The sequence below is a fragment of the Nerophis ophidion genome, linkage group LG14 (assembly GCF_033978795.1).
Source record: "Nerophis ophidion isolate RoL-2023_Sa linkage group LG14, RoL_Noph_v1.0, whole genome shotgun sequence".
Classification (NCBI taxonomy): domain Eukaryota; kingdom Metazoa; phylum Chordata; class Actinopteri; order Syngnathiformes; family Syngnathidae; genus Nerophis; species Nerophis ophidion.
In genome coordinates, this window is record NC_084624.1 from 4189765 (window position 1) to 4320236 (window position 130472).

Below are 130472 nucleotides of genomic sequence, written 5' to 3' on the forward strand. Positions count from 1 at the left end.
AATGACTTCCTGGCTACTTCCGGTTTAAATAATAGCTATGATGAGTGCAAACAGGTGTGAGACGTGAGGACAGGAATGACTTCCTGGCTACTTCCGGTTTAAATAATAGCTATGATGAGTGCAAACAGGTGTGAGACACGAGGACAGGAATGACTTCCTGGCTACTTCCGGTTTAAATAATAGCTATGATGAGTGCAAACAGGTGTGCGACATGAGGACAGGAATGACTTCCTGGCTACTTCCGGTATAAATAATAGCTATGATGAGTGCAAACAGGTGTGAGACATGAGGACAGGGATGACTTCCTGGCTACTTCCGGTTTAAATAATAGCTATGATGAGTGCAAACAGGTGTGAGACATGAGGACAGGGATGACTTCGTGGCTACTTCCGGTTTAAATAATAGCTATGATGAGTGCAAAAAGGTGTGAGACATGAGGACAGGAATGACTTCCTGGCTACTTCCAGTTTAAATAATAGCTATGATGAGTGCAAACAGGTGTGAGACATGAGGACAGGAATGACTTCCTGGCTACTTCCAGTTTAAATAATAGCTATGAGTGCAAACAGGTGTGAGACATGAGGACAGGAATGACATCTTGGCTACTTCCGGTTTAAATAATAGCTATGATGAGTGCAAACAGGTGTGAGACGTGAGGACAGGAATGACTTCCTGGCTACTTCCGGTTTAAATAATAGCTATGATGAGTGCAAACAGGTGTGAGACGTGAGGACAGGAATGACTTCCTGGCTACTTCCGGTTTAAATAATAGCTATGATGAGTGCAAACAGGTGTGAGACACGAGGACAGGAATGACTTCCTGGCTACTTCCGGTTTAAATAATAGCTATGATGAGTGCAAACAGGTGTGCGACATGAGGACAGGAATGACTTCCTGGCTACTTCCAGTTTAAATAATAGCTATGATGAGTGCAAACAGGTGTGAGACATGAGGACAGGAATGACTTCCTGGCTACTTCCAGTTTAAATAATAGCTATGATGAGTGCAAACAGGTGTGAGACATGAGGACAGGAATGACTTCCTGGCTACTTCCAGTTTAAATAATAGCTATGAGTGCAAACAGGTGTGAGACATGAGGACAGGAATGACTTCCTGGCTACTTCCGGTTTAAATAATAGCTATGATGAGTGCAAACAGGTGTGCGACATGAGGACAGGAATGACTTCCTGGCTACTTCCGGTTTAAATAATAGCTATGATGAGTGCAAACAGGTGTGAGACATGAGGACAGGAATGACTTCCTGGCTACTTCCGGTTTAAATAATAGCTATGATGAGTGCAAACAGGTGTGAGACATGAGGACAAAGTGCAAACTAATGAGTTGCTATGGCAATGAGACAAACAAGGAAGTGCAGGAACAAGAACTGAATGTCCAAAAAACCAAACCAAACATGACCAAAACAAAACATGAGCCCATAGACGCTATGGGCGGCATAGCTCGGTTGCTAGAGCGGCCGTGCAAGTAACTTGAGGGTTGCAGGTTCGATCCCCGCTTCCGCCATCCTAGTCACTGCCGTTGTGTCCTTGGGCAAGACACTTTACCCACCTGCTCCCAGTGCCACCCACACTGCTTTAAATGTAACTTAGATATTGGGTTTCACTATGTAAAGCGCTTTGAGTCACTAGAGAAAAGCGCTATATAAATATAATTCACTTCACACCATTTGTATGCTGGAAGAAGTGTTCCACTGCAATGAGGTGGCGACTTGTCCAGGGTGTAGCCCGCCTTCCGCCCAAATTCAGCAGAGATTGGCTCCAGTGACTCCAAAAGGGACAAGCGGTAGAAAATGGATGGATGAAAAAGTGTTCCAAATATTGGAAAAAAAACAAGACATTCACTTTATACATGAAGTCATGTTTTTTGACTTTTTTCTTCTTTTTTTTTTACACTTTTCAGGCCTATTTTATTTTCTTTTGTCGCTGCACAAGCTATAGGCTACTCGGGGCGGAATAGCTCGGTTGGTAGAGTGGCCGTGCCAGCAACTTGAGGGTTCCAGGTTCGATTCCTGCTTCCGCCATCCTAGTCACTGCCGTTGTGTCCTTGGGCAAGACACTTTACCCACCTGCTCCCAGTGCCACCCACACTGCTTTAAATGTAACTTAGATATTGGGTTTCACTATGTAAAGCGCTTTGAGTCACTAGAGAAAAAGTGCTATATAAATAAAAAATTTAAATCAATGTTCAAGTAAATTTATTTTTTTATTGTAAAGAATAATAAATACATTTTAATTTAATTCTTCATTTTAGCTTCTGTTTTTTCGACAAATTTGTGAAATATTTCTTCAAACTTATTATGATTAAAATTAAAAATATATATATTCTGGCAAATCAAGAAAATCTGTAGAATGAAATCTAAATCTTATTTCAAAGTTTTTAAAATTTCTTTAAAAAAATTTGTTCTGGAAAATCTAGAAGAAATAATGATTTGTCTTTGTTAGAAATATAGCTTGGTCCAATTTGTTATATATTCTAACAAAGTGCAGATTGGATTTTAACCTTTTTAAAACATGTCATCAAAATTCGAAAATTAATCCAAATCAGGAAAAATATTAATGATGTTCCATAAATTCTTTTTTAAATTTTTTTCAAAAAAATTCGAATTAGCTAGTTTCGGTTGAATTTCGAATTTTAAAGAGTCGAAATTGAAGAGAAACTATGTTTCAAAATTTAATTTTAATTTTTTGTGTGTTTTCTCCTATTTTAAACCATTCAATTAAGTGTTTTTTTCATCATTTATTCTCTACAAAAAACCTTCCATAAAAGGAAAAAAAATGTACTACGTAATGACAGACAGAAATACCCATTTTTTTCTATATATATATTTGGAGATTTATTTATTAAAGGTAAATTGAGCAAATTGGCTATTTCTGGCAATTTATTTAAGTGTGTATCAAACTGGTAGCCCTTCGCATTAATCAGTACCCAAGTAGTAGCTCTTGCTTTCAAAAAGGTTGGTGACCCCCTCTGTACGGTGTCCATGAGTGCCCAGAAAGATGCCTTACAAATAAAATGTATTATTATTATTATTATTGTGTGTGAATGTGAGTGTGAATGTTGTCTGTCTATCTGTGTTGGCCCTGCGATGAGGTGGCGACTTGTCCAGGGTGTACCCCGCCTTCCGCCCGATTGTAGCTGAGATAGGCGCCAGCGCCCCCCGCGACCCCAAAAAGGGAATAAGCGGTAGAAAATGGATGGATGAATTATTATTGTTGCATAATTATCTGACAAGACCAGTGAGAAAGGAGATGATTGTGTCTTGGTAGTGTTGAGATATAAATGTAACTAACAATATATTCATTTTTGTGCTCGTAGTTCTTTATCATGAGATGTTTCTAATATTTTCTTTAGTGGTCAGCGTAGTGTTTGTCATAATTTGGCTTGGACATGGATTGTGTGTGCTCCTTCGACGCCGCGGGATTACAGGAGGAGCCAGGCGTGAATTCAGGTACATGATTTTTATTAAATAAACAAACAAACTACAAAAAGGTAAACCAAGGACGCGCTCTGTGGCGGATACAAATCTATACTATTCTTAAAACAAAACAGCACAATGGCATGACTATATACAAACAAAACAAAACTAGCACAGTGGCATGAATACAAAAACTTACACGGCATGGAACTATGGACGAGGACGTGAAGGAGGTGCAGCATGGGTAGGGTGCGTGCGCATGTGAGTGTGAAGATCCCAGGACGAAGACAAGAAAAAGACTGACTTAAATAGCTGTGATGATTAGTGAAAACAGGTGAGGCTGAGAACAGGGACATGACAGGTGAAAAGTAATGAGTTGACATGGAAACAAACAAAACCAGGAAGTGCAAAACGTGACTGAATGTCCAAAAACCAAAACATAACTTACAGGCATGACAGTGCTGGCAGTAACTTCTTTTTGGTTTTGCAGCATCCGCAGTGATATCGCTGCTGCAGTCATACAGTATCTCTTTGCCGATGTTTTCTTCTGACAGGGAGCGACCTCAGGGAAAAATGAGCATGTTCTTCACTTTGTTTCATTTTTTTTCTCCCCCTCGTCGCTGGCTCTCATGGTGCCAGATGTGACTGACCTCTCAAGCCGCCAGCAGGAAAAGATGATGATGATGATGATGATGATGATGACAGGCTTGCAGTGAGGAATGAACTTTTGCAGTGATCTGGTGTCTCTCGGTGAGGCTGATGTGCTTGCCTCCACTTATCCTCCTCATGGTCAATGGGAGCTGGAGCCTATCCCAGGTGACGTCAGGCATTCACACCCACACAGTCTTGAAATGAAGTGTCTTCGTCTAAAATATTTTATTCAAATGTGAAAACATTGATTAAATAATCCAATTCTTGATTCAATTATTAAAGGCCTACTGAAATGAGATGTTTGTGAGGACTCTTCTTCAACATGGTAATGCCGGTGTTTTCCCGAGGATGCGTCGAAGCAGAACACAGCAAAGGTAAGACATAAGGTATTTATTAAATAATAAAAGCCTAGGAACAAAAACACTGGTGTAAAGAGAAGGCAAGCCAAAAACGCTAGTATGAGAACTAGGAAGTAAAAGTAAACAACTAAGCTGGCACCAAGGCACATAAAAACAGAAAAAACAATTCCTCAGCATGAGAGCTGGAATAAACAAATGGCTTAGCGTAAAAGCTAGCGAGAATATACATGCAAAGATGAAGGTCGAGAGTGGTCACTGTTGCACGTGGGCAAATTAGGATCCGGGAATGAGTGGACAGAAAAGGAGAGCTTGAATAGTAGGGTGAAAATTAGTAGCAGGTGTGCGGGGCTGATGTGTGACCATAGTGATGGACAAAACAGGAAATAAACGGGTCGGACTGAGAATGAAACAAAGATGGAAAAAACAAACGTGAGGATCTGAGCAGCAGATGTCAACAATGTTCTTATTTAAACGGGGATTGCAGGTCCATTCTATGTGTCATACTTCATCATTTTGCCATATTGACATATTTTTGCTGAAAGGATTTAGTAGAGAACATCCACGATAAAGTTGGCAACTTTTGGTTGCTAATAAAAAGGCCTTGCCTGTACCGGAAGTCGCAGACGATGACGTCACAAGCTGATTTCTCCTCACATTGTTTTTAATGGGAGCCTCCAACAAAAAGTGTTATTCGGACCGAGAAAACGACAATTTCCCCATTAATTTGAGCGAGGATGAAAGATTCGTGTTTGAGGATATTGATAGCGACGGACTACAAAAAAAATAAAAATAAATGAAAAGTTTAAAAAAAATTGGAACGGTTTCAGATGTTTTTAGACACATTTACTAGAATAATTCTGGGAAATCCCTTATCCTTCTATTGTGTTGCTAGTGTTTTAGTGAGTTTAATAGTACCTGATAGTCGGAGCAAGGGTGAAGAGTCTTGCTCAGGACACAGCGGACGTGACGAGGTTGGTACTAGGTGGGGATTGAACCAGGGACCCTCAGGTTGCGCACAGCCACTCTTCCACTGCGCCACTCCGTCATCAGTGTTTGAACCTGACACCAGGAAATTTGAACGGTCTCTTGCCGCCTGAGAAGTGTTGTATCCCAAATAGCTGCAATCGCTTCCTCTTAAGGTATTCATGAGTGATTTCTACAAGCGTCCGTAGATGTAGAAGAAGGAACAACACGGCCATGTCTGGATGACTCGCCTTCGTATTTCCAGTGGTTAGCTCCGAGCTTTATTACTGAAGCTGGCTGTGGTGTGTCCTTTTTGACGTCACTTCTTCTGTGTGCGATGTCTTTCTGGTGTCATTTCCTCTCCGAACTCACTTCGTAAATGATCAATGAGTCCATACAAAGGTAAGTGCCGGAGATTCAAGAAATACACGGCTCACTTACCCGGGTAAAAATTTGTCCAAGAAGGGGAACTTAAACGCTGGTTTAGTGTGGCTGAAAGGGGGCTTAGGCTAAATAGTTATTCCTTTAAAGGGTAACATTATCAGCAGACCTTTGTAAGCGTCAATATATACCTTGATGGTGCAGAAAAAAGACCATCTATTTTTTTAACCGATTTCCGAACTCTAAATGGGTGAATTTGGGCGAATTAAACGCCTTTCTGTTTATCGCGCTGGAGGCGATGACGTCAGAGTGTGACGTCGCCGAGGTAACACACCCACCATTTTCCTTTTCAACACATTACAAACACCGGGTCTCAGCTCTGTTATTTTCCGTTTTTTCGACTATTTTTTGGAACCTTGGAGACATCATGCCTCGACGGTGTGTTGTCGGAGGGTGTAACAACACTAACAGGGAGGGATTCAAGTTGCACCACCGGCTCGAAGATGTGAAGTGGCAAGAAATCTGCCGCCAGACCCCCATTGAATGTGTCGGAGTGTCTTCACATTTTACCGGCGATGACAGACATGGCACAGAGATGTATGGATAACCTGCAGATGCATTTGCAACGATAGTCAACGAAATCACAAAGGTGAGTTTTGTTGATGATGACTGCCAGCTAATCGATGCTAACATGCTATTTACCGGCGGTGCTAAAGCAGACATGACACAGAGATGTATGGATAACCTGTAGATGCATTTGCAACTATATTACGTTTCCTTCCACCCACATTTAATGCGAAACAAACACTTACCAATCGACGGATTTAAGTTGCTCCAGTGTCAAAAGATGCAAAAGTCCTGATCGTTTGGTCCGCACATTTTACCGGCGATGCTAACGCAGCTATTCGGCCATGCTACGGCTATGAATAGCGTCAATAGCTATTCGCTCAATAGCTTCAGTTTCTTCTTCAATACTTTCATACTCCAACCATCTGTTTCAATACATGCGTAATCTGTTGAATCGCTTAAGTCGCTGAAATCCGAGTTTGAATCCGAGCTAATGTCGCTATATCTTGCTGTGGTATTCCCATTGTTTGTTTACATTGGCAGCACTGTGTGACGTCACAGGGAAATGGCCAGTGTCTTCGCAGAGAGCGAAAATAAGGCACTTTAAAGCTTTATTTAGGGATATTCCGAGACCAGTAAAATTTTGAAAAAAAATTCAAAAAATACAACAAGCCACTGGGAACTGATTTTTATGGTTTGTAACCCTTTTGAAATTGTGATAATGTTCCCCTTTAAGAGGTTAAACGACTTAGTAGACGTAGACTTAATAACTTTGATATAACAAGGAGGATGATTAGATATTCTCAATTGTCCAAATAATTTTCAGCCTGGAATGGACAAACTGCATTAAATGAGCTATCTTCCAGTTGACTAAATGCTACATTTATCAATACCAGTTTTAAGATCACAGTATGAAGGCCAAAATCCTCAATAGTCCAAACCCACACGACCACATGATTGCTTCTCGACAGGAGCTCTAGCAGGAAGGACCTTGACAAAAACTGCCTTTTTTTGTTTGTCCTTTCCATAATTATTCACCCCCGTTGATTACCCTCGGGCGCCATGACAAATTACGAGGATGCCCCAACTTGATGCAGGATCACTCTCTGTCCTGTTGCGGGTGACCAAGCAGGAAAGATGGCGGGAGATGGATTTAGTTATTTTCTGGCCGACTTTTTTTAACTCTCGTGTAATGTTCATATTGTTGTTACTCAGCCAGTGCTTGTGGGTCTGATGGACCCGTTTGTCATGTCTTGCCATCATGTTTTGTTTAGTTATGTTGTGTTTTGTTTAAGACTCCATTGTTTACTGTTTTTGCACTTCTTTGTTTGCTTTGTTTCCATGACAACCCTTTAATTTTCACCTTGTCCCCATGTCACGCACCTGTTTCCACTAATCACCACAGTATTATTTAAGCCACAGTTGCCAGCTAGTCAGCCTGGCGACTTTACCTCTGATACTGTCCATAGTTTTGCTTCTTGCCATGAAATCTAAGTTTTTGTTTTTTTATGTCACAGTTATCGAGTTTCGTTTCATGTTCATATTTTCTGCCTTGGTGCAAGTTTTTGTTTCACAGCCAAGTTTTTGTACCCGAGCGCCTTTTGTTTGTTCCTGTTTTGAGTTAAGATTAAATCATATCCTTACCTTCACACCTTGCCCGCTCCAACTTTCCTTTGCCTTCCAGGGAAAACAAACCCCAAAGTCCACGTTATGACAGAAAGTCGCCAGCCACCAACCAGTTATTCCTCCGTGGAGCGCAGAGACCTGATGTGGGGGCCAAATGGAGAACTGGTGCCATTGAGCTCCGTTTGGTCCGAAGACGTTGGCATGTTGCCCCAACCGGGGAAGCAACGCCCAAGACGAAGGATGTTTGGGAAGACTTCCACAAGCGGACGGGTCACTTCTTTTCCGCAAGCTCTCCCCCCTCCTGGGTTGACCTGGAAACAAAGCAAACAAGGAAGTGCAAAAACAGGAAACAATGGAGTCTTAAACAACACAAAACATGATCACCGTTGCATTTTGTGGCTTTTAATGCCTTACCATAAACAGAAAAAAAGACCATATATTTTTTTAACCAATTTCCGAACTCTAAATGGGTGAATTTTGGCGAATTAAACGCCTTTCTGTTTATCGCGCTGGAGGCGATGACGTCAGAATGTGAGGTCGCCGAGGTAACACAGCCGCCATTTTCATTTTCAACACATTACAAACACCGGGTCTCAGCTCTGTTATTTTCCGTTTTTTCGACTATTTTTTGGAACCTTGGAGACATCATGCCTCGTGGGTGTGTTGTCGGAGGGTGTAACAACACTAACAGGGAGGGATTCAAGTTGCACCACTGGCAAGAAATCTGCCGCCAGACCCCCATTGAATGTGCCAGAGTGTCTCCACATTTTACCGGCGATGCTAAGGCAGACATGGCACAGAGATGTATGGATAACCTGCAGATGCATTTGCAACGATAAAGTCAACGAATTCACAAAGGTGAGTTTAGTTGATGTTGACTGCCAGCTAACTGATGCTAACATGCTACGCTAATCGATGCTAACATGCTATTTACCGGCGGTGCTAAAGCAGACATGGCACAGAGATGTATGGATAACCTGCAGATGCATTTGCAACTATATTACGTTTCCTTCCACCCACATTTAATGCGAAACAAACACTTACCAATCGACGGATTTAAGTTGCTCCTGTGTCAAGAGATGCAAAAGTCCTGATCGTTTGGTCCGCACATTTTACCGGCAATGCTAACGCAGCTATTCGGCCATGCTACGGCTATGAATAGCGTCACTAGCTTCAGTTTCTTCTTCAATACTTTCATACTCCAACCATCCGTTTCAATACATGCGTAATCTGTTGAATCGCTTAAGTCGCTGAAATCCGAGTCTGAATCCGAGCTAATGTTGCTATATCTTGCTGTGGTATTCCCATTGTTTGTTCACATTGGTAGCACTGTGTGACGTCACAGGGAAATGAATAGTGGCATCGCAAATAGCGAAAATTAAGCATTTTAAAGCTTTTTTAAGGGATATTCCGGGACCGTAAAATTTTGAAAAAAACTTCAAAAAATACAACAAGCCACTGGGAACTGATTTTTATTGTTTTTAACCCTTTTGAAATTGTGATAATGTTCCCCTTTAAATAAGAAAAATTCATTTCAGTAGGCCTTTGACTTTAACTCTAACAAATATAAATACCCACCTTCACTCCTCCAGTCCTGACGGTTCTTACCCACAATGCCTCACTGAATACTTCCATCCAGATTTTGTGGTGAAGACTCACTAGACCAGGGGTGCCCATTACGTCGATCGCGAGCTACCAGTCGACCGCGGGGGGCGTGTCAGTCGATCTCCAGCCAGGCTTTTAAAAAAAATAGACCTAAAAATGAGTGATCATCAATCTTCACCAAGACGTCACTTAAATGACATTCACGGTACCGGAGGGTCTTGTGAGATGACGCTGGCTGCTGCAAGATCATTATTATGAAAATATGACCGAGAGGAAGGCGAGAAACACTTTTTATTTCAACAGACTCTCGCGCCGTACCTTCCGTCAAAACTCTAAAGGCCGACTGCACATTTCCTATCTTCACAATAAAAGCCCTGCTTCATGCTGCCTGCGCTAACTAAATACAGAGTCTCGGAAAACTGGCGTGCACAAGCGATCCCTCAGGCCAGCTTTCTGAGACTCTTATTTTGTTAGCGCAGGCAGCATGAAGCAGGGCTTTTATTGTGAAGATAGGAAATGTGCAGTCGGCCTTTAGAGTTTTGATGGTGTTTCTCGCCTTCCTCTCTGTCATTTTTTCATAATAATGAACTGGCAGCAGCCAGCGTCATCTCACAAGACCCTCGGGTGCCGTGAATGTCAATCAAGCAAGCTACGGAATTTGCCGCCAATGTTTTTCTTGTAAAGTGTATGGAAGCTGGATGAATTAGATGCCAAAAACCAACCACTTTCATGTGGTATTGTACAGAAAGGACAACTTTTTTTCTCCTCCATTTGAAAATGTGGGCGTTATCATCATTACTGTCTGATTCCAATCAATGCAAGTCATCAGAATCAGGTAATACACCAACTTATATTCTTGTCTTTGTGAAAGAAAGACATCTATATGTGTTACACATGCTTGTATTATCATTAAACACATTTAACTTGTTTACAAAAATGTCTCTTTCATAAATAAATAAATATAAATGATATATATAAATGAGGTAGATCCCCTCGAGTTGGTCAATTGAAAAGTAGCTCGCCTGCAGAAAAAGTGTGGGCACCCCTGCACTAGAGTATGTGCCTCCTGTTGTTATGGTGACAGACAGATTTGAGTGAGAATAAGTGTGTCAGGTTATGTGGAAAATGAATATGTGTTATTATCAGGGCCAAAGAAAAACACAACCCACACAAATGGCGTCTACTCAGAACCGCCAATCAGTGTCAGATGATGTTTTTAAAAGACTGGCTACAGTACAGCATGGTTACAGGACAAGCTGCATGAGGGTCAGGTTGGTGCTGCAGGGCCACGTTGGCATCAGATTGATTTGATTCTGCTATTTGTTGACAGGTGGCATCAGGGGGAGGGTGTTTACTTGGCTCCGAGCTGCCCTCTAATTAAACACTTCCCTCAGGCATGGTGGAAGCGGTAATGTAGTTTCAGGGCTTGCTGGACCACAAGCAGCGTGTGTGTGTGTGTGTGTGTGTGTGTGTGTGTGTGTGTGTGTGTGTGTGTGTGTGTGTGTGTGTCGCCGCCGGAGGCCAGACAAGCGGCCGGGTGGCGACTTCACCAAATAGCGTCGCCGTCCTCTACTATTAATTTGACATCTAACTGCAGGCGCTGTACTCCTGTGATTTATCTTCTGCAAATATGAACATCTCACTACCTGCTGACAGCAAAGAATAAATTGTTTTTTGTTTTTTTTACATCCAAACCATCTTGTCACTGTCCAATAAAAAAAACTTTGTAATGAATTTATGAGGACTTTTTTTGACACGTTGTCCCAGTTTTCTCCTCCTGCTTTTGCAACCGTTCATCCATCCATCCATTTTCTACCTTTCGGGGTCGCGGGGGGTGCTGGCGCCTATCTCAGCTACAATCGGGCGGAAGGCGGCGTACACCCTGGACAAGTCGCCACCTCATCACAGGGCCAACACAGATAGACAGACAACATTCACACACTAGGGACCATTTAGTGTTGCCAATCAACCTATCCCCAGGTGCATGTCTTTGGATGTGGGAGGGGCCTATCCCCAGGTGCATGTCTTTGGAGGTGGGAGGGGCCTATCCCCAGGTGCATGTCTTTGGAGGTGGGAGGGGCCTATCCCCAGGTGCATGTCTTTGGAGGTGGGAGGGGCCTATCCCCAGGTGCATGTCTTTGGAGGTGGGAGGGGCCTATCCCCAGGTGCATGTCTTTGGAGGTGGGAGGAAGCCGGAGTACCCGGAGGGAACCCACACATTCACGGGGAGAACATGCAAACTCCACACAGAAAGATCCCGAGCCTGGATTTGAACCCAGGACTGCAGGACCTTCGTATTGTGAGGCAGACGGACTAACACCCTCTGCCACCGTGAAGCCTGCAACCGTTCAAGTTAAAGTTAAAGTAGCAATGACCCATCACCCTTGATCTTCCCCCGGGAGGCGAGGGGAGCAGTGAACAGCAGCAGCAGCAGCCACGCCCGGGAATCATTTTTGGTGATGCTGAGTGTCAAGCAGGGAGGTAATGGGTCCCATTTTTATAGTCTTTGGTATGACTCAGCCGGGGTTTGAACTCACAACCTACCGATCTCAGGGCGGACACTCTAACCCAGGGGTCGGGAACCTTTTGGCTGAGAGAGCCAAGAAGCCGAATATTTTAAAATGTATTTCCGTAAGAGCCATATAATATATTTTTAACACTGAACACAACTAAAAGTGTGCATTTTAAGTAAGACCAACATTTCTAGAGTATAATAAGTCTCTTATTATTTGTAATAGCAGTGTTATTCTGAAGCTAAGTTAGGATGAGGCGTGGCCTGCAAGTCTGCAGCGAAGCGGGGTGTTGCCAGAACCAGCAACACCCCGCTAACATAATAGTGAGAGTCCAGTCCGTAGTGGATCTAACATAATAGTGTGAGTCCAGTCCATAGTGGATCTAACATAATAGTGGGAGTCCAGTCCGTAGTGGATCTAACATAATAGTGTGAGAGTCCAGTCCATAGTGGATCTAACATAATAGTGAGAGTCCAGTCCGTAGTGGATCTAACATAATAGTGTGAGAGTCCAGTCCATAGTGGATCTAACATAATAGTGTGAGAGTCCAGTCCATAGTGGCTCTAACATAATAGTGTGAGTCCAGTCCATAGTGATCCAACATAATAGTGAGAGGTCCCAGTCCATAGTGGGATCTAACATAATAGTGTGAGTCCAGTCCATAGTGGATCTAACATAATAGTGAGAGTCCAGTCCATAGTGGATCTAACATAATAGTGAGAGTCCAGTCCATAGTGGATCCAACATATAGTGAGTCAGTCCATAGTGGATCTAACATAATAGTGAGAGTCCAGTCCATAGTGGATCTAACATAATAGTGAGAGTCCAGTCCATAGTGGATCTAACATATTAGTGAGAGTCCAGTCCATAGTGGATCTAACATAATAGTGAGAGTCCAGTCTATAGTGGATCTAACATAATAGTGAGAGTCCAGTCCATAGTGGATCTAACATAATAGTGTGAAAGTCCAGTCCATAGTGGATCTAACATAATAGTGAGAGTCCAGTCTATAGTGGATCTAACATAATAGTGAGAGTCCAGTCCATAGTGGATCTAACATAATAGTGTGAAAGTCCAGTCCATAGTGGATCTAACATAATAGTGAGAGTCCAGTCCATAGTGGATCTAACATAATAGTGAGAGTCCAGTCCATAGTGGATCCAACATAATAGTGAGAGTCCAGTCCATAGTGGATCCAACATAATAGTGAGAGTCCAGTCCGTAGTGGATCTAACATAATAGTGAGAGTCCAGTCCGTATTGGATCTAACATAATAGTGAGAGTCCAGTCCATAGTGGATCTAACATAATAGTGAGAGTCCAGTCCATAGTGGAGCCCGCAAGAAACCATCCCAAGCGGAGGCGGATCATCAGCACAGAGATGTCCCCAACTGATACACAAGTGAGCGGTCCATTCTGGGTCCCGACTCTGGATAGCAAATACTTCATCCATGGCCACCGGACTTGAAAAATTTAAAATACCTACTGTCAAGTTCTTCCAGTTTTTTACAGCCTTGCCCAATACTTGAAATGGTTAGTTGGACTCAGGAAGGACACAAAGGGACAACTCAGTCCTCTTTGTGATTTATTCATTTTGATTTGAAGCAATCAAATAAACTGGGTTATAGGTGAATGGATGAATGGAATGAATGGTTGAATAGTCAATAGTTAAATGGTCGAATAGTTGATTGTAGAATATTAGAATAGTTGATAGTTAATTAGTGGATGGTTGATTAGTGGATAGTTGATTATTTGGATAACTTTATGTAACAGGGTCAATTACGTCTTGTAAATAATGTATTTTTCTAATGTTTTATTATTGTTATAATTACACAAAGTATGTAAGTTCCTGGCTACACGGTGGCAGAGGGGTTAGTGTGTCTGCCTCACAATACGAAGGTCCTGCAGTCCTGGGTTCAATCCAGGCTCGGGATCTTTCTGTGTGGAGTTTGCATGTTCTCCCCGTGAATGTGTGGGTTCCCTCCGGGTACTCCGGCTTCCTCCCACCTCCAAAGACATGCACCTGGGATAGGCCCCTCCCACCTCCAAAGACATGCACCTGGGGATAGGCCCCTCCCACCTCCAAAGACATGCAACTGGGGATAGGCCCCTCCCACCTCCAAAGACATGCACCTGGGGATAGGCCCCTCCCACCTCCAAAGACATGCACCTGGGGATAGGCCCCTCCCACCTCCAAAGACATGCACCTGGGGATAGGCCCCTCCCACTTCAAAGACATGCACCTGGGATAGGTTGATTGGCAACACTAAATGGTCCCTAGTGTGTGAATGTTGTCTGTCCATCTGTGTTGGCCCTGTGATGAGGTGGCGACTTGTCCAGGGTGTACCCCGCCTTCCGCCCGATTGTAGCTGGGGATAGGCCCCTCCCACCTCCAAAGACATGCACCTGGAGATTGCCCCTCCCACCTCCAAGACATGCACCTGGGATAGGCCCCTCCCACCTCCAAAGACATGCACCTGGAGATAGGCCCCTCCCACCTCCAAAGACATGCACCTGGGGATAGGCCCCTCCCACCTCCAAAGACATGCACCTGGGAATAGGCCCCTCCCACCTCCAAAGACATGCACCTGGGGATAGGCCCCTCCCACCTCCAAAGACATGCACCTGGGGATAGGCCCCTCCCACCCCCAAAGACATGCACCTGGGGATAGGCCCCTCCCACCTCCAAAGACATGCACCTGGGGATTGGCCCCTCCCACCTCCAAGACATGCACCTAGGGATAGGCCCCTCCCACCTCCAAAGACATGCACCTGGGGATAGGCCCCTCCCACCTCCAAAGACATGCACCTGGGGATAGGCCCCTCCCACTCCAAAGACATGCACCTGGGAATAGGCCCCTCCCACCTCCAAAGACATGCACCTGGGGATAGGCCCCTCCCACCTCCAAAGACATGCACCGGGGATAGGCCCCTCCCACCCCCAAAGACATGCACCTGGGGATAGGCCCCTCCCACCTCCAAAGACATGCACGCTGGGGATTGGCCCCTCCCACCTCCAAAGACATGCACCTAGGGATAGGCCCCTCCCACCTCCAAAGACATGCACCTGGGGATAGGCCCCTCCCACCTCCAAAGACATGCACCTGGGGATAGGCCCCTCCCACCTCCAAAGACATGCACCTGGGGATAGGCCCCTCCCACCTCCAAAGACATGCAGCTGGGGATAGGCCCCTCCCACCTCCAAAGACATGCACCTGGGGATAGCCCCTCCCACCTCCAAAGACATGCACCTGGGGATAGGCCCCTCCCACCTCCAACGACATGCACCTGGGGGATAGGCCCTCCCACCTCCAACGACATGCACCTGGGGATAGGCCCCTCCCAACCTCCAAAGACATGCACCTGGGGATAGGTTGATTGGCAACACTAAATGGTCCCTAGTGTGTGAATGTTGTCTGTCTATCTGTGTTGGCCCTCCGATGAGGTGGCGACTTGTCCAGGGTGTACCCTGCCTTCCGCCCCCCGCGACCCCGAAAGGGAATAAGCGGTAGAAAATGGATGGATGGATGTAAGTTCCTTGTAAATACCTGATTATTGTTTGTTTTGTCAATGTGGAACCATTGTCTCGTTGTCCGTCCTACTGCAATAATTACTGTGACACCAGTCTTTTTATATGCGTTAGACACGCCCTCCAACTTCCCTTTTTGTCTACGATAACGGGAGAGGTCGGCGTCCATGCCACGGCAGAAAATATTTGGTCTTGTTAGGAACTTTAATTCATTTCTTGTTCATTATCATATTTGTGTAGGGGCTGGACGATGGCACAAAGTATGTGATGACAATTTTATTCTGTGTTGTCAGTAAAGTCGTCTTCCATAAACAACACACAACGCAGAGGAAAAGACCACCGGTTACACTTAGCCAAACAGAAAAAAAAACACATTAGTGTTTCATAAACATACATCATCTGAGGTCCTCTCCAAGGTTTCTCATAGTCAGCATTGTCACTGGCGTCCCACTGGATGTGAATTCTCCCTGCCCACTGGGTGTGAGTTTTCCTTGCCCTTTTGTGGGTTCTTCCGAGGATGTTGTAGTCGTAATGATTTGTGCAGTCCTTTGAGACATTTGTGATTTGGGGCTATATAAATAAACATTGATTGATTGATTGATTGATTGATTGATCATTATACGTGCTTTGCTTTCCATTAAGGTTGGACTCCGCCAAGGCTGTCCTTTGTCACCGATTCTGTTCATAACTTTTATGGACAGAATTTCTAGGCGCAGTCAAGGCGTTGAGGGGATCCTGTTTGGTGACCGCAGGATTAGGTCTCTGCTTTTTGCAGATGATGTGGTCCTGATGGCTTCATCTGGCCGGGATCTTCAGCTCTCACTGGATCGGTTCGCAGCAGACTGTGAAGCGACCGGAATGAGAATCAGCACCTCCAAATCCGAGTCCATGGTTCTCGCCCGGAAAAGGGTGGAGTGCCATCTCCGGGTTGGGGAGGAGACCCTGCCCCAAGTGGAGGAGTTCAAGTACCTCGGACTCTTGTCACGAGTGGGGGAAGAGTGGATGGTGAGATCGACAGGCGGATCGGTGCGGCGTCTTCAGTAATGCGGACGTTGTACCGATCCGTTGTGGTGAAGAAGGAGCTGAGCCGGAAGGCAAAGCTCTCAATTTACCGGTCGATCTACGTTCCCATCCTCACCTATGGTCATGAGCTTTGGGTTATGACCGAAAGGACAAGATCACGGGTACAAGCGGCCCAAATGAGTTTGGGTCTCTCCCTTAGAGATAGGGTGAGAAGCTCTGTCATCCGGGAGGAACTCAAAGTAAAGCCGCTGCTCCTTCACATGGAGAGGAGCCAGATGAGGTGGTTCGGGCATCTGGTCAGGATGCCACCCGAACGCCTCCCTAGGGAGGTGTTTAGGGCACGTCCAACCGGTAGGAGGCCACGAGGAAGACCCAGGACACGTTGGGAAGACTATGTCTCCCGGCTGGCCTGGGAACGCCTCGGGATCCCCCGGGAAGAGCTAGAAAAAAGTGACTGGGGAGAGGGAAGTCTGGGTTTCCCTGCTTAGGCTGCTGCCCCCGCGACCCGACCTTGGATAAGCGGAAGAAGATGGATGGATGGTTTCCATTAAATCAATCCAACCAAATTGAATTTCCACTGATAGGGTTTAGGTTTAAGAATAAACTTAAACCTTTCCAATAATATGAATGAAATTAAATTTAAACAATCCATCCTAATGATAAGAATACACTTAAACATCACTGATAACTTTTTGAATTTACTTTCAGTCAACTTGAACAATTTTGTAAACATCAGTGAAATTATCTTCTTGAAACATTCCTCTCAGTCCAAACAAGCAAACAAACACTTCTTTTCTTTCCTTTTCTCACCAGTTGTGTCTTCTGAGTCCACACAGGAGCTGTCTTCCTTCTTCTTAGCAGCATGTCAACAAGGTTGAAGCTCAAACATTGTGAGCATGTGAACAGGTGAACAGGTGAGCAGGTGAACTCAATCAAGCCAATCTGGTGGAAGCAAGTGGAAATGTTCAACCCTCAGCTGAACCATGAATTGATTAACGTGGACCCCGACTTAAACAAGTTGAAAAACTTATTGGGGTGTTACCATTTAGTGGTCAATTGTACAGAATATGTACTGTACTGTGTAATCTACTAATAAAAGTTTCAATCAATCAATCAATCAATCAATCAATCAATCAATCAATCAAAAAACGTCTCTCACTGTTGCCCCTTCAGGCCTGGAGTGTGCTCTACAACTCAGTGGTGTTTGTGCTGCTCAGTACTTTGACTTGACACCTACCCGGGTTCGAGTCCCACCCGGGTTCGAGTTTGAGTTCGAGTAACTCGAATCCAGTTGGGATTTTTGAACATTTTACCAACTTTTCTCACTTTTCTCCCCGCCTTCATGTGGGACTTAGCTGGGCGCCTTTTGGACATTTTGGGCCTCCCGGCCGGCGACAGAACTTGTGGGACTCGAACCTGGGAAGTTATTTTGTACATTTTTAAACTTTAAATAGACTCCCTTTTTAGACCATGAATTGATTAATGTGGACCCCGACTTAAACAAGTTGAAAAACTTATTGGGGTGTTACCATTTAGTGGTCAATTGTACGGAATATGTACTGTACTGTGCAATCTACTAATAAAAGTATCAATCAATCAATCAATCAGACCAGTTGATCTGCCGTTTCTTTTCTTTTTCTCCTATGTCCCACTCTCCCTTGTGGAGGGGGTCCGGTCCGATCCGGTGGCCATGTACTGCTCGCCTGTGTATCGGCTGGGGACATCTCTGCGCTGCTGATCCGCCTCCACTTGGGATGGTTTCCTGCTGGCTCCGCTGTGAACGGGACTCTCGCTGCTGTGTTGGATCCATTATGGATTGAACTTTCACAGTATCATGTTAGACCCGCTCGACATCCATTGCTTTCGTCCTCTCCAAGGTTCTCATAGTCATCATTGTCACCGACGTCCCACTGGGTGTGAGTTTTCCTTGCCCTTATGTGGGCCTACCGAGGATGTGGTAGTGGTTTGTGCAGCCCTTTGAGACACTAGTGATTTAGGGCTATATAAGTAAACATTGATTGATTGATTGATTGATTGATTTTTGGGACTTTTACCGACTTTTCGAAATTCTGGGTATAACTCGGTTTTTATTTTCCTCAAGTCGTGCAAAGTCTTTTGCTTTTCAGCAAAGCGTCTGTGTCACTCAGCAGCGCCTCCAACTCCAACTACTCGTCTAATAAAGGCGACAAGAAGGCACACCTGGGTCATCTACGCACCTGTGGCTGTCTTCAAATGAAGTGAATTATATTTTCTCTAGTGAATCAAAGCGCTTTACATAGTGAAACCCAATATCTAAGTTGTGGGTGGCACTGGGAGCAGGTGGGTAAAGTGTCTTGCCCAAGGACACAAAGGCAGTGACTAGGATGGCGGAAGCGGGAATCGAACCTGCAACCCTCAAGTAGCTGGCACGGCCGCTCTACCAACCGAGCTATGCCGCCCAAATAAATGGTAAATGGGTTGTACTTGTGTAGTGCTTTTCTACCTTTTTTCACACACTGATGGCGGGAGCTGCCATGCACGGCACTAACCAGGATCCATCAGGAGCAAGGGTGAAGTGTCTTGCTCAAGGACACAATGGACGTGATTAGGATGGTAGACGTTGGGGATTGAACCAGTAACTCTCAGATTGCTGGCACGGCCACTCTCCCAACTTCGCCACGTCGTCCTGACACACCTCGTTCCGCGGCAGACCCGCAGGCCACGCCCCCCCTCCACAGTCAGTGTGTGATGTAAGCCTGTATCTGCTATTTCTTTATCGTTCACGTCTTCTTTGAAGGAATATGAATGACATGGTCCGGTTTTTTGCTCGTAAAGTCTCAGTCTTCTGCATCTGGCTGCTTGTTGGATATATTTTAGGCCCATTTTGCAGTTTTAGCACCATAATAACTTTTATGACCCATTTCATCTGCAGCACATAATGACTTTTAAAAAACGGAATTATTCCTCTTGTGTGCGGCCTGAAATCCCCGTGAAACATTAACCCAGCATAAATGATCTCGTGCGCGCCGCCATAAACGTTTTCAACCTCATTTCCGACTAATGTGTATTTATATTCAAACGTGGGAAGTATTCCACCTTGCACGGGACAATTCGGAAATCAGCTTGCAACTTGTCTGAATGAACTTACCACAGCATCTTATTTACTTCTTACAGACAGAGGTGGGTAATACACGTTAATAATAAATCGTACAAAATACTTTTTACCTTTATTTGAGTCATTGTTTGAGCATGTACAGTCGCGATCAAAAGTTTACATACACTTGTAAAGAAAATAATGTCATGGCTGTCTTGAGTTTTCAATCATTTCTTGTCAGGTTCAGACACTGATGACATTTATTAACCAGACAAGAAGCAAGGAATCATGCAGAGACAGAGTTCAATTTAGCTCATGAGGAGACACGTATTGCGGGCTGTTTTCTAGTTACAGATCCAAACTACGTTCTGAAAGTCGAGCCCACGCGCCGCCTGTATTTATTTGGAAAGCTCTTTTACATCACTGAGGGAAGGGGGCAATCTCGGCAACTCCAGTTAGACACAATATATGATTATAGAATAAATAAAAAGTATGTGACGCAGGTCATATCGCCTTGTCTCTGCTCTGTCTGCGTCACGGCGAGTCTGGACACAACACTGATAAAAACAAATGGATCGCCAGCTTGCATAGATACAAAAATACCAAGTCAGCACAATTGCCAATAATTTATATCAATGGCCCTTAAGTGTAAAGTTATGCTCATAATATATACATAATTATTCTAACATTTCTACGACTCTTATTTTTTTGTGATGGAGTGATTGGAGGACATACTTGCTTGTCACAAAAAACATTCATGAAGTTTGGTTCTTTTATTAATTTATTATGGGTCGACTCTGCTGGGTCAAAAGTATACGTACAGCAATGTACAAAATTGGTGCAGTTCAGCTCAATTTGTTGTTTTTTCTGACATGGACTTGTTTCTTCAGCGTTGTCCACAGGTTTAAGTTAGGACTTTGGGAAGGCCATTCTGTTTGGGGTTTTTCGGGTCACTTGTGTTTTTCTGTTAGTGTTGGACTCTGTTTATGCACCTCTGAGTTTGTTACCATAGCAACTTATTACTTTCACCTGACGCACACCTGTTTGTCATCACTGACATTATTATTTAAGCCTGCCTTTGCCAGTTAGTCGGTCTGGCTTCTTTGTTTTTGCATCACACGACTGCCACGTAAGTTTGTCTTGTCTCCTAGCCCCTGTTAGTTGTCTTAGTCCGTGCTAAGTGTTAGCCTTACCTTCCGGCGCGCTCGACACCTCATCCAGTCGGCTTGTTTTCTGTTTTTGTACTAGTGTTGTTATTTTTACCATTAAATCAAATCCTTTCCTGTCCGAATTGTCCTTTGCATCCCTGGGAGAACAAAATCCCGCATCACCATGCGACCCACACATGACAATTCTAAAACCTTAATTCTAGCCATTCCTTTATCACTTTTGAGGTGTGTTTGGGGTCATTGTCCTGTTGGAAAACCCAACTGCGCCCAAGACCCAACATGTCTCCCATGGAAAATGCGTAAAATACGACAGTGGAGACCCCGGACTGTTGAAGGACTGAAGCTCTACATAAAACAAGAATGGGAAAGAATTCCACTTTCAAAGCTTCAACAATTAGTTTCATCACTTCCCAAACGTTTATTGAGTGTTGTTAAAAGAGAAAGTGATGTAACACAGTGGTGAACATGCCCTTTCCCAACTACTTTGGCACGTGTTGTAGCCATTAAATTCTTATTATTATTGGCAAAAAAATAAAAATAAAATTTATGAGTTTGAACATCAAATATGTTGTCTTTGTAGCATATTCAACTGAATATGGGTTGAAAGGGATTTTGAAACAATTGTATTTCGTTTATATTTACATCAAACACAATTTCCCAACTCATATGGAAACAGGGTTGTGAAAACTCTTCTTCGGCGTGATAACGCCGGTGTTGTTTTCCCGAGGATGCGTCGAAGCAGAACACAGCAAAGGTAAGATATAAGGTATTTATTAAATAATAAAAGGCTAGGAACAAAAACACCGGTGTAAAGAGAAGGCAAGCCAAAAACGCTAGTATGAGAACTAGGAAGTAAAAGTAAACAACTAAGCTGGCACGAAGGCACATAAGAACAGAAAAACAATTCCTCAGCATGAGAGCTGGAATAAACAAATGGCTTAGCGTAAAAGCTAGCGAGAAGATACATACAAAGATGAGGGTCAAGAGTCGTCACTGTTGCACGTGGGCAAATTAGGATCCGAGAATGAGTGAACAGAAAAGGTTGGCTTATAAAGGAGGGTGATTAGCTGAAGCAGGTGTGTGGGACCCAGAGTAGCAGGTGAACTCATGAGTAACCATAGTGATGGACAAAACAGGAAATAAACGGGTCAGACGGGGAATCAAAACACAGATGGAAAAATAAACAACGTGAAGATCCGAGTCACGGATCACAACAGTGGTTTGTAAAAGCGCATGGAGTAACTAGAGAAAAGCGCTATACAAATATAAGTCAGTTCACAAATGGGATTTTCTTTTTTCCTAAAAGAGTGTGGACAGGGAGTGGCCAGCGACTCCAACATGGGCGCTCAATTCCACCTTGATTGGGATCTACAGAAGAACTGTGCTGGGATTAATGCCTGAGCACAATTGTCTGTGTGTGTGTGTGTGCATACTAATACTAATACTACTAATACTACTACTAATACTATTACTACTACTACTAATACTATTACTACTACTACCACCACCACCACTACTACTACCACTACTATTACTACTACCACTACTACTACTATTACTACTACCACTACTACTACTATTACTACTACCACTACTACTACTATTACTACTACCACTATTATTACTACTACCACTACTATTACTACTACCAGTACTACTACTATTACTACTACTACTACCACCACTACTACTACTATTACTACTACTACTACCACCACCACCACCACCACCACCACCACTACTACTACTACTACTACTACTACTACTACTACTACTACTACTACTATTATTACTACTACCACTACTACTACTACTACTACTACCGCTACTATTACTACTACCACCACTACTACTTCTACTACTATTACTACTACCACTACTACTACTATTACTACTACTACTACCACTACTACTACTACTACCACTACTATTACTACAACTACTATTACTACTACTATGACTACTACCACGACTACTACTACTACTACCACTACTATTACTACTACTACTATTACTACTACCACCACTACTACTACCACTACTATTACTACTACTACTACTACTATTACTACTACTACCACCACTACTACTACTATTACCACTCCCACTACTACTACTACTACTACTACTATTAATACCACTACTACTACTACTATTACTACTATTACCACTCCCACTACCACCACCACCACTACTACTACCACTACTACTACTACTACTATTACTACCACCACTACTACTACTACCACTACTACTACTACTATTACTATTACTACTACTACTATTACCACTCCCACTACCACCACCACCACTACTACTACTACTACTACAACTACCACTACTACTACAACTACCACTACTACTACTAATACTACTACTACTGCTTTCTGGATTTGCACACCATTTTTTTTTAGTAAAACAAAAACTCCACGGCAGTCCTAATACATGAGGTGATGCCACAGGTCGATTGTTAGTGATCCTCCTTCTCCAAAAGTGTGACTCTCAAGTTCCTCTCACAGCTGCTTCCCTTTTGATTTGAAGTATGCTGATCCAAAGAAAACTCCTGCTTGATGGCAGACAGAGATGACATTTGGTGTCCAAAGTCATTTTAGTGCTGAGCTCCAGCATGTTTGTGCTTCTCTGCTGCCGCTTTCTTATGGATCATTTACTCCCTCAACAAGATTATCTGACTTCGTGATCTGACTGCGTATCGATATTTGTCTTGTCTTTTCTCAGCCGGCAATAGCGTTGTACTCACAAGTACTCGGTTGAGTGTTCCGTACAAATAATCACCCGTTTTCTTACAACCGCATATATATATATATATATTATATATATATATATATATATACTTATATATATATATATATATATTTCTATATATATATATACTACTTCTTCATCTCTACAGAAGTGTTTCATGAGGGGTTCCCTCAATCATCAGGAGATTTTAATGGAAGCATTCACATACAATGGTTTATATAGAGCACAGAGTGGGTGGGTACAGGCAGGCGTAGGGGCGTGGTGATTGGCTCATGTGTTACCTAGGAGGTGTTTCCGTCTGTGGCGGCATGTTGAAATGATTTCACTGCGCTTGTTGAGGGATGACAGGTCTGGATGATATATAATAAACAGTTTATCTTTTAAGCATAGGTTGCATCTTTTATTACCACTGTTGTAAGGTGTGCTGGATGCAAGAATTTACCATGTTATTGAATATTCAACATTATTGTCTTTGAGGTTCCAAATGTGCTTGCTGAGTTCTGTAGAATTCCGCAAAGTCTGGTTTCTAAAGGAGGCTTTGTGATTATTCCATCTGGTTTTAAACGCTCCTTCGGTTAATCCTACGTACGTGTCGGATGTGTTAATGTCCTTGCGTGTTACCTTTGCTTGGTAAACGACTGATGTTTGTAAGCACCCTCCGTTGAGAGGGCAATCAGGTTTCTTGCGACAATTACATTCCTTATTGGTTTCAGAGTCGTTTAGTCTGGGGGTAGGCAGTCCTTTTGCAATTGCTTTGTTGTAGTTTGAAATGATTGGTTGTATGTTATTCATACAGCTGTAGCTCAATTTAATGTTGTTCTTGTTGAATATTTTTCTTAGGGTGTTGCCTTTGGGGAAGTGTTTGTCGATCAGAGTGAGGAACTTGTGGCCAATATTGGTTGAGACGTTTTTGCTGAATGGTGGATTGTACCAGATGATGTTGTTTCGTATATATATATATATGTATATATATATAATCATTCTCTGGTGTCTGTTGACGTCATCTCCCTTAGTCATACCATAACACTTATAGTCCGAACAATACAATACCTTGCACCTGACAATTGACAATTTGATATTAATACAACAGGTTTGTCCTTCACCTTTGTTTAGCCTCCACCTCCAGATCACGTCGGGGACACCAATTTGTTGTCGTATTCGCTTAATCTGGAGCCAGAAGATGTTTAAAGTGGACACGATGTATACACTTGAAATCAGAAGTATTTATTCTCCTTTTAGAACATGTTGAAGCCTTTTGTGGGAATTTAAAAAAAAGAAGTGAGGCCTCTGTGCGCCGGCTGCCACGTAGATCTGTGCAGGTTTAGTTTATTTGCACACTTCGTTCGGAGTTGTGTCATTTCCTGCGGCAACATAGAAGTAAAAAGATCAACATAGTTGGATTTGTGCAACCAGGAGGCAATTACGCCAAAGAAGAAGACGTGTGCTTGAGATCGTCTGCTAGTGTCGAGGCGGTGATGCGTTAAAAAGGGGGGAGAAGAAAAGTGTCAGTTCCATCTTCTACGCCGGTGCAGCTTCTCTGGCGTCTGACAGATGACTTCTGTCTGCTGTCGAGAGGGCGCCGGCTCGTCAGCGCGAGGAAGAACAAGAGAGACTCGGAGGGCTGGCGTGCACCGAGGAGACCTCGCCGAGATGAGATCTTTCAGAAGCAATTTAAAGCGGCGGCGTTGGCAACAGACCCCGCAGGATGTGGTCACATGACGGCTGATGAAGGGATGAAACTCAGCCACTGTAAACAAGAACGTTACGTGCTCGCTTTGTTCAACTGGGGATTGTTGTTGGGGGGGGGGGGGGGGGTGTAGCCAGCGCTGCCTGCAGGAGTAAAAGTCACCGCCGCCGTCCATGGTGCTGAAGACGAGTACCATTGGGCATGTGCTGACAGCGAGACACAGCTGGCAGGGGATTAGATTTCACAGGTGGGGGGAGGGCCAGGAAGTTTGGAGAGTGACTGAAAAGTCACGTTTTAAAGAGATAAAACTTGCCATGAAAACGTACGATGATTAAAAACTTTGTTAAACCTGCACGCTGGACTCCCGTGCCGTGTCTGACAGTTTTACTGCGGGGAAGCGACTTCCACAACCAATATTAGTATAGTACCGCGATACTAATGAAACATATTCTAAATGATCACAAAAAACTTTGTATCACATTGTGTTCCTGACAAGAAGACAAATGCTGTCATTGAAACCAACCAAGAAGAAGGCTCGTAGAACTCCACTGGGAATTCAAAGCGGACAGATGGCAGGATCTGCCCAACTTCCAGAGGAACTCTTTTTGAAGTATTTTACAAACCATTTTTGAACTATTTTATGGAACTCTCTTGGATCTGCCCAACTTCCAGAGGAACTCTTTTTGAAGTATTTTACAAACCATTTTTGAACTATTTTATGGAACTCTTCTGGATCTGCCCAACTTCCAGAGGAACTCTTTTTGAATTATTTTACAAACCATTTTTGAACTATTTTATGGAACTCTTCTGGATCTGCCCAACTTCCAGAGGAACTCTTTTTGAAGTATTTTACAAACCATTTTTGAACTATCTTACGGAACTCTCTTTGAACTATTTTATAGGACTCTCTTTGAACTATTTTATGGGGACTCTTTTTGAACTATTTGACGAACTCTCTTCGAACTTTTCGGTAACCGAAGGCAACGCTGTTTACGACCCACTTCCCTCAGGAAGCAGCTGTGGGAAGGAGGGGGGAGGAAGTCAAATAAAGAAGGAGGAGTACAATCTTTGGGCAGAGCGTGGTGAAGGACTGTATAGAGCAGGGATCGGGAACCTTTTTGGCTGAGAGACCCATGAAAGCCAAATATTTCAAAATGTATTTTTGTGAGAGCCATATCATATACACTAGTGATTTAGGGCTATATAAGTAAACATTGATTGATTGATATTTTTTAACACTGAATACAACTAAATGCGTGCATTTTTAAGTAAGACCAACATTTTTAGAGTATAATAAGTCTCTTATTCTTTTTAATAACATTGTTATTCTGAAGCTAACCAATAATAAATAAAATGTCATGTCTGTTGATCATGTTTTTGTTTGGCCATGTGCTGTTTGTCCTTTGGACTCTTTAAGTTCCTGTTTTTTTCCACTCCCTTGCCTGGTTTCCTTGGTTACTCATTTTGTCCACCTGTCTCTGGTGGACAAAATGCCCGCTCACCTGCTTCCCGAGCACTAATCAGAGGCAGTATTGAAGCTCGTCTTTGCCAGTCAGTCGCCCTGGCGTCAATGTGATCTTTTCTTTCTCTGTGCTGACTTGTTTCATGCCTTGCCATAGTTTCATGCTTCATGCCATGCCAAGTAAGTTTTGTTTGATTTATGTTCATAGTCTGTTTATGCGTCAGCTTTCTTCCTTAGCCCAAGTTGTGCCTCCGCTGTGAGCGATTTTTTTTGTATCTTTTTTTAGTTTAAATTAAGTCATGTTTTTACCTAAATGCCATGTCCCGAGTAGTCCGTCTGCCTTCCTGGGGGAACGACCCCCCCCATCATGACATAAAATACTTCTTACCATTAATGCGACTTCTTGAACAGCTGCGGTAGGAAACGGACGGATGGATTTGAATGCATGAGAATGTTTTATATTTTGAACGTTATTTTTAGCACTGTGGAATTATTCATTAATTATCGTGTTAAGCAATGTCAGCTAAGATTTATCCGAGAGCCAGATGCAGTCATCAAAAGAGCCACATCTGGCTCTAGAGCCATAGGTTCCCTACCCCTGGTCTAGAGAGTACAGTGGCCATGTCTCTCCTCAGATCTGAGTCCAAATTTAATTCTGTCTCTGTTTGATTCATTGCTTCTTGTCTTGTTTAATAGATGTCATCAATGTTTGAACCTGACACTATACCACCTCTGAAAAGTACCAGTCCTCCAAACCCCCTGTGGTGGTCACTTCGTGACAGCATGTTCGGCGGCACATAATCACAGAATACTTACAAACAGACAGAGTGTGTAGACAGAAAAGTTAGAACAGACACATTTTGGCTTAAAAACTAACAATAAAGAGGAAGTTCTAACAATGAAACGCCCGCAGGCAGTGTTACAGCGACTTCTAGATCACTTATCCTCGACTCCATGGCAACGAATAAAGTACGTTTCTTCCAAGTATACTTCACTACACATAGTAGCACACTGGCATCAAAATGTAAACAAACGCCATTGTTGGATCTACACCTGACATCCACTGTAATAATATCAAGTACAGGCATGTGTCGAGTCGATACTACTATGATTAAGTCAATATTTTGGAGCATCACAACATCTTTTGTCTTTTTTAAATGTATATTAAGTTTATAAACTCAGGAAATATGTCCCTGGATACATGAGGACTTGACCAATGTACAAACCCTGTTTCCATATGAGTTGGGAAATTGTGTTAGATGTAAATATAAACAGAATACAATGATTTGCAAATCCTTTTCAAGCCATATTCAGTTGAATATGCTACAAAGACAACATATTTGATGTTCAAACTCATAAACTTTTTTTTGTTGTTGCAAATAATCATTAACTTTAGAATTTGATGCCAGCAACACGTGACAAAGAAGTTGGGAAAGGTGGCGATAAATATTGATATAGTTGAGGAATGCTCATCAAACACTTATTGGGAACATCCCACAGGTGTGCAGGCTAATTGGGAACAGGTGGGTGCCATGATTGGGTATAAAAACAGCTTCCCAAAAAATGCTCAGTCTTTCACAAGAAAGGATGGGGCGAGGTACACCACTTTGTCCACAACTGTGTGAGCAAATAGTCAAACCGTTTAAAGGGGAAAATTATCACAATTTCAAAAGGGTTGAAAACAATAAAAATCAGCTCCCGGTGGCTTGTTCTATTTTTTGAAGGTTTTTTCAAAATTTTACCGGTCCTGGAATATCCCTAAAAAAAAGCTTTAAAGTGCTTGATTTTCGCTATTTGCGAAGACACTGGCCATTTCCCTGTGACGTCATACAGTGCTGCCAATGTAAACAAACAATGGGAATAGCACAGCAAGATATAGCGACATTAGCTCGGATTCAAACTCGGATTTCAGCAGCTTAAGCGATTCAACAGATTACGCATGTATTGAAACAGATGGTTGGAGTATGAAAGTATTGAAGAAGAAACTGAAGCTATTGAGCGAATAGCTATTGACGCTATTCATAGCCATAGCATGGCCGAATAGCTGCGTTAGCATCGCCGGTAAAATGTGCAGACCAAACGATCAGGACTTCGGCATCTTGTGACACTGGAGCAACTTAAATCCTTCGATTGGTAAGTGTTTGTTTCGCATTAAATGTGGGTGGAAGGAAACGTAATATAGTTGCAAATGCATCTGCAGGTTATCCATACATCTCTGTACCATGTCTGCTTTAGCACCGCCGGTAAATAGCATGTTAGCGTCGATTAGCGTAGCATGTTAGCATCGATTAGCTGGCAGTCACGCCGCGACCAAATATGTCTGATTAACACATAAGTCAAAAACAACAAAACTTACCTTTGTGATTTCGTTGACTTTATCGTTGCAAATGCATCTGCAGGTTATCCATACATCTCTGTGCCATGTCTGTTATCGCCGGTAAAATGTGGAGACACTCCAGCACATTCAATGGGGGTCTGGCGGCAGACACTTTGGCATCTTCGGGCCAGTGGTGCAACTTGAATCCCTCCCTAAATAGTCGAAGAAACGGAAAATAACAGAGCTGAGACCCAATGTTTGCAATGTTTTGAAAATGAAAATGGCGGTTGTATTACCTCGGAGGCGTCACGTTCTGACGTCGTCACCACATGAGTGATAAACAGAAAGGCGTTTAATTCGCCAAAATTCGCCCATTTAGAGTTCGAGAATCGGTTAAAAAAATTTATGGTCCTTTTTCTGCACCATCAAGGTATATATTGACGCTTACATAGGTCTGCTGATAATGTTCCCCTTTAAGAACAATGTTTCTCAAAGTGCAATTGCAAGACATTTAGGGATTTCAACATCTACGCTCCATAATATCATCAAAAGGTTCAGAGAATCTGGAGAAATCACTCCACGCAAGCGGCCTTGCTTGGAACCAACATTGAATGACCATGACCTTCGATCCCTCAGACGGCACTGTATCAAAAACTGACATCAATCTCTAAAGGATATCACCACATGGGCTCAGGAACACTTCAGAAAACCACTGTCACTAAATACAGTTCGTCGCTACATCTGTAAGTGCAAGTTAAAGCTCTACTATGCAAAGCCAAAGCCATTTATCAACAACATCCAGAAACGTCGCCGGCTTCTCTGTTGAAAAGTGGAAAAGTGGCACCTCTAACACTTTACTGTGCTCTAATATGGGATTTTCCACACCAACAAAAAAATGTGTGCAGATTTGGAACATGTTTTTTTTTTTTTTAGATTCAGGCAATCCATAATAAAATAGCTGCATGCCACTTAAAGTCTCCAGGTTGCTACTTTATGCAGCACTAGTGATGGAAAAACGTGTAGCGTGCTGTTCCTTTTTTTTTCCTCCATGATGTAGCTGTCTCATTACTGCATGCAAAGGTTAAATAAAACCTCGCCTGCTCAGCTCCTTCGCTGCACACGTTTTTTTTGTTTTTTTTTCAAACTCCCAGCAGACTCGGCACGACACTCCAGCTCTGTTTCTAGATCACATTGTTTCTAGAACATCACATTGTTTCTAGAACACATTGCCAAGCCACGTGAGTCAAGTGGTTTTACCTTCTTTTTATTTTTTATTATTAATGCCCAACAAACAACACGCACAACATATTCAGTTTGAAAAAGCAAATACTTTGTTTTCATTCAAAATTGAAACATTTAGAAAAAAAGCGGCCGTGTTACAAGAAACGCTTCAGACAAATATCTTACATTCAATATGAAACTCAAGTCGTACAATAACACTTGAATACAGAAAAGGAAGGTGCCTGATCGACACGAAACATTTACCAAACAAAAGGGGGGGGAAAACATGGAGAAAAACTCTATAAAGTAAAAAAAAAACACTGTTACTGACGACAGCAAAAGCAATGAGCGCATTTCTAAAAAATATAATAATCCACATTTTTTTAGTACGTCCAAATACTGCACACTTTTAATCCTTTAAGAACGTAAGTGCATTAAAAAGTGGAATTAGTCAAATCTAAAACAGACATCTTTAGTTAAATATACATTCTTGACTCACAGTTCAACAAAATATTACCAACAACACCCGGTCTCAAGGAAACTACAAACATGAATCAACACTGTACCTCAAAAGTCAGCATCTTTGGAGTTTCAGGGGGGTCCAAAGGAGGGATGGGGGGGCTTTTGTGGCCCGCAGCTTGTTGTTTATTGGCTCCTATCACATACCACAAATAATCTAAGTTCCATCCGTCCATCCATTTTCTACTGCGTTGCCGGGAGGAGTTATGGGTTGATACTTATAAATGATAAACGGGTTGTACTTGTATAGCGCTTTTCTACCTTCAAGGTACTCAAAGCACTTTGACACTACTTCCACATTTACCCATTCACACACACATTCACACACTGATGGAGGGAGCTGCCATGCAAGGCGCTAACCAGCACCCATCAGGAGCAAGGGTGAAGTGTCTTGTTCAAGGACACAACAGACGTGACGAGGTTGGTACTTATCCGCGCTGCACTCTGGCGGTTGTGACTTGCAAAAGACAAACGAGAAGAAAAGTAGCAAAATGCAACCTTTCTTGTCTGAAGTGATGGTTGTATTTCATCTTTGAACTGATACGGTACCAATTCCTTGTTCCTGGGAAGTGATACCAGTACTCAAAATTACCATGAATTGATTAACGTGAAACCCAAGTTGAAAAACTTATTGGAGTGTTACCATTTAGTGGTCAATTGTACGGAATATGTACTGTACTGTGCAATCTACTAATAAAAGTATCAATCAATCAATCAAACCAATTTTCTGTAATATGGTGTGTTAATAAATTATAATTTGATCTTTTAAACATGAGCTGATAAAGATAACGATGCGGTCCGTTTTTTATATCTTGTAATTCCGCACACTTCTGAGTCTCATTTGCAAGTATAAGGGAATAAGAGGTAGAAAATGGATGGATGGATGGATATAGCAGAGGTGGGATCATTAATGGCCACCTCACGCGTGATCGATTCAATTACGATTCTTGGGGTGACGATTCAATTCAGAATCGATTTTCGATCAATATGATTCTTAATTGAAAATTAATTCTCGCAATGTATTATTTGTTAGAGTAATTCTAATGAAACTTCTTCAACACAGGAAAAAATAAAGTTTATGAGTTTGAACATCAAATATGTTGTCTTTGTAGCATATTCAACTGAATATGGCTTGAAAAGGATTTGCAAATCATTGTATTCTGTTTATATTTACATCTAACACAATTTCCCAACTCATATGGAAACGGGGTTTATATAATAATAGTGGTTAAAATAATACTCTCGTGTCGAGGGCCGTGCAACGCTGCTGGCATTGCGTGACGTCGACGTGGTTGCTTAAGGCTGACTGGTATAACAATGATCAATGATTGATTTTATCACCTGGTACTCTAAATTAACCTTCACACCCGTGATGACAAGATAAGATGAATAAAGTTGTGATTGCTCAAGAGTCCTTCACTCATTGCCAGTTTCGACGGCGCTTCATGTCGTTTATCAAACGGCCATATCAATGACGGCGGGAAATTAGAGCAAAAGGCATTAAGAAAAGAATCATTAATGTTATTTAAAGCAGCTCGGAGTAACTTTTCAAACTTGGTAAAATACTTTCCTAACTTTGGGGATGCTAGATGGACTTACAACTGGTTGAGAGACGCCGATGTCGTGGCCTGACGAGGTCTTTATCGCTCTCACTGGCGATCCGAGTCGATGCCAACGCCTTCGTACAAACGTTCCATTTGTACTGGAAGTCGGAATTTCAACTGGAACAGCCACTCGGGGTCAGATTTCCAACTCGGAAAGTGGGAGCGATCTCAACAACACCCGAGTTGGTTTCAAAGACGGCTGCTCTGAATGTAAACAATGTCCACTTCTATAATATCTCTCCATCCATCCATCCATCTTCTTCCGCTTATCCAAGGTCGGGTCGCGGGGACAGCAGCCTAAGCAGGGAAACCCAGACTTTCCTCTCCCCAGCCACTTGGTCCAGCTCTTGCCGGGGGATCCCGTGGCGTTCCCAGGCCAGCCGGGAGACATAGTCTTCCCAACATGTCCTGGGTCTTCCCCCCAGTCGGATGTGCCTGAAACACCTCCCTAGGGTGGCGTTCGGGTGGCATCCTGACCAGATGCCCGAACCACCTCATCTGGCTCCTCTCCATGTGGAGGAGCAGCAGCTTTACTTTGAGTTCCTCCCGGATGGCAGAGCTTCTCACCCTATCTCTAAGGGAGAGACCCGCCACACGGCGGAGGAAACTCATTTGGGCCGCTTGTACCCGTGATCTTATCCTTTCGGTCATGACCCAAAGCTCATGACCATAGGTGAGGATGGGAACGTAGATCGACCGGTAAATTGAGAGCTTTGCCTTCCGTCTCAGCTCCTTCTTCACCACAGCGTCCGCATTACTGAAGACGCCGCACCGATCCATTCTTTCCTCACTCATGAACAAGACTCCTAGGTACTTGAACTCCTCCACTTGGGACAGGCTTTCCTCCCCAACCCGGAGATGGCACTCCGCTATTTTCCGAGCGAGGACCGTGGACTCGGACTTTGAGATGCTGACTCTCCTCCCAGTCGGCTCACACTCGGCTGCGAACCGATCCAGTGAGAGCTGAAGATCTTGGCCAGATGAAGCCATCAGGACCACATCATCTGCAAAAAGAAGAGATCTACCGGTAATCTTGCAGCCACCAAACCGGAACCCCTCAACGCCTTGACTGCGCCTAGAAATTCTGTCCATAAAAGTTATGAACAGAATGGGTGACAAAGGGCAGCCTTGGCGGAGTCCAACCCTCACTGGACTTACTGCCGGCGATGCGGACCAAGCTCTGACACTGATCATACAGGGAGTGGACCGCCACAATCAGACAGTCCGATACCCCATACTCTCTGAGCACTCCCTTGGTCGAGGAAAAACTGCTTTTTGAATTTCTGACTCTCGCCAGTGGTGCTACTGTTTTGGAAACCCAGATTGTTTGACATCTGTAAGTCCAAAACTCACCTCTGCGACGGTACCACGGCTGTCCGTTGCTACATGCTAAGACCGTGACGCTAGCATGCTTAGCTACAGCGTGAAGGAGGCAGCTAACTGAATGTGCGAGCTACATTCATTCCCGCTAACTCAGCTAGCTCGCTAGTGGCTTCAACCGCCAAAAGAAAACCCCCAGACAGTGGTTTTGTGTCCAAGTGTGCTACTTGGTGGCTAACTGTGGTTTAGCCTGTAGCTAAATGTTGACACTTTGCTCATGAATGGTGCAAATCTGGAGTTCCTCTAAGCTGAAGAAGAAATCGTCATAACTGCCTTAGGAAGCTCACATTCAAAGGACCAATGGAGGGGCAGCAGTCTGGAACGGAGGACCTCGGACTGAAACCTCCGGGGGGGCGACGCTGCCTTCGAGTCCAGTAAGACTGTGCAGCTGGACGTGACGAAAGGACTAAGACATCAGACCCTTCTCCCTTCCTTTGCTGCGGGAAGGCGGAGTCTGCAGTATATAAATCGGTGAGTCAAAATAAAAATGGAAGGCTTCGCGAGGGCTTACGAAGCTGAAGAAGGATCCACCTTCAGGTCATTCTGAGACCGCTGGACCAAGGGTACCAAGACTATGTGTCGGAATATCTAAATTATCACAGAACTTTGTGTTTCAATGAGTTCCCGGCGAGCAGACCAAAGCTGTCTTTGATCTTACCAATCAATAGGCTTGTAAAACTCCACTGTGTAGGATGGGAAGCGACATGAAGGTGTCGGTTTCTTTGATGTATTGTAAGCCACAGGAGGATTTTGTCTTCAACCCAGATCTACAAAACGGAAAGGACGCAGGACCTGACCACACCCAAGGCACCTTTTCTTTGAACTGTTTTGTGACCAAAAGCGACGGCTGTTCATGACCCCCCTTCCTTTAGAAACACCTGTTGCCATGTGATCAGGGGAAGTCCAAATAAAAGAGGAGGCGTACAATCTTTCGTTAAGAGCGTGGTGGGACACTGTACTAGGGTACAGGTCTACGCATGGTGGGACACTGTACAAGGGTACAGGTCTACGCATGGTGGGACACTGTACAAGGGTACAGGTCTACGCATGGTGGGACACTGTACAAGGGTACAGGTCTACGCATGGTGGGACACTGTACAAGGGTACAGGTCTAAGCATGGTGGGACACTGTACAAGGGTACAGGTTTCTCCCCCATTGAGCCAAATTTAATTATGTCTCTGTTTAATTCCTTGCTTCTTTGTCTGTTTAATAGATGTCATCAGTGTTCGAACCTGACACTCTGTCTCTGTTGGGTGGATCCAAGATGGACATCGGCATGATGTTTTTATGACTTCAATGAGAAGAAAAGCATCCGTGGGAAAAACAATCCAAAACAGATAAACGCTCCCGGAGGGTCACGAGAGCTGCCAGGGCGGGTTGAAGAACTTGATGGCGTGGCTTTTGATCCACTTGGCGAACACGGTCTTCTCCGTGATGAAGCGGTGCCCGCCGTAGGGGGCGCTCTCGTGAAGGAGGTACTCGGCGCACTCGTCCCTGCTGCCCGCCTCGTAGTAGTGGTAGGGGACCTTGCGATAGCCTTCCGTCCTGGAGAAAGGACAGACAAGACGTTTAACGCTAGGTCCGTAGGCGCTGGTTTAAGATCCCATGGCAATGTTTCCCATACCACAAATAAAACATTTGGAGGAGTGTTTTGCGTTGAAAAAATGAGGAGGCACACATCATTAAAAAACGAAACTCAGTTGACAGTAAAAAGTTGTTGGATATGACTTTAAAACATAAGCATGCATCAGTATAGCTCTTGTCTCAAAGTAGGTGTACTGTCACCACCTGTCACATCACAGCCTGACTTACTTTGAGTTTATTGCTGTTTTTGTGTGTTTAGTGTTTTAGTTCTTGTCTTGCGCTACTTTTTAATGGCTTTTTTTTCTTTTTGTGGTATTTTCCTGTCGCAGTTTCATGTCTTCCTTTGAGCGATATTTCCCGCATCTACTTTATTTTAGCAATCAAGACGGTGTCAGTTGTTTTCATTCTTCATTGTAGGGACATTGTTGATTGTCATGTCATGTTCGGATGTAAGTCTTTGCTGTCGTCCAGCATTCTGTTTTTGTTTGCTTTGTAGCTGTAACGACTTGGACTTAGGGGTGGATTGTTTTCCCGAGGTGCAAAGCAAGGCGTGAAGGTAAAGACATTTTTTTTTTTAACACCTACAGGAACAAACAAAAGGCGCTCTCAGCAGAGGTACAAAAACTTAAGTATGAAACAAAACTATCGCAAAGGCAAAACAATGAACATAAAACAAAACACTTGCACAATGGCATGAATAAAAAAAACTTACTTGGAAAGGGACAATGGGCATGGGTCATTTGGCATGGATGTGGAGTGTGTGATCGAGGGTGATAGATGGTGATGTTGCCTGGCTGACTACCTTGCAACTGTGGCTTAAATAATACTGTGGTGATTAGTGAAAACAGGTGCGTGACATGGGGACAAAGTGAAAACTAATGGGTTGCTCTGGTGACAAAACAAACAAAAGTGCGCAAAGAGTCCAAAAACAAAACCGAACATGACTAAAACAAAACATGATCACACAGACATGACAGTTTTAGTTTCGTTCTGCATAGCCTTCCCTAAGCTTTTGGTTTAAGCATTAGACACCTTTTTACCTGCAAACTGCCTCCCGCTGTTTGGGACATCCACAAAGCCATTAGGTACCGGCTGCCACCTACTGATATGGAAGAGTATTACACGCTCTAGACAGCACCGACACTCAACAACAACACATCATTTGCAGACTATAATTACTGCTTTGCAAAAATATTTTCAACCCAAATACGTGAAATTAGATAATCTCCCACGGCACACCAGACTGTGGTTGAAAAACACTGATTTGGAGAACAAAAAGTCAATATTATGTTACACAGTTTGGTGAGTATATGGTATAAGTAAGTGGAAATGCGTTTCATTTGTTAAATGTTTGTACAAGTTTAAAACGATTTCATTTGATTCTCATTTTCGTTAGCCTGTCAATGGGATTCGTTATTGTATGTTAGCATTAAGCTAGTAGCATAAGGGCCAACCTCTATCCTGTGAACTTTTAACCTAACTTTATTGTGGATTTAACATGATTCCATGACTCGTTATCGTTGTTTATTTTATGATGCCTTCATTTTGCAAGGAAAGGAAAGCTCGGTACTAAAGAACAAGTATCAAACTCAAGACCCGGGGGCCAGTTCTTGCCCGCCACATAATTCTATGTGGCCCGCGAAAGCCTGGAAAAAATGGGTTTCAATAAAATACTTTTTTTTTATATCTCTTTTTACTAAATGCATTCGTTCTTTCAATCTTGACAATAAACATGGATATTTTAAACTTTAATATTATCTGATCATGCCAATTATATTAATGTATGCTGTATTGCAAAAATGTTTTTGTGAGATTAAAATAAGTTAAATATCTGCTTGTCACCTTTATTTATGATTTTAAAGCAACTTATACATACAAAAAATAATTAAATGCATATAGATTTTGATTAATCATCATTAATCACATGTTATAACCCACATTCATAATGTGAATTAATTTTTTAAAATCCCTCTGAAAGCAGCCGTTACCACGATGTGGCGCTCAATGAAAATGAGTTTGACACCCCTGTACTAAAAAGGTCCCAGGTCATTGCATATGTGCTACAAACGTAGCACCATACTTGCCAACCCTCCCGATTTTCCCGGGAGACTCCCGAATTTCAGTGCCCCTTCCGAAAATCTCCTGGGGCAAACATTCTCCCGATTTCCGCCCAGACAACAGTATTGGGGGTGTGGTGTGCCGGCCTAGTCCCATAATATCTACGGCATTTTACACACACAAATAAATGCAAGCATACTTGGTCAACAGCCATACAGGTCACACTGAGGGTGGCCGTATAAACAACTTTAACAGTTACAAAAAATGCGCCACACTGTGAACCCACACCAAACAAGAATGACGAACACATTTCGGGAGAACATCCGCACTGTAACACAACATAAACACAACAAAACAACACCAAACAAGAATGACAAACACGACAGAACAAATGCCCAGAACCCCTTGCAGCACTAACTCTTCCGGGAAGCTACAATATACCCCCACCCACCTCAACCTCCTCATGCTCTCTCAGGGAGAGCATGTTCCAAATTCCAAGCTGCTGTTTTGAGGCATGTTAAAAAAAAATAATGCACTTTGTGACTTCAATAATAAATATGGCAGTGCCATGTTGGCATTTTTTTCCATAACTTGAGTTGATTTATTTTGGAAAACCTTGTTACATTGTTTAATGCATCCAGCGGGACATCACAACAAAATGAGGCATAATAATGTGTTAATTCCACGACTGTATATATCAGTATCGGCAATTAACAGTTGGACAAAAAAAAGCCATTATCGGACATTTCTAGTATTCATGCTTACATATTTATGCTTATCCATGCTTATGTATTCATATGAACGTATTTATGTTTATATATTCTGTCATGATCCGTTACCCCCCCAGTGATGTTGACTGTGGAACTCCTGAATAAATAGAGGGACGCGGGAGCTGAACCTTAGAGCGTAGGGCGAGACTGTGACTAAGTGTTCAGCTCTATTCATTCTCCTCATGAGCTAAATTGAACTCTGTCTCTGTATGGTTCCTTGCTTCTTGTCTGATTAGTAGATGTCATCATCTTTTGAACTAAATAGAGGGACGCGAGAGCTGAACCTTAGAGCGTAGAGTGAGACTGTGACTAAGTGTTCAGCTCTATTCATTCTCCTCATGAGCTAAATTGAACTCTGTCTCAGCATGGTTCCTTGCTTCTTGTCTGATTAGTAGATGTCATCATCGTTTGAACTAAATAGAGGGACGCGAGAGCTGAACCTTAGAGCGTAGGGCGAGACTGTGACTAAGTGTTCAGCTCTATTCATTCTCCTCATGAGCTAAATTGAACTCTGTCTCTGCGTGGTTCCTTGCTTCTTGTCTGATTAGTAGATGTCATCATCGTTTGAACTAAATAGAGGGACGCGAGAGCTGAACCTTAGAGCGTAGGGCGAGACTGTGACTAAGTGTTCAGCTCTATTCATTCTCCTCATGAGCTAAATTGAACTCTGTCTCTGCGTGGTTCCTTGCTTCTTGTCTGATTAGTAGATGTCATCATCGTTTGAACTAAATAGAGGGACGCGAGAGCTGAACCTTAGAGCGTAGGGCGAGACTGTGACTAAGTGTTCAGCTCTATTCATTCTCCTCATGAGCTAAATTGAACTCTGTCTCTGCATGGTTCCTTGCTTCTTGTCTGATTAGTAGATGTCATCATCGTTAGAATCTGACAGTAACACAACATAAATACAACAGCACAAATACCCAGAACCCCTTGCAGCACTAACTCTTCCGGGATGTTACAATATACACTCCCCTCTAGCAACAGACCATGCCCCACCCACCCCCAGCTCCCGAATTCAGAGGTCTCAAGGTTGGCAAGTATGTGTAGCACTCTCTTTTCTTTCTGCCCTCAGTGTCCTCTTGAATAAAATGTGTCGAAACGGTTGTATGCCATACAGGTCACACTGAGGGACGCGAGAGCTGAACCTTAGAGCGTAGGGCGAGACTGTGACTAAGTGTTCAGCTCTATTCATTCTCCTCATGAGCTAAATTGAACTCTGTCTCTGCATGGTTCCTTGCTTCTTGTCTGATTAGTAGATGTCGTCATCGTTAGAACCGGACAGTAACACAACATAAATACAACAGCACAAATACCCAGAACCCCTTGCAGCACTAACTCTTCCGGGATGTTACAATATACACTCCCCTCTACCAACAGACCATGCCCCACCCAACCCCAGCTACCAAATTCAGAGGTCTCAAGGTTGGCAAGTATGCGTAGCACTCTCTTTTCTTTCTGCCCTCAGTGTCCTCTTGAATAAAATGTGTCGTAACGGTTGTATGCCATACAGGTCACACTGAGGGTGGCCGTTTAAATAACTTTAACATTGTTACAAATATCCGCCACACTGTGAACCCACACCAAACAAGAATGACAAACACAACAGAACAAATACCCAGGACCCCTTGCAGCACTAACTCTTCCGCTGACATCATTGTATGCGGTTGTTGGCATACAATGATGTCAGATTCTACTTTGAAGTGGGAAAACAACCCGCCTAAAGTGGGTATTGTTCGGTTTCAGCGGGAAAAGGCAGAGTAGTTTTATTTGGAAAGTGGGCGGAGCCTTACTTGCAGTAGGTGTCGTTGATCATGCCGTAGACGTGGATCTCTTTGCACATGTCCATGGCCAGGATGAGCGTGAACCAGCCGGTGCTGAGGTACGAGCCCGACTGGATCCTGCACACACACACAAAAAACACACTTTGTTATTTTACTCGACTCGACAGCCTCTTTGCACAACACAATCAACAGCAAACACGTTATAATGAAGGCATTATTTTAGTTTGTTTATGTGACTGCTGATGTACAGTTTTGGTGACCTTAGTCAGAGACAAAACATTAGAAACTGCTGCAGCAAAAAAGTGACACCAGGGACTTCTGGGACGAAGCAAACCCCAAAAGCCTGAGGACCCACGGAGCACAATCACCTATTTATTTTTTTTATTGTGGCTCCTGCAAGGACCACGGAGCAACTGCAATTTATTTTTTAATGACGCGAATGAGCAATGAGGCCGAATAAGCTTGCTGGAGCGTCTCTTCATTCTACCAGAGGGCGATAAGAAGCACCATCATGCAGCAGACAATATGTTCAACTGCTGCTTCTTTCTTCACAGGCTGAGCCAATTCCAAAAAGCTGATGTGGAGGAAGCAAGAAGGAAGGGGAGATTTTGGCCACCTGCCTTTATTCACATATGAACTTTTGAAGTGGCATCCCATGCAATTGTCCAAAATGTTTTGGTATCCTGGAGCATTCAAAGTTCCTTTCGCTGGAACTAAGGGGCCAAGCCCAACTCCGGGAAAAACAACCCCACACCATAATTCCTCCTCCAGCAAATTTCACACTCGGCACAATGGGGTCCGAAATGTAGCGTTAATTTGGCAACCTCCAAACCCAGACGGGTCCTTTAGATTGCCGGATGGAAAAGCGTAACTCATCACTCCAGAGAAGGCTGTTACGGCTCGGACTCCTGCCCACGCCGCTCATCCGTCTGTGCGCTCCTCGGGACACGCCCACGACCGCGTATATCCAAGGACGCGCCGTGCGCGTCTCCGCCCTGCAGCAGTCACTAGGTGCAATAATTTTCCAGCAATCAACACACCTGTCCTTGATGAGCAAATCGATCTGCCTTCTTAAGCCTGGACAACCTGCCATCGCTCGCCGGAGTATAGTCTTCTGTACCTGTCGCTCCCCGTGTTCTCCTTTGATTCCCTGTTGTTCCCCCGGAATGCCCTTTTGGATGCCGAACAAGAATGCGGCAAAAGCGTTGTTACAAAAAGTAGCACCTACTGCTAATGATCATTTGAAAAGTATCCCGCTAGAGAATGAAGAGTGTTTGAAACTCTGCATGTCAACATCTCCGGCCGGTGCCACACCAACAAAATGCCGAAGCAACCCCTTCCACATCAACATCGTATGAAAAAAATAGTCAACAACACAAGGAGATAACGTCCGCAGGAACCTACCACAAAGCGAAGGACATACACTGTTTGATTTCCTATTGTTACGGCTTGGACTCCTGCCAACACCGCTCATCAGTCTGTGCGCTCCTCGGGACACGCCCACGACCGCGTATATCCAAGGACGCGCCATGCGCGTCTCCGCCCTGCAGCACCCACTAGGTGCAATAATTTTCCAAGCAATCAACACACCTGTCCTTGATGAGCAGATCGATCTGCCTTCTTAAGCCTGGACAACCTGCCATCGCTCGCCGGAGTATAGTCTTCTGTACCTGTCGCTCCCCGTGTTCTCCTTTGATTCCCTGTTGTTTCCCCGGAATGCCCTTTTGGATGTCGAACAAGAATGCGGCAAAAGCGTTGTTACAAAAAGTAGCACCTACTGCTAATGATCATTTGAAAAGTCATCCGCTAGAGAATGAAGAGTGTTTGAAACTCTGCATGTCAACATCTCCGGTCGGTGCCACACCAACAAAATGCCGAAGCAACCCCTTCCACATCAACAGCGTATGAAAAAAATAGTCAACAACACAAGGAGATAACGTCCACAGGAACCTACCACAAAGCGAAGGACATACACTGTTTGATTTCCTATTGTTACGGCTCGGACTCCTGCCAACGCCGCTCATCCGTCTGTGCGCTCCTCGGGACACGCCCACGGCCGCGTATATCCAAGGAAGCGCCGTGCAGCAGCCACTAGGTGCAATAATTTACAGCAATCAACACACCTGTCCTTGATGAATAGATCGATCTGCCTTCTTAAGCCTGGACAACCTGCCATCGCTCGCCGGAGTATAGTCTTCTGTACCTGTCGCTCCCCGTGTTCTCCTTTGATTCCCTGTTGTTCCCCCGGAATGCCCTTTTGGATGTCGAACAAGAATGCGGCAAAAGCGTTGTTACAAAAAGTAGCACCTACTGCTAATGATCATTTGAAAAGTCATCCGCTAGAGAATGAAGAGTGTTTGAAACTCTGCATGTCAACATCTCCGGTCGGTGCCACACCAACAAAATGCCGAAGCAACCCCTTCCACATCAACAGCGTATGAAAAAAATAGTCAACAACACAAGGAGATAACGTCCACAGGAACCTACCACAAAGCGAAGGACATACACTGTTTGATTTCCTATTGTTACGGCTCGGACTCCTGCCAACGCCGCTCATCCGTCTGTGCGCTCCTCGGGACACGCCCACGGCCGCGTATATCCAAGGATGCGCCGTGCAGCAGCCACTAGGTGCAATAATTTACAGCAATCAACACACCTGTCCTTGATGAATAGATCGATCTGCCTTCTTAAGCCTGGACAAACTGCCATCACTCGCCGGAGTATAGTCTTCTGTCGCTCCCCATGTTCTCCTTTGATTCCATGTTGTTCCCCCGGAATTCCCTTTTGGATTCTTGACCTCCCGCTTGGACACGTTCCTCTCGACGCCTCTCGCTCGCCCTGGATCCTCTGCCTGCCCCACAGACTTCCGTGTTCTTTCGTCTCTTCACAACATTTGGTAACACACATCTCAGCTAAATACTTCACAGAGTCTGTCACCCATTCCCTTTTGGATCTAGTTCACACTCCATTTTCTATTGTTTGATTTTATGTATATATATATATATATATATATATATATATATATATATATATATATATATATATATATATATATATATATATATATATATATATATATATATATATATATATATATATATATATATATATATATATGTCTTGATTGGATTATCCAGAGAATAGTGCTCGATACCGTGGTAGAGCGCAATATATAGGTGTGGGGAAAATCACAAGACTACTTCATCTCTGATGAAGATGAAGTAGTAGTCTTGTGATTTTTCCCACACCTATATATATATATATATATATATATATATATATATATATATATATATATATCCATCCATCTTCTTTCGCTTATATATATAATATGTATAAAATAAATCGTTGGACATTACTTCCACCTGGTGTCAGTCTGCCGTCATCTCCCCTTTAGTAAACACAACACCTATCATGCAGCTCATTTTTACTCGACACTTATTGAAATATCTTGTGTGACATCATGCACAAAAGTGCACTTTGTTTGTTTTTAACTATTGTAGTTGCGTTCTGTACAAAAAGTGCACTTTATTTTAGTGTTTTGATATGTCATCTTAGTGACATCATGCACAAAAGTGCACTCATAGCTTGTTTTAAAATGTCTCTGACAATCTTGCACTTTCTGTTTTGGAAATGACATGAATGTTTGTGCCACTGCTTAATAACTGTTTTGCCATATCGACTTAGTTGTGATTTCCCTCTCGGCATGAAAGTTTAAAATGAGCATATATTATGAACAAGAATGTTTTAATGTAGAATCGTGTATCGTGGCATGGCCTAAAAATATGGAGATATTAATAAAAGGCCAGCCCTAGTTTACAGTACAGAAAACATTATGATATTGTGTTCCCCGAAAGAGACTCAAAAACACTTCTCATATTGTATTGCAAAGTGTACCTAATACTGTGGCCTGTAAGATGGAAAATGGAGCAAAATTGTTATGTAGTTCATAGCATCATTTTTACGGAAGTGTGTGAAATGAGAGATAAAGAGCCCAGCGGGGGATCCACGCTGATGTGCTGATTAATTTTTTACTGTGTTGTTATGAACGGGGGTGTAATCAGCCATCATAATCTGCTTCTGCTGCTCTGACTGTGAGCGCAAGTCGGGCTTAAAATTTTTTTTTTTTAAATAATAAAAAACTAGCAGCGAGTGGTGCTGGCTATTTTTTGATGTAAGAGATTTTACAGCAAGGTAAGAAGCTTGTCGGGATTACTTCCGCTCTCAGTGAGCTGCAACTCCACAGTCTGATAACCTTTACAGGTCTTTCCAATTGCTTACACGCTCATTTTTACATTTTCACACCCTTAACAAAAGTCTACACACAGTAAACAGAACCTCTGTGCAGATCTGCCTAACATTTAGCATAAACTATGCTTCACATTTCTTGCAAAATATTCCACACAATGCTTTACACACACCTAAGGATTATGATACACACTTTACACACACACACTAGGATTGTGATAGAAACATCTTTACACCTTACACAAAGATAAGGATTGTGAAGTTGAACACATTGGATAATCCACCAGGTGTAAATACACACAGGTGATACATTAAAAAACAGCTTTCAAGTGGGTGTCAAGTTCAAACACTGATGTCATCTATCAAACAAGACAAGAAGCAAATAATTCAACAGAGAGGGACGTTTTTTAAAGTTCAAACTGTAAACAAAAGTTCCAACTATACACAGTCTGAGACAGATTTTTTTTAAAGTTCAAACTACACAATAGTTTCAATTATACACAATCTGATACAGTTTTTTAAAGTTCAAACTGTACACAAAAGTTCCAACTATACACAGTTGGATACAGTTTTTGAAGTTTAAACTGTACACAAAAGTTCCAACTATACACAGTCTGATAGTTTTTTAAAGTTCAAACTGTACACAAAAGTTCCAACTATACACAATTTGATACAGTTTTTTAAAGTTCAAACTGTACACAAAAGTTCCAACTATACACAGTCTGATACAGTTTTTTTTAAGTTCAAACTACACAAAAGTTCCAACTATACACAGTCTGATACAGTTTTTGAAGTTCAAACTGTACACAAAAGTTCCAACTATACACAGTCTGATACAGTTTTTTTTAAGTTCAAACTACACAAAAGTTCCAACTATACATAGTCTGATACAGTTTTTTTTAAGTTCAAACTACACAAAAGTTCCAACTATACACAGTCTGATACGGTTTTATAAAGTTCAAACTGTACACAAAAGTTCCAACTATACACAGTCTGATACAGTTTTTTTTTAAGTTCAAACTACACAAAAGTTCCAACTATACACAGTCTGATACAGTTTTTGAAGTTCAAACTGTACACAAAAGTTCCAACTATACACAGTCTGATACAGTTTTTTTTAAGTTCAAACTACACAAAAGTTCCAACTATACACAGTCTGATACAGTTTTTTAAAGTTCAAACTGTACACAAAAGTTCCAACTATACACAGTCAGATAGTTTTTTTTAAGTTCAAACTACACAAAAGTTCCAACTATACACAGTCTGATACAGTTTTTTAAAGTTCAAACTGTACACAAAAGTTCCAACCATACACAGTCTGATACAGTTTTTTTTAAGTTCCAACTACACAAAAGTTCCAACTATACACAGTCTGATACAGTTTTTTAAAGTTCAAACTGTACACAAAAGTTCCAACTATACACAGTCTGATACGGTTTTATAAAGTTCAAACTGTACACAATGGTTCCAACTATACACAGTCTGATACAGTTTTTTTTAAAGTTCAAACTACACAATAGTTCCAACTATACACAGTTGGATACAGTTTTTGAAGTTTAAACTGTAAACAAAAGTTCCAACTTACACAGTCTGATAGTTTTTAAAGTTCAAACTGTACACAAAAGTTCCAACTATACACAGTCTGATACAGTTTTTTTTAAGTTCAAACTACACAAAAGTTTCAACTATACACAGTTGGATACAGTTTTTGAAGTTTAAACTGTACACAAAAGTTCCAACTATACACAGTCTGATACAGTTTTTTTTAAGTTCAAACTACACAAAAGTTCCAACTATACACAGTCTGATACAGTTTTTTTTGAAGTTCAAACTACACAAAAGTTCCAACTATACACAGTCTGATACGGTTTTATAAAGTTCAAACTGTACACAAAATATCCAACCGTTCGGTCTGATACAGTTTTTTAAAGTTCAAACTGTACACAAAAGTTCCAACCGTTCGGTCTGATACGGTTTTATAAAGTTCAAACTGTACACAAAAGTTCCAACTGTTTACAGTGAGATACAGTTTTTAAAGTTCAAACTGTACACAAATGTTCCAACCGTTCAGTCTGATACAGTTTTTTAAAGTTCAAACTGTACACAAAACTTCCAACTATACACAGTCAGATACATTTTTTTTAAAGTTCCCAAGAAAAACATGGTTTGGCTACAAGCGGGAATACAGTATGTTCAACATTTATGCGGCAAAAGCGTTGCTACAAAATGTAGCAGCACTGCTAATGTAGCATCATTTGAAAAGTACACACAAGTTCCAGCTATACACAGACACAGTTTTTTGAAAGTTCAAACTGTACACAAAGTTCCAACTACCGTATTTCCTTGAATTTCCGCCGCGTAAAACTCATTTCGCAAAATAATTAGCATATGCCTAGAATTTCCACTGGGTCAAACTCGTCACGTCACGAGTGACACTTCCCCTGTCATCATTTTCAAAATGGAGGAGGCTGATTTTAATAATTTGAAATCGCATAAAGGGAAGAAGATTAAGAGCTATTCAGTAGGATTGAAGGTCCAAGCTATTGAATATGCTAAAAAGAACAGTAAGCAGCTATGTTTTATTAATATACCGTAGCTGCGTGTGTCAAATATGAGTCATTAAATGACTCCCGCCTCCTGGTGGTAGAGGGCGCTAGTGATCCTTCTTGCGACTACTCGGCTGCAGAAGTGAGGAGCGTGTGTTTATTTTTTCCTCTCGCTTGCACTTTTAACATCTAAAATAAAACAGTTTTCTAAACTGGACTTTCAATCGAAGCAGGAGGTAATAAAGGAAGATCTCCATCGAGACGGAGAGACTTTTAAAACTGAAGAAAGATAAGGAAGACTTCTATAAACAAGTTATCGATGCTTTTGATCAGAAGGAGCTGGCATGGACTTCATTTATAAGTAAAGGTAAGACCATAATAACGTTTTTTGTATTAAATGTGCTTTTCATGATGGTATCCTTACATCACACTCAAATTTTTAAGCGCAGGCCTAAATTTACCGCATGCCTTTGGTAAGTGCCGGAGTGAGAAGAGGTTTTAAATTAATTCAAGAAAATACGGTATACACAGTCAGATACAGTTTTTTAAAGTTAAAACTGTACACAAACCTAAAAAATAAATAAATAAAAAACTCGCTTTCTATTGCCGCTGTCAGGTGAGTGCTCTTTTGACAACATGTGCTTTATTGAGTGGGCGAGGCAGAATAAGTTCTTCTAAGTCAAAGACGGAAGAAAAATGGTAAAAGGTTGCAGAGCAGCTGGGAAACAGGATGGCGGCGCAGACCTGGACTCGGGCGAGGGAGGCCAGGGCGAGGTGGCGACGCTGCCGTGTGATTTACGTGGCGACTGCCTTTAAGGTCGCTTATCTGCCGCTGATAACATCCCACAAAGGAGCCGCTGTAGCTCAGCAGGAAGCCGACAAGAATGCAGCCAACAATAACATGATAAATGACCAATGGAGGAGGTGCAGTTTGTTGTACTTCTCACCTGCTACCAGCCGAGGGAGCCGTTAATTGATGACTCCAATTCATCTTCAAAGCCGCACAGGACATAAAAGTCCTACATTTTTTAAAGGGCCCACACATTTTTTTTGCTCAAATTTCTCAATAAATTTCAATCCTAAAGTGAATTGAATGATATTTATATAGCGCTTTTTCTCTAATGACTCAAAGCGCTTTACAGAGTCAAACCCAATATCTAAGTTACATTTAAAGCAGTGTGGGTGGCACTGGGAGCAGGTGGGTAAAGTGTCTTGCCCAAGGACACAATGGCAGTGACTAGGATGGCGGAAGCAGGGATCGAACCTGCAACCCTCAAGTTACTTGCACGGCCGCTCTACCAACCGAGCTATACCGCCCCAAAACCATTGATCCATCCATTTTCCTACCGCCTGTCCCTTTTCGGGTTCGCGGGGGGTGCTGGAGCCTATCTCAGCTGCATTCTGGTGGAAGGCGGCGTACACCCTGGACAAGTCGCCGCCTCATCGCAGGACCAACACAGATAGACAACATTCACACACTAGGGACCATTTTTACAGTTGCCAATCAACCTATCCTGGACAAGTCGCCACCTCATCGCAGGGCCAACAACATCCACCCATTATCCGAGGTCAGGTCGCGGGGTCAGCAGCCTAAGCAGGGAAGGGCCAACACCAAAATATCACATTTTTCTTTGCCCCTTTGAAGGCCTTTTGATTTGATTTCAGATTGGTTTAATTTAGTAAAAAAAAACATAATGTTATGCAAAGTTAAACTAATTAAAAACTGTGACATATTTTGATAGGAGTGCTCAAAAAAATAAATTCACATCCAAATCATGATTCTTCTTATTCCGATTCTAACTTTTCTCTCCTGCCTCTCGGACTGCCTTGCTCCTTGGCTCTCGACAACACTTGGTAACACACACTTCAGTTAATCTACACACATAGTAACACACACTTCAGTTAATCTACACACATAGTAACACACACTTCAGTTAATCTACACACATAGTAACACACACTTCAGTTAATCTACACACATAGTAACACACACTTCAGTTAATCTACACACATAGTAACACACACATGCACTTGGGTTTGACACACTCCATTTCCTTGGGTTGTCTTATTAGTTTAGTATTGTTTATTATTCTTATTATACATATTATTTACTATATATAATCGATTATTGAACATACCGCCCCCTGGTGTCAGTCTGCCGTCATCTCCCCTGTTTAAACCATAACAATGCAAAGTTAAACTAATTAAAAACTGTGACATTATTTGATAGACGTGATTCTTATTATTCCGATTCTAGACTTGTTCATAGTTTTTTTTAAATATCTATTTTTTTGAAGAATCTCTTTATGTCATGATTTCTCATCCATCCATCCATTTTTCTACCGCTTGTCCCTTTCGCGGGTCGCTGCATTCGGGCGGAAGGCGATGTACACCCTGGACAAGTCGCCACCACATCGCAGGGCCAACATAGATAGACAACGTTCACACTCACATTCACTCCATCCATCCATTTTCTACCGCTTGTCCCTTTTTGGGGTCACTGGAGCATACCTCAGCTGCATTCGAGGGGAAGGCGGGGTACATCCTGGACAAGTCGCCACCTCATCGCAGGGCCAACACAGACAGACAACGTTCACATTCACATTCACTCCATCCATTTCCTACCGCTTGTCCCTTTTTGGGGTCGTGGGGTGTGCTGGAGCCAATCTCAGCTGCATTCGGGCGGAAGCCGGCGTACACCCTGGACATGTTGCCACCTCATCGCAGGGCCAACATAGATAGACAACGTTTACACTCACATTCACGCCATTCATCCATCCATTGTCTACCGCTCGTCCCTTTTTGGGGTTAGGGTGCTGGAGCCTATTTCAGCTGCATACGGGCGGAAGGCGGTGTACATCCTGGACAAGTTGCCACCTCATCGCAGGGCCAACATAGATAGACAACGTTTACACTCACATTCACGCCATTCATCCATCCATTGTCTACCGCTCGTCCCTTTTTGGGGTTAGGGTGCTGGAGCCTATTTCAGCTGCATACGGGCGGAAGGCGGTGTACATCCTGGACAAGTCGCCACCTCATTGCAGGGCCAACACAGACAGACAACATTCACATTCACATTCACTCCATCCATTTCCTACCGCTTGTCCCTTTTTGGGGTCGCGGGGTGTGCTGGAGCCAATCTCAGCTGCATTCGGGCGGAAGCCGGCATACACCCTGGACAAGTTGCCACCTCATCGCAGGGGCAACTCAGATAGACAACGTTTACACTCACATTCACGCCATTCATCCATCCATTGTCTACCGCTTGTCCCTTTTTGGGGTTAGGGTGCTGGAGCCTATCTCAGCTGCATTCGGGCGGAAGGTGGGGTACACCCTGGACAAGTCGCCACCTCATCGCAGGGCCAACACAGATAGACAACGTTCACACTCACATTCACTCCATCCATCCATTTTGTACTGCTTGTCCCTTTTTGGGGTCGCTGGAGCCTATCTCAGCTGCATTCGAGGGGAAGGCGGTGTACATCCTGGACAAGTCGCCACCTCATCGCAGGGCCAACACAGACAGACAACGTTCACATTCACTCCATCCATTTCCTACCGCTTGTCCCTTTTTGGGGTCGCGGGGTGTGCTGGAGCCAATCTCAGCTGCATTCGGGCGGAAGCCGGCGTACACCCTGGACAAGTCGCCACATCATCACAGGGCCAACATAGATAGACAACTTTTACACTCACATTCACGCCATTCATCCATCCATTGTCTACCGCTTGTCCCTTTTTGGGGTTAGGGTGCTGGAGCCTATCTCAGCTGCATTCGGGCGGAAGGTGGGGTACACCCTGGACAAGTCGCCACCTCATCGCAGGGCCAACACAGATAGACAACGTTCACACTCACATTCACTCCATCCATCCAATTTTCTACCGCTTGTCCCTTTTTGGAGTGGCTGGAGCCTATCTCTGCTGCATTCGAGGGGAAGGCGGGGTACACCCTGGACAAGTCGCCACCTCATCGCAGGGCCAACACAGATAGACAACGTTCACACTCACATTCACTCCATCCATCCAATTTTCTACCGCTTGTCCCTTTTTGGAGTGGCTGGAGCCTATCTCTGCTGCATTCGAGGGGAAGGCGGGGTACATCCTGGACAAGTCGCCACCTCATCACAGGGCCAACACAGACAGACAACGTTCACATTTACTCCATCCATCCATCCATCCATTCCCTACCGCTTGTCCCTTTTTGGGGTCGCGGGGTGTGCTGGAGCCAATCTTAGCTGCATTCGGGCGGAAGGCGGCGTACACCCTGGACAAGTTGCCACCTCATTGCAGGGGCAACATAGATAGACAACGTTTACACTCACATTCACGCCATTCATCCATCCATTGTCTACCACTTGTCCCTTTTTGGGGTTAGGGTGCTGGAGCCTATCTCAGGCGCATTCGGGTGGAAGGTGGGGTACACCCTGGACAAGTCGCCACCTCATCACAGGGCCAACACCAAAATACAACATTTTTCTTTTTCCTTTTGATCCGATAAAGTCACAGGTTTAATTTATAAAAACAAAATGAATGTTCTGAAAAGTTAAACTAATTAAAAACTGTGATTTCATTTGATAGGAGTGCTCAAAAAAATTAATTCACATCCAAATCATGATTCTTATTATTCCGATTCTATTGGCTCATATATTTTTTTATATATATATATATATTTTTAAAGAATCCCTTTTTGTCATGATCTCTCATCCATCCATACATTTCCTACCGCTTGTCCCTCTCAGGCACCAGCGCCCCCCGCGAACCCAAAGGGAATAAGCGGTAGAAAATGGATGGATGGATGTCCCTCTCAGGGTCCCTGGAGTCCATCTTTGCTGTATTCGGGGGGAAGGCGGGGTACACCCCGGACAAGTTGCCACATCATCGCAGGGCCAACACAGATAGACAACGTTCACACTCACATTCTAATAAAATTGCAAAAATAAAAACCTGTGATGAGATGGCGACTTGTTCAGGGTGTATACCGCCTTCCGCCCTAATGCAGCTGACATAGGCTCCAGCACCCCTCGCAACCCCAAAAGGGACAAGCGGTAGAAAATGGATCAATGGAAAAAATACAAACTTTTCACAATGTCATTGTGTGTAGAATTCTGAGGACAAAAATTGATTTCTTTCTTTCTGGAATAAGGGTATAAGACAGGGGTTCTAAAAATAGCTCAAATAGCAGCTGTGGAGAGGTGCAGCCGACGGTCCGACTGAGAGGCGGCGAGGAGGCGGCGATGGCGAGCGAGCGGCGAGGCGAGGCGTGCCGGGAGTGATGCAACAAACAAGATCAGGTGTGTGAATCGCGCACCTGTACACGATTAACGTATCTCCTCTTGCTGTATAAAAGTAGAGAAGGAGGAGAGAACGGGGCTGGTGATGGTGCGGAGCAAGAAAAACACATACAACGACGGAGACGGAGACAAGAGGAGGCGGACTGAAGTACGTGCTGCTGAAAAGCAGACGGCGGAGCGACCCGACCGCAGACAAACTTGTGTGGGAAAATAAAGCAAGTCAAACCTGCTCAAAGTCATGTCCTTCCTTGGTGGTGCATGGAACCCGCAAGACGATGGCGTGAGTCCCGTCACAGCAGCACTTAGTGAGCTGCCTCTATCAATCAATGTTTACTTATATAGCCCTAAATCACTAGTGTCTCAAAGGGCTGTTTTAAATGTTATTTATTTACTAGCAAGCTGGTCTGGCTTTGCTCAACATTTTTAATTCTAAGAGAGACAAAACTCAAATAGAATTTTAAAATCCAAGAAAATATTTTAAAGACTTGTTCTTCACTTGTTTAAATAAATTCCTTTTTTTTTTTTTTTTTTTTTACTTTGCTTCTTATAAATTTCAGAAAGACAACTTCAGAGAAAAAATACAACCTTAAAAAGGATTTTAGGATTTTTAAACACATATACCTTTTTACCTTTTAAATTCCTTCCTCTTCTTTCCTGACAATTTAAATCAATAATCAAGTAAAAAAAAAATTATTGTAAAGAATAATAAATACATTTTAATTTAATTCATCATTTTAGCTTCTGTTTTTTCGACGAAGAATATTTGTGAAATATTTATTCTGACTTATTATGGTTAAAATAAAAAAAAAACATTATGGCAAATCTTGAAAATCTGTAGAATCAAATTTAAATCCTATTTTAAAGTCTTTTGAATTTATTTTAAAAAATGTTCTGGAAAATCTAGAAAAAATAATGATGTGTCTTTGTTAGAAATATAGCTTGGTCCAATTTGTTATATATTCTAAAAAAAAAGTGCAGATTGGATTTTAACCTATTTAAAACATGTCATCCAAATTCTAAAATTAATCTTAATCAGGAAAAATGACTAATGATGTTCCATAAATTCTTTTTAAATTTTTTCAAAAAGATTCCAATTAGCTAGTTTTTCTCTTCATTTTTTTGGGTTGAATTTTGAATTTTAAAGAGTCGATATTGAAGATAAATTATGTTTAAAATTTTTATTTAAATTTTTTTCCTGTTTTCTCCTCTTTTAAACCGTTCAATTAAATGTTTTTTTCATATTTATTCTCTATAAAAAACCTTCCATTAAAGGAAAAAAAATGTACGACGCAATGACAGACAGAAATACCCTTTTTTTTTATATATATATATAGATTTATTTATTAAAAGGTAAATTGAGCAAATTGGCTATTTCTGGCAATATATTTAAGAGTGTATCAAACTGGTAGCCCTTGGCATGAATCAGTACCCAAGAAGTAGCTCTTGCTTTCAAAAAGGTTGGTGACCCCTGCTTTAGTGTAATTCAATGTTTACTTTCTGACAAACATGTTGACATCAGTCTGGAATATGTTGTTTCTCAGAAAATGTAACGAACAATTTAACTTTTACATTTGTACTGGCTTCAGGTATTTTACAGTTTTATTTTTTTAATTTTCAGGATGAAAGCTGCCATGCTCTGTCTGGCCCGTGTGCAACATCCAGAGAAACAAGCAGTAGACACAAAGATTGAGGATTTATCAAGTACTTCTTCAGTTTTTCTCATATTTCCCACCTTGCACATATTTTTGAGTGATTACCCCCGTCCGCGGCTCCGTGACCCGCTCAGTGTCGCCTTGGAAACGCTCAAGACGAAGGTCGCGCTTTAGTACGCAGACGTGATGTTTTCACAAGAGTTTGTTTGTCTGTTTTGTTAGCAACATAACTCAAATAGTTATGGAATATATTTTTCTCTAAATGTCAAAATAAACCCTTTCTCTTATTGACTATGAACACACTTCACCTTTCACTTAGGATGTTCCACGTCCCCAACTTGTGCAGAGGATTGTGTGAAATATAGTATATTTTCAGACCCGGCCAACGCTAAAGCGCCAGAAAAAAACTACACGCCAATTTTTTGTTTGATACCGTGAGGCGTCACAATATTACTGTGAAGACTTCGAAACCGTTACACCTCTACGTATTTGCGTAACTCCAAGGGCCTGATCTACTACAAACCCCGTTTCCATATGAGTAGGGAAATTGTGTTAGATGTAAATATAAACAGAATACAATGATTTGCAAATCCTTTTCAACCCATATTCAGTTGAATATGCTACAAAGACAACATATTTGATGTTCAAACTCATAAACTTTATTTTTTGTTGCAAATAATCATTAACTTTAGACAAAGAAATTGGGAAAAGTGGCAATAAATACTGATAAAGTTGAGGAATGCTCATCAAACACTTATTTGGAACATCCCACAGGTGTGCAGGCTAATTGGGAACAGGTGGGTGCCATGATTGGGTATAAAAACAGCTTCCCAAAAAATGCTCAGTCTTTCACAAGAAAGGATGGGGCGAGGTACACCCCTTTGTCCACAACTGCGTGAGCAAATAGTCAAACAGTTTAAGAACAACCTTTCTCAAAGTGCAATTGCAAGAAATTTAGGGATTTCAACATCTACGCTCCATAATATCATCAAAAGGTTCAGAGAATCTGGAGAAATCACTCCACGTAAGCGGCATGGCCGGAAACCAACATTGAATGACCGTGACCTTCGATCCCTCAGACGGCACTGTATCAAAAACCGACGTCAATCTCTAAAGGATATCACCACATGGGCTCAGGAACACTTCAGAAAACCACTGTCACTAAATACAGTTTGTCACTACATCTGTAAGTGCAAGTTAAAGCTCTAATATGCAAAGCGAAAGCCATTTATCAACAACATCCAGAAACGCAGCCGGCTTCTCTGGGCCCGAGATTATCTAAGATGGACTGATGCAAAGTGGAAAAGTGTTCTGTGGTCTGACGAGTCCACATTTCAAATTGTTTTTAGAAATATTCGACATCGTGTCATCTGGACATAAGAGGAAGCCAACCATCCAGACTGTTATCGACGCAAAGTTCAAAAGCCAGCACATCCTTCGTGTCATCCTTTGGTCCGGATGACACGATGTCGAATATTTCCAAAAACCATTTGAAATGTGGACTTGTCAGACCACAGAACACTTTTCCACTTTGCATCAGTCCATCTTAGATGAACTCGGGCCCAAAAAGCCGGCGGCGTTTCTGGATGTTGTTGATAAATGGCTTTCGCTTTGCATTGTAGAGCTTTAACATGCACTTACAGATGTAGCGACAAAGTGTATTTAGTGACAGTGGTTTTCTGAAGTGGTCCTGAGCCCATGTGGTGATATCCTTTAGAGATTGATGTCGGTTTTTGATACAGTGCTGTCTGAGGGATCGAAGGTCACGGTCAGTTTGAACATCAAATATGTTGTCTTTGTAGCATATTCAACTGAATATGGGTTGAAAATTATTTGCAAATCATTGTATTCTGTTTATATTTACATCTAACACAATTTCCCAACTCATATGGAAACGGGGTTTGTATTAGTGTTCCTAAAAATCAGATATACCGGACCCCCAGTCACCTTTTTTTCTCTAAATGTGGCCCCCCGAGTTCCAATAATTGCCCAGTCCTGGGTCAAAGCGATGATGTGGAGAACTCACCTGTCCTTCCCCGTCTCCTTCTTGAAGACCGTGTCGCAGTAGTTCATCCTGTCCTCCGTGGTGACGTAAATGCGCGCCTGCGGGTAGTTGTCGGCCGCCTGCCTCAGCATGTTGTACACCACGCCCTTGCCGTCCTTGCGCATGTTCCTCAGCGGGCCCCACACCACGTAGACGGTGTCGTTGTGCTGGCCGAAAAAGTGCTGCGGCCTCTGCAGCAGCAGCGGCACGCTGGTGTGCGACACCACCCGCAGCGTGGTGCGGCGGCCCACGTCGCGCTCGAAGCCCCGCGTCGGCGCATTGTTCATGCGCCAGATGCACGGCGAGCGGTCGATGAGCGCGCCTGCCGCCTGGCCCAGCATCTGTCCGGAACTGGACACCACGCTGCACAGCTCGCAGTTCAGCTTCAGGGGCTGCCAACGACAAGGGAGGAGGTCAGAGGTCAGAGGTCGGTCGTAAAAGCACATTGACTCCTTCAACTTTAACAAATGTGTCCTGTGGGTGGCAGACCTGGGCAAATTAAGACCCTAGTTCAGGGGTGCCCACACTTTTTCTGCAGGCGAGCTACTTTTCAATTGACCAACTCGAGGGGATCTACCTCATTTATATATATCATTTATATTTATTTATTTATGAAAGAGACATTTTTGTAAACAAGTTAAATGTGTTTAATGATAATACAAGCATGTGTAACACATATAGATGTCTTTCTTTCACAAAGACAAGAATATAAGTTGGTGTATTACCTGATTCTGATGACTTGCATTGATTGGAATCAGACAGTAATGATGATAACGCCCACATTTTCAAATGGAGGAGAAAAAAAGTTGTCCTTTCTGTACAATACCACATGAAAGTGGTTGGTTTTTGGCATCTAATTCATCCAGCTTCCATACACTTTACAAGAAAAACATTGGCGGCAAATTCCGTAGCTTGCTTGATTGACATTCACGGCACCCGAGGGTCTTGTGAGATGACGCTGGCTGCTGCCAGTTCATTATTATGAAAAAATGACAGAGAGGAAGGCGAGAAACACTTTTTATTTCAACAGACTCTCGCGCCGTCCCTTCCGTCAAAACTCTAAAGGCCGACTGCACATTTCCTATCTTCACAGTAAAAGCCCTGCTTCATGCTGCCTGCACTAACAAAATAAGAGTCTCAGAAAGCTGGCGTGCACAAGTGATGTGCACGCCAGCTTTCTGAGGGATCGCTTGTGCACGCCAGTTTTCCGAGACTCTGTATTTAGTTAGCGCAGGCAGCATGAAGCAGGGCTTTTATTGTGAAGATAGGAAATGTGCAGTCGGCCTTTAGAGTTTTGACGGAAGGGACGGCGCGAAAGTCTGTTGAAATAAAAAGTGTTTCTCGCCTTCCTCTCTGTCATTTTTTCATAATAATGAACTGGCAGCAGCCAGCGTCATCTCACAAGACCCTCGGGTGCCGTGAATGTCAATCAAGCAAGCTACGGAATTTGCCGCCAATGTTTTTCTTGTAAAGTGTATGGAAGCTGGATGAATTAGATGCCAAAAACCAACCACTTTCATGTGGTATTGTACAGAAAGGACAACTTTTTTTCTCCTCCATTTGAAAATGTGGGCGTTATCATCATTACTGTCTGATTCCAATCAATGCAAGTCATCAGAATCAGGTAATACACCAACTTATATTCTTGTCTTTGTGAAAGAAAGACATCTATATGTGTTACACATGCTTGTATTATCATTAAACACATTTAACTTGTTTACAAACATGTCTCTTTCATAAATAAATAAATATAAATGATATATATAAATGAGGTAGATCCCCTCGAGTTGGTCGATTGAAAAGTAGCTCGCCTGCAGAAAAAGTGTGGGCACCCCTGCCCTAGCTTAACGGGCTGGGACCTGTGGCGTTTTGACCCGTTCTTCCTTGGCTAACGCCCCCAGATTGTTTGATGACACATAAGCTGGTTTTAAATCAATCAGAGACAGAGGTTGCTCATTTTTCTATTTTATTACCAAAGCGCCTTGGGAGATCAATCCAGATACAACATTTCAAAGCTCGATCCAAATTGATCTAATCCTATAATGGCAGTTTCTCCCTCCTCACTCTCACCCGCCCCTCTTCTTCTCCTCGCTACTTTGGACAGTTGAGATAACAGATTTGTTATGGCTTCATTCCGACATTCCTAACTCAAGGTCTATGTAAAGAGGCTCACACTTTAGCTGTTCTAAAATCGGACTAGGAATTAAAAAGACAACCACATCCAACAATATCTGACTAGGAATTAAAAAGACAACCACATCCAACAGGCCCCTGCCTGTTAAACTTTTCAATCTGTCACGCCGGACATTCCTAAATAATGTTTTTAGATCTTTAAGTGGCACTGGGAGCAGGTGGGTAAAGTGCCTTGCCCAAGGACACTACAGCAGTGACTAGGATGGCGGAAGCGGGAATCGAACCTGCAACCCTCAAGTTGCTGGCACGGCCACTCTACCAACCGAGCTATGCCGCCCCACAGCCAAATTTAATTCTGTCTCTGTTCAATTCCTTGCTTCTTGTCTCGTTTAATAGATGTCATCAGTGTTTGAACCTGACAAAATAAGTGAAATATATAAATACTAATTGTTATTAGGAATGTGTCGGTTACTACATTACATATATACTTACATCATGTATATAAAACCTTTATGGAGGTGGTTATATGTGTGAATTATATTTATATAGCGCTTTTCTCTAGTGACTCAAAGCGCTTTACATAGTGAAACCCGGCGAGCAGATAGAGGCTGTCTTTGATGTACCAAGCAAAAGGCTTGTAAAATTCCGCTGTGTACGATGGAAAGAAACAGGAGGGGTTATCTATTGTGATCCAAAACTTGACCAAGCTCGATCCAGGACCAGCCCAAGCCCGAGGCATCTTTTTCTTTTGTGTTAATGTGACCAAAAACAATGGCTGTTTACATACTCCCCCATTCCTTAATAAACAGCTGTTGTTATGTAAACAGGGAATATGCAAATAAAAGATGTAATGCGGACGTTGTACCGGTCCGTTGTGGTGAAGAAGGAGCTGAGCCGGAAGGCAAAGCTCTCAATTTACCGGTCGATCTACGTTCCCATCCTCACCTATGGTCATGAGCTTTGGGTCATGACCGAAAGGATAAGATCGCGGGTACAAGCGGCCGAAATGAGTTTCCTCCGCCGTGTGGCGGGGCTCTCCCTTAGAGATAGGGTGAGAAGCTCTGCCATCCGGGAGGAACTCAAAGTAAAGCCGCTGCTCCTTCACATCGAGAGGAGCCAGATGAGGTGGTTCGGGCATCTGGTCAGGATGCAACCCGAACGCCTCCCTAGGGAGGTGTTTAGGGCACGTCCAACCGGTAGGAGGCCACGGGGAAGACCCAGGACACGTTGGGAAGACTATGTCTCCCGGCTGGCCTGGGAACGCCTCGGGATCCCCCGGGAAGAGCTAGACGAAGTGGCTGGGGAGAGGGAAGTCTGGGTTTCCCTGCTTAGGCTGTTGCCCCCGCGACCCGACCTCGGATAAGCGGAAGATGATGGATGGATGGATGGACGTGAACCTTTTTTTGTTAGAGCGTGCTGGACACTGTACAAGAGTACAGCCCTGACGTTTCTCCTCAAATTGAGCCAAATTTAATTCTGTCTCTGTTCAATTCCTTGCTTCTTGTCTCTTTTAATAGATGTCATCAGTGTTTGAACCTGACAAAATGAGTGAAATACATAAATACTAATTGTTATTAGGAATGTGTCGGTTACTACATTACATATATACTTACATCATGTATATAAAACCTTTATGGAGGTGGTTATATGTGTTTTAAGGGCAGAATAAAGCCACTCCTATAGGCTCCATTGTGATCGGACTTTTGATCACATTTATTTACTATGTAGAATGCATAAAAGTAAAGAAAAACTACAGTGTGTGTTCTTCTCTCTCAAAATGATTGTGAACGATAGGTAAAATTACAAAAAAACGTCAATTGAAGGGGACGTTGCTGTGCAGAAGGGAGAGGTGAGGAGGCGCCGTGTAACATGAAGTAATATATCGGAGAACGTGTTAGCTGCTAGGAGCACTCAAAGAAAAGAGAGAGGCACTTCCAGATTGTAGTCCCAAAATAAAACATGAACCACTAGCCATCACAATCTAATTCATTAAAGAAATCTGCCGTAGAGTACATGGGAGGGACAACCTGTAAATTCATAAAATATTACGGCCTTCTTGCAATCCTTTCAAGAGGAGGTAGCTTTTATAATCATCGTAATTCGCCGATGCTTTCAAGGCCAAGTGGGCGTCTGGAAAACGCAGACTTGAGGACATTAAATCATGGAAGCTCTCTGGCCTCCGACGGCCATTAAAATGTTTGAGGTGGCGCTCATTAATAGTCAATGATTATTACATTATCACCCAGCGGTGGAGGCTCGCTTTTTTGTGCTTCTTACACCTGTTGAATAATAATTCATCCTTATGTAACGGGTATAAAAAATACTTTAATTATTTGAGTGAAATACCAGAGGGTGCTAAAAGTCCATTTAATTATTTGTCATGTCTTGTATTGTATTTTGTACTTTTCTATTTTCTCTTTCATAAATATATTAAAAAAAAAGGATGATGTTGGTTTAAAAAACAAGTTAAAAATAGATTGTATTGAATTGATTGTAATACCAGTGAAGATAAAAGCAAGTTAAAACCACTATATGATCACACGAAAAAAGTATACTGTTAGAAACAATTGTATTAAGTTACACCTGTAATTGTATTTCATGTAATTGTAAAAAATATGAAAATGTTATGTACATGGGCAGACTTCCTGCACTCTGCTAATGACGGGTGACGTCATACGCAAATACGGTATTAGCTTTCACTGTTATGCTGATGACACCCAACTCTACATGCTCCTAAAGCTGACCAACACGCTGGATTGTAGTCAGCTGGAGGCGTGTCTTAATGAAATTAAACAATGGATGTCCGCTAACTTTTTGCAACTCAACACCAAAAAAACGGAAATGCTGATTATCGGTCCTGCTAGACACCGACCTCTAATTGATAATACAACTTTAGCATTTGACAACCAAATAATAAAACAAGGTGACTCGGTAAAAAATCTGGGTGTTATCTTTGACCCAACTCTCTCCTTTGAGTCACACATTAAAAGCGTTACTAAAACGGCCTTCTTTCATCTCCGTAATATCGCTAAAATTCGCTCCATTTTGTCCACTAAAGACGCCGAGATCATTATCCATGCGTTTGTTACTGTAACGTATTATTTTCGGGTCTCCCCATGTCTAGCATTAAAAGATTACAGTTGGTACAAAATGCGGCTGCTAGACTTTTGACAAGAACAAAAAAGTTTGATCACATTACGCCTGTACTGTATATACCTTTATATATATATACATACATATATACCTATACTGTATATACCTTTATATACATATATACATACATATATACCTATACTGTATATACCTTTATATACATATATACATACATATATATATACCTATACTGTTAATACCTTTATATACATATATACATACATATATACCTGTACTGTATATACCTTTATATACATGTATACATACATATATACCTATACTGTATATACCTTGATATACATATATACATACATATATACCTATACTGTATATACCTTTATATACATATATACATACATATATACCTATACTGTATATACCTTTATATACATATATACATACATATATACCTATACTGTATATACCTTTATATACATATATACATACATATATACCTGTACTGTATATACCTTTATATACATATATACATACATATATACCTATACTGTATATACCTTTATATACATATATACATACATATATACCTATACTGTATATACCTTTATATACATATATACATACATATATACCTATACTGTATATACCTTTATATACATGTATACATACATATATACCTGTACTGTATATACCTTTATATACATATATACATACATATATACCTATACTGTATATACCTTTATATACATATATACATACATATATACCTATACTGTATATACCTTTATATACATATATACATACATATATACCTATACTGGCTCACCTGCACTGGCTTCCTGTGCACTTAAGATGTGACTTTAAGGTTTTACTACTTACGTATAAAATACTACACGGTCTAGCTCCATCCTATCTTGCCGATTGTATTGTACCATATGTCCCGGCAACAAATCTGCGTTCAAAGGACTCCGGCTTATTAGTGATTCCTAGAGCCCAAAAAAAGTCTGCGGGCTATAGAGTGTTTTCCGTTCGGGCTCCAGTACTCTGGAATGCCCTCCCGGTAAAAGTTCGAGATGCTACCTCAGTAGAAGCATTTAAGTCTCACCTTAAAACTCCTCTGTATACTCTAGCCTTTAAATAGACCTCCTTTTTAGACCAGTTGATCTGCCGCTTCTTTTCTTTCTCCTATGTCCCCCCCTCCCTTGTGGAGGGGGTCCGGTCCGATGACCATGGATGAAGTACTGGCTGTCCAGGGTCGAGACCCAGGATGGACCGCTCGTCGGGACCCAGGATGGACCGCTCGCCTGTATCGGTTGGGGACATCTCTACGCTGCTGATCCGCCTCCACTTGGGATGGTTTCCTGTGGACGGGACTCTCGCTGCTGTCTTGGATCCGCTTGAACTGAACTCTCGCGGCTGTGTTGGAGCCACTATGGATTGAACTTTCACAGTATCATGTTAGACCCGCTCGACATCCACTCCTTTCGGTCCCCTAGAGGGGGGGGGTTGCCCACATCTGAGGTCCTCTCCAAGGTTTCTCATAGTCAGCATTGTCACTGGAGTCCCACTGGATGTGAATTCTCCCTGCCCACTGGGTGTGAGTTTTCCTTGCCCTTTTGTGTGTTCTTCCGAGGATGTTGTAGTCGTAATGATTTGTGCAGTCCTTTGAGACATTTGTGATTTGGGGCTATATAAATAAACATTGATTGAATGGCATTGATTGACATGGAAACCAGCAGAGGTGCTAACCACATATTGTGTGTATGTGCATTCTGATCACTCATTGCAGCTACCAGTAAAGAACCACATCATCCAAACCAGCCTGTGTGTGGATTCTTGACGGGACGGGTACACAGCAGTTACACTTAAATAGGATTAAATAGGATTAAATATGATTAAATATGATTAAATATGATTTCCTGTACCTGACAGAGCGTGCGAGCCGCCTTGATGTCAAGCCACAGGTCTCCATTTACCAAAAGTGCAATTTTTTAAAAAAAAAGCACGCCGCCATGTATTAAACATGCCCGCTGACAACTTTATCACCTTTTGAGTGACGCCTTGCCGAGGATCATGGGAGATTACTGTCCCGGGGAGATATGAGGTGGGTTTATTGGAAGCTGCCAGTGTTCATTCAGGTACAATACCCCCCGCCCCCACCCAAAAAAATAAAAAGTACCATGGCGATAAGACCTCCTGTTTGATACTGTAGAGGCGTGGAAGAACTGATGTTAATTTGCATAAATCTCTTGAGGGAATTTACAAAATTGCCTTCAGGCACGCGGCCCCTCGTCATCCCGAGGCTCTTAAATAATCTGCCAATTTCCGACGCCCCCCGAACCCACCATCGTATTTAAACAGCGTTGTCAGCACCGCCCCCCTCCTTTCCTCACCAACCCATCGAATCCTCTCCCGCTCTTGCCAGCTGCCTCCTCGGGTTTTTACATTTTGATGCGCTGAGAATTAACGAGGCTTTTGATATTTCAATTTGCATAAATTGTGCGGCGAGCATCCAACGGCGAGACGTTTGAAGGCGGAAGAATGGGATTGTACAAAAGAGGCGATGCATGCGGGGAGACATCAAACACGCGTTTTCACATGCGGAGAATCTGTGAATTAAGCTTGTGGTTCTCGACTATTTTTTTTTTATAACGCCCCCCTAAGGCAGTGTTTTTCAACCACTGAGCCGTGAGAGACTATCTACAAACCCCGTTTCCATATGAGTTGGGAAATTGTGTTAAATGTAAATATAAACAGAATACAATGATTTGCAAATCCTTTTCAAGCCATATTCAGTTGAATATGCTACAAAGACAACATATTTGATGTTCAAACTGACCGTGACCTTCGATCCCTCATACAGCACTGTATCAAAAACCGACATCAATCTCTAAAGTATATCACCACATGGGCTCAGGAACACTTCAGAAAACCACTGTCACTAAATACAGTTGGTCGCTACATCTGTAAGTGCAAGTTAAAGCTCTACTATGCAAAGCGAAAGCCATTTATCAACAACATCCAGAAACGCCGCCGGCTTTTTGGGCCCGAGTTCATCTAAGATGGACTGATGCAAAGTGGAAAAGTGTTCTGTGGTCTGGCGAGTCCATATTTCAAATTGTTTTGGGAAATATTCAACATTGTGTCTGTGAACCATCCAGACTGTTATCGACGCAAAGTTCATAAGCCAGCATGTGTGATGGTATGGGGGTGCATTAGTGCCCAAGGCATGGGTAACTTACACATCTGTGAAGGCACCATTAATGCTGAAAGGTACATATAGGTTTTGGAACAACATATGCTGCCATCTAAGCGCCGTCTTGTTCATGGACGCCCCTGCTTATGTCAGCAAGACAATGCCAAGCCACTTTCAGCACGTGTTACAACAGCGTGGCTTCGTAGTAAAAGAGTGCGGGTACTTTCCTGGCCCACCTGCAGTCCAGACCTGTCCCCCATGGAAAATGTGTGGCGTATTATGAAGCGTAAAATACGACAACGGAGACCCCAGATTGTTGAACGACTGAAGCTCTACATAAAACAAAATTTGGAAAGAATTCCACTTTCAAAGCTTCAACAATTAGTTTCCTCAGTTCCCAAATGTTTATTGAGTGTTGTTAAAAGAAAAGGTGACGTAACACAGTGGTGAACATGCCCTTTCCCAACTACTTTAGCACGTGTTGCAGCCAGCCATGAAATTCTAAGTTAATTATTATTTGTAAAAAAAAAAAAAAAAAGTTTATGAGTTTGAACATTAAATATTTTGTCTTTGTAGTGCATTCAATTGAATATGGGTTGAAAAGGATTTTCAAATCGTTTATATTTACATCCAACACAATTTCCCAACTCATATGGAAACTGGGTTTTTATGTAAATGTTATATTTTTATCAACATGTGATAGCAGGGACCCTGCCATTCAAAACTAGGCTGCTACATTACTAATGATTAAAGTAACTACAGCTTGGAAAAATAGTACAATAGCTATAGAAGAGACTATTCATCCCCGAACACCATGGAGTTCATGTAGACTTTATGATGCACTTACATTATTATATCCACTATCAGAGACAGAAACTCTTCATTTCATCAGTGTATGAATGTGTGTGTGAATGGGTAAATGTGGAAGTAGTGTCAAAGCGCTTTGAGTACCTTGAAGGTAGAAAAGCGCTACATAACGTCCTTTTTTGCTGCTTCAACACAGAAAAAGATAAAGTGAAATAACTTAGTTGTTAAATATAGGTCAATAATGCTTGTCTTTCTTTCAGACGGACAGGGTTTTGCTGTCCGTAACACACAATATGGGCTAACGTTGCCCTAAAAGCTAATTAGCCTTCACCTCAAGGACTGCGAGCGAGCTGAGCTGCCGCTTATGTTTTAAAATAAAATAAAAAAATACATTTTTTTTTTCTAATGTTAAAATATAAGTGTCAGCTCAGCTAAAGTCTTGAAAAAAATTAAAATAAAGACTAGTTTAGGCGGGGGCTCTTTGTTGTTAAGGCGGCCACCTTCACAACAACTGCTTTTAATCCGGTGCGCCCTATGGTCGGAAAAATACGGTGTGTTTACTTCTTGATCACATTCAACAACACCGTAATAATAATAATGATCACTGTGATAATTTTTGGTCTGCGATGAGGTGGCGACTTGTCCAGGGTGTACGCCGCCTTCCGCCCGATTGTAGCTGAGATAGGCACTAGTGTCCCCTGTGACCTCAAAGGGAATAAGCGGTAGAAAAAAAGGATTGATAATTTTGGTCACAATACCCATGAGGAGGAGATTTCAACGTGATCGCTGTTGTGATGGAAACCTGCAACTGCAGATAGGACTCACTTCTTGTTTGGGGATGCTGACGTAGCCCAGGTGAGGCTTGAAGGCCTGGTAAGCCTGCTTGGACGACGCCCAGTGGCCGCCCAAAGTCTCACTCAGCACGGGCTGCCACTGCAGGTTGACCACCACCACGAAGAGCGACACCACCACCACCAGGCCCGTGGCCATCACCGACTTCCTCTGCGGGCGGAGGAAAACAACACATGTTTACCACTTGTGCACAGGACCAAAAAAACATGTCACACACTTTCATTTGTGTGTTTTGCACAAGAGAGTGATGACAAAACAAAAAGGACGCAAACACAAGCAAACTTTGAGGCAGAAAAGAACACAAAAATAATGTGATGATCCTTTTCAGTCACAACTCCAGCTTGCCGCTGCCAGTCTAGCAGACGCCAGCGGGGAGGAACTTTTCTCTTTTTTTTCCTGGACTCTTTGAAGCTATCAGATGTGATGTAGCAGGCGGCCAGCAGGCGGCCAGCAGTAGCGGCGCCACCTGCAATCTCTTCTGCAGCCTCGGGCTCTGATCCACAACATCAAACCACCCGGGCGCAGGGGGCGCCGATACGATTGGATCAGAGAGACATGAAAGACACGGTGACCATCCGCGCTGGGGAAGACCACTCGTCCATCATCATCATCTTCCGCTTATCCGAGGTCGGGTCGCGGGGGCAACAGCCTAAGCAAGGAAACCCAGACTTCCCTCTCCCCAGCCACTTTGTCTAGCTCTTCCCGGGGGATCCCGAGGCGTTCCCAGGCCAGCCGGGAGACATAGTCTTCCCAACGTGTCCTGGGTCTTCCCCGTGGCCTCCTACCGGTTGGACGTGCCCTAAACACCTCCCTAGGGAGGCGTTTGGGTGGCATCCTGACCAGATGCCCGAACCACCTCATCTGGCTCCTCTCCATGTGGAGGAGCAGCGGCTTTACTTTGAGTTCCTCCCGGATGACAGAGCTTCTCACCCTATCTCTAAGGGAGAGACCCAAACTCATTTCGGCCGCTTGTACTCGTGATCTTATCCTTTCGGTCATGACCCAAAGCTCATGACCATAGGCGAGGATGGGAACGTAGATCGACCGCTAAATTGAGAGCTTTGCCTTCCGGCTCAGCTCCTTCTTCACCACAACGGATCGGTACAACGTCCGCATTACTGAAGACGCCGCACCGATCCGCCTGTCGATCTCACCATCCACTCTTCCCTCACTCGTGAACAAGACTCCTAGGTACTTGAACTCCTCCACTCCTCCCTGTATGATCAGTGTCAGAGCTTGGTCCACATTGCCGGCAGTAAGTCGAACACATTTCCAGTGAGGGTTGGACTCCGCCAAGGCTGTCCTTTGTCACCCATTCTGTTCATAACTTTTATGGACAGAATTTCTAGGCGCAGTCAAGGCGTTGAGGGGATTTGGTTTGGTGGCCGCAGGATTAGGTCTCTGCTTTTTGCAGATGATGTGGTCCTGATGGCTTCCTCTGACCGGGATCTTCAGCTCTCACTGGATTGGTTCGCAGCCGAGTGTGAAGCGACCGGAATGAGAATCAGCACCTCCAAGTCCGAGTCCATGGTTCTCGCCCGGAAAAGGGTGGAATGCCATCTCCGGGTTGGGGAGGAGACCCTGCCCCAAGTGGAGGAGTTCAAGACCACTCGTGTCGATACAAAAAGCAGACATTTCTGGTGTTGGAGCGACTGAGGGAGTGGAATATTAATTGCGTGGAGCCTGTGTTGGTGGTGGCGTCGCCGTCAAAGGCTGCTCCAGTGCTACCAGCACGAAGTACAGACCTGGGCAAATTAAGGCCCGGTGGTCACATGCTAAACTTTTCAAACTGTGTTGGATCCGCTTTGGACTGGACTCTCGCGACTGTGTTGGATCCATTATGGATTGAACTTTCACAGTATCATGTTAGACCCGCTCGATATCAATTGCTCTCCTCCTCTCCAAGGTTCTCATAGTCATCATTGTCACCGACGTCCCACTGGGTGTGAGTTTTCCTTGCCCTTATGTGGGCCTACCGAGGATGTTGTAGTGGTTTGTGCAGCCCTTTGAGACACTAGTGATTTAGGGCTATATAAGTAAACATTGATTGATTGATTGATTGAATCTGGCCCGCCGGACATTCCCAAATCATTTTTGTAGCTCTTTAAGATGAAAAACTGTAGCTGCCTTTATGATGTTGTGGAGAGGCTAAAATCTTGCCTCGGGCGCCCGATTGCTTGTCAGGTTCAAACACTGATGACATCTATTAAACAGACAAGAAGCAAGGAATCATGCAGAGGAGAGACGTTTTTTATAGCTGTACTCTTAGTTACAGATCCAAACTACGCTCTAAAGTCCAGCCCACCTGCTTCCTCTATTTATTTGGGAGGTCCCTGATTACATCACTGAAGCTGTCGCCGAGGAAAGGGGGTAATCTCGACAGCTCCAGTTAAACACGATATACGACTATTAATGGAATTCAAATATGTTGATACTCATGACCTCGCCCTGTCTCTGTTTGAGTGCCATGAATTGATTAACGTGAACCCCGACTTAAACAAGTTGAAAAACGTATTGGGGTGTTACCATTTAGTGGTCAATTGTACGGAATATGTACTGTACTGTGCAATCTACTAATAAAAGTTTCAATCAATCAATCTGCGTCACAGTACTCAATGTTCGGCTTTGGTAGTCAGCAGGCCGATTCTGGAAACAAACACTGACACGAGACTGGCTTTGCACAGATAGAAAAATGACAACATAAGCACAATTGATAATAACTATAGTAACGGCCCTTAAGCATAAGAGTTGTGTGATAATTAGGGCTGGGCAACGATTAAAATTTTTAATCGAAGTAATCGCACTATTTCTCCGATTAATCGCGATTAACTGCATTGTATACGCAAAGCCCAATAATGAATTCAAAAGTAGTGTGTAGTGCACCTTTATTGGAATATTCTCCCACATGAACAAAAGCGCCAACACATTTAAATCAGTCCTTGTTAAACAGTAGCAGTTAAATAGCATATTTGATGAAAATCAACTCCAAAAATGTAAATACAAACATTTAAGCTTATTGCCACTGCCAGGGTATTTAAGTTATCCTGTTTGTTATGGAAAATAAATATAATCTACATACAAATCTCTGAGCCACAATCATAACATCTGAACAGGCAATTTCTGAGGTAACAGCAGAAACATTTTTTTTGATCAGGGATCTTATGTTTAAAAAACCTATATTATAGGTAGTGGGCTGATTTAGGGAATTTTTGATCAAATGATCCGTAGTAGCAATATTAATAATGTTGTGTTTATTCTGCGTAGTGCACTTAAAATAATTATGACCATATCTAGGAATTGATATGATGGGAATTTTCCGATTGTTTGCTGGGTGCTTTGATAAACTGAACGCATCATATACATGGTAATATATTGTGATGTTATGAGTCAGGGGAAAAAAGAACTACCCTACCCAGCATGCAACAGGAGTGACGAGCAAGGTTGTGTCGCCATGACGGCATCTTGTATGTTGTGATATGCACGCTCTGAAAGCAAACGTTAAGAGCTCAGCCAACACTCCTGGTCTGCATTATTCATAAATAGACAGACAACACATATACTCCGCTGCTTCACAGGCCGCTGGATGTAGCCGGCAAAGTATTCCCATGCTAGCTAGCCGGTCTAGCAAGCACGCCTCATTCAGTCCAAAACGGGCCGATCTATCCACATTCAGAATTGTCTGGCGGTCGTAAGTGATCCCAGAGTGACCACGCTGTAAGACAGCCAGGAAATTTGCAGAATTGTCTGGTATTTTTGCCAAATGTTCCATCTTTACCAAGAGCCACTCCACGCCATCTTGTTAAAAAGATGGCGTGGAGTGCATTTAAGTCTCACCTTAAAACTCATGTGTATACTCTAGCCTTTAAATAGACCTCCTTTTTAGACCAGTTGATCTGCCGCTTCTTTTCTTTCTCCTATGTCCCCCCCTCCCTTGTGGAGGGGGTCCGGTCCGATGACCATGGATGAAGTACTGGCTGTCCAGAGTCGAGACCCAGGATGGACCGCTCGTCGGGACCCAGGATGGACCGCTCGGCTGTATCGGTTGGGGACATCTCTACGCTGCTGATCCGCTTGAGATGGTTTCCTGTGGACGGGACTCTCGCTGTTGTCTTGGATCCGCTTGAACTGAACTCTCGCGGCTGTGTTGGAGCCACTATGGATTGAACTTTCACAGTATCATGTTAGACCCGCTCGACATCCATTGCTTTCGGTCCCCTAGAGGGGGGGGGGGGTTGCCCACATCTGAGGTCCTCTCCAAGGTTTCTCATAGTCAGCATTGTCACTGGCGTCCCACTGGATGTGAATTCTCCCTGCCCACTGGGTGTGAGTTTTCCTTGCCCTTTTGTGGGTTCTTCCGAGGATGTTGTAGTCGTAATGATTTGTGCAGTCCTTTGAGACATTTGTGATTTGGGGCTATATAAATAAACATTGATTGATGATTAATTAAGAAAAGGCGTTAACAAAATAAAAGCATGTAAACAACATACGCAAATGTGCGATAAAATAATTGTCGGCGTTAATAGATTGATGAGTTAACTCGTAATTAACGCATTAATTTGCCCACCCCTAGTGATAATATATACATAATAATTCTAACATTTCTTTTTAATTATGTTCCTTCTTTAATAGTATTTATTTACACTTCTGGACATCGAAATGTGTATGTTTTGTCAAAAACAGCCTCTGCAGGTGAAATTTCTTTGAGACAGCCTTTACTCGTCTGGGGCAGTAAGACATGTTTCATTAGTGGGATGAGATGTTGACGGGCACGAGACGCTTGGCCAATCAGGCGCTTCTCTCCACTTCGATGTGTTGTCATTGGCTAATTGCGCTGGGGATGAGAAATAGAGGCTTAAAGTGAAGAAATTGTTTTCACTTTAAAATAATAGTTGCCTATTTTGCATGTGTGTTCCCATGGCGAGTAGAGGGAGGAAACAAACAAGCACCTGATGCTTGCAACGCTCTTCTGCTTAAAATCCAATTTCCATTAAGGAACTTGGGAAAATAACTTCTGGTTTTGAAATCTTGCCACGGCTCTCCTGGGAGGCAAATAAAGCAGCGATGCAAATGCAACACACGGACTCATATTTTCTTGCAAAGGCGTCACGGATGCAACATAAATTGTTGTTGGTCCCAGGAAGGAGCGGACTGTTGTTACCATGGCTGATTATGCGGAGCCAATTTAAATACAAAATAAAGAAATACGGTAACACTTAAGTATGGGGAACATATTCACCATTAAATAGGGTTAGAGTTGGCGTTGGGGTTGGGTTTAGGGAAGACTCTTAGTTATGTACAAACCCTGTTTCCATATGAGCTGAGAAATTGTGTTAGATGTAAATATAAACAGAATACAATGATTTGCAAATCCTTTTCAAGCCATATTCAGTTGAATATGCTACAAAGACAACATATTTGATGTTCAAACTCATATACTTTATTTTTTTTTGCAAATAATAATTAACTTAGAATTTCATGGCTGCAACACGGGCCAAAGTAGTTGGGAAAGGGCATGTTCACCACTGTGTTACATCACCTTTTCTTTTAACAACACTCAATAAATGTTTGGGAACTGAGGAAACTAATTGTTGAAGCTTTGAAAGTGGAATTCTTTCCCATTCTTGTTTTATGTAGAGCTTCAGTCCTTCAACAGTCCGGGGTCTCCGCTGTCCTATTTTACGCTTCATAATGTGCCACACATTTTCCACGGGAGACAGGTCTGGACTGCAGGCGGGCCAGGAAAGTACCCGCACTTTTTTTTTTTTTTACGAAGCTATGCTGTTGTTACACGTGCTGAATGTGGCTTGGCATTGTCTTGCTGAAATAAGCAGGGGCGTCCATGAAAAAGACGGCGTTTAGATGGCAGCATATGTTGTTCCAAAACCTGTATGTACCTTTCAGCATTAATGGTGCCTTCACAGATGTGTAAGTTACCCATGCCTTGGGCACTAATGCACCCCCATACCATCACACATGCTGGCTTTTCAACTTTGCGTCGATAACAGTCTGGATGGTTCGCTTCCCCTTTGGTCCGGATGACATGATATCGAATATTTCCCAAAACAATTTGAAATGTGGACTCGTCAGACCACAGAACACTTTTCCATTTTGCATCAGTCCATCTTTGATGATCTCGGGCCCAGAGAAGCTGGCTGCGTTTCTGGATGTTGTTGATAAATGGCTTTCGCTTTGCATATTAGAGCTTTAACTTGCACTTACAGATGTAGCAACAAACTGTATTTAGTGACAGTGGTTTTCTGAAGTGTTCCTGAGCCCATGTGGTGATATCCTTTAGAGATTGATGTCGGTTTTTGATACAGTGTCGTCTGAGGGATGGAAGGTCACGGTCATTCAATGTTGGTTTCCGGCCATGCCGCTTACGTGGAGTGATTTCTCCAGATACTCTGAACCTTTTGATGATATTATGGAGCGTTGATGTTGAAATCCCTAAATTTCTTGCAATTGCACTTTGAGAAAGGTTGTTCTTAAACTGTTTGACTATTTGCTCACGCAGTTGTGGACAAAGGGGTGTACCTCGCCCCATCCTTTCTTGTGAAAGACTGAGCATTTTTTGGGAAGCTGTTTTTATACCCAATCATGGCACCCACCTGTTCCCAATTAGCCTGCACAGCTTTGGGATGTTCCCAATAAGTGTTTGATGAGCATTCCTCAACGTTTTTAGTATTTATTGCCACCTTTCCCAACTTCTTTGTCACGTGTTGCTGGCATCAAATTCTAAAGTTAATGTTTATCAGTGTAAACATGAAATATGTTGTCTTTGTAGCATAATTAACTGAATATGTGTTGAAAAGGATTTGCAAATCATTGTATTCTGTTTATATTTACATCGAACACAATTTCCCAACTCATGTGGAAACGGGGTTTGTAATATAAATAATAATAATAATGGATTAGATTTTATATCGCGCTTTTCTATTATTAGATACTCAAAGCGCTCACAGAGAAGTGAGAACCCATCATTCATTCACACGATGGTGGTGGTAAGTTACATCAGTAGCCACAGCTGCCCTGGGGTAGACTGACGGAAGCGTGGCTGCCAGTTTGCACCTACGGCCCCTCCGACCACCATCAATCATTCATTCATCATTCATTCACTGGTCCTGCCCAAGGACACAACGGCAGAGATTTGCATGTCAAGAGGTGGGGAGTGAACCTGCAACCCTCAAGTTTCTGGGATGGCCGCTCTACCCACTACACCATGCCTCCCCTATATAAGCAACTACTTAATGGTGAGTAGGGTGTACCTTAAAATAAGGTGTCACCATATATACAATTAATTATGATTGTAAAAGTTTTTATATTGAGCTATAAGGTTGTTAATGTTTACATTGTTGCATATTCATAACACCTGATTGTTTTCATGCAAAGGAGAGTTTGATTACAATATTCTCACATGTTCTAACATCCATCCATTTTCTACCGCTTATTCCCATTTGGGGTCGCGGGAGGGGCTGGCGCCTATCTCAGCTACAATCGGGCGGAAGGCAGGGTACACCCTGGACAAGTCGCCACCTTATCGCAGGGCCATGTGCTAACGTGCGCTGTAAAAGTTTTGATCTGTTGTCATGTATTTATCTGGTCAAATATAATTTTCTATGTATAATCTTGTATTATTTCTTGGAATGAGTGGAGAATTTATTATAACTTTTAATATTTTGTTTTATTATTATTTCCCAGGTGAGGAAATAACAGAAGTAGCAGCTGTAAATATAGAAGGCAGGATGAGCAGCATCATCAGCATCACACATGCAGCTTAGTATTTAATACCTTGTAGTTTCCATCACGTCCACTAGAGGACGCCATAGTAAAACTGCATTTTAGAGGAAATGTGGTGGGGACTATCTAAATCAGTCCAAACTTGTCACAGTGGGCTAAAAAAAACTAAAATAATATATATATATATATATAGGTGTGTGTGTGTGTGTGTGTGTGTAAATACATACATTCTTACACATATTATATATATATATATATATATATATATATATATATATATATATATTATTTTTTTAATCAATCCAACAAACCACTACACAGCAATACCATCCATCCATTTTGTACTGCTTATTCCCTTTCAGCTACAATCGGGCGGAAGGCGGGGACACCCTGGACAAGTCGCCACCTCATCACAGGGCCAACACAGATAGACAGACAACATTCACACACTAGGGACCATTTAGTGTTGCCAATCAAGTGGGAGGAAGCCGGAGTACCCGGAGGGAAGCCACGCAGTCACGGAGAGAACATGCAAACTCCACACAAAAAGATCCCGAGTCCGGGATTGAACCCAGGATTACTCAGAACCTTCGTATTGTGAGGCAGACGCACTAACCCCTCTGCCACCGTGAAGCCCCAGCAATACCATAACAATGCAATCCAATTCCAAACCCGAACCCAGCAACACTCAGAACTGCAATAAACAGAGCAATTGAGAGGAGACACAAACACCACACAAAACAAACCAAAAGTAGTGAAACAAAAATGAATATTATCAACAACAGTATCAATATTAGTTATAATTTCAGCATAGCAGTGATTAAAAATCCCTCATTGACATTATCATTAGACATTTATAAAAATAATAAAAAAGAACAATAGTGTCACAGTGGCTTACACTTGCATGGCATCTCATAAGCTTGACAACACACTGTGTCCAATGTTTTCACAAAGATAAAATAAGTCATATTTTTGGTTCCTTTAATAGTTAAAAAAAATTTACATTATTGCAATCAGTTGATAAAACATTGTCCTTTACAATTATAAAAGCTTTTTTAAACAAATCTACTACTCTGCTAGCATGTCAGCAGACTGGGGTAGATCCTGCTGAAATCTATGTATATTCTTAATGAATACAGAATCCTTTTGAATCGGAAAAATATCGTTTTTGAATCGAGAATCGAATCGAATAAAAAAATCGATATATTATCAAATCGTGATAATATATCGATTTTTTTCGATTCGATTCGATTCTCGATTCAAAAACAATATTTTTCCAATTCAAAACGATTCTGTATTCATTCAATATATATATATATATATATATATATATATATATATATATATATATATATATATATATATATATATATATATATATATATATATATATATATATAGACTAAACGACTCTGAAACCAATAAGGAATGTAACTGTCGCAAGAAACCTGATTGCCCTCTCAACGGAGGGTGCTTACAAACATCAGTCGTTTACCAAGCAAAGGTAACACGCAAGGACATTAACACATCCGACACGTACGTAGGAGCGTTCAAAACAAGATGGAATAATCACAACGCCTCCTTTAGAAATCAGACTTTGCGGAATTCTACAGAACTCAGCAAACACATTTGGAACCTCAAAGACAATAATGTTGAATATTCAATAACATGGCAAATTCTTGCATCCAGCACACCTTACAACAGTGGTAATAAAAGATGCAACCTATGCTTAAAAGAGAAACTGTTTATTATATATCATCCAGACCTGTCATCCCTCAACAAGCGCAGTGAAATCATTTCAACATGCCGCCACAGACGGAAACACCTCCTAGGTAACACATGAGCCAATCACCACGCCCCTACGCCTGCCTGTACCCACCCACTCTGTGCCCTATATAAACCATTGTATGTGAATGCTTCCATTAAAATCTCCTGATGATTGAGGGAACCCCTCATGAAACACTTCGGTAGAGATGAAGTAGTCTTGTGATTTTTCCCACACCTACATATTGCGCTCTACCACGGTATCGAGCACTATTCTCTGGATAATCCAATCAAGATATATATATACCTATATATATATATGTTATATATATATATACAAATTGAAGATGCCAGCCCACGGCCATAGTTTGGACATTCCAGGTCTAAATGTTTGTGGAACTAGTCAAGGTTGGATTGGCGAAAATATATATATATATTTCTTCAGTACTATGGTGATGGCATCAGAAGCCAGTGCAGGAGACAGTATCTAAAAGTTAATAAAACCCCCCAACTGTCTCTGATCTGTGACATGTCAGCACAATCCCTCAATTCAGGTCAAATGAGAGTTAACCTGCAGTACTGGCCTCCTCGTCGTGATGCATATTAAAACTACAAAAAAAATAAATTTCATTTAATCTTAATCTGACCTAAAAAATAAAATAAAAAAAAGCAAAAAACAAAGGCAGCAGCATCTTGTTGATTGTAGGCAGGCTGAGTGTGTTTATGTGTGATGACGTGAGAAGCCATTAGACTAATGCATTACATCTAATGGAACATAATCCCTGACAGGATAAAGCACAATAATTCCCTGCACCGCATTTTCACCTTCATAAAAATCATTATAATCCTCATGAATTACATGACACTTGTTAGCACAGCAACAACCGTGTCATGCCAGCTCTTATGCTAGGTTGTTGTCAACGTGACGTCTGAATTATCTTATCATAACACACTTTTAGTAGGAGCACCAAACTAGAGACAAGTCTATCATAACAAACTTCTTTCATCACGGACATGATGCTGCCTCTGACCCGCTCCTAGTTAGGTTAGCCAGTGTGTACGCCCACAAATTTGTAAAAAAATAAAAAATAAAAAAAAAGCTACACATCTTAAAATAAAGTCCAGTTTAAAAAACTGTCAGCTACGGACATGGGAGCTTTAAAGGGGAACATTATCACAATTTCAAAAGGGTTAAAAACAATAAAAATCAGTTCCCAGTGGATTGTTGTGTTTTTTGAAGTTTTTTTCAAAATTTTACCGGTCCCGGAATATCCCTAAATAAAGCTTTAAAGTGTCTTATTTTCGCTATCTTCGAAACCACTATCCAGTTCCCATACAGTGCTGCCAATACAAACAACATGGCGGTTACCACAGCAAGATATAGCGACATTAGCTCGGATTCAGACTCGGATTTCAGCGGCTTAAGCGATTCAACAGATTACGCATGTATTGAAACAGATGGTTGGAGTATGAAAATATTGAAGAAGAAACTGAAGCTATTGAGCGAATAGCTTTTGACGCTATTCATAGCCATAGCATGGCCGAATAGCTGCATTAGCATCGCCGGTAAAATGTGCGGACCAAACGATCAGGACTTTCGCATTTTGTGATACTGGAGCAACTTAAATCCGTCGATTGGTAAGTGTTTGTTTCGCATTAAATGTGGGTATTTAGTTTCAAATGTACATACAGCTAGTGTAAATAGCATCTTAGCATCGATTAGCATAGCATGTTAGCATCGATTAGCTGGCAGTCATGCCGTGACCAAATATGTCTGATTAGCACATAAGTCAACAACATCAACAAAACTCACCTTTGTGATTTCGTTGACTTAATCGTTGCAAATGCATCTGCAGGTTATCCATACATCTCTGTGCCATGTCTGTCTTAGCATCGCCGGTCAAATGTGGAGAAACTCTGGCACATTCAATGGGGGTCTGGCGGCAGATTTCTTGCCAGTGGTGCAACTTGAATCCCTCCCTGTTAGTGTTGTTACACCCTCCGACAACACACCCACGAGGCATGATGTCTCCAAGGTTCCAAAAAATAGTCAAAAAAACGGAAAATAACAGAGCTGAGACCCGGTGTTTGTGATGTGAAAATGAAAATGGCGGGTGTGTTACCTCGGTGACGTCACATTCTGACGTCATCGCCTCCAGCGCGATAAACAGAAAGGCGTTTAATTTGCCAAAATTCACCCATTTAGAGTATGGAAATCGGTTGAAAAAATAGATGGTCTTTTTTCTGCAACATCAAGGTATATATTGACGCTTACATGGGTCTGCTGATAATGTTCCCCTTTAATAAATACAGTTTTGGTCAATTGACTTAGTTTCTCTGCATGAAAGTTTAAAAGTAGCATATATTAATGCAGTATGAAGAAGAATGTTTGAATGTAGACACATAGAATCATCATACTGCTGTGATTATATGCATCAAGTGTTCATTCAAGGCTAAGGTAAAATATTGAGATATATTGTGTATCGTGAAATGGCTTAAAAATACCAAGATATTAATAAAAGGACATATCGTCCAGCCCTATTTACACTTCTCATGCATCTAAACGAGGTAACTATAAATATCTGCTGCAGTTCTTGGTCCATCTGTCTATGTACAGTATTTGAAGGGAGAAGGCAGCAGAAAATCCATTTTTATTTGCAAATGTCAGAACAGGATTACTGACATTTTGTTATCTAACTCCCTAAAAACTTGACTCAAGTCCATCCTGTCGTTTTTTTTTTATATTTTCTGGACCAACGATGGACTGTGCAGTAAGTGGTTTGTCCAAAGTGCGGCCCGCAGCTAATCGTTTAGTGGCCCCCCCACACATTCTGCAAAAATTGCAAAATTGATAGTATTGCAAAAATCCCTCCCACCTCCAAAGACATGCACCTGGGGATAGGCCTCTCCCACTTCCAAAGACATGCACCTGGGGATAGGCCCCTCCCACCTCCAAAGACATGCACCTGGGGATAGGCCCCTCCCACCTCCAAAGACATGCACCTGGGGATAGGCTCCTCCCACTTCCAAAGACATGGATCTGGGGATAGGCCCCTCCCACCTCCAAAGACATGCACCTGGGGATAGGTTGATTGGCAACACTAAATGGTCCCTAGTGTGTGAATGTTGTCTATCTGTGTTGGCCCTGTGATGAGGTGGCGACTTGTCCAGGGTGTACCCCGCCTTCCGCCCGATTGTAGCTGAGATAGGCGCCAGCGCCCCCTGTGACCCCGAAAGGGAATAAGCGGTAGAAAATGGATGGATGGATGGAATGAGGTGAAATCTAATGAGAAAAAGTGGCAATTTTTTCCTTTTGTTTTTTGTTGTTTCTTTTCCATTGTTAAAAAACAAAACAAAAAAAAGGACAAAATAATCGATGTTATAATGAATTATTACTTAAAAATTATCACTTTATAATGTTTTATGTGGAAAAAATATTGCATATGTTGTGTGGTTGCCGTATAAAAACATCAAAGTTTTGACAAAAGAGTGAAGTGAAGTGAAGTGAATTGTATTTATATAGCGCTTTTCTCTAGTGACTCAAAGCGCTTTACATAGTGAAACCCAATATCAATCAATCAATCAATGTTTACTTATATAGCCCTAAATCACTAGTACAAACAAAATAATAGTTCAAACTTAAAATCGACAGATATATCGGAAGTTGATTTTGAAATTTAAGTGTTAGAAGTAAAAAAAAAACTAATAAAAATGCATCACTTGCAGAACCTTTCGGGTCTCAAATATATTTAGTAGGATTTTATTTAACTTTTCACTGTGATTACTCCAAAATATTAAATAATTAAAATCATTGATGTCCTGCATTATTGATCTTTGAGGGCTTTAATTGCTAAATAAAGGAACTCTCCTGAAGGAATCAATAAAGTACTATCTATCTATCTAAATACTGCATATTTCACTTTTACTATAAAAAACAAAGTTGTCTTTGACAGAAAAGACATAAAACCTTATTTGTTTTACTTTATATCAACCTCAAGTTGATATAGAGATTTACTGTAAGCATTAAATAAAAAATAATAATAATAATTTGACTTATTTTTACATTTTAGTGACTGAGACCCTCTATGCTCCCCAGGACCCCTAAGGATTAAAAAAAAAAAATCCATATATTTTGTTATGGTTTGAAAATGAAAAATATCAAAATGTCCCCCACATGTTTACATTTTTACGTGTGCGGCCCTCTGTGGAAAAAGTTTGGACACCCCTGTCCAACAGGATGCTAATTAGGGGCCGCATGGCCCATTGCAAAAGGACTCCCACAGGGAGTCTTTTGGCAATGGCCAAAGGACCTATTGTTTTTCGTGCGTTTTATTCTTTCTTTATTATTAATAGGGTCCTTGGCCCATGGCAAAGGACTCCACAGAGTCCTTTGCCATGGGCCAAGGACCCTATTGAAACTGCTGTGTTTTATTATTATTCCGCACCTACGCGCTGTAATTTGACCCCCTTAACATGCTTCAAAACTCACCAAATTTGACACACACGTCGGTATAGCAAACCTTCCCAACATATTAAGCAACCAATCCCCCCAAAATGAAAATTGCGCTCTAGCGCCTCCTAGGAAAAAATTACAGACAAAACTGCATGTAACTTCTGTTAGGAATGTCATAGCGACATGAAACAAAAACTCCTATGTAGGTCTGACTTAGACCCAATTTTCATACACTCACTTCTTTCAGCAAAAATCTACAGGAAGTTGGCAAAAACCCTTCAAAATAAAATTTTCGCAAAAAATGCAATTTTTGCCTCTTTGCGCTGTAATTTGACCCCTTTAAAATGCTTCAAAAGTCACCAAACTTGGCGCACACATAAGGACTGGCAAATATTGCGATTTAATGAAAAAAACAAACCCCAAAACTCAAAATTGCGCTCTAGCGCTATTTTTGAATAAAACACAAAAAAAACTGCTCCTAGGAAGAAAACACAGACAAAACTGCTTGTAACTTCCGGTACGAATGTCGGAGAGACATGAAACAAAAACCTCTATGTAGGTCTTGCTTAGACCTACATTTCATAGATTGACAACTCCCAACAAAAATCAACAGGAAGTTTGCAATCCCCCCTTCAAAACAAAAGTTTTGTAAAAACCGGTCACCTTTCTTCAAACATTATCTCTTCTGAGTGAGTTTGTGGTTTTGGCTTCAAACCCGCACAGGAGAGAAATTGAACCCTTCTGATTAAAAGTATAGAACAGAGTTTTGATAAGTTCTCAGGTTTTGATTTTACGCGCCTTCAAAGAACCCCTGTGCAAAGTCTCCTAAAAAATTTCATTTTTGCCTCTTTGAGCTATTATTTGACCCCCTTAAAATGCTTCTAAACTCACCAAACTTGACACACACATCAGGTCTGGCAAAAATTGCGATCTGATGAAAAAACCAAACCTCAAAACTCAAAATTGCGCTCTACCGCCCCCCTAGGAATACAACACTGACAAACTGCTCCTTGGAAGAAAACACAGACAAAACTGCTTGTAACTTCCGGTAGGAATGTTAGAGAGACATGAAACAAAAAACACTATGTAGGTCTCACTTAGACCTACATTTTAATAATTAACATACTTTAGCAAAAATCAACAGGAAGTTTGATATTTTCACTTCAATACAACAACTGCATTACTTTCACAATGCATTAGATTCTCAAAATAGTGGCTCCAAGGCGTCTTCTGACGCTTTTCCGCCCGTGGGTCTCGGGGACAGCAGCCAAAGGCGGACCCGACCAAGGCTGCTTGCAGCTTTAATTATTCTTTATTATTCCGCACCTTTGCGCCCTAATTTGACCCCTTTAACGTGCTTCAAAACTCACCAAATTTGACACACACGTCGGTCTGGCAAACCTTCCCAACTTATTAAGCAACCAAACCCCAAAAATCAAAATTGCACGCTAGCGCCCCCTAGGAAGAAACAAAAAACAGACTGCTTGTAACTTCCGTTAGCAAAGAGACATGGAACAAAAACCTTTATGTAGGGCTGACTTAGACCTACATTTCCAATAAAAAACTTCTACACCCAAAATCAACAGGAAGTTGGCAAAAACCCCTTCAAAACTAAATTTTTGCAAAAAATGCAATTTTTGCCTCTTTGAGCTGTAATTTGACCCCCTTAAAATGCTTCAAAACTCACCAAACTTGACACACACATCAAGACTGGCGAAAAAAAAAATCTAATAAAAAGACCAAAAACTCAAAATTGCGCTCTAGCGCAATTTTTGAATAAAACACAGAAAAAACTACTCTTATGGAGAAAATACAGACAAAACTGCTTGTAACTTCCGGTAGGAATGCCGGAAAGACATGAAACAAAAACCTCTATGTAGGTCTCACTTAGACCTACATTTTAATAATTGACATCCTTCAGCAAAAATCAACAGGAAAATGGCAATTACCCCTTCAAAACTAAAGTTTTGTAAAAATTCGTCACCTGACTTCAAACATTATCTTCTCCGTGCGCGTTTGTCGTTTCGGCTTCAAACTCGCACAGGAGAGAGTTTGAACCCTTCTGATTAAAAGTGATCGAAAGAGTTTTGATAAGTTTTCCGGTTTTGATTTTATGACCCTTCAAAGAACCACTGCGCTGATGCTGCTGGTGTCTCAAGATGGCTACTACCACTGGACAAAAGTATTGGGACACATAGGACTAACAGTAGGCAAAAGTATTGGGACACTTAGGACTAACACTAGGCAAAAGTATTGGGACACTTAGGACTAACACTAGGCAAAAGTATTGGGACACTTAGGACTAACACTAGGCAAAAGTATTGGGACACTTAGGACTAACACTAGGCAAAAGTATTGGGACACTTAGGACTAACACTAGGCAAAAGTATTGGGACACTTAGGACTAACAGTAGGCAAAAGTATTGGGACACTTAGGACTAACACTAGGCAAAAGTATTGGGACACTTAGGACTAACACTAGGCAAAAGTATTGGGACACTTAGGACTAACACTAGGCAAAAGTATTGGGACACTTAGGACTAACAGTAGGCAAAAGTATTGGGACACTTAGGACTAACACTAGGCAAAAGTATTGGGACACTTAGGACTAACACTAGGCAAAAGTATTGGGACACTTAGGACTAACAGTAGGCAAAAGTATTGGGACACTTAGGACTAACAGTAGGCAAAAGTATTGGGACACTTAGGACTAACACTAGGCAAAAGTATTGGGACACTTAGGACTAACACTAGGCAAAAGTATTGGACACTTAGGACTAACACTAGGCAAAAGTATTGGGACACTTAGGACTACCACTGGACAAAAGTATTGGGACCCTTAGGACTAACAGTAGACAATGACAATGTGAAATGGAATTAAATCGTTTTTGTCCTCAAAATTCTACACACAATACCCTATAATAATAGTAGCTACTATCCATGCTTCTACCGCTTATCCGGGTTTGGGTCACGGGGGCAGCAGCCAAAGGCGGGCCCCGACCAACGCTGCTTGCAGCTTTAATTACACTTAAGTTGCGTTGGCCATCCAGAATCAAAGCATGTTTGTCAAACACACGTGCTAAAGCGAGGACGGCCGGGCTCGCACTTGAAGACTAATGCAATTACCGGGATTTGCTGCTTGCTCAAGGACATGTCGCCGAACGCTGGAGCCAAGGCGGACATCACTCAGAGAAGGAGGGGGGGGGGGGGGGGGGGGGGGGCAGCGAGGCTCCCTTGCAGCGCCAGGATTACAACAGCTTGCCTCTGACAAGTCGGCCGTTCCCAATCTTGGCGTGACGGATCACATTGAGACTTTGCTGGCGGGAACAAAGAGTGTCAGTCGTCACTTCCTGTTGATATTCACTTTTTTGCACCACACGATGGCGCTATTATTAAACCCCCCCACCCCCAAAGTTTGACTGCTCAAAGTCTTCAAATTGACTACTGTAATTATATCATCCATTTGTCCCTTTCGGGGTCGCGTCTACGCTGCATTCGGGCGGAGGAAGGGGTACAACCTGGACAAGTCGCCACCCTCATCGCAGGGCAAACACAGATAGACAACATTCACACACCAGGGCCAATTTAGTGTTACTAATCCCCAGGTGCATCTTTGGAGGTGGGAGGAAGCCAGAGTCGCGAGCCTGGGAATCTAACCCAGGACTTTCGTATTGTGAGGCACACGCACTAACTCCTGTTCCACCGTGCTGCACCCAACTTTACCACGGTTCACAGAAATTGGTACACACTTTGAGGTAGGGTTATACGGTATACCGGTATTGGTATACAAACCCCGTTTCCATATGAGTTGGGAAATTGTGTTAGATGTAAATATAAACAGAATACAATGATTTGCAAATCCTTTTCAACCCATATTGAGTTGAATATGCTACAAAGACAACATATTTGATGTTCAAACTGATAAGCTTTATTTTTTTTGCAAATAATAATTAACTTGGAATTTCATGGCTGCAACACGTGCCAAAGTAGTTGGGAAAGGGCATGTTCACCACTGTGTTACATCACCTTTTCTTTTAACAACACTCAATAAACGTTTGGGAACTGAGGAAACTAATTGTTGAAGCTTTGAAAGTGGAATTCTTTCCCATTCTTGTTTTATGTAGAGCTTCAGTCCTTCAACAGTCCGGGGTCTCCGCTGTCGTATTTTATGCTTCATAATGCGGCACACATTTTCGATGGGAGACAGGTCTGGACTGCAGGCGGGCCAGGAAAGTACCCGCACTCTTTTTTAACGAAGCCACGCTGTTGTAACACATACTGAATGTGGCTTGGCATTGTCTTGCTGAAATAAGCAGGGGCGTCCATGAAAAAGACGGCGCTTAGATGGCAACATATGTTGTTCCAAAACCTGTATGTACCTTTCAGCATTAATGGTGCCTTCACAGATGTGTAAGTTACCCATGCCTTGAGCACTAATGCACCCCCATACCATCACACATGCTGGCTTTTCAACTTTGTGTCGATAACAGTCTGGACGGTTAACTTCCCCTTTGGTCCGGATCACACAATGTGAAATATTTCCAAAAACAATTTGAAATGAGGACTCGTCAGACCACAGAACACTTTTCCACTTTGCCTCAGTCCATCTTAGATGATCTCAGGCCCACAGAAGCTGGCGGCGTTTCTGGATGTTGTTGATAAATGGTTTTCGCTTTGCATTGTAGAGCTTTAACTTGCACTTACAGATGTAGCGACGAACTGTATTTAGTGACAGTGGTTTTCTGAAGTGTTCCTGAGCCCATGTGGTGATATCCTTTCGAGATTGATGTCAGTTTTTGATACAGTGCCGTCTGAGGGCTCGAAGGTCACGGTCATTCAATGTTGGTTTACGGCCATGCCGCTTACGTGGAGTGATTTCTCCAGATTCTCTGAACCTTTTGATGATATTATGGAGCGTAGATGTTGAAATCCCTAAATTTCTTGCAATTGCACTTTGAGAAAGGTTGTTCTTAAACTGTTTGACTATTTGCTCACACAGTTGTGGACAAAGGGGTGTACCTCGCCCCATCCTTTCTTGTGAAAGACTGAGCATTTTTTTGGAAGCTGTTTTTATAGCCAATCATGGCACCCACCTGTTCCAATTAGCCTGCACACCTGTGGGATGTTCCAAATAAGTGTTTGATGAGCATTCCTCAACTTTATCAGTATTTATTGCCACCTTTCCCAACTTTTTTGTCACGTGTTGCTGGCATCAAATTCTAAAGTAAATGATTATTTGCAACAAAAAAAGTTTATGAGTTTGAACATCAAATATGTTGTCTTTGTAGCATATTCAACTGAATATGGGTTGAAAAGGATTTGCAAATCATTGTATTCTGTTTATATTTACATCCAACACAATTTCCCAACTCATATGGAAACGGGGTTAGTAGTACCGCGATATCAATGAATCATATTCGGTACTATACCGCCTCTGAAAAGTGACCCAAATCCTAATCAGCCAGCAGACCTTGGCCCCAGGTAGAGTGGACTCCCATCAGAGAACTAAGTGGCTTTATATTAAAACTGCTGTGTGTTTTGTATCGATCCGTTGTGGTGGAAGAAGGAGCTGAGCCGGAAGGCAAAGCTCTCAATTTACCGGTCGATCTACGTTCCCATCCTCACCTATGGTCATGAGCTTTGGGTCATGACCAAAACGATAAGATCACGGGTACAAGCGGCCGAAATGAGTTTCCTCCACCGTGTGGCGGGTCTCTCCCTTAGAGATAGGGTGAGAAGCTCTGCCATCCGGGAGGAACTCAAAGTAAAGCCGCTGCTCCTCCACATGGAGAGGAGCCAGATGAGGTGGTTCGGGCATCAGGTCAGGATGCCACCCGAACGCCTCCCTAGGGAGGTGTTTAGGGCACGTCCAACCGGTAGGAAGACCCAGGACACGTTGGGAAGACTATGTCTCCCGGCTGGCCTGGGAACGCCTCGGGATCCCCCAGGAAGAGCTAGACGAAGTGGCTGGGGAGAGGGAAGTCTGGGCTTCCCTGCTTAGGCTGCTGCCCCCGCGACCCGACCTCGGATAAGCGGAAGAAGATGGATGGATGGATGGATGGATGCTGTGTGCTCTGAAAGAACGAGTAGACAAGGAAGGTGAATGCTTTGGTGTTTTGGACAAATAGAGGATAGATGGAACTGCACACAAAAAACTCAAAAAACCTGCAAACAGAAAACTGCCAAACTGGGCACATATTTTACATTAGAAACCAATAGAAATGTTGTTTGAATGACAACAGGTCAAAGGTGTCCCTTCTCCCATCTAGTTGAAGACAATGTCACTGTTCTACTTGTCAATGTATGAAGAAATCCTTGAGCTCGCTAAAGTGCTGCAGCACAGCGGTTGGGAATCACGGCTTTAGCAAGTGCATTTGCCAAATTGCAACTTTACTGACCCAGATGATCCAAACCAGAGCTTTGTGGATTAGATGTCTTTACAAATCATCGGTGTAGAGACCCGTCTAGGTTTTAAGAGGGGCTTGGTTAAAATTGGACTTGTCAGTTGGACATTGCATCCAACATCTACTGTACGTACAAATATATATTTTTAAACTCCATGACGGTTGTTGTGATTAAAGTAATAATCCTGAAGAATTGTGTGATTGAGTTCACCTATTAATTTAGTGACCTGCTGTAAAATGGTGCTGAAAATTCATCTCATTCTTGCTTCAAATGTACAGTTGTGATTAAAATTATTCAACCCCCACACAATTTTGCTGTTTTAGCAAGTAGGAGATTTATTCCGTATTTTGTTAATAGTCATATCAAATAAAGATGCATTAAATAGACAAATGCAACATAATATTTTGTAACATACCAAACAGTGTCATTTCTCTTAATCACTCATTGACAAAAATATTCAACCCCTTGAAGATCATAACTCCTAAGAACAGAATTTGAATAAGGTCTTTTCAATCAGGTGTTGATAACACCTGTAGATGTGATAAGAACCATAACAAGCAACAATTAAACTGATTGAAAAAGACTGTGACGCTCAGCTTCTTGTAGATGGTCAATGGTGTATTTGCAACATGGTGAAGTCCAGGGAGTGGTCAAAGAAGTCAAGAGAGGAGGTCATTTCTCTTCATAAGAAAGGATATGGATATAAGAAAATAGCAAAGACATTACACATTCCAAGAGACACAGTTGGGAGCATAATTTGCAAGTTTAAAGCTACAGTGGAAACACTACCTGGGCGTGGTAGAAAGAGGATGCTGTCCGGTATTTGAAGCGTACAGTGGTGAAAAACCCCCGAGTAACAGCTGAAGAACTACAACAGGACATTGCAGAGGGGGGAACGCAGGTTTCGTCCCAGACAATGAAGGCCTCTATGCCAGAACTCCCAGGCGCACCCTACTTCTGACTACCAGGCACAAGAAAATACACTCCAGTATGCCAAAAATCATCTGGACAAACCCCAAAGGTTTTGGGAAACTGTTCTATGGAGTGATGAGACAAAAGTGGAACTCTTTGGGTTTATGAATCAACGTTATGTCTGGAGGAGAAAAAATGAAGCTTACAAGGAGAAGAACACCTTTCCTACTGGTAAGCATGGTGGGGGGTCAATCATGCTCTGGGGCTGTTTCTCGGCCTCAGGTACCGGGAATCTCAAGGCATTATGAATTCTATTTCCTAGCAGGATATATTAGCTGCAAGTGTCATGAAGTCAGTGAAGAAGCTGAGGCTTGGGAGACGTTGGACCTTCCAACAGGACAAGGATCCCAAGCATACCTCCAAATCAACATCAGAGTGGTTGCAGAAGAAGGGCTGGAAGACTCTGGAGTGGCTAGACCTAAATCCTCTCGAAAAGCTGTGGTGGGACTTGAACGCAAGCCCAAGAATATGAATGAACTGGAGGCCTTTGCCCAAGAGGAATGGGCTAAAATACTGGAGATGCTTGCAAGAAGCTTATGTATCACCTTTGAAGAATGTCATTACTGTTCTACTAAGTACTAAAGATGCATGGAACTAGGGGGTTGAAGCATTTTGTCAATGAGATATTAAGAAAAATGTCCTTTTTTGCTATTTTGTAAAATACAGTGTTACAATTTAAGTTGCATTTGTCTATTTGACACATCTTTATTTGATATGACTATAAACAAAATACGGAATAAATGTCCTACTTGCTAAAACACCAAAATTGTGTGGGGTTTGAATCATTTTGATCACAACTGTAAGTGCTAAGAGATTCAAGAACTACACGACGCACTTATCCGTGTAAAAATTTGTCCGAGGAGGGGGACCTTAAACGCTGGTTTAGTGTGGCTGAAACGGGGCTTAGGCTAGATAAGTATTAGTTTAAGGGCTTAAACGACTTAGTGTAGACATGACCTAAACCTGCTTATTGCTGCCCTGAGGGCACATGTGCAGTAACCACGAGATTATGGACTCCTTATAGTTCATGTCAACCAATAACACACTAGAAGTTGCTTCCTAGCAGTTCCAGTGTTAGACTCGGCACAGGAGCCAAGCGTGCGGTTTTTAGCGAGGTTTTAATCTACATAGAATTTCTCAAAGTTTCTCCAGCAGGTCGTGACCTTCCAGTCACCTCCGTAAACTCTCACCCCTCCTGTTCCCGGCCGCTTACTGTTAAAGACAGTAGATGATTAGATTGACTCGTACCATCTGGGAAATGTAATCACCTGTCAGCTGTGTCTCGCCCCTATCTGATAGTGCTCTGCCCTCAACACAATAGACAGAGGCGGTGACCTTTGCTCCTGCAGGCAGCGCTGGCCACACCTCCCTCCACACACATTGCCTCTTCCATTAAACCAGTTAAAAAATAAATATTAGCAGACATTAGGACAGATGGTCCCCTAATGGTGGGCAAGCAGCTCCCACTTTTGCTTTGCCTGAGAGAAGTGCCATTTTTCTTCATTCATTGAATAATAAAAAATACTCTACATAATCAACTCCCACCCCCAAATACGTTTTGATATCAAAGTTTTAGTGAAATTTCCTCCCCAAACTGCTCCACAACGTTCCCCCTCCTACTTATGCAGCGCTGAGCCGACAGTAAGTCTCCTCTGACACACAGCGTCAGACAGGGAAGTAATAATTATAATATCTGCACAATTCCCCGGTGCAAAATTAACCACAACATTAGCGCCGCTGAATACGTTACGATGCCCCGGTCTGACGTTTCCCGAACAACATAGAAAAACAACTCAAAGCCTCGTCAAGTTGTTTACGCATGTTTGCTATGTGAAGGGAGAAAATAACCTATGGTAAAGTTACCGGAAATATGGGTTTTCATTTTTATTACAAATATGGCCGTTAAATCAATAAAAAAGAAAACATGCCCGTCAGAATAATTGCAGAAGACAAAAGACAAAAGCTGTCTTTGATCTTACCAATCAAAAGGCTTGTCAAACTCCACTGTGTAGGATGGGGAGCGAGATGAAGGTGTCGGTTTCTTTGATGTACTTTAATCCACAGGAAGATTTTGTCTTTACCCGAGATCTACAAAGCCGAGAGGACGCAGGGTCTGAACCTCCAGGCCCCTTTTCTTTGAACCGTTTTGTGACAGAAGGCAACGGCTATTTACGACCTTTTCTTTGAACTGTTTTATAACCAAAGGCAGCGGCTGTTTACGACCCCCTTCCTTTAGAAACAGCTATTGCCATGTAATCAGGGAAAGTCCAAATAAAAGAGGATGCGTACAATCTTTCGTTAGAGCGTGGTGAGACCCTGCATGTACAAGGGTACAGGTCTACGCGTTTCTCCTCAATTGAGCCAAATTGAATTCTGTCTCTGTTTAATTCTTTGTTTCTTGTCTTGTTTAATAGATGTCATCAGTGTTTGAACCTGACAATGCCTAGAACCACTCAGTTATCCATTCTGACAGAGGACATGTCAGGCAGACAGTTTTGCTGTTCTGTACATTTGACAAGTTCACTGGTTTTGGTGTTTTAGTTAAAATTGACGAACTTTACCCCCTTCCTTTAGAAACAGCTGTTGACATGTAATCAGGGAAAGTCCAAATAAAAGAAGATGCATACAATCTTTTGTTAGAGCGTGGTGAGACCCTGTATGTACAAGGGTACAGGTCTACACGTTTCTCCTCAATTGAGCCAAATTGAATTCTTTGTTTCTTGTCTTGTTTAATAGATGTCAACAGTGTTTGAACCTGACAATGCCTAGAACCACTCAGTTATCCATTCTGACGGAGGACATGTCAGGCAGACAGTTTTGCTGTTCTGTACATTTGACAAGTTCACTGGTTTTGTTGTTTTAGTTAAAATTGACGAACTTTACCCCCTTCCTTTAGAAACAGCTGTTGACATGTAATCAGGGAAAACCCAAATAAAAGAGGATGCGTACAATCTTTCGTTGGAGTGTGGTGAGACCCTGTATGTACAGGTCTACATGTTTCTCCTCAATTGAGCCAAATTGAATTCTGTCTCTGTTTAATTCTTTGTTTCTTGTCTTGTTTAATAGATGTCATCAGTGTGTGAACCTGACAATGCCTAGAACCACTCTGACAGAGGACATGTCAGGCAGACAGTTTTGCTGTTCTGTACATTTGACAAGTTCACTGGTTTTGTTGTTTTAGTAATGGAGAAAATAGTTTATGAACAGGTTGATAGATACCTTGCTACTAATAAACTAATGTACAAATTCCAATCCGGCTTCAGAACTAACCACTCCACTGACACATGCCTTCTCTATCTGACCGACCACATCAAACATGAGGTGGACGCGGGCAAATACTGCGGCATGGTCATGCTGGACATTCAGAAGGCGTTTGACACCGTTAACCACGCTATACTGTTGGATAAGCTCCAAGCAATCGGATTCGACGAAACCTCATCAAGCTGGATGCAATCTTACTTGGAGGGGAGGAAACAGGTGGTAGAGGTGAACGGCACCATGTCCCCTCCCCTCTCAGTAAGCTGTGGAGTCCCTCAGGGGAGTATACTAGGACCTTTACTGTTCCTAATATACGTGAATGACATGCCATCAGCATGACACTGTGAATTGTTCCTGTTTGCGGATGACTCGGCCCTGCTGGTATCCGGCAAGGACAAGTCACAAGTGGAACAAATCCTCAGTGCTGAACTCCTCAATATTTGCACCTGGCTCGCTGACAACAAGCTATCCATACACTTAGGTAAAACGGAATCCATCCTATTTGGGTCCCATATCAAACTTAAGAAGGTCAGTGACTTCACTATAAAAGTGGGTGACATTGTTATCACCAGGAAAGATGAGATCACCTACCTAGGTTCCATTCTAGAGGCTAATCTTTCCTGTGATAAAATGGCAACCAAGGTGATCAAAAAGGTCAACCAAAGAACGAGATTCCTCTACAGAATCTCCTCTCTGGTCAACAAAAGCACCTTGAGGATTCTAGCGGGAACTCTCAATCAACCCTTCTTCGATTACGCTTGCACCTCCTGGTACCCCAGCACCTCCAAAACCCTCAAATCTAGACTCCAAACATCCCAGAATAAGCTAGTCAGGTTACTTTTAGACCTCCACCCCAGATCACACCTCACTCCAACCCACTTCTCCAAAGTGGGCTGGCTCAGGGTGGAGGACAGAGTAAAACAACTTGCACTGAGCCTAGTCTATAAAATCCGCTACACCTCCCTGATACAAAAGTACATGTCAAACTACTTCCTTAACGTAAATGACCGCCATAACCACAACACCAGGGGGAGCTCCACAAACCACGTTAAACCCAGATTCCGATCCAACAAAGGTCTTAACTCATTCTCTTTCTATGCCACATCAATGTGGAATGTACTCCCAACAGGTGTAAAAGTAAGTGCATCTCTATATTCCTTCAAAAGCGCTCTAAAACAACACCTCCAGGCAACTTCAACACTTTACTAATACCCTCCTCCATTCACATCCCATCTCTCCGGATTATAAACAACTCAAATGTACTTCTAATGTATATACTTGTTCTTATGCTATGTGAACTCACTATGTTCTCTGCTGGCTGTACATATCCTACTAAGTCACACCTACACTGTTTCAATGTCCACATTTCTCTGTTGATGCAATTGTTGATGACTGAAGTTCTGATATCAACCAAAGCTCCTCATCCCACCCCCCGGATTGTAAATAATGTAAATAATTCAATGTACATACTATGATGATTAACTTGTGTGATGACTGTATTATGCTGATAGTATATATTTGTACCATGAATTGATTAACGTGGACCCCGACTTAAACAAGTTGAAAAACTTATTGGGGTGTTACCATTTAGTGGTCAATTGTACGGAATATGTACTGTACTGTGCAATCTACTAATAAAAGTATCAATCAATCAATCAATCAATTAAAGTTGAAATCGACAAACTTTATCGTGGATGTTCTCTACTAAATCCTTTCAGCAAAAACATGGCAATATCACAAAATGATGAAGTATGACACATAGAATGGACCTGCAATCCCCGTTTAAATAAGAACATCTCATTTCAGTAGGCCTTTAACACTACTAAAAACATTTAATTACTGGGAGATATGAGCAGCCCTAAAGTTCACTCAAAGTTGCATCCCTCCATAACTTAGCCGTCAGTGTTCCCTTTGAAGCTTATCTTCCATGCAAAAACTGTAGTAAACAAGCAACACCTGCAAATGGTGCAAGACAGCCAGGCCATTTGTAGCCTTCAACACCTCCACCGGCTTGGTGGTCAACATCTTCTAGCCGAGAAAGGACTAGAAGGAGCACTAGCACCCCTCCTTCCCTCCTTCCCTCCGCTCACCTTCCACACCCAGGCCATCCTTCTCTCCACCATGCTTCTTGTTGGACTCTGCTGCTCGTCGTCGTCGTCATCAACGTTCGCCGCCACATCGAGCTGCGCTTTTTAAACGCTTAAATAATCCCATCGCCATTGTTCGGCCTCAAGCGCACCGTCTTCGTCTTTCCCGTTTTGTTTTCCTCTCAAAGATGCCGCAAGCTCAGCCCACGCCGCGACACCATTGGTGGACGCAGACGCAGGTTCCCGCCCCCGTCGCCAAGTCACGTGACGTGGCTGACGCTGCCCTCTCACTCCTAATTGGCTGGGGGAAATCACGTGATTCTGCCGCGTTTTTAGCACGATACGTGGCGTCTGTTGTGTAGTTTGACAGGCAGGAATTAAAAGGAAACTTATTTTTTTTAATATTGAAACTAATATTTAAAAATAAAATAAAAACATTTAGGTTCAGCTCGATAAATAAAAAAGGAAATACTTGGACTCGATATCTGTGTTGGCCCTGCTATGAGGTGGCAACTAGCTGAGATAGGCTCCAGCGACCCCTGCGACCTGAAAAAAAGGGACAAGCGGTAGAAATGGATGGATGGATGGATACTTGGACCAGACCCACTTACCATGAATTGATTAACGTGGACCCTGACCAGGGGCTTCACGGTGGCAGAGGGGTTAGTGCGTCTGCCTCACAATACGAAGGTCCTGCAGTCCTGGGTTCAAATCCAGGCTCGGGATCTTTCTGTGTGGAGTTTGCATGTTCTCTCCGTGAATGTGTGGGTTCCCTCCGGGTACTCCGGCTTCCTCCCACCTCCAAAGACATGCACCTGGGGATAGGCCCCGCCCACCTCCAAAGACATGCACCTGGGGATAGGCCCCTCCCACCTCCAAAGACATGCACCTGGGGATAGGCCCCGCCCACCTCCAAAGACATGCACCTGGGGATAGGTTGATTGGCAACACTAAATGGTCCCTAGTGTGTGAATGTTTTCTGTCCATCTGTGTTGGCCCTGCGATGAGGTGGAGACTTGTCCAGGGTGTACCCCGCCTTCCGCCCGATTGTAGCTGAGATAGGCGCCAGCGCCCCCCGCGACCCCAAAAGGGAATAAGCGGTAGAAAATGGATGGATGGATGGACCCTGACCATACTTACCAACCTTGAGACCTCCGATTTTGTCCAAGTAGAAAGATGGAGTTGGGAAGCTTTAGCCTTTAGCCACACAAACACACGGTGATTCCTTCTTTGAAATTCCCGGAGGCGAAGCTTTACTGTGGATCAGAGCGGTCAAGCGAACATGGATCCCGACCAAATGTCAACCAGCAGTTTTCGGTGAGAAAATAGTGGTAAAAAGTCGCCACTTACCGGATATCAGCTGAGCTTGTGTCGCCCATAAAGCTGCCGTCGACTTCCCTGAGACACTGGAGTTAAGACACCCGTGGAGACACCCCTCCGACTATCAATCAATCAATGTCAATCAATGTTTATTTATATAGCCCCAAATCACAAATGTCTCAAAGGACTGCACAAATCATTACGACTACAACATCCTCGGAAGAACCCACACCCAGTGGGCAGGGAGAATTCACATCCAGTGGGACGCCAGTGACAATGCTGACTATGAGAAACCTTGGAGAGGACCTCAGATGTGGGCAACCCCCCCCCCTCTAGGGGACCGAAAGCAATGGATGTCGAGCGGGTCTAACATGATACTGTGAAAGTTCAATCCATAGTGGCTCCAACACAGCCGCGAGAGTTCAGTTCAAGCGGATCCAAGACAGCAGCGAGAGTCCCGTCCACAGGAAACCATCCCAAGCGGAGGCGGATCAGCAGCGTAAAGATGTCCCCAACCGATACACTATCAGGTACAGTTAAACTCACTAAAACACTAGCAACACAATAGACAGATACGGGATTTCCCGGAATTATTCTAGTAAATGTCTAAAAACATCGGAGTCTGTCCCAATGCAATCGCCTTTTTTTTTTTCTACTTGATTTTTTTTTTTTTTTCTAGTCCTTCGTTATCAATATCCTCAAACACAAATCTTTCATCCTCGCTCAAATTAATGGGGAAATTGTCGTTTTCTCGGTCCGAATAGCTCTTTTTGTTGGAGGCTCCCATTAAAAACAATGTGAATATGTGAGGAGCCCTCACACGAGTGACATCATCGTCTGCTACTTCCGGTACAGGCAAGGCTTTTTTATTAGCGACCAAAAGTTGCGAACTTTATCGTGGATGTTCTCTACTAAATCCTTTCAGCAAAAATATGGCAATATCGCGCGATGATGAAGTATGACACATAGAATGGACCTGCTATCCCCGTTTAAATAAGAACATCTCATTTCAGTAGGCCTTTAATTGTGATCTTATCATTGCGCTGCAACACTGTTTTTTTATAGTGTGGTTCAAAAACAGAAAGAAAAAAAAACCCAGGGAAGTAAATAGGACATTTATTTGTGAAATAAACAAATAAGTTAGGGTCATATTCACAGAATTGTGCAACAGCGCAATGCGTTCTGGACAAAGACAAAGGTCACAGTTCATAATTAAAGGTTAGCATGCTATGTTCACCTTTGATAGAGACAAAAATGAGCATATAAACAAAGCAGATGCATCGAGATGATAACGGGAGCAAGTCAACACTTCTAGGAATGTTTTTTTTCCAGGATGTTTAGTTAGTTCTTCCATCGCTGACTGAATGATGGATTGCATGATGGCGTATTTATTTATTGATTATTACTACTCGGTGGCCGAGCGGTTAGAGTGTCCGCTCTGAGATCGGTAGGTTGTTAAGTCGTACCAAAGACTATGAAAATGGGAGCCATTACCTCCCTGCTTTGCACTCAGCATCAAGGGGTTGGAATTGGGGGTTAAATCACCAAAAATGATTCCCAGGCGCGGCCACCGCTGTTGCCCACTGCTCCCCTCACCTCCCAGGGGGTGAACAAGGGGATGGGTCAAATGCAGATGAGAAATTCCACCACACCTAGTGTGTGTGTGACAATCATTGGTACTGTAACTTAAGGTGTTTCTGCTGCCAACATCCATCTGTGGCTGTTGTTGTATGTCTGTGTAAGATGTTAGCAATTGTTACCAAGGGGATGAGGAGGGAGGCTAGCTGAGGAGCTCCGGCTGCAGACATAACTTCTGCAGGACGTCCTCCGGCATGCACAGCACAGGATTTACCGCTTTAATCTGCTCGTCTCCGAGTAGGGAGAGGCCGGCGATTCCGAAGAGAGTGTGGAAAGGATCCACCTGAAGGAAAAGAAGAAAATAACACACAGGTTACTGGTGAGATGTAGCATGTGGAAGGTGGAAAGCAGGAGAAGAGCTCACCATGTCTCCCGGACGGTCGGCGAAACCTCCCGTCTCCTCGTCCTGGCAGGCCAGGATGAAGCTGCGCAACTTGTCCTTGTCGATCCAGTGAATCTTGCCGATGATTCTTAAGGAAGCGAGGACCCACCAGGAGTAACAAACGTCTGGGAGCTGAAGCAGAGAGACGTCAAAACAGAAAAAAATACTGTTGACCATCCCCATAACGGAGCTGAAAATAACAAAAGCAATTCATGAAGTACACCTGCACATTGGACTCAGGTCCAATACAAGAACTGTATCATACTGCATCACTTAAAATGATGGCAAATTTGCTCTTTATATGCAGTAAACATTAGATTTATCCAAGCCCATCAGCGAATTGGAAACGATAATGCTTTAAACCAGGACTGTTCGAACTTTTTCCAATGGGCCACACACCTAAAAATCAAAGCGTGCGGGGGCCATTTTATCCATCCATCCATTTCCTACGGCTTGTCCTTTAAGGAGGCGCGGGTGGTGCTGAAGCCTATTTCAGCTGCATTTCGGCGGAAGGCGGTGTACACCCTGGACAAGTCGCCACCTCATCGCAGGGCCAACACGGATACAGACAACATTCACACTCACAGACTAGGGCCAATTTAGTGTTGCCAATCAACCTATCCCCATAGTTTTTTTAATTATTGAAATTCAAAACTTACATTTAAAACCCAAAAAGTATATACATATACATATATATATACATATACATACATACATACATACATATATATATATATATATATATATATATATATATATATATATATATATATATATATATATATATATATATATATATATATATATATATATATATATATATATATATAGGGCTCCCCCCAAAAAAGGTCAGTCATTTTGTCAAAAAAAAAAAAGTAATGTATTAAATATTTCTTTTTTACTTAATGCTTGAATCTCGAGATCAACTTCAGGTCTATCTGTTAATATAAAGTGTTTTTGTTATATATTTTATGCCCTTTTTGTCAAACCCCAGTTTTTTATGGTAAACTGAATATTTTTATATCATGTCAGAAATACCATTTCTCAAATCTACGTGTTACAACTTCAACATTTCTCGATTGATTTGAAAAAATGCCAATACCAACCATTTCTAGTCATTCAGAACATCGTTTTTTTTTTATTAAATCAACATAAAAATACACAAGATACACTTTCCATTAGTGCATAAACCCCCCAAAGAAAACCCCTCCCTCCCCCCCCATTCACACTCATTCACACCAACTCACACAAAAAAAGGGTTCTTTCTTTCTGCTACCAAAATTCTGGTTCCCACAACATATATAACACAGTCTGCAAGGGACACAGTCCCTGAAACACACATGATTGTGTGTGTCGCTGGTCCACTAACACTATCATTAATTACTATTTTTAATATAATTGTTTTATATGATTTTACTTTCTTTTTTATGCAAGAAAATTTCATTTTTTTCTTTTTTTTTTAATCTCATTTTATTTTATTCAAAAAAAAAATAAATTAAAAAAAAAAACCTTATCTTCATCAGACCAGGTTGTTACATCCAAGTTTTTTACCATTTGCAAAAACAAAGTCCCACTTTTCCCGGGAATATTTGATGTGAAGTAATTTGAGCACTTTTTTAAAAGATGTTTGCCTATTATTCCCAATCATTATAAGAGACAAGAACACACGTCTTTTTTTTTTTCTTTAAGACTTTTTAAGATGATAAAAACGCTTGGAAGATGCAGCTAATGGGAGTCACTGAATACAAAATACTTGTGTGTGTTTTAATCAAGGTAGACTTGGTAACAAACAATACAACTATTTTTAGACAAATGAGGATTCATAACCTTATATTTTTGAAACTGAATTAATTGAAGATAAACTGCTGCTTATAGAAGCCAGTATGAAGGAAGAGTGCGACTTTGGAGCAGACAGAAGCCCAGAGAGTGAGGTGAAAGTGAATCAAAGCTGCAAAACTCAGTGGCTTTGTGGTTAGAGTGTCCGCCCTGAGATCGGGAGTCATACCGAAGACTATAAAAATGGGAGCCATTACCTCCCTGCTTGGCGCTCAGCATCAATGGTTGGAATTGGGGGTTAAATCACCAAAATGATTCCCGGGCGTGGCCACCGCTGCTGCTGCTCACTGCTCCCCTCACCTCTAAAGGGTGAACAAGGGGATGGGTCAAATGCAGATGTTAATTTTACCACGCCTTTTGTGTGTGTGACAATCAATGTTACTTTTGTTTTTTTTATGTGGAACTTGAAGCAAAGCTATTTTCGACAAACCTCTAAAGGCTTAGTGGCCACATGGGTGGACAGCACCTTTTAGCTCCTATGTCCAAAATCGTGTACACTACTGAATTGGGGTCTTATGGCCACTTATGTGGACACTGATACTGCCATCAGGTGGTGTCAGATGAGTATAACATACAGTGGAATTTGGAAAAGAAAAGTGTAAAAATAAAAAATTAGCATGTCACTAAACATGAAGTACACGTTTGTGTACTTATGGACTAAGTACATCGTATCAAAAGATGATTCTTAGTTTTTATTCTAATTAGGGTCCAATAAGCCCAAATAGCAAAGAGAAATTAAAAAAAGCATGTAAACAAACAGCTTGGGGCTTAAGAGGTTAATCGAGTGATTACCCATAATTAACCAGAAAAAACGTGCCCAGTCTGTTGGACCAAACAGTCCATCAAGTGAGTTACACTTTATATTGATCATGATACATGCAGCACGTCATGTGTGGTATTACAACAACAGTACATACGCTGTCTGGATAGCTGTGTACAAACAAAACATGAAATGTGGGCTAATACTTTACAGACACTGTAATGTGATTGTTCCTGTTTTTCAGTCAGTACAGATTGGTGACTTATCGCATTGTGTTGCGCATTACAAACTCAAACGCGATTTGGTAGAGCTTATCCCTTATCCCTTGCAATATTTAGCTTCTACGGCTAACACCGATGTGTTAGTATGTTGAAAAACGAGTTCCTCAGTGTGTGCACTTACAATTACAATGTCGCCAAAGTTTGGTTATTATAGAGGTTACGGAACGTAAATGAAGTATTGTTGTCGGTTTTTGAATGCATTTTTAAAAGGGATCTAGTGGTAGAATGGATTGCTGTCATTAGCTAAATTGTAAGCCACCGAGAATGAGCCTATTTTATGTTAGAAAGCGTAACTAAAATGTTTGCCTTCTTGTCTCTCATGATGATACTGAACAATAGGCAAAATTCACAAAAAACTGCAGTTCCCCTAGGTCAGGGGTGTCAAACTAATTTTCATTGAGGGCCAAATCACAGTAATGGCTGCTTTCAGAGGACCGCTTTTTTTTATATTAATTTGTGTTATGCATGCGGGTAATAACCTGTGATTAATCAAGATTAATCAAAATGCATTTGATTGTCTATCTGTGTTGGCCCTGCCAGATGAGGTGGCGACTTGTCCAGGGTGTACCCTGCCTACCGCCCAAATGCAGCTGAGATAGGATGGATGGCATTTGATTTAAATAAATAAATTAAAAAAAATGATGTATAACTTGCTTTAAAATCTTAAATAAAGGTGACAAGCAGATATTTAAATATTTGTTTTTATCTCAAAAAAATAGTTTTGCAATACAGAATATAATAATACAATTGGCATGATCAGATAATATTAAAGTTTGAAATATGCATACTTTTTCCCGTCAAAATTGAAAAAATGAATGCATTTAGTAAAAAAAAAGTAAATAAAAATAAGCATTTTATTGAAACCCATTTTTTTACAGGCTTTTGTGAGCGACATAGAATGATGTGGCGGGCCAGAACTGGTCCCCAGGCCTTGAGATTGACACCTGTGCCCTGGGTCATTAATTCATAACAACATTGATTGATGGGACTAACATGTCAGGAAACGGCACTGGAGAGATGACTGTCATTACATCTTTAATAAATGCAGAAATTAATGTTGACATTTTGGACACTTTCCTTATTCCATCAATCAAAAGGATGTTTGGGGATGATGAGATCATTTTTCAAGAAAATAGTCTTGTAATGGTGCAAAAATTGTAAAAACTTCCCTTGATAAAAGATATATAAAGTCAATGTCATGGCCTGCAAATAGTCCGGATCTCTATCCAATTAAATTAATCTGTGATGGAAATGAAATAAAGTGGTCCATGACAAGACTCCAATCTGTACAGCTGATCTGACAACAACAATCAGAGAAAGTTGGAGCAAGATTGATGAAGGAAACAGTTTGTCACTAGTTAAGTCTCTGCCGCTGATACTGCAAGCAGTTATAAAAGCCAGAGGTGGTGCAAAAAAGTACTAATGCTGTGTTAGTGGTTTTTGTTTTCATGATACATGATTCACTCTGTTTAATCCATAAATGAAGCTGTTACTGACTACCACAATTTATTTTTTTGATTTACTTTAGTGTTTCTTAAAGCCATGAAGTTGCCATTTGAAATTACAATAGTTTTGTGTCATGTCTGTCTTGTACTTTTTTTTTTAATACAAATTTAAACAACTGAATGAACATTCTCCAAGTCTGGTGATTCCATCATTTTTTCCAGGAATTATATGTGTTTTATCCTGTTTATTAGCCTGTTTTCATTTCAAAATCACATTTGTGTTATGTAGATGAAGGCTCCATCCGTGTCACTGTTGTTATTTTTTAGAATGAGATCAGCTTTTGGCAGTTGATACTGAAATTGGAATTCAGTGCAAAAAGACGTTGAAGCACTGTGATCCTACATACTGGACACTTTGAAACACCTTTTAATAACAGTTAATATAAAAGTAGATGGGTTTATTTTATTTTATTTTTATCATGGTATTGTATAAATCTAGAGAATTGTGGAAATTCACAGGCATCTGTAACAACGACTGAAATTGTGTTAGTGTAATAATCCTACTTAAAACACAATCCAAGCGGTTCAGATTTTTTTTTAAAAACCGCAGTAATAGTAAATTCAAGCCAAACTCCATCATTCTCATTTTCCTATTTTAGATACACCTCTTGTACTGGATCTCATTCAATTGTGTACCTAATTAAGTGGTTATAAGTTCATGCAGCCTGCCAATGACAGAAAATCCATGCAAAGGATAAGAACAGCTGTAGTCCATAAATGAGGTGTGTGTAAAAGTTAGTGAAGTATTTATTATCTAACCTTCTCGGGGCGCCCATTGAGGCCTCCAGAGGGCAGCTGCCTCTCACAGAGCCACCAACCCAACAGGTCTGCATTGAGCTGGTGCAGCTGCCCCGTCAGAGACAAGAAGCCCGTACAGCAGTATATCTGGTAAAAAAACAGCAAAAGACAGTTGGATTATTAATGGGGAACTGAAAATGTTTTCCCTATAATTCACAATCCTTATGTGGCACAAGAACACATACAGTATGTTTTTCTTTTTTATGGATTCTAACTAGTAAATAAAAGTTAGCAACAGTCGGCAAACAATGAAGCCAATGGGAGTTGCTCAATTGTGCCTAAACAGCCCTCTAAAAAACCTCCATCAAGGTTTTATATACACAATGTAAGTCATTTCACAAATTAATCATCAGAGTATATACATTGAATTATTTATATTACCGGTATTTACAATTCGGTGGGTGGGATGTGGAAGGGGTTGCGGCAGGGGGGTTAGGATGGGTTGCTATCAGCATACTTCAGTCATCAACAGTTATATCATCTGAGAAATGGACATTGAAACAATGTAGGTATGACTTCGTAAGATGTGTACAGTGAGCAGTGAACATAGTCAGCTCAGAAAGCATAAGAACAACTATATACATTTGATTATTTACATTTGATTATTATTTACAATCCGGGGAGGGGTTTAGGTTAGAGTCGTAGTTGCCTGGAGGTGTTCTTTTAGAGCGGTTTTGAAGGAGGATAGAGATGCACTTTCTTTTCCACCTGTTGGGAGTGCATTCCACATTGATGTGGCATAGAAGGAGAATGAGTTAAGACCTTTGTTAGATTGGAATCTGGGTTTAACGTGGTTTATAGAGCTTCCCAGGCTGTTGTGGTTATGGTGGTCATTTACGTTCTGGAAGTAGTTTGACATGTACTTCGGTATCAAGGAGGTGTAGCGAATTTTATAGACTAGGCTCAGTGCAAGTTCTTTTAGTCTGTCCTCCACCCTGAGCCAGCCCACTTTGGAGAAGTGGGTAGGAGTGAGGTGTGATCTGGGGTGCAAGTCGAGAAGTAACCTGACTAGCTTGTTCTGGGATGTTTGGAGTCTAGATTTCAGGGTTTTGGAGGTGCAAGCGTAGTCGAAAAAGGGTTGAATGAGAGTTCCTGCTAGAATCTTCAAGGTGCTTTTGTTGACCAGAGAGGAGATTCTATATAGAAATCTTTTTCGTTGGGGTGACCTTTTTGATTACCTTGGTTACCATTTTATCGCTGATACTCAACCTTGGCAACCCTCACGATTTTCTCGGGAGACTCCCAAAGTTCAGTGCTCCTCCCGAAAATCTCCCGGGGCAACCATTCTTCCGAATTTCTCCCTATTTCCACCCGAACTACAATATTGGGGGCGTGCCTTGAAGGCACTGCCTTTAGCATTCTCTACAGCCTGTCGTCACGTCCGCTTTTCCGCCATACAAATAACGTGCCAACCCAGTCACATAATACATGTGGCTTTAACACACACAAGTGAATGCAATGCATACTTGATCAACAGCCATAAGGGTCACACTGAGGGTGGCCATATAAACAACTTTAACACTTTTACAAATATGCGCCACACTGTGAACCCACACCAAACAAGAATGACAAACACATTTCGGGAGAACATCCGCACCGTAACACAACATAAACTCAACAGAAGAAATACCCAGAACGCCTTGCAGCACTAACTCTTCCGGGACGCTACAATATACACCCCCGCTACCACCAAAACCCGCTCCCCCAATTTTTATTTAAATTTTATTTGACATGCCATTGATATTTTTTTAATAATTATTATAAAGTGAAACTCGATTTTGCATGTGACTATAAAGTTATATAAGCCTTGCTTGTTTAATATTCAATGAAAAACTTGTTTGGGTCCCTATTAAAAGGTTAATCTGTTCCACTTTGGCCCGCGGCTTTGTTCAGTTTTAAATTTTGGCCCACTCTGTATTTGAGTTTGACACCCCTGCGTTAGAGTGTCCGCCCTGAGAACGGTAGGTCGTGAGTTCAAATCCCAGCCGAGTAATACCAAAGACTATAAAAATGGGACCCGTTACCTCCCTGCTTAGCACTCAGCATTAAGGGTTGGAATTGGGGGTTAAATCACCATAAATGATTCCTGGGCGTGGCACCGCTGCTGCCCACTGCTCCCCTCACCTCCCAGTGGGTGATCAAGGGTGATGGGTCAAATGCAGAGAATAATTTCGCCACACCTAGTATGTGTGTGTGACAATCATTGGTACTTTAACATTTTAACTTCATCTCCGGGTCTAATTAGAATGGCAAAGTTTACCAGCTTTTCGGTTTATGGCCACAACCATTTACTATCCGAGTAAAATGGATGATTTATAATCTAGAATTAACTTTCACTATAGGGAAAAGCGATAGAAAATGGATGGATGGAATCTCTAAGGCGATGCAAGAGCTCACTCGCTCAGTATGTCAACATAGCAGCACAACCTTGTTAGCTCTCTGTGATTACATCACACCTAAAAATAGTTTGCGTGTGTTAGCGATTATAATAACAATATCGCTAATAATTGGTTAAGATTGTGAATGTGAATTATATTTATATAGCGCTTTTCTCAAATGACTCAAAGCGCTATACATAGTGACACCCAATATCTAAGTTACATTTATACCAGTGTGGGTGGCACTGGGAGCAGGTGGGTAAAGTGTCTTGCCCAAGGACACAACGGCAGTAACTAGGATGGCACAAGTGGGAATCGAACCTGCAACTCTCAAGTTGCTGGCACGGCCACTCTACCAACCGAGCTATTTACATTCAGGTCACGAATGTAAATGGAGTACTGTTTTTTGTTTTTTTTACTTGTTTTAGAGTGTTTTATTGTTGGAATAGTGTACTACCGTTGACTGCATTGTTAGCCACCTGGTATGTGATGTATATTACCACTTAAAAGCATAAAAAAGAAAAACATATGTGTTCGAGTCTGGCGTAGGGATTATGAATGATAAGAACAATTCCCCCAAAAAATGCAGTTCCACTTTACATAGACGAGCGAGGGAGGCTCACCTGGCCTGCGTGAGACTCGGAACCCGGCCTGCAGCCGAAACCTCCATCAAAGTTCATACAAGACAGTACAAACTCCACCGCCTTGTCAAGGTTGATGGCGTCCATCTTGCACTTTTGGGAGTAAAAAAGTGAGTGGACATGAAGAATTATATGAATGAATATTAAAAAGGGAAATACAAACCAGTAATGCCAGCGTGGCCACTGCACAGAAGGAAAACCGTGTGTCTATTTCCCCTGTGGAGGCAGAAAAAAAAGGACGAGTGATTAACAAATCGTTTAAAAACCCACCAGTTTTTGTACTGAATCAGCACTCACGGGTTGTCGTCACCAATAACTTAGTCAGTGACTTGGCCTTGCTATGCTAGCCAATTAAGAGAATAAATATGCAATTAATTATGCCCCTGTTAGTCTGTGTTTTTATAAATGTATTAGCCCCATACAAATAGCAACCAATATGTTTCTTGCCAGGGTTTAATCACTCGCTGTGTCATAGTTCGGCGAGTTCTGCCGCAGGAGTTGTATCAGAAACCGAGTGAACTAACTACAAAGTGAATGACTGGTCCCGCTGAATCATCCTTCATTGACGATCGATCATGAACGATGATTTACTGACACTCGCTCACTGGTTATTGGGGGCGGGACGATCAACATCGGCGAGTCAGGAATGAATCATTTAAATCTAAATTTGCGTCTTTGTGTGCCTGTTTAGTTATATATATATTTTTTTTTTAATATTGCACTGGTAAATCTTATTGTAATGTATCAATATTGTTCGGTTTGTGGCATTTAGTTTTTTATCTTGTCTAAAGAATGTATTATAAGTTGTATGTGTCCACAATATGTGTATATGTAACAAGCAAGTGGATTATAGAAGTCTTTACTGCAGTGTCCGGTAACACAATGCACATTTAATGGTGGTGAACCCACTTTTGTTACCTTTAATTCACAGGACTATCTCTCAAAAAGGTTTTAACAGTTGTGACCATTTCTTTCGGTATGTACCACCTTTTAACCAGCAACAGGCGCTGTTGCACCACTTACACCAGGGGTCGGGAACCTTTTTGGCTAAGGGAGCCAAGAAGCCAAATATTTTAAAATGTATTTCCCTAAGAGCCATATAATATTTTTTTTAACACTGAACACCACTGAACACCACTAAACACAACTATAAACACGTGAATTTTTAAGTAAGACCAACATTTCCAGAATATAATAGGTCTCTTATTCTTTATAATAAGATTGTTATTCTGAAGCTAACTGTGGAGGGAGCGTGGCCTGCAGGCCTGCAGCAAAGCAGGATGTTGTCGAATTCAGCGACAGGTGCGTAGATGGCCCACCTGGGCCTTGTTATGTAATCACCTGTCGCTCTGTTATAAGCAGCAGCCAGGAGGAGAGACAGGGTTGGGGCTGGAGCCAGAGCGCGAGTGAGGACGAAAGAGAAAAAGACAATTGCTGGAAAGCAACTGAGAGAAAAATAAAATAAAACCATATTGTAACCCTAAAACAGGCTCTTGGTGGTCCGAAGAACCCCCAGGAGGGCAAGCCCCACACTAACCAATAATAAATAGATTACTTCTTACCATTAATGCATGTTTTTGAACATAAAAAAGCATGAGACTGTTTTATATTTTGAACGTCATTTTTAACACTGTGATTACAAGTGGAATTATTCATTACTTATCGTGTTAAGCAAGGTCAGCTCAGATTTATCCGAGAGCCAGATGCAGTCTTCAGAAGAGCCACATCTGGTTCTAGAGCCATAGGTTCCCTACCCCTGACTTACACCATCACATAATAGGCAAGATTTGTATTATCACGCAATGGCAATATAGTGAAGTGAATTGAATTATATTTATATAGCGCTTTTCTCTAGTGACTCAAAGCACGTTTACATAGTGAAACCCAATATCTAAGTTACATTTAAACCTGTGTGGGTGGCACTGGGAGCAGGTGGGTAAAGTGTCTTGCCCAAGGACACAACGGCAGTGACTATGATGGTGGAAGCGGGGATGGAACCTCAAACCCTCAAGTTGCTGGCACTGCCCCTCTAAATATATTTAATTGTCTTAAGACAAAATAAATAATTATAAATTATCATACTTACAAATAAGCCAATTAAATCAAACTATTTAAAAAAATATATCAATTAAACTATCAATATTATTACTATTTTTTTTTCATTTAAGTAAGTTTGTAGTAGATTCAACTACCGTAATACTGCCAAAATATTTACAAATATAAATAGTACTAGTAAAAAAAAATAGTGAATGCAATATAACAAAAACATTGAATAATGTATCTGATGTATATTATCATTAATTAAAAATCAAATTCGAATCAACAAAAAAGAACTACTAAATTCCTACTTGCACCCCTTAATACACAAATAATAAAAAATACTAAATAATACTAATTATTAATGAAATATGACAAACCCCATTAATTATAAATGGTACTTAAATAAATAAGTACCATTTATAATTAATGGGGCTTGTCATATTTGAGTAATAATTAGTATTTCTTATTATTATTTGTATATCTCATTCCATCCATTCATTTTCTACCGCTTGTCCCTTTTGAGGTCACGGGGGGTGCTGGAGTCTATCTCAGCTGCATTCGGACGGAAGGCGCGGTACACCCTGGACAAGTCACCGCAGGGCCACCACAGATAGACAACATTCACATACTAAGGTCAATTTAGTGGGCAATCAAATTGTATTAATATAATTAGTAGTTAGTAGCATTAGGAGCCCACAGGTTGGTAAAAACTACAATGCCGTCAACTATTGAGACTGTGAATGAAAGTGAAAAAAGGCTGCAGTTTATCAAGACGAAGTGAACTTATCTTTGAATGTTTTCACAATCGTTGATTCAATTCTGTTACCTCTAAAGTTGTGCAGCGTTAACTTTTGCAGGTGTTATTAAATGGGATTACTTGTTAGGTATGTGCGAAAGGTCATGCGTGCGTCCTGTGACAGATGATGGCGAGACTTGTGCAGTCGCCAATCGTGTGTAACGTTCTACACATGCGCTCCATGCAAGATCAACTGAGTGGGGAGCATGCCTTAGCGTTAAGTCAATTGATTCACTTTGGTTAGTGACTCAATGGTACCCGGGTCTGTAAAAGAAGGTAGCACATTTACCATCACTAATAAGTAAAGTTAAAATAAAGTTAACGTACCAATGACTGTCACACACACACACACACACTCTAGGTGTGGTGAAATTTGTCCTCTGCATTTGACCCACCCCCTTGTCCACCCCCTGGGAGGTGAGGGGAGCAGCGGGCAGCAGCGGTGGCCGCATCTGGGAATCATTTTTGGTGACTAAAAGCACCATTTAGGGGCTTCACGGTGGCAGAGGGGTTAGTGCGTCTGCCTCACAATACGAAGGTCCTGCAGTCCTGGGTTCAAATCCAGGCTAGGGATCTTTCTGTGTGGAGTTTGCATGTCCTCCCCGTGATTGCGTGGGTTCCCTCCGGGTACTCCAGCTTCCTCCCACTTCCAAAGACATGCACCTGGGGATAGGCCCCTCCCACCTCCAAAGACATGCACCTGGGGATAGGCCCCTCCCACCTCCAAAGACATGCACCTGGGGATAGGCCCCTCCCATCTCCAAAGACATGCACCTGGGGATAGGCCCTTCCCACCTCCAAAGACATGCACCTAGGGATAGGCCCCTCCCACCTCCAAAGACATGCACCTGGGGATAGGCCCCTCCCACCTCCAAAGACATGCACCTGGGGATAGGCCCCTCCCACCTCCAAAGACATGCACCTGGGGATAGGCCCCTCCCACCTCCAAAGACATGCACCTGGGGATAGGCCCCTCCCATCTCCAAAGACATGCACCTGGGGATAGGCCCTTCCCACCTCCAAAGACATGCACCTAGGGATAGGCCCCTCCCACCTCCAAAGACATGCACCTGGGGATAGGCCCCTCCCACCTCCAAAGACATGCACCTGGGGATAGGCTCCTCCCACCTCCAAAGACATGCACCTGGGGATAGGCCCCTCCCACTTCCAAATACATGCACCTGGGGATAGGTTGATTGGCAACACTAAATGGTCCCTAGTGTGTGAATGTGAGTGTGAATGTTGTCTGTCTATCTGTGTTGGCCCTGCGATGAAGTAGCGACTTGTCCTGGGTGTACCCCGCCTTCCGCCGGATTGTAGCTGAGATAGGCGCCAACGCCCCCCGCAACCCCGAAAGGGAATAAGCGGTAGAAAATGGATGGATGGAAAAGCACCATTTACACCCACGACTAGAGATGCCTGATAACGGCTTTTTTGCCGATATCCGATATTGTCCAACTCTTAATTACCGATTCCGATATCAACCGATACCGATATATACAGTCGTGGAATTAACACATTATTGTGCCTAATTTTGGGGCGGTTTAGCTCGGTTGGTAGGGTGGCCGTGCCAGCAACTTGAGGGTTGCAGGTTCAATTCCCGCTTCTGCCATCCTAGTCACTGCCGTTGTGTCCTTGGGCAAGACACTTTACCCACCTGCTCCCAGTGCCACCCACACTGGTTTGAATGTAACTTAGATATTGGGTGTCACTATGTAAAGCGCTTTGAGTCACTAGAGAAAAAACGCTATATAAATATAATTCAATTCAATTCAATTCAATAATTTTGTTGTGATGTCCCGCTGGATGCATTAAACAATGTAACAAGGTTTTCCAAAATAAATCAACTCAAGTTATGGAAAAAATGCCAACACGGCACTGCCATATTTATTATTGAAGTCACAAATTGCTTTTTTTTTTAACATGCTTCAAAACATCAGTTTGGAATTTAGGACATGCTCTCCCTGAGAGAGCATGAGGAGGTTGAGGTAGGCGGGGTTGGGGGGAGGGGTCAGGGGTAGCAGGGGCTGTATATTGTAGCGTCACAGAAGAGTTAGTGCTGCAAGGGGTTCTGAGTATTTGTTCTGTTGCGTTTATGTTGTGTTACGGTGCAGATGTTCTCCCGAAATGTGTTTGTCATTCTTGTTTGGTGTGGGTTCACAGTGTGGCGCATATTTTTAAATAAATAAATAAATGGGTTGTACTTGTATAGCGCTTTTCTACCTTCAAGGTACTCAAAGCGCTTTGACACTACTTCCACATTTACCCATTCACACACTCATTCACACACTGATGGAGGGAGCTGCCATGCAAGGCGCTAACCAGCACCCATCAGGAGCAAGGGTGAAGTGTCTTGCTCAAGGACACAACGGACGTGACGAGGTTGGTACTAGGTGGGGATTGAACCAGGGACCCTCGGGTTGCGCACGGCTACTCTCCCACTGCGCCACGCCGTCCTGTTATAGTTGTTTATATGGCCACCTTCAGTGTGACCTCTATGGCTGTTGACCAAGTATGCGTTGCATTCCCTTATGTGTGTGAAAGGCCGTATATATTATGTGACTGGGCCGGCACGCAAAAGCAGTGCCTTTAAGGTTTATTGGCGCTCTGTACTACACCCTACGTGCGTGTACACAGCGACATTTTAAAAAGTCATAACTTTTACTTTTTGATACCGATAATTGTGAAACCGATACCAATAATTTCCGATTTTACATTTTAAAACATTTATCGGCAGTCCGATATTATCGGACATCCCTACCCACGATAGCGAAAAAAGTCACGTCTGCACCACAATTCTTAATCACGTTAATTCTTCGTACCCCATTTATCCCCCGCGAAGGAGCCGTCGTCTTGCTGCAGGCCTTTGACGTACTCCACCACTTTGTCCACGTCCAGCGCGTCCACGCTGTCGTACAAGCACAGAATCTGCTCCGGACATTTAAACAAAGATAAAAAAAGACGGTGAAACGTCTCTGTGTGCATGTAAGTGTCCAAGCCTCACCTGCACGGCGCTGAGCGTGTAGAGCAGGTGGGGGTCATGGCCCACGCTGGCGCTGACGCCGCCACACTCGTGCTGACAGGATTTGATGAAGTCCACAATCTCCTGGCGGTTCATGCGGGGCAGCTGATCCATCAGGTCCATCACCGTCAGACCCCAGTAGATTCCGCTCATGCGCAAATACTCGGACAGCGTGTACTCCTGGACACACATGTACAGTGTCTGTTTATTATGCGGTTTTTGCAGAGCGCACACATCCAAATACTGAGCTGAGAAAGTTAAGTTAAAAGTAGCAATGATTGTCACACACACACTAGGTGTGGCGAAATTATTCTCTGCATATGACCCATCACCCTTGATCACCCTCTGAAGGGTGAGGGGAGCAGAGAGCAGCAGCGTTGGCCGCGCCTGGGAATCATTTTTGGTGATTTAACCTAGGGCTGGGCGATATATCAATATGCTCAATATAGCGCGGGTTTGTCTCTGTGCGATATACAAAATGGCTTCAAGCGGAAGATGTCGAACAAGTATGCGGCAAAAGCGTTGCTACAAAAAGTAGCACCTACTGCTAATTTGTAGCATCATTTGAAAAGTCACCCGCTAGAGAGTGAAGAGTGCTTGAAACTCCGCATGTCAACATCTCCATTTGGTGCCATACCCACCAAATTCCAAAGCATACTTGCCAACCTTGAGACCTACGAATTCGGGAGCTTGTGACGTTCTTCCTGCAGCAGCTGTCAAAGAGGCAGCTGCGACTTTCTTGGCTCCTCCATGGCTTCACTCAGAGACACTGGCGGTCACCCCACCCCACTGACTTTCAGGTATGACTTTATAATCTCACTAAAACACTAGTAACACAATAAGCAGATAAGGGATTTTCCATATTTATCCTAGTAAATGTGTCTAATAACATCTGAATCGCTCACATTGCCCTCGCCTTTTTTTTTTCTTCTAGTCCTTCACTCTCACTATCCTCATCCACGAGTCTTTCATCCTCGCTCAAATTAATGGGGAAGTTGTTGCTTTCTCGGTCCGAATCGCTCTAGCTGATGGTGGCTATGATTGTAAACAATGTTCAGATGTGAGGAGCTCTACAACCCGTGACGTCACGCGCACATCGTCTGCTACTTCCGGTACAGGCAAGGCTTTTTTATTAGTGACCAAGAGTTGCGAACTTTATCGTCGATGTTCTCTACTAAATCCTTTCAGCAAAAATATGGCAATATCGCAAAGTGATCAAGTATGACACATAGAATGGACCTGCTATCCACGCTTAAATAAGAAAATCTCATTGCAGTCGGCCTTTAATAACTGTTTAATAAATAGAGTTTTGCTAAATTGACTTAGTTGTGATTTCCCTCTCTGCATGAAAATTTAAAAGTAGCATATATTAATGCAGTATGAAGAAGAATGTTTTAATGTAGACACTAGAGATGCGCGGTTTGCGGTCTCATCCGCGGAGTCCGCGGATAAACCGCGGGTCGGGCGGGTGACATGACGAAAAAATTGATTTTAATTAGATTCGGGCGGGTGGCGGTTGAATCATCCGGAAATATTTGATATACATGGTTCTGGAATCAGTATCCTTTGTCAATAGGAGACGCTAATATTCTCTAGAATGACTACCGGCAGTCACCCAGATAAGTATTAGGGCGTGTTATGAAGTCATTAACTTTGTCGCCTTCTACAGCATGTACGACCTGCTTGTCAGTCCAGCAACATGTTGTGTGTGGCTTCTGCAGCAACACGCACACGACTTTGATTGATTGATTGATTGATACTTTTATTAGTAGATTGCACAGTTCAGTACATATTCCGTACAATTGACCACTAAATGGTAACACCCCAATAAGTTTTTCAACTTGTTTAAGTCGGGGTCCACTTTAATCAATTCATGGTATGTGTCACCCAGTATGCAAGGCATACTGGGTGACACAGAGTACACTAATGGTTTTGATATAAACAATTTTAACACTCTTAGTAATATGCGCCACGCTGTGAAGCCACACCAAACAAGATTGACAAACACATTTCGGGAGGACATCCTCCCAGTAACACAACATAAACACAACACAACAAATACCCAGAATCCTTTGTATCCATGACAATTCCTGACTATTTTATACACCCCACTAGCGTTGCTTATTAGTGATTCCCAAAGCCCAAATAAACTCTGCGGGCTATAGAGCGTTTTCATTTCGGGCTCCAGTACTCTGGAATGCCCTCCCGGTAACAGTTCGAGATGCCACCTCAGTAGAAGCATTTAAGTCTCACCTTAAAACTCATTTGTATACTCTAGCCTTTAAATAGACTCCCTTTTTAGACCAGTTGATCTGCCGTTTCTTTTCTTTTTCTCCTATGTCCCACTCTCCCTTGTGGAGCGGGTCCGGTCCGATCCGGTGGCCATGTACTGCTCGCCTGTGTATCGGCTGGGAACATCTCTGCGCTGCTGATCCGCCTCCGCTTGGGATGTTTTCCTGCTGGCTCCGCTGTGAACGGGACTCTCGCTGCTGTGTCGGATCCGCTTTGGACTGGACTCTCGCGACTGTGTTGGATCCATTATGGATTGAACTTTCACAGTATCATGTTAGACCCGCTCGACATCCATTGCTTTCCTCCTCTCCAAGGTTCTCATAGTCATCATTGTCACCGACGTCCCACTGGGTGTGAGTTTTCCTTGCCCTTATGTGGGCCTACCGAGGATGCCGTAGTGGTTTGTGCAGCCCTTTGAGACACTAGTGATTTAGGGCTATATAAGTAAACATTGATTGATTGATTGATTCTGATAAAATGTTGGTTCGGGTGGACGGCGGGTTGATGACGACTTTGGTGACGCGGTTGCGAATTATATAATTGCCTATCCGCGCATCTCTAGTAGACATAGAATCATCATCCTGCTGTGATTATATGTGTAACAAACAGTTCAGGATGTCCCTCCAGTGTTACCGTAAGAGGTCTATATAAAGGTGGGTTGTTGAAGAAGGTGAGGTATATGGAAAGAGGTGAAAAGAAGGGAACAATAAAGAAGTGGTGGAGACCGGACCTGCTCTCATGACTCCCTTTTGTTATTTTATTTTATCAGTACCCAAATTATGCGAACCCAGGACACTCGGCTACATTGGTGGCAGCGGTGGGATTATTTTAACTGCTGTGTTGAAAAAAAAAAAAAGAAGAAGAAAGTTTTACACGGGACACGTGAGTTTCGAGTTAGCTGCTAAGCTTCCCGGCCATTTTGCGGACACGTGGTGTGGTGACCACGACTCTTTTTAAGCCCGGGGGCGCTGTTTGACGGACACTCACACGGCATGAATGTCGAAAGTGGACTTTTTGTTTAACTGCTCCTTTCACCGACGGAGGGAGCCGACCGCGACTGCAACCAGGAGCTGGTGAGGATTTTCGGAGACTGGGGGCAGCTTTTAAACAAAGACAATTAATGGACCGCTTCGGGGCCAACCTGTCGGCGAGTGTGCGTGCTCCGAGGGAGAGCGTGGAGGTGTTTGCTGCGGGCGTGGCCCGGCTGGTTGCGGAGCCGTTCCCGCGGTCTTGCTGCTGGCCCTTCGCGCCGAGAGACAGCCGACGGTGGCGTGAGAAGTACAGAGCGTGTCGGACCCGTTGGTGCCCTTAACGTCCCCGTGGGCGGGTCCCAGGTTTGTCGGCCCACCCGGAGGGTGGTCATGGACGTTCTGGATGTGGCCCGGAGGTTCCCATGGGGGCCCCAGGGTGTTACCCCTTCAATTAGACTCTGTATGTTGCTTGAAAAAAAAAAATAAAAAATAACGCGTACCACTGCCTATAACCCCAAGTCTGATGGCATGATGGAGCGTCATAAACGAACTATCTCACAAATGGACTATCATGCAGGGGGTCACTGGGGCGACCTTCTTCGCACAATCGGACTATCTCGCTGGGGGTGACTGGGGTGACCTCCTGCGCACCATCGGACCATCTCGCAGGGGGTGACTGTGGTGACCTCCTGCGCACCATCGGACCATCTCGCAGGGGGTGACTGTGGTAACCTCCTGCGCACAATCGGACTATCTCGCAGGGGGTGACTGGGGTGACCTCCTGCGCACCATCGGACTATCTCGCAGGGGGTGACTGGGGTGACCTCCTGCGCACCATCTCGCAGGGGGTGACTGTGGTAACCTCCTGCGCACCATCTCGCAGGGGGTGAGTGGGGTGACCTCCTGCGCACCATCGGACCATCTCGCAGGGGGTGACCTCCTGCGCACCATCGGACCATCTCGCAGATGGTGACTGTGGTAACCTCCTGCGCACAATCGGACTATCTCGCAGGGGGTGACCTCCTGCCCACCATCTCGCAGGGGGTGACAGTGGTAACCTCCTGCGCACCATCGGACCATCTCGCAGGGGGTGACTGGGGTGACCTCCTGCGCACCATCGGACCATCTCGCAGGGGGTGACTGTGGTAACCTCCTGCGCACAATCGGACTATCTCGCAGGGGGTGACTGGGGTGACCTCCTGCGCACCATCGGACCATCTCGCAGGGGGTGACTGGGGTGACCTCCTGCGCACCATCGGACCATCTCGCAGGGGGTGACTGTGGTAACCTCCTGCGCACAATCGGACTATCTCGCAGGGGGTGACTGGGGTGACCTCCTGCGCACCATCGGACTATCTCGCAGGGGGTGACTGGGGTGACCTCCTGCGCACCATCTCGCAGGGGGTGACTGTGGTAACCTCCTGCGCACAATCGGACTATCTCGCAGGGGGTAACCTCCTGTGCACCATCTCGCAGGGGGTGACTGTGGTAACCTCCTGCGCACCATCGGACCATCTCGCAGGGGGTGACTGTGGTAACCTCCTGCGCACAATCGGACTATCTCGCAGGGGGTGACTGGGGTGACCTCCTGCGCACCATCGGACTATCTCGCAGGGGGGTGACTGGGGTGACCTCCTGCGCACCATCTCGCAGGGGGTGACTGTGGTAACCTCCTGCGCACAATCGGACTATCTCGCAGGGGGTGACCTCCTGCGCACCATCTCGCAGGGGGTAACTGGGGTAACCTCCTGCGCACCATCGGACCATCTCGCTGGGGGCGACCTCCTCCACATAATTGAACTATCTTACAAATGGGGCGATTGGAGTGACTTCCTTCGCATCTGGGAGTTTTTGCATGTTTTGAGGGGCCAGTGTGTTAGCCTATGCAATACAGTGTGAAAAAAAATATTGTTGATTTATGTGTGCATTAAGAATGTGAATTTTTTCTTTTCTCTGTTCTATTTCCCCTTGTTTGTTACCTATTTTGTTTGTGATGAAACGGGGACGTTTCTACTTGAGGGGGGGACGTATGAAACAAACAGTTCAGGATGTCCCTCCAGTGTTGCCGTAAGAGGTCCATATAAAGGTGGGTTGTTGAAGAAGGTGAGATATATGGAAAGAGGTGAAAAGAAGGGAACAATAAAGAAGTGGTGGAGACCGGACCTGCTCTCATGACCCTCTTTTATTATTTTATTTTATCAGTACCCAAATTATGCGAACCCAGGACACTAGGCTACATATGAATCAAGTGTTCATTTAAGGCTAAGGCAAAATATGGAGATAATAATAATAAAAAGGCCTGATTGAACCCCTGATAAAGAAGTATAACAGCAACATTGACTCACATAGTCGTCCTTCTTGCAGCCATAGGCGGCTATGTAGTCAGCATGTTTGTCCAGCAGGAGCGTCTTGGGGGCGTCAGGGCTGATGAAGACGTCTTTCACTTGAGTACCCTGACGTCCAACACACAGCCAACGTTTAGAAACACGTTTAAAACAAATTACCGCGCCGTGTTAGCTTCATTTCTCAAATGTTTTATTGCTCATTTGTCAACGAGAAGAACAGCTCATGCTAGCATGCTAAAAATACAGCTAGTCGACAGCTACATGCTAACCGCGTTATTCTGTCATGGACTAAATGTTGTAAAGACAGACATGTACACGTAACGTAGCGCTGCGTTGACATAATAATTACAAACAATAACTTTATCGACATTAAATGTTTACCATTTTGAAAACTGTCGCGTGATCATACTTTCGTGGCCCACTTCTTCTTTGATTGTAAATAGCCGCCAAGCGCCTGTAAAAGAGCTTTATTGCCACCTGCAGTTCGGAGGATGAAGTGCAACCTTCAGTGTATTCCACTAAATTAGACTTTTATTAGTAGATTGCACAGTACAGTACATATTCCGTACAATTGACCACTAAATGGTAACATCCCAATAAGATTTTTCAACTTCTTTAAGTTGGGGTCCATGTTAATCAATTCACGCTAGACTATTACAAGAATAAATGATTTTATAAAAAGTACAAACCCCGTTTCCATATGAGTTGGGAAATTGTCCATCCATTTTCTACCGCTTATTCCCTTTCGGAGTCGCGGGGGCGCTGGCGCCTATCTCAGCTACAATCGGGCGGAAGGCGGGGTACACCCTGGACAAGTCGCCACCTCATCGCAGGGCCAACACAGATAGACAGACAACATTCACACTCACATTCACACACTAGGGACCATTTAGTGTTGCCAATCCATCCCCAGGACCTCCATATTGGGAGGCAGACGCACTAACCCCTCTCCCACTGTGAAGCCGTTGGAAAATTGTGTAAGATGTAAATATAAACGGAATACAATGATTTGCAAATCATTTTCAACCCATCAAAGACAAGATATTGGATGTTCAATATCATAAACTTTATTTATTTTTGCAAATAATAATCAACTTAGAATTTCATGGCTGCAACACGTGCCAAAGTAGTTGGGAAAGGGCATGTTCACCACTGTGTTACATCACCTTTTCTTTTAACAACACTCAAACATTTGGGAACTGAAGAAAATAGTTGTTGAAGCTTTGAATGTGGAATTCTTTCCCATTCTTGTTTTATGTAGAGCTTCAGTCCTTCAACAGTCCGGGGTCTCCGCTGTCGTATTTTACGCTTCATAATGTGGCACACATTTTCCATGGGAGACAGGTCTGGCCAGGAAAGTACTCGCACTCTTTTTTTACGAAGCCACGCTGTTGTAATACTTGTCTTGCTGAAATAAGCAGGGGTGTCCATGAAAACGTTGCTTAGATGACAACATATGTTGCTCCAAATCCTGTATGTACCTTTCAGTATTAATGGTGCCTTCCCAGATGTGTAAGTTACCCATGCCTTGGGCACTAATGCACCCCCATACCATCACACATGCTGGCTTTTCAACTTTGTGCCTATAACAATCCGAATGGTTATTTTCCTCTTTGTTCCGGAGGACACCACGTCCTCTGTTTCCAAATATAATTTGAAATGTGGACTCGTCAGACCACAGAACACTTTTCCACTTTGCATAAGTCCATCTTAGATGATCTCGGGCCCAGCGAAACCAGCGGCGTTTCTGGATATTGTCGATAAATGGGTTTGGCTTTGCATAGTAGAGTTTTAACTTGCACTTACAGATGTAGCGACCAACTGTAGTTACTGACAGTGGTTTTATGAAGTGTTCCTGAGCCCATGTGGTGATATCATTTACACACTGATGTCAGTTTTTGATGCAGTACCGCCTGAGGTGTCAAAAGTCCGTAATATCATCGCTCATAAGCGGTAGAAAATGGATGGATGGATGGATGGATGGACGTGCAGTGATTTCTCCAGATTCTCTGAACTTTTTGATGATTTTACGGACCGTAGATGGTAAAATCTCTAAATTCCTTGCAATAGCTCGTTGAGAAATGTTGTTCTAAAACTGTTCGACAATTTGCTTACAAATTGGTGACCCACACCCCATCCTTGTTTGTGAATTACTTAGCATTTCATGGAAGCTGTTTTTATAGCCAATCATGGCACCCACCTGTTCCCAATTAGCCTGCACACCTGTGGGATGTTCCAAATAAGTGTTTGATGAGCATTCCTCAACTTTATCAGTATTTATTGCCACCTTTCCCAACTTCTTTGTCACGTGTTGCTGTTATCAAATTTTAAAGTTAATGATTATTTGCAGAAAATAAAATGTTTATGAGTTTGAACATCAAATATGTTGTCTTTGTAGCATATTCAACTGAATATGGGTTGAAAAGGATTTGCAAATCATTGTATTCTGTTTATATTTACATCTAACACAATTTCACAACTCATATGGAAACGGGGTTTGTAAACCCAAACTGAACTGAATTGTGTTTAGCTGTAAATTTGCACACTACTGAAGCAGAATGAGTCTAATTCCAAGCAAAGGGCTTTCAAATATCTAATAAAAAATATGAAGAAGCATCTGGAAGGAGATACCACAGCTACTTCACTCTCCAATTAGTACATTAGGGCAACTTCATCATGAGGAGGGCCGCACTTTCAAGAGCCCAAAGCCTTCGGGGCCGGACATCGAAGAGTAAATGTTTTGTCGGATACTGCCTCCACAGTTTATATATTTTTTTAGACTACTTTGCAATTAAGTAAAGAAACTCATACTTTCACACTGCACTGTAAAATTAATTTTTCTGCCCATCCAACTCGTTTCCAGCTTGTGCAGCTAGACAGTTAATCAAACAATGTTTATTTATATAGCCCTAAATCACAAGTGCCTCAAGCTGCACAAACCACGACGACATCCTCGGAAGAGCCCACATAACGGGAAGGAAAAACTCACCCCAGTGGTACGTCGGACCCCCCAGGGGACCGAAAGCAATGGATGTCGAGCGGATCTAAATTGATATTGTGAAAGTCCAATCCATTGTGGATCTAATGTAACCATGAGAATCAAGTCCTAAGTGGATCCAATATAGTTGCGAGCAGCATGAATAAACAGAAGCTCCAGAATTTTTGTTGAGGATTGCTGTTCCTTCTTTTGCATTATTTTCTTTCCCAAGTTTCGTTCATTTAAGTCTGTAGGACTAAAAATATATTAAAAAAAATACATTACAAATGTATCGTCAATTGTGTATTTTATATAGAGTCAATTGTGTATTTTACATAAATAAGTTTAGTGTTTTAACATTGACAAAATAAACTATAAATGTTTACACATATAGAAATAAACATCCACATGAAAAGTTTGATACAATTTATGTGTTTGACTCATGCTACCAAAGATGTAGCATTATCGCCCTGTACTGGTCAAATTTAGCATTGCATGTATTAAATACCAGAGGTACTCAAGCAGAAAAACAATACAAAGGACATCAAAGTCAGCAAATTCAACACAATATAAACGAAATATATTTGTGCACAATATCTACTTACAAAGGTTTGGCCAAGTTTCGTAATGAAGCTTACATGTGTGGAGTTTTACTTTTGTTGCTACTTGTCTGGATCAATGTGTCCGCTACTTATAAAAGGTCCCACAGGAAACAATGACTCTGAGCACTTGCTTGGGTAGAACATTTATACTTTTTTGTCCAGTCATTAAGTCAGATTTTCGTAATTTCCTTAAGATATTTTTCAGGGTTGAATGAGTACTCTTCTACACGGCTGCTTCTTTATGACATGTGCCTCGCTGTTGCCCCCTGTGGGGTAGGGGGAGTACTGCATACATAACATACCCTAGTTTTAATGGTTTAATCAAGCCTATTTGGGTGATGTTCGCCGGACAAAAGAAAAGCTTTGGTGTTCCGGATGTGGCCCACGGGCAGTCAGTTGGCTAAACCTGCTGTACATTATGCTAAAATAGTTGTTTCTAAGTTATCACAAAAACTGTGTTGGAATGAGTTCCCGTCAAGAAGACAAAAGCTGTCTTTGAAACTTACCAAAAAGGCTCGTACGAATCCACTGTGTATGGGGGGAAGCACAATGAAGGTGTTCCTGTTTTTTTCATGTATTGTGATCAACAGAAAGATATTGTCTGACCCAAGAACTACAAAAGCGAAGAGGAAGCAGGGCCAGTCTCCCCTCCAGGCGACCTCTTTTTTAACTCTATTACAAATCTCTTTTCGAACTCTTTTACAAACCTATTTTACAACTCTTTTTACACACCTATTTTGTAACTCTTTTTACACACCTATTTTGTAACTCTTTTTACACACCTATTTTGTAACTCTTTTTACACACCTATTTTGTAACTCTTTTTACACACCTATTTTGCAACTCTTTTTACACACCTATTTTGCAACTCTTTTTACACACCTATTTTACAACTCTTTTTACACACCTATTTTACAACTCTTTTTACACACCTATTTTACAACTCTTTTTACACACCTATTTTACAACTCTTTTTACACACCTATTTTGCAACTCTTTTTACACACCTATTTTGTAACTCTTTTTACACACCTATTTTGTAACTCTTTTTACACACCTATTTTGTAACTCTTTTTACACACCTATTTTGTAACTCTTTTTACACACCTATTTTGTAACTCTTTTTACACACCTATTTTGTAACTCTTTTTAAAAACCTATTTTGTAACTCTTTTTAAAAACCTATTTTGTAACTCTTTTTACAAACCTATTTTGTAACTCTTTTTACAAACCTATTTTTTAACTCTTTTTACAAACTTATTTTTTAACTCTTTTTACACACCTATTTTTTAACTCTTTTTACACACCTATTTTTTAACTCTTTTTACACACCTATTTTTTAACTCTTTTTACAAACCTATTTTCTAACTCTTTTAACAAACCTATTTTCTAACTCTTTTAACAAACCTATTTTCTAACTCTTTTAACAAACCTATTTTCTAACTCTTTTAACAAACCTATTTTCTAACTCTTAAACCTATTTTCTAACTCTTAAACCTATTTTCTAACTCTTAAACCTATTTTCTAACTCTTAACAAACCTATTTTATAACTCTTTACAAACCTATTTTATAACTCTTTACAAACCTATTTTATAACTCTTTACAAACCTATTTTATAACTCTTTTACAAACCTAACTCTTTTTACACACCTATTTTCTAACTCTTTTTACAAACCTATTTTATAACTTTTACAAACCTATTTTATAACTTTTTACAAACCTATTTTATAACTCTTTTTACACACCTATTTTTTAACTCTTTTTACACACCTATTTTTTAACTCTTTTTACACACCTATTTTTTAACTCTTTTTACACACCTATTTTTTAACTCTTTTTACACACCTATTTTTTAACTCTTTTTACAAACCTATTTTCTAACTCTTTTAACAAACCTATTTTCTAACTCTTTTAACAAACCTATTTTCTAACTCTTTTAACAAACCTATTTTCTAACTCTTTTAACAAACCTATTTTCTAACTCTTAAACCTATTTTCTAACTCTTAAACCTATTTTCTAACTCTTAACAAACCTATTTTATAACTCTTTACAAACCTATTTTATAACTCTTTACAAACCTATTTTATAACTCTTTACAAACCTATTTTATAACTCTTTTACAAACCTAACTCTTTTTACACACCTATTTTCTAACTCTTTTTACAAACCTATTTTATAACTTTTACAAACCTATTTTATAACTTTTTACAAACCTATTTTATAACTATTTTTACAAACCTATTTTATAACTCTTTTTACAAACCTATGTTATAACTCTTTTTACACACCTATTTTCTAACTCTTTTTACACACCTATTTTCTAACTCTTTTTACACACCTATTTTCTAACTCTTTTTACAAACCTATTTTCTAACTCCTTTACAAACCTATTTTCTAACTCTTTTTACACACCTATTTTCTAACTCTTTTTACACACCTATTTTCTAACTCTTTTTACAAACCTATTTGCTAACTCTTTTTACAAACCTATTTTCTAACTCTTTTTACAAACCTATTTTGTAACTCTTTTTAAAAACCTATTTTTTAACTCTTTTTACAAACCTATTTTTTAACTCTTTTTACAAACCTATTTTTTAACTCTTTTTACAACCTATTTTTTAACTCTTTTTACACACCTATTTTTAACTCTTTTTACACACCTATTTTCTAACTCTTTTTACAAACCTATTTTCTAACTCTTTTAAACAAACCTATTTTCTAACTCTTTTAACAAACCTATTTTCTAACTCTTAACAACCTATTTTCTAACTCTTTACAAACCTATTTTATAACTCTTTTACAAACTTTTTATAACTCTTTTTACAAACCTAACTCTTTTTACACACCTATTTTCTAACTCTTTTTACAAACCTATTTTATAACTCTTTTTACAAACCTATTTTTATAACTCTTTTTACAAACCTATGTTATAACTCTTTTTACACACCTATGTTATAACTCTTTTTACACACCTATTTTCTAACTTTTACACACCTATTTTCTAACTCTTTTTACACACCTATTTTCTAACTCTTTTTACACACCTATTTTCTAACTCTTTTTACACACCTATTTTCTAACTCTTTTTACAAACCTATTTTCTAACTCTTTTTACACACCCATTTTTACTAACTCTTTTTACACACCCATTTTCTAACTCTTTTTACACACCTATTTTCTAACTCTTTACAAACCTATTTTCTAACTCTTTTACAAACCTATTTTCTAACTCTTTTACAAACCTATTTTATAACTCTTTTTACAAACCTAACTCTTTTTACAAACCTAACTCTTTTTACACACCTATTTTCTAACTCTTTTTACAAACCTATTTTATAACTTTTACAAACCTATTTTATAACTTTTTACAAACCTATTTTTATAACTTTTTACAAACCTATTTATAACTTTTTACAAACCTATTTTATAACTTTTTACAAACCTATTTTATAACTCTTTTTACAAACCTATTTTATAACTCTTTTTACAAACTATTTTATAACTCTTTTTTACACACCTATGTTATAACTCTTTTTACACACCTATTTTCTAACTTTTTACAACCTATTTTCTAACTCTTTTTACACACCTATTTTCTAACTCTTTTTACACACCTATTTTCTAACTCTTTTACAAACCTATTTTCTAACTCCTTTACAAACCTATTTTCTAACTCTTTTTACACACCTATTTTCTAACTCTTTTTACAAACCTATGTTATAACTCTTTTTACAAACCTATGTTATGAACTCTTTTTACACCACCTATTTTCTAACTTTTTTTACAAACTTATTTTCTAACACTTTTTACAAACCTATTTTCTAACACTTTTTACAACCTATTTTCTAACTCTTTTACAAACCTATTTTCTAACTCTTTTTACAAACCTATTTTCTAACTCTTTTTACACACCTATTTTCTAACTCTTTTTACAAACCTATTTTATAACTCTTTTACAAACCTATTTTATAACTCTTTTTACAAACCTATGTTATAACCTCTTTTACACACCTATGTTATAACTCTTTTTACACACCCATTTTCCAACTCTTTTTACACACCCCATTTTCTAACTCTTTTTACACACCTATTTTCTAACTCTTTACAAACCTATTTTCTAACTCTTTTACAAACCTATTTTCTAACTCTTTTACAAACCTATTTTATAACTCTTTTTACAAACCTAACTCTTTACAAACCTAACTCTTTTTACATACCTATTTTCTAACTCTTTTTACAAACCTATTTTATAACTTTTACAAACCTATTTTATAACTTTTTACAAACCTATTTTATAACTTTTTACAAACCTATTTTATAACTTTTTACAAACCTATTTTATAACTCTTTTTACAAACCTATTTTATAACTCTTTTTACAAACCTATTTTATAACTCTTTTTACAAACCTATTTTATAACTCTTTTTACACACCTATGTTATAACTCTTTTTACACACCTATTTTCTAACTTTTTACACACCTATTTTCTAACTTTTTACACACCTATTTTCTAACTTTTTACACACCTATTTTCTAACTCTTTTTACACACCTATTTTCTAACTCTTTTTACACACCTATTTTCTAACTCTTTTTACAAACCTATTTTCTAACTCCTTTACAAACCTATTTTCTAACTCTTTTTACACACCTATTTTCTAACTCTTTTTACACACCTATTTTCTAACTCTTTTTACAAACCTATTTTCTAACTTTTACAAACCTATTTTATAACTTTTACAAACCTATTTTATAACTTTTTACAAACCTATTTTATAACTTTTTACAAACCTATTTTATAACTCTTTTTACAAACCTATTTTATAACTCTTTTTACAAACCTATTTTATAACTCTTTTTACAAACCTATGTTATAACTCTTTTTACACACCTATTTTCTAACTCTTTTTACACACCTATTTTCTAACTCTTTTTACACACCTATTTTCTAACTCTTTTTACACACCTATTTTCTAACTCTTTTTACAAACCTATTTTCTAACTCTTTTTACAAACCTATTTTCTAACTCCTTTACAAACCTATTTTCTAACTCTTTTTACAAACCTATTTTCTAACTCTTTTTACAAACCTATTTTCTAACTTTTTTTACAAACCTATTTTCTAACTTTTTTTACAAACCTATTTTCTAACTCTTTTTACAAACCTATTTTCTAACTCTTTTTACAAACCTATTTTCTAACTCTTTTTACAAACCTATTTTCTAACTCTTTTTACAAACCTATTTTCTAACTCTTTTTACAAACCTATTTTCTAACTCTTTTTACAAACCTATTTTCTAACTCTTTTTACAAACCTATTTTCTAACTCTTTTTACAAACCTATTTTCTAACTCTTTTTACAAACCTATTTTCTAACTCTTTTTACAAACCTATTTTCTAACTCTTTTTACAAACCTATTTTCTAACTCTTTTTACAAACCTATTTTCTAACTCTTTTTACAAACCTATTTTCTAACTCTTTTTACAAACCTATTTTCTAACTCTTTTTACAAACCTATTTTCTAACTCTTAACAAACCTATTTTATAACTCTTAACAAACCTATTTTATAAATCTTTTTACAAACCTATTTTATAACTCTTTTTACAAACCTATTTTATAACTCTTTTTACAAACCTATTTTATAACTCTTTTTACAAACCTATGTTATAACTCTTTTTACAAACCTATGTTATAACTCTTTTTACACACCTATTTTCTAACTTTTTTTACAAACTTATTTTCTAACACTTTTTACAAACCTATTTTCTAACTCTTTTTACAAACCTATTTTCTAACTCTTTTTACAAACCTATTTTCTAACTCTTTTTACACACCTATTTTCTAACTCTTTTTACACACCTATTTTCTAACTCTTTTACACACCTATTTTCTAACTCTTTTACACACCTATTTTATAACTCTTTTACAAACCTATTTTATAATTCTTTTACAAACCTATTTTCTAACTCTTTTTACAAACCTATTTTCTAACTCTTTTTACACACCTATTTTATAACTCTTTTTACACACCCATTTTGTAACTCTTTTGACACACCTATTTTATAACTCTTTTTACACACCTATTTTATAACTTTTTTTACAAACCTATTTTCTAACTCTTTTTACAAACCTATTTTCTAACTCTTTTTACAAACCTATTTTCTAACTCTTTTTACAAACCTATTTTCTAACTCTTTTTACAAACCTATTTTCTAACTCTTTTTACAAACCTATTTTCTAACTCTTTTTACAAACCTATTTTCTAACTTTTTACAAACCTATTTTCTAACTCTTTTTACAAACCTATTTTCTAACTCTTTTTACAAACCTATTTTCTAACTCTTTTTACAAACCTATTTTCTAACTCTTTTTACAAACCTATTTTCTAACTCTTTTTACAAACCTATTTTCTAACTCTTAACAAACCTATTTTCTAACTCTTAACAAACCTATTTTATAACTCTTAACAAACCTATTTTATAACTCTTTTTACAAACCTATTTTATAACTCTTTTTACAAACCTATTTTATAACTCTTTTTACAAACCTATTTTATAACTCTTTTTACAAACCTATGTTATAACTCTTTTTACAAACCTATGTTATAACTCTTTTTACACACCTATTTTCTAACTTTTTTTACAAACCTATTTTCTAACTCTTTTTACAAACCTATTTTCTAACTCTTTTTACAAACCTATTTTCTAACTCTTTTTACACACCTATTTTCTAACTCTTTTTACAAACCTATTTTCTAACTCTTTTTACACACCTATTTTCTAACTCTTTTACACACCTATTTTCTAACTCTTTTACACACCTATTTTATAACTCTTTTACAAACCTATTTTATAATTCTTTTACAAACCTATTTTCTAACTCTTTTTACAAACCTATTTTCTAACTCTTTTTACACACCTATTTTATAACTCTTTTTACACACCCATTTTGTAACTCTTTTGACACACCTATTTTATAACTCTTTTTACACACCTATTTTATAACTCTTTTTAAAAAACCTATTTTATAACTTTTAAAAAAAACTATTTTATAACTTTTTACACACCTATTTTGTAACTCTTTTTACACACCTATAACTTTTACACACCCATTTTATAACTCTTTTACACACCTATTTTATAACTCTTTTTACACACCTATTTTATCAACTCTTGTTACACACCTATTTTATAACTCTTCTACAAACCTATTTTACAACTCTTCTACAAACCTATTTTACAACTCTTTTTACAAACCTATTTACAACTCTTTTTACAAACCTATTTTACAACTCTTTTTACACACCTATTTTACAACTCTTTTACACACCTATTTTATAACTTTTTACACACCTATTTTATAACTCTTTTTACAGACCGATTTTATAACTTTTTACAAACCGATTTTATGACTCTTTACAAACCTATTTTATGACTCTTTTTACACACCGATTTTATGACTCTTTTTACAAACTTATCTTATAACTCTTTTACAAACCTTTTTGTGAACACTTTTTGAACTCTTTTACGATACTCTTCTTTGAACTGTTTTACAACCTTTTCTGTGAACTGTTTAGGACCCGTCCCTTTTGAAGCAGCTGTTGACATGTGGTCAGAGAAAGTACAAATAAAGGAGGCGGCATACAAACTTTCGCCAAAGCGTGGGTGACACTGTAAGAGGTTACAGGTCGACACGTTTCTCCTCAAATTGAGCCAAATTGAATTCTGTCTGTCTGATTCTTTGCTTCTTGTCCTGTTTAGTAGATGTCACAACTGTTTGAACCTGACACATCACATCATAAAACTACTCTAGTATTACATGTTTTTTTTCTTTTAAAAAGCATTACATGTTAAAAACTGTGTTGACTTAAGATACAAGTGTTTTAAATCAAGAGTGCCATCAAAGCTGGTAGGTTGGAGGGACTACTATATAAACTAGGGCTGCGAATCTTTGGGTGTCCCACGATTCGATTCAACGCGATTCTCGATTCAAAAACGATATTTTTCCGATTGAAAATGATTCTGTATTCATTCAATACATAGATTTCAGCAGGATCTACCCCAGTCTGCTGGAATGCTAGCAGAGTAGATTTTTTTTAAAAAGCTTTTATAATTGTAAAGGACAAATGTTTTATCAACGGATTACAATAATGTAAATTTGTTTTAACTATTAAACGAACCAAAAATATGACTTATTTTATCTTTGTGAAAACATTGGACACAGTGTGTTGTCAAGCTTATGAGATGCCATGCAAGTGTAAGCCACTGTGACACTATTGTTCTTTATTTTTATAAATGTCTAATGATAATGTCAATGAGGGATTTTTAATCACTTCTATGCTGAAATTATAACTAATATTGATACTGTTGATAATATTCATTTTTGTTTCATTACTTTTGGTTTGTTCTGTGTGGTGTTTGTGTCTCCTCTCGATTGCTCTGTTTATTGCAGTTCTGAGTGTTGCTGGCTCAGGTTTGCTTTTGGAATTGGATTGCATTGTTATGGTATTGTTTTGTTGGATTGATTAAAAAAAAAAATACATTTTTTAAAAATGAGAATCGATTCTGAATCGCACAACGTGAGAATCGCGATTCGTATTCGAATCGATTTTTTCCAACACCCCTAATATAAAAGCTTCCAGAAGTGTTAGGTTCGAGTGGAGGTTTGTGAACATGAGACATGCACATATTGTTTGTATTAACTGCAGCGCTGGAGTAGATGGTTTCACAGCAATAATTGTTCAACTCACAATAGGCATGGCCACAAGTTGTGATTATTTTTCAAACCTTTATTTATGAGCAAAAGTTACAATAAATAACATCTGAATGTCATTTTGTTTGTAGCAAAACAAGAATGTGAGTGTAGAGGCGTTTCATGATTTAACGCACGTATCTTTTTTCCATGATTAGGTGCCAAAGAGAATGCAAACTAAGTGGTATGTACCACATTAGAGGCTTACTGAAAATGTTATGACGCTCTAATAATAAAGTAGCTCTTGATGGCGAAGTACTACCCAACAAATAGAAGTTAATCTATAAAAACCTGAGCCAACAATACATTAAACGGGCCTGTAATCCATTCTTAAAAAATGACTTGTTTACTGCAGTTAATCATGGCTTAACTTAAGGCAATTGAAACTAAATGTCTGAAAACTGATTTGCACTGTAGAGGGAAAAGGCAGCTTTTAGAGGTGGGGGACGACAAGGCCAAACATATGCAACTAAATTAGACATATTTATAAAATACAAATAACTTTACGTGTGCAGGGTTCATTTCTTGGCCTTTGCCAGGTGTTCACGAGAAATAATCAATCTTTGGATCTGGGCGGTGCCTTCATAGATCTACAAAAAAACAAATACAAGTAAGTTACAAGCGTGTGCTGAACGTTAGAGAGCTTGAACGCTCACCTGGTAGATCTTGGCGTCCCTCATCAGCTTCTCAACAGGGTAGTCGCTGTTGAAGCCGTTGCCGCCGAATATCTGCACGGCGTCCGAGGCCACCTGGTTGGCGATGTCGCCGGCGAAGGCCTTGGCGATGGAGGCGTAGTAGGTGTTCCTGCGGCCTCGGTCCACTTCCCAGGCGGACCGCTGGTACGCCATGCGGGCCAGCTCCACCTTCATTGCCATTTCGGCCAGCAGGAAGGCCACGGCCTGGTGCTGCCAAACAGGAAGCCACACAGTCCTTCATGAGACCTGCTCAGACTTTGCAGCATTTATTTTAGGGCTGCACAAAAAAAAAGGGCAACTTGATTTAAACCAATATGTGTAATTTCTAAATGGACAAACTGCCTCCCAAAAAAAGAAACGCTGCCATTCTACTCAAGGACTAATGTGGCACTGTTCACAACTCGCCCTGTCCTTCAGCGAACATCAACAGCCAGGGAGACCAACTCGCCCCGGTTACCATTAATCAGTTTATAGAAGCAATCACTTTGACTTATTTGAGTCGGCATTGTAAACATGCATGAGTGAGCGAGTCTGCAATGTATTTCATCAAGTGAATTATATTTATATAGCGCTTTTCTCTAGTGACTCAAAGCGCTTTACATAGTGAAACCCAATATCTCAGTTACATTTTCCAAACCAGTGTGGGTGGCACTGGGAGCAGGTGGGTAAAGTGTCTTGTCCAAGGACACAACGGCAGTGACTAGGTTGGCAAAAGTGGGGATCGAACCTGGAACCCTCAAGTTGCAGGCACGACCGCTCTACCAACTGAGCTATGCCGCCCGTGTGAAACGAGAAAGGTTTGTCGTGATCACAATATGTAGGCGACAGCGGGAGGCAGAGTTCAGGTAAAAAAGGTATTTAATGCTTAAACCAAAAATAAACACAAGGTGAGTGCCCCTAAGAAAAGGCATTAAAGCTTAGGGATGGCTAAGTAAAACAAAACTAAAACTGAACTGGTTACAAAGTAAGCAAAAACAGAATGCTGGACAACAGAAAAAACTTACAGCGTGTGTGAGCAAGCAGAGATGGTGTCCACAAAGTACATTTGTACATTACAACAATGTTCACACAAAAAAGATAGCAACAACTTAAAAATTCTTGATGGCGGCTAAAACAAAGCAGGTGCGGGGAATATCCCTCAAAGGAAAACATGAAAAAGCAACAGGAAAAGCCACCGAAATAGGAGCGCAAGACAAGACCTAAAACACTACACACGGGAAAACGCCAAAAAACTCCAAATAAGTCAGGGCGTAATGTGACAGGTGGTAACAGTACACCTACTTTGAGACAGGAGCTACATTATTTGACCTGATCGATTAGGTCAGGGGGTGTCAAACTCAAATACAGAGTGGGCCAAAATTTGAAACTGAAAAAAACCGCGGGCCAAGGTTGAACAAAGTAACCTTTTAATAGGGACCCAAACAAGTTTTGCATTGAATAAGCAAGGCTTATATACAATAACTTTAGAGTGACATGCAAAATCGAGTTTCAAATAGTAATAATAATTTAAAAAATATCAATGGCATATCAAATAAAATTTAAATACAAATTTAATGCCTCTTCTATTTGCAGCCCTCTGAGGTAAATATCAAAATATATTGTAGCGTCCCGAAAGAGTTAGTGCTGCAAGGGGTTCTGTGTATTTGTTCTGTTGTGTTTATGTTACAGTGCAGATGTTCTCCCGAAATGTGTTTGTCATGAGTTCACAGTGTGGCGCGTATTTGTATCAGTGTTAAAGTGGTTTATACGGCCACCCTCAGTGTGACCTGTATGGCTGTTGACCAAGTATGCCTTGCATTCACTTATGTGTGTGTAAAAACTGCATATATTATGCGAGTGGGCCT

The 130472-nt window shown here is 41.5% G+C and overlaps 3 protein-coding genes across 5 annotated transcripts in view; all 3 read right to left on the reverse strand.

Annotated features, from left to right (window-relative positions):
• Positions 1–30363: 30363 nt before the first annotated feature.
• st6galnac3 (ST6 (alpha-N-acetyl-neuraminyl-2,3-beta-galactosyl-1,3)-N-acetylgalactosaminide alpha-2,6-sialyltransferase 3) lies at positions 30364–92817 on the reverse strand. 3 transcript variants are annotated; one of them, XM_061919664.1, is made up of 5 exons: positions 92598–92815; positions 65892–66068; positions 55802–56211; positions 40048–40155; positions 30364–35390 (listed from the first exon to the last, which is right to left on the reverse strand). In XM_061919664.1, exons 1-5 carry the CDS (start codon positions 92628–92630, stop codon positions 35201–35203), a joined length of 918 nt encoding a protein of 305 aa, XP_061775648.1. In that variant the 5' UTR covers positions 92631–92815; the 3' UTR covers positions 30364–35200. The 3 variants fall into 3 exon arrangements, with proteins under 3 accessions (XP_061775648.1, XP_061775647.1, XP_061775649.1); XM_061919663.1 differs by lacking the exon at positions 92598–92815 and adding an exon at positions 82999–83078; XM_061919665.1 differs by lacking the exon at positions 65892–66068 and having other exon boundaries at positions 92598–92817.
• Positions 92818–95013: 2196 nt separating this feature from the next.
• Positions 95014–116089, reverse strand: rabggtb (Rab geranylgeranyltransferase subunit beta). The gene is made up of 9 exons (XM_061919666.1): positions 115981–116089; positions 115600–115707; positions 109974–110171; positions 109792–109897; positions 104297–104349; positions 104116–104226; positions 101076–101201; positions 95917–96066; positions 95014–95835 (listed from the first exon to the last, which is right to left on the reverse strand). The coding sequence occupies exons 1-9, from the start codon at positions 115981–115983 to the stop codon at positions 95695–95697; spliced, it is 996 nt and encodes a 331-aa protein (XP_061775650.1). The 5' UTR covers positions 115984–116089; the 3' UTR covers positions 95014–95694.
• Positions 116090–127955: 11866 nt separating this feature from the next.
• Positions 127956–130472, reverse strand: part of acadm (acyl-CoA dehydrogenase medium chain) — a 19626-nt gene continuing 17109 nt past the window's right edge. The window contains exons 11-12 of the mRNA XM_061919667.1: positions 128590–128838; positions 127956–128523 (exon numbers count right to left, since the gene is read on the reverse strand). Of these exons, the coding sequence (XP_061775651.1) occupies positions 128452–128523; positions 128590–128838 (321 nt within the window). The 3' untranslated portion in view covers positions 127956–128451. The remainder of the gene's footprint in view (positions 128524–128589; positions 128839–130472) is intronic.

Excerpts from the sequence above, each read along its gene's own strand:
- st6galnac3 (XM_061919663.1), bottom strand. The coding sequence starts at position 83,055 with ATGTCCGCCTTGGCTCCAGCGTTCGGCGACATGTCCTTGAGCAAGCAG. Across the intron at positions 56,212-65,891 it reads TCAGCATCCCCAAACAAGAA|CCCCTGAAGCTGAACTGCGA; the intron begins GTGAGTCCTATC and ends TGTCGTTGGCAG. Across the intron at positions 40,156-55,801 it reads AAGGAGACGGGGAAGGACAG|GATCCAGTCGGGCTCGTACC; the intron begins GTGAGTTCTCCA and ends GTGTGTGTGCAG.
- rabggtb (XM_061919666.1), bottom strand. Across the intron at positions 110,172-115,599 it reads GCTGCAAGAAGGACGACTAT|GAGTACACGCTGTCCGAGTA; the intron begins GTGAGTCAATGT and ends ATGTGTGTCCAG. Across the intron at positions 109,898-109,973 it reads ACACGCTCAGCGCCGTGCAG|ATTCTGTGCTTGTACGACAG; the intron begins GTGAGGCTTGGA and ends TGTCCGGAGCAG.